The sequence below is a fragment of the Hyla sarda genome, chromosome 4, assembly GCF_029499605.1.
Source record: "Hyla sarda isolate aHylSar1 chromosome 4, aHylSar1.hap1, whole genome shotgun sequence".
In the NCBI taxonomy this organism is placed as follows: Eukaryota; Metazoa; Chordata; class Amphibia; order Anura; family Hylidae; genus Hyla; species Hyla sarda.
Window position 1 is genome coordinate 102559898 of NC_079192.1, and position 144179 is coordinate 102704076.

Sequence of the window (144179 nt, forward strand, 5' to 3'; positions counted from 1 at the left end):
ATGCATTTTGGAAACAAGTTCTGTGGACCGATGAGGTTAAAATTTTTGGCAGGAATGAGCAAAGGTACGTTTGGAGAAGAAGGGGAACAGAATTTAATGAAAAGAACCACTGTCCAACTGTTAAGCATGGGGGTGGATCAATCATGCTTTGGGGTTGTATTGTAGCCAGTGGCACAGGGAACATCTCACGAGTAGAAGGAAAAATTGATTCAATAAAATTTCTGCAAATTTTGGATGCTAACTTGATGCCATCTGTGAAAAAGCTGAAGTTAAAGAGAGGATGGCTTCTACAAATGGATAATGATCCTAAACACACCTCAAAATCCACTGGGATTACATCAAGAGGCGTAAACTGAAGGTTTTGCCATGGCCTAAACAATCTCCTGACCTCAACATAATTGAAAATCTATGGATAGACCTTAAAAGAGCAGTGCGTGACAGACAGCCCAGAAATCTCAAAGAAATGGAAGACTTTTGTAAGGAAGAATGGGCAAAGATACCTCAAACAAGAATTGAAAGACTCTTGGCTGGCTACAAAAAGCGTTTACAAGCTGTGATAGTTGCCAAAAGGGGCCGTACAAGATATTAGCTCTGCAGGGTGCCCAAACTTTTGCAGATGTCATTTTTTTGTTTTCTGTTATTTTGAAAGTGTAAATGATGGAAATAAAATCTAACTTTTGTTGACATATTATAAGAATGTCTAATCTGTAATTTGATGCTTTTGGAGATTTTTCCATCTTTCCTTGGTTTCTTTATGCACAATAATACAAATTTTTACCTGGGGTGCCCAAACTTTTAATCCCCACTGTAGTAAAGTGGCCAGTGAGTGTATGTCCCCAGTACACCAATCTAATCTAAAATAATTTAAATTAAACTCTGCATTGTAATTTTTCTGAAACTGCAGTGCATAGAACCAATACCCTAAAGCAAAGGGAGAACTATTGGATCTATAAGGTAAAGACTCTTACACTCAACAGTCTTACTTTAACCCCTTCATGACCCAGCCCATTTTCACCTTCATGACCTGGGCATTTTTTGAAAATCTGACCACTGTCACTTTAAACATTAATAACTTTGGAATGCTTTTACTTATCATTCTGATTCCGAGATTGTTTTTTCGTGACATATTCTACTTTATGTTATCGGTAAAATTTCACTGATATTTGTATCCTTTCTTGGTAAAAAATCTAAAAATTTCCTGAAAATTTTGAAAATTTAGCATTTTTCTAACTTTGAAAGTCTCTGCTTGAAAGGAAAATGGATATTCCAAATAAATTACATATTGATTCACATATACAATATGTCTACTTTGTGTTTGCATTAAAAAATTGACAAGTTTTTACTTTTGGAAGACACCAGAGGGCTTCAAAGTTCCGCAGCAATTTTCCAATTTTTCTCAAGATTTTCAAAATCGTAATTTTTCAGGGCCCAGTTCAGGTTGGAAGTGGATTTTAAGGATCTTCATATTAGAAATACCCCATAAATGACCCCATTATAAAAACTGCACCCCCCAAAGTATTCAAAATGACATTCAGTAAGTGTTTTAACCCTTTAGGTGTTTCACAGGAATAGCAGCAAAGTGAAGGAGAAAATTCTAAATCTTCATTTTTTACACTCGCATTTTCTTGTAGACCCAATTTTTGAATTTTTACAAGGGGTAAAAGGAGAGAAATCACCCTAAAATTGGTAACCCAATTTCTCTCGAGTAAGGAAATACCTCATATGCGTATGTAAAGTGTTCGGCGGGCGCAGTAGAGGGCTCAGAAGGGAAGGAGCGACAATGGGATTTTGGAGAGTGAGTTTTTCTGAAAGGGTTTTTGGGGGGCATGTCCCATTTAGGAAGCCCCTATGGTGCCAGAACAGTGGACCCCCCCCACATGTGACCCCATTTTGGAAACTATACCCCTCATGGAATTTAATAAGGGGTGCAGTGAGCATTTACACCCCACTGGCGTTTGACAGATATTTGAAACAGTGGACTGTGCAAATCAAAAATTTTATTTTTCATTTTCACAGACCACTGTTCCAAAAATCTGTCATACACCAGTGGGGTGTAAATGCTCACTGCACCCCTTATTACATTCCGTGAGGGGTGTAGTTTCCAAAATGGGGTCACATGTGGATATTTATTGTTTTGCATTTGTCAGAACTGCTTTAACAATCAGCCACCCCTGTGCAAATCGCCTCAAATGTACATGGTGCACTCTCCCTTCTGGGCCTTGTTGTGCGCCCCCAGAGCACTTTGCGCCCACATATGGGGTATCTCTGTACTCACGAGAAATTGCATTACAAATTTAGAGGGTCTTTTTTCCCTTTTACCTCTTGTGAAAATGAAAAGTATAGGGCAACACCAGCATGTCAGTGTAAAAAATTTATTTTTTTACACTAACATGTTGGTGTAGACCCCAACTTCACCTTTTCATAAGGGGTTAAAGAAGAAAAAGCCCCCCAAAATTTGTAAGGCAATTTCTCCTGAGTACGGCGATACCCCATATGTGTCCCAAAACTGTTGCCCTGAAATACGACAGGGCTCCAAAGTGAGAGCGCCATGTGCATTTGAGGCCTGAATTAGGGATTTGCATAGGGGTGGACATAGGGGTATTCTACGCCAGTGATTCCCAAACAGGGTGCCTCCAGCTGTTGCAAAACTCCCAGCATGCCTGGACAGTCAATGGCTGTCCGGCAATACTGGGAGTTATTATTTTGCAACAGCTGGAGGCTCCGTTTTGGAAACAGTAGCGTACCAGACGTTTTTCATTTTTTGGGGGGAGGGGGGCTGTGTAGGGGTATGTGTATATGTAGTGTTTTTAACTTTTTATTTTAGGTTAGTGTAGTGTAGTGTTTTTAGGGTACAGTCACATGGGCAGAGGTTCACAGCAAGTTTGCCGCTGGAAGTTTGAGCTGCAGCGCAAAATTTGCGCCATCTCAAACTTGCAGCACTCACTGTAAACCTCCGCCCATGTGAGTGTACCCTGTACATTCACATTGGGGGGAGGGGGCAAACATCCAGCTGTTGCAAACTCCGAGCATGCCCTTTGGCTGTCCGTGCATGCTGGGAGTTGTAGTTTTGCAACAGCTGGAGGAACACTGGTTTGGAAACACTAAGTTAAGTAATAAACTTTCAAGTGTTTTGCAACCAAACTTAGTGTTTCCAAACCAGTGTGCCTCCAGCTGTTGCAAAACTACAACTCCCAGCATGCATGGTCTGTCAGTGCATGCTGGGAGTTATAGTTTTGCAACAATTGCAACAGCTGGAGGCACTGAGGTAGGAAACGGACAATGTTTCCCAACTAGTGTGCCTCCAGTTGTTGCAAACCTACAACTCCCAGCATGCCCAGACTGCCAAGGCATGCTGGAAGTTGTAGTTCGGCAATATCTGAAGGATCAGATGTTGCCGAACTACAACTTCCAGCATGCTTGGGCAGTCTGGGCATGCTGGGAGTTGTAGTTTTGCAACATCTGGAGGTCCACAGTTTGGAGACCACTGTATAATGGTCTCCAACCTGTGCTCTTCCAGATGTTAGAGAACTACAACTCCCAGCATGCCTGGACAGACTGAGCATGCTGAGATTTGTAGTTTTGCAACATCTGGAAGAGCACAGATTGGAGACCATTATACAGTGGTCTCCAAACTGTGGACCTCCAGATGTTGCAAAACTACAACTCCCAGCATGCCCAGAAAGCCAAAGGCTGTCTGGGCATGCTGGGAGTTGCAGTTTTGAAACTCTCAGAGGCAGCAGTGAGATGGCTTTACGGCGATCTCACTGCTGCCAATGAAGATGCCGCCCTGCTGCCGGAAACTCACCTCCGGGACGCAGCGCAGCCGGGACCGCACGGAGGACGCCGGGACCGCACGGATGACACCGGGACCGCTCGGACGGGTAAGTGACGCCGGGGGACGGGTCAGGGACACTTAGCAGAGCGGTGTGTGTCCCGATCCCCGTGATCGGGACTCACACACCGCGCTGCTAAGTATTTTCATAGCGAAACGCTGCTATCAGCTAGTCAGATTTGACCAGCTGATAGCAGCGATCGCTGGGGGGGGGGGGTGGGGGACGAAACCCCCCGTGGTCGCATGGTAAGATGGCTGGCTATCAGTGATAGCCACCATCTTTCCGGGCGCTGCAGGATGCCGCGAGAAGCGGCAGTAATGTCCATGACGTACCTGTATGTCATGGGTCGGGAACACCTTGCCACCCATGACGTACAGGTATGTCATAGGTCGGGAAGGGGTTAAAGGGTACCTCTAATCAAAAAAACTTTTGATATATTATAGATTAATGTATGCAAAATAACTTTTCAATTGCATGTTATTAAAAAATATGCTTCTTTCTATTTAATTTTCCACTTTGAAGAAATGACCACTAGGATTTTCCTAACTACCTGATTAATAACAGCTGGAATTTTTCACTATCTGGGAAATGCTATGGAGACCAAATTCAATATCTAGATCTAGAACTGTTATCCTAGAACTCTGACTTCATAAAAAAAGAAAAAAAAAACACACTTCAATGTTAGGGGCATGCTGCGCAAAATCAGATGCGCAGTGGAAAATACATGCCTGAAGCAGCCCTGGGTGTAACAGTGAGGTTTGGAGGTGGGCCCGCTCGTCCCAGTTATGTCGGAGCACTGGCCCTGCTTAAAACCTCACTGCACACCACGGGTAGCCCTGTGTGTGCCTATAGGCGAATATGCAGTATATTAACCACTGCACAGCAGATTTTGCTGTCAATTGCAACAGCGTATTAAACTAAAAGAGCTGTCACTTGCCCAATTGGAAGCATAATATTTTGTATGGACATGCGGTAACTGTATAACAATTCTAGATTAAAATACAAAGTAAAGTAAACAAGAAACGCCTTGTAGAGAAAGGATACCTGAAAAAGTTCATCCAGGTTGCTGCATATAGAAAAGCACTAAATTATCCAACATCCTATGCAATCAAGAAAAAAGAACAATACAGAGATGAAGGTAAAAACGAAACCCAAAGCCTATAACTTCAACGTCATTATTAAGTTTTCAGCCTTACACAATGAAGTGAAAAGGGGATGACTAAACACTGGAATATTTTATTGCATGATCCAATTTAGAAAAATGTTCTACCCAGAAAAGCTGGCATCACATTTAGAAGAGTCAAGACTGCCCGAATAATACACGGTGCGCAGCCGGGCAGCATATTACCCATACATGGCTGCCCATGGAGGAGGAGGTGACAATACACATCACTGTGCCTCCTTCAGAGCAGTACACTGGGCTCAAGAAAGGATTGCTGGCACAGTGGAAGAGGATTGTTCCTTCATGGGCAGGCATGTATGGATGATACATGGGACAGAAGACCAACAGAAGAGGAACCGGGTGATGTTACAGAATGGGCAGCAAAGAAGCCCCAGAGTATGTGCAACTAATACATCATACTCACATCAGGGTTATATTAAAAGTCATAGTAAAGGTGGCCAACCCCTTTAAGAGGTGAAGTGCGACAATTTTTTGGCATAAATAATAGTAAATCCTTTGTCTTGTGGAGGGCCCTCCCACTAAGCCCTAGCGGCATTTTTACAATTGTTGTATGTGTAGCATAAAAATTTAAACATTGAAAAACGTGGATACAAAAATGGTGCACGTGCAAGAAATAGCTACTTTTTTCCCTAGAAAACTGGTGCAAAGACTTGACAAATTCCCACCCTCCAATTTATTTTAAAAAATCCAGAAAGGGGGAGTGTAAAGACTAACACTGTTATGGTTTTATGTGTCATGGGCATGAGCTATGTAAACATCTTCTTTATAACAAGGCCTTGGTGTATTTGACTTATTATATAGGCATATCTCTTGTAAATATGAAGCGTTCATGTACACACATCTGTATTTCATTACGAAGCTCATACAGCTCTGATCACTAAGAAAGCTGGGCACTGTGAAAGAGTTTCCTACTGTAGTGAGACTAAAATGTTGCTGGAAGTGCCGCCATGGGGCAGGTGTTGATACTTCTAAGGAAGTTGGCCAATTCCTCTTTCATGTGTTCCACACCCATTTTTCTACCACAGAGAACACTCCAACTCTGTATATTCTGGAGTGTAGCCGTCAATAACAGCTGAAGTAGCACATTTTGCACTGGAATTGCAAAAAAATAAAATAAAAAAATTAAGATAATTAAAACATATGACCCAGGACTTAAAAGTGAGTTTACGGAGGAGCAACAAGACACCTTCTTTCTCAAGCTCGTGTTCCATTTCCACTAATGAAAAAGTCATTTCCTGGTGATATGCCATTACTTTCTGTGATGAGAATAAACTCATCACAGAAAGTAATGGAGATGGAATAATGCACGGGACGGAGTCACAGAAAAACCCCACCTGTTCCGTCACTTTGTGTGACTTCCTCAGGGGTGTTGTTACAACCCCTGAGGAAGTCACACAAAGTGACAGAATGTGTGGGGTTTTTCTGTGGCTTTGTCCCGTGCATTATTCCATCTTGTTGCTCCTCCGTTTGTGGTATGATATTAAAAGTTATTAGGAATCAATGGCAACTGGTTAAATAGTGTAAAATTAGCTTGCTCACCATGTCACATTATCTTCAGGACTAGAAGTGATCCCTGAGAAAATAAGTAAAAAATTTGTACCGAGGCATATGTAATCAGGTGTAAGTATTCTTCATTCTGGGGAAGTCACGCTGTTCTGGGCTGTAATCATACCCACTACAGTGTGATTGAAAGCCTTGGCACCTCCGACGCCAGCGCTCTGCTCCTTCAAGTCTCGCAAGTCCAGAAGCAACGTAATTCACAGGGCCTGGGAGTGATTACAGTCTGTATCACCGTGACTACCCCAGGATGAAGATTGCCCTGCGGACTACTTACACCTGATTTACATACAGTGCAGCAAAATTGTTATATAAGGTGAAATCTGATGACTGTTTCGCTTTGAGGGTCCATTTAGATAGAAAATAATCACCTGTGTAAAAAGCCTTTAAAACATAATTTTGAATGTTTTATGGTATCCTAAGTGTTCAACCTTACATTTATCTACATTAAACTTAATTTGCAACTTTTGCAGCCAGCTTCCCTTAATCCCTCTGTAATATTATCTTATCCTCTTCTGTATTATTACTAAACAGAGCTTAGTATCAGCACATTTTGAAACAGTTCTGTAAGCTATCTACAAGGTCATTAATATCTTGAAAATACTTACCCTATGTGGTACCCCATTAGTTATGCTCCATTAATAACCACCTTCTGTTTTCTTTTCTTTAGCCAGATATTAACCTAGTTACACTCTTTTTCCCTTAGTCGCAGCATTCTCATTTTATGCACCAATCTCTAATGTGGAACAGTCAAATGAGTCTGAAATTAAATCCATATATACTCGTATTCCATAAAGCGTGGTAGGACTTCCATTTCTTGCATAAAACAGATTATGAAGTACCGTATTTTTTGCCATATAAGACGCTCCGGCATATAAGACGCACCCAATTTTAAAGGAGGAAAATCTAGAAGAAAAAAAAAAAAGATTCTGAACCAAATACTGTAGTAAAATATTTTATATTAGTATAGTTCCCCCACAATAGTTTGCAGTATAGTTCCCCCACAATAGTTGGCAGTATAGTTCCCCCACAATGGTTGGACCCCCCCCCCCCCCACAATGGTTGGCAGTATAGTTCCCCCACAATAGTTGGCAGTATAGTTCCCCCACAATGGTAGGCAGCTCCCCCCCACCACAATGGTTGGCAGTATAGTTCCCCCACAATAGTTGGCAGTATAGTTCCCCCACAATGGTAGGCAGCTCCCCCCGCCCACAATGGTTGGCAGTATAATTCCCCCCACAATAGTTGGCAGTATAGTTCCCCCACAATGGTAGGCAGCTCCCCCCCCCCCCCCCGACAATGGTTGGCAGTATAGTTCCCCCACAATAGTTGGCAGTATAGTTCCCCCACAATGGTAGGCAGCTCCCCCCCACAATAGTTGGCAGTATAGTTCCCCCACAATGGTAGGCAGCTCCCCCCACAGACATACAGCTTCCAGCCATATACATTGTACGGCTGGAGGCTGTATTTCTGTGTGCTGCCCCCACAGTGTTCCGGTCACTGCTCCTCTGGCCCGGGGTCACAATCTACTGCTATGGCCTATGGACCATAGCAGTAGGTGCCGGGACCTGAGGAGCGGTGACCGGAACACTGAAGATAACGCGCCGAAGGTCACTCACCAGGCCCCGGCCAGCGCGCGTCTTCCTCCGGTCCTCCTGCGGCTCTATGGTTGTACGCACAGGACGTCACTGAGGTCATGTGCGTACAACCATAGAGAGGCGGAGGATCACAGGAAGACCGCATGAAGACCGGAGGAGGACGCGCATCGGTCGGGGAATGGTTAGTGACCCGCGGACATCCTTATGTCCCGAAAAGATTTTTCGGGACACAGGGATGTCCGGCATAGGAAAACCTATGATTATCTGCCCGGGCCGGCTCCTGTGTGCGGCTGCAGGCGGGGGCCGGCCAGAGCAGGTAAAAACTAATTCATGTATACTAAAAACCAGGGTGCCTCCAGCTGTTGTGAAACTACAACTACCAGCATGCCCGGACAGCCTTTCCGGGCATGCTGGGAGTTGTAGTTTCACAACAGCTGGAGGCACCCTTGTTTTTAGTATACAGTTATTAGTATTTCACTTGCCCGGTGCCCGGAACTGTAAGTTCCAGGCGTAGGGCAATAAACGTAGCCAGTGTGAGGTGAAAAATTCACCGGCGGTCATGAGGCTTCTGCGAGCGGGGAGCGGGTAGTCAGCGCTGTACCGTACCGCCGCAGTCTCTGTACTTACCGCTGACTTCCCGCTCTCGCCCGCAGCAGCCTCGGGTGTATATTCGCCGTATAATACGCACCAACTCCCCCCCCCCCCCCCCCCCCCCCCGTTTTGGGGAAGAAAAAGTGCGTGTTATACAGCGAAAAATACGGTACATCTGTACCACTGTTTTTTTAAACAAATAGTTGGTAATACTGTGGTGGACAACCGGTGTATGGTGGGACCACGGGGGTAGCGGTGTGGTGGTGGGATCAGATGGTATTAACCGCTGGGGCAAGTTGTTATTAACCCCTAGTGTTCGTGACACCAGAGTGGTTTTTGGTACCGAAGCCACACGAACGGTATCTCCACTATTCCAATGGCTAGTTAAGAAAAGGAGAGTCCACAACCAGTTATGGTTTAACGGAGGCTTTACTGAGTTAAGACAGATAGAATTATCTTCACAGCTAGGCCAGATGCCCAGGGAGGTGGTCAGGAACTCAGAAGACCTCACAGCTTGCTGGGACCAATTATACTTGTAATAGACTTGAGACAATTATCTGGAGGCTTGACTATATGCAGGACTTGACTACTTGTAGTGACAGCAGACATAGACTTTTAACTTACTGGAATGACTGTAGCCTTGTGGCCTTCCAATTAGCTGGTCACTTGCACTGAGATCTCTGGTGTTTGCTGTGCTCAGTAGCAGGTGATAAGAGAGAAGAGAGTGAATTTTAATGGCGGCCCCTTTATATAGTGGGGGGGCTGGACTAAGGCCCATTGGTCAAGCTGCGGGTCATAGGTTAAGCTGGTGCTCTCTGGGAGAACATGTGACAACAAATCATTTGACTGCATAACATAACATGTGACAGACTTAAAGGTCCTTGAGACAACCTCTCACAGGTCCTCTGCTCTATCTATACATTAGGATCCTGTCTACACATTAACCCCTTAAGGACCATGGGCGTATGGGTACGCCCTTGCTCGCTGGTACTTAAGGACCAAGGGCGTACCTGTATGTCTGTGGGAATTTCCGTCCCCGCCGTGTGCCGGGTGAGGACCGGACTGGGATGCCAATGCACGGGGGGTGGGTCCTGAGTTCCCCCCATGTCAGCGATCGCCGCAAATCGCCGGTGAATTCACACTGGTGATTTGCGGCAATTCCGGGTCATACGGATCTCCGGTGACCCGGAAGATAACGGGGATCGGGGGATGTCCAAGACACCCCCGATCCCCCTGAAGGGATAGGAGTTAGGTGGCAGGTGTGCCATCCCTCTTATCCCTGCTTTTGGTTGGTCAGAAGCGACCGACCAATAGCAGATTGAGTGTGTGGGGGGTTTAAAGCCCACCCACTGTAGTCCAGGCAGAGCAGGGGAACCGTCGGTGACCGGCGCCGGAGGTCACTTACCATCGGGGGTGATGGCAGCGGGCGGACTAAGGAAGTCAGTGAGTTGCCTAGCAACATCTGGAGGGCTATAGTTTGAGACCACTATACAGTGGTCTGTAAACTGTAGCCCTCCTGATGTTGCAAAACTACAACTCCCAGCATGCCCAGACAGTTGTTAGCTGTTTGGGCATGCTGGGATTTGTAGTTTTGCAACAGTTGGAGGGCTACAGTTTGGAGATCATTATGCAGTGGTCTCTAAACTGTGGCCCTCTAGATCTTGCAAAACTACAACTCTCAGCATGCCCACACAGCAGTTTGCTGTCTGCGCATGCTGGGATTTGTAGTTTTGCAACAGCTGGAGGGCTACAGTTTGGAGATCACTGTGCAGTGGTCTCTAAACTGTGGCCCTTCAGATCTTGCAAAACTACAACTCCCATCATGCCCAAACAGCGGTCTCGGCATACTGGAAGTTGTAGTTGCGTACCTCCAGCTGTTGCATAACTGCATCTCTCAGCATGCCCTTCGGCAAATGACAGACCGTGCATGCTGGGAGTTGTACTTTTGCAACAGCTGGAGGCAAACTGGTTGGAAAATACTGTGTTAGGTAACAGAACCTAACTGAAGGTTTTCCAACCAGTGTGCCTCCAGCTGTTGCAAAAGTACAACTCCCAGCATGCACGGTCTGTCAGTGCATGCTGGGAGTTGTAGTTTTGCAACAGCTGTAGGTTTGCCCCCCACCCCCATGTGAATGTACAGGGTACATTCACACGGGCGGGTTTACAGTGAGTTTCCTGCTTCAAGTTTGAGCTGCGGCAAATTTTTCGCCGCAGCGCAAACTCCTAGCGGGAAACTCACCGTAAACCCCCGTCAGTGTTAATGTACCCTAAAAACACTACACTTACACATAATAAAGGGAAAAACACTACATATCCACCCCCTTACACTGTCCCCCCCCCCCCCCAATAAAAATGAAAACGTATTGTACGGCACTGTTTTCAAAATGGAGCCTCCAGCTGTTGCAAAATAATGACTCCCAGCATTTACGGACAGCCACTGACTGTCCAGGCATGCTGGGAGTTTAGCAACAGCTGGAGGCACCCTGTTTGGGAATCACTGGCGAAGAATACCCCTATGTCCACTCCTATGCAATCCCTAATATAGTCCTCAAATGCGCATGGCGCTCTCTCACTTCGGAGCCCTATCGTATTTCAAGGAAACAGTGTAGGGCCATATATGGGGTATTTCTGTACTCGGGAGCAATTGCACTTCAAATTTTGGTGTTTTTTTTCTCCTTTTACCCAAGAGATAAAAGGAAAAAAAGACCCCCAAAATTTGTAATGCAATTTCTCCTGAGTACGGAAATACCCCATATGTGGGCGTAAAATGCTCTGCGTACCCACAACAAGGCTCAGGAGTGAGAGCGCACTATGTACAGTTGAGGCCTAAATTGGTGATTTGCACAGGGGTGGCTGATTTTACAGCAGTTCTGACATAAACGCAAAAAAAGTAAATACCCACGTGTGACCCCCATTTTGGAAACTACACCCTTCGCGGAATGTAACATGGGGTATAGTGAGCCTTAACACCTCACAGGTGTTTGATGAATTTTCGTTAAAGTTGGATAGGAAAATTAAGAAAATATATATTTTTCACAAAAATGCTGGTCTTACCCTAAATTTTTCATTTTTACAAGGGAAAATAGGGAAAAAGCACCCCAAAATGCGTAGCCCCATATCTTCCGAGTAAGAAGATACCCTATATGTGGATGTAAAGTGCTCTGCGGGCGAACTACAATGCTCAATAGAAAAGGAGCGCCATTGGGCTTTTGGGGAGAAAATTTGTCCAGAATTGAAGGCCACGTGTGTTTACAAAGCCCCCATAGTGCCAGAACAATGGACCCCCCCTTTGACCCCATTTTGAAACAACACCCCTCATGGAATGTAATAGTGGGTGCAGTGAGCATTTACGCCCCACAGATGTCTGACTTTTGGAACAGTGGTCAGTGAAAATGAAAAATATAATTTTTCATTTGCACAGCCCACTGTTCCAAAGATCTGTCAAACACCAGTGGGGTGTAAATGCTCACTGCACCCCTTATTAACCCCTTCCCGCTATTGGACATATGCATACGTCCAGGCGAATTACACGTTCGCGCAAATGGACGTATGCATATGTCCAAGCGATCTCCTGCTCTGCCGCCGGCAACGCAGGAGATCGCGGGTGGGACTCAGCTGTCAATCACAGCCGGAGTCCCACCGCAGCTGCCGGGGCCGTGATCGCGCCGGTCCCGGCAGCATTAACCCCATAGATGCCGTGATCAGTTCTGATCACGGCATCTATGGTGTTTGCAGGGGGAGCACTCTCCCCCTGCCCATCAATGGTGGCTCTGTGATAAAATAAGGGGGATCGGGGGTGTCCAAGACACCCTTGATCCCCCTTGAAGAGATAGGAGTGAGGTGGCAGGGTTGCCACCCCTCCTATCCCTGCTATTGATCGGCGGAGCGGCCAACCAATAGCAGACTGGGGGCGGGGGGGTTAAAGTTCGGTTCCCCCCCGCTATGCCCACCCATCGGTGTCCGGGCACAGCGGGGGGAACCGTGTAGCAGCGGCGTCGGCGGCAGCGGCGGTCACTTACCCGGCGGCGGCGGCGGCTGTGATCACGGCGGCGGTGGAGGTGAGTATGACGCCGCGTGTCCAGGAGTCTGTTGCCTAGCAACATCTGCAGGGCGACAGTTTAGAGAGTGGTCTCTAAACTGTCGCTCTCCAGATGTAGCAAAACTACAACTCCCACCATGCCTTGACAGCTGTTTGCTGTGTTGGCATGCTGGGAGTTGTAGTTTTGCAAGATTTAGAGGGGTTCAGGCTGGAGAGCACTGACAGTGGTCTCTAAACTGTAGCCCTCCAGATATTACAAAACTACAACTCCCAGCATGCCCAGACAGCAGTTTGCTGTCTTAGCATGCTGAGATTTGTAGTTTTGCAACATCTGGAGGGCCACAGTTTAGAGACCACTGTCAGTGATCTCCAGCCTAAACCCCTCTAAATCTTGCAAAACTACAACTCCTAGCATTCAGGAACAGCAAATGGCTGTCTCGGCATGCTGGGAGTTGTACTTGCATGCCTCCAGCTGTTACATGACTACATCTCCCAGCATTCCCTTTGGCAATCAGTACATGCTGAGAGTTGTAGTTCTGCAACAGCTGGAGGCACACTGGTTGGGAAATACCGAGTTAGGTAATAGGTTCTATTACCCAACTCAGTATTTTCCAACCAGTGTGCCTCCAGCTTTTGCAAAACTACAACTCCCAGCATGCACGTTCTGTCAGTGCATGCTGGGAGTTGTAGTTTTGCCCCCCCCCCCCCCCTCCCATGTGAATGTACAGGTTACATTCACACTGGCGGCGGATTACAGTGAGTTCCCTGCTTCAAGTTTGAGCTGCAGCAGCCGCAGCTCAAACTCCTAGCGGGAGACTCAGTGTAATCCGCCGTCAGTGTGAATGTAACCTAAAAACACTACACTACGCTAACACAAAATAAAGAGTAAAACACTACACATACACACGTACACATACACACATACACTGCCCCCCCTTCCCCCCCAATAAAAATGAAAAACGTATCCTACAGCAGTGTTTCCAAAATGGAGCCTCCAGCTGTTGCAAAACAAAAACTCCCAGCATTTCCGGACAGCCATTGACTGTCCAAGCATGCTGGGAGTTTAGCAACAGCTGGAGGCACCCTGTTTGAGAATCACTGGTGTAGAATACCCCTATGTCCACCCCTATGCAAATCCCTAATTTAGGCCTCAAATGCGCATGGCGCTCTCACTTTGGAGCCCTGTCGTATTTCAAGGCAACAGTTTAGGGCCACATATGGGGTATCGCCGTAGTCGGGAGAAATTGCCTAACAAATTTTGGGGGGCTTTTTCTCCTTTTACCCCTTATGAAAAGGTAAAGTTGGGGTCTACACCAGCATGTTAGTGTAAAAAAAAAACATTTTTGTACACTAACATACTGGTGTTGCCCCATACTTTAAAATTTCACAAGCGGTAAAAGAAAAAAAGCCTCCAAAATTTGTAACGCAATTTCTCCTGAGGACGGAGATACCCCATATGTGGGTGCAAAGTGTTCTGGGGACGCATAACAAGGCTCAGAAGGGAGAGTGCACCATGTAAATTTGAGGTCTAAATTGGTGATTTGCACAGGGGTGGCTGATTTTACAGCGGTTCTGACATAAGTGCAAAACAATAAATACCCACATGTGACCCCATTTTGGAAACTACACCCCTCACGGAATGTAACAAGGGGTACAGTGAGCATTTACACCCCACAGGTGTCTGACAGATCTTTGAAACAGGGGTCTGGGAAAATGAAAAAAAAAATTTTTAATTTGCACAGCCCACTGTTCCAAAGATCCGTCAAATGCCAGTGGGGTGTAAATTCTCCCTGCACCCCTTATTACCTTCCGTGAGGGGTGTAGTTTTAAAAATGGGGTCACATGTGGGGGGGTCCACTGTTCTGGCACCACAGGGGGGCTTTGGAAATGCACATGGCCAAATTCTCTCTCCAAAAGCTCAATGATGCTCCTTCTCTTCTGAGCATTGTAGTTCGCCCCCAGGGCACTTCACGACCACTTGTTGGGTATTTCCATACTCAGAAGAGATGGGGTTACAAATTTTGGGGGGTATTTTCTGCTATTATCCCTTGTAAAAATGTAAAATTTGGGGGGAAAACAAGCATTTTAGTGTAAAAAAAATATATATTTTTTTACATATGCAAAAGTCGTGAAACACCTGTGGGGTATTAAGGTTCACTTTACCCCTTGTTACGTTCGCCAAGGGGTCTAGTTTCCAAAATGGTATGCCATGTGGGTTTTTTTTTCTGTCCTGGCACCATAGGTGCTTCCTAAATGGGGCATGCCCCCAGAGCAAAATTTGCTTCCAAAAAGCCAAATGTGACTCCTTCTCATCTGAGACCTGTAGTGCGCCAGCAGAGCACTTTTCATCCCCATATTGGGTGTTTTCTGAATCGGGAGAAATTGGGCTTCAAATTTTGGGGGGTATTTTCTGCTATTACCTTTTTAAAAAATGTAAAATTTTTGCTAAACCAAGCATTTTTGGTAAAAAAAAATTTTTTTTTTTTTTACATATGCAAAAGTCGTGAAACACCTGTGGGGTATTAAGGTTCACTTTATCTCTTGTTACGTTCCTCAAGGAGTCTAGTTTCCAAAATGGTATGCCATGTCGTTTTTTTTTGCTGTCCTGGCACCATAGGGGCTTCCTAAATGCGACATGCCCCCCGAGCAAAATTTGCTCTCAAAAAGCCAAATATGACTCCTTCTCTTCTGAGCATTGTAGTTCGCCAGCAATGCACTTCAGGTCAACTTATGGGTACCTCCATACTCAGAAGAGTTGGGGGGAAACACACATTTTTGTTAAATTTTTTTTTTTTTTTTTTACATATGCAAAAGTCATGAAACACCTGTGGGGTATTAAGGCTCACTTAATTCCTTGTTACGTTCCTCAAGGGGTCTAGTTTCCAAAATGGTATGCCATGTTTTTTTTTTTTTTGCTGTTTTGGCACCATAGGGGCTTCCTAAATGCAACATGCCCCCAAAAAACCATTTCAGAAAAACGTACTCTCCAAAATCCCCTTGTCGCTCCTTCGCTTCTGAGCCCTCTACTGCACCCGCCGAACAATTTACATAGACATATGAGGTATGTGCTTACTCGAGAGAAATTGGGCTACAAATTCAAGTATAAATTTTATCCTTTTAACCCTTGTAAAAATTCAAAAATTGGGTCTACAAGAACATGCAAGTGTAAAAAATGAAGATTTTGAATTTTCTCCTTCACTTTGCTGCTTTTCCTGTGAAACACCTAAAGGGTTAAAACACTTACTGAATGTCATTTTGAATACTTTGGGGGGTGCAGTTTTTGTAATGGGGTCATTTATGGGGTATTTCTAATATGAAGACCCTTCAAATCCACTTCAAACCTGAACTGGTCCATGAAAAATAGCGAGTTGGAAAATTTTGTGAAAAATTGTAAAATTGCTGCTGAAATTTGAAGCCCTCTGGTGTCTTCCAAAAGTAAACACTTGTCAATTTTATGATGAAAATATAAAGTAGACATATTGTATATGTGAATCCCAAAAAAAAAAAATATTTGGAATATCCATTTTCCTTACAAACAGAGAACTTCAAAGTTAGAAAAATGCAAAATTTTCAATTTTTTCATCAAATTTTGGGATTTTTCACCAAGAAAGGATGCAAGTTACCACAAAAATTTACCACTATGTTAAAGTAGAATATGTCACGAAAAAACTATCTCGGAATCAAATTGATAAGTAAAAGCATTCCAGAGTTATTAATGTTTAAAGTGACAGTGGTCAGATGTGCAAAAAAGGGCTGCGTCCTAGAGGTGAAAATGGGCTGTGTCCTTAAGGGGTTAAATTCTGTGAAGGGTGTAGTTTCCAAAATGGGGGTAACATGTGGGGGGGGTCCACTGTTCTGGCACCACGGGGGGCTTTGTTAACACACGTGGCCTTCAATTCCGGACACATTTTCTCTCCAAAAGCTCAATGGCGCTCCTTCTCTGAGCATTGTAGTTCGCCCGCAGAGCACTTTACATCCACATATGGGGTATGTTCTTACTCAGAAGAAATGGGACTACAAATTTTGGGGTGCTTTTTCCCTATTTTCCCTTGTAAAAATGAAAAATTTAGGGTAACACCAGCATTTTTGTTGCTGAACTTTGAAGCCCTCTGATGTCTTCCAAAAGTAAAAACATGTCAACTTTATGCTGCAAATATAAAGTAGACATATTGTATATGTGAATCAATATATAATTTATTTGAATATCCATTTTCCTTACAAGCAGAGAGCTTCAAAGTCAGAAAAACGCTACATTTTAAATTTTTCATCAAATTTTTTAATTTTTCACCAAGAAATGATGCAAGTATCGACAACAATTTACCACTAACATAAAGTATAATATGTCACAAAAAAAAAACAATCCCGGAATCAGACTGAAAAGTAAAAGCATCCCAGAGTTATTAATGCTTAACCCCTTAAGGACTCATTTCCACCTTAAGGACGCAGCCAATTTTATTTTAGCGTTTTAGTTTTTGCCTCCTCTCCTTCTAAAATTCATAACTCTTTTATATTTCCATTCCCAGACCCATATGATGGCTTGTTTTTTGTGTGACCAGTTGTACTTTGCAATGACATCACTTATTTTACCCTAAAATGTACGGTAAACCCAAAAAATATTTTTTTGTGTAAGCAAATTTAAGCGAAAATCATAATTTTGCTAATTTGGTGGGTTTCGTTTTCACGCTGTACACTTTATGGTAATTTTTTTTTACAAAATCAGTATGTTTAAAATTGCCATATTTTGACCACCTCTAACTTTCTTTATTTTTCCGTATTCAGGGATGTGTTAGGGATCATTTTTTGCGCCATGATCTGTAGTTCGATTTGGTACCAGATTTGCATATATGTGATAGCTATTTATTACATTTCTTTGCAGTTTCATGTGACAAAAAAGAAGAATTTTTTTTTTTATGTTCACGCCGTTTGCCGTAGGGGATCATTAACATTATATTTTTATAGTTTGGACATTTAAGTACGCAACGTAACCAAATATGTTTATTATTTATCGTGTTTTTTTTAACGCTTTTATGTATTAATATGGGGAAAAGGGTGATTTAAATCTTTATTGGAGAAGTCCAACAAATGAGAAGATTTGAAGCTATTTACTATCAGGGAAAAAAGATAGGTCAAAAAGTTGAAAACGAGTGGAAGAAATGGGATGAGGCATCCTAGCTGGTAGTGGGTGGGGGGATAGGGGTGTGGGTGGGATTATTTATATTGTGTAAAGCGAATTTTGAAATGCATTATTGTAATTTTGTAATTTGAAATAAAATTTAAAAACTTTAAAAAAAATAAAATCTTTATTGGGGAGAGGATTTTTCAAATTTTTTTAAAATCTTTTTTTAAACTTTTTTTTACATTTATTTTATACTTTTTTAGTCTCCATAGGGGACTATTTATAACAATCATTAGATTGCTAATACTGTTCAGTGCTATCCATAGGGTATAGCACTGATCAGTATTATCAGTGATCTTCTGCTCTGGTCTGCTGGAAGGCAGATCAGTGCAGAAGACCCCGGGAGAGGACGGAGGCAGGTGAGTGGACCTCTGTCCGCCATCTTGTCTGATCAGATCAGCCATTATAAGTGCCGCACTACCGCAGAACCTGAGTGGCTAATGGCAGACATCAGCACGATCACTGATGTCCACCATTACCGGTGGGTCCGCGGCTGCTGACAGCCGCCAGGACCCACCAGGAGTGAAGCTCGTATCACAGCCACACCATAAATGGTTGGCGCTGTGCGCTAAGAGGTGCTGTGCAGCACTGTACATTTACAGCGCATGTCCTTAAGAGGTTAAAGTGACAGTGGTCAGATGTGCAAAAAACACCCTGGTCCTTAAGGTGAAAATGGCCATGGTCCTGTTGGAAACAACAGGGGGAGACCCTGGAGGGAAGCCCTCAGGTCACTGAGAGTCTCAACCTGACAGGGCCTAAGGGTAGTACAGGACCATGTCCTGTACTGGGACATTACAATACTATTAGGGGTTTGTAATTTTCTAATGCTATGGCATATTGCTAGGATATTTAATAACAATATGATCATTGGTGTTTGTCTCCTAGTGATATACCATCACTTTCTATGGTTGGAAAACCCCTTTAAGGTTCTGAGTAACAAACCTGAATTTTTATTATCATGCAACATAAACCGGTGGTTAGTTTCAGTCTCACAAGGGAAATATAAGGGCCTCCTGACATACACTCATATACAGTCAAAGCCTTAAATGTTGGCACCCCTGAAAGTATTTCTCACAGAAAAGGATTGCAGGAACACATGTTTTGCTATACACATGTTTATTCCCTTTGTGTGTATTGGAACTAAACCAAAAAATGGAGGAAATAAAAAGCAAATTGGACATAATGTCACACCAAACTTCAAAAATGGACTTGACAAAATTATTGGCATTATTTGGAAAAATATCAACAGTCTCATGGTTACAAGTCTATCTCCAGAGATCTAGATTTGCCTTTGTCCACAGTGCGCAACATTATCAAGAAGTTTGCAACCCATGGCACTTTAGCTAAACTTCCTGGGGGTGGACGGAAGAGAAAAATTGATGAAAGGTGTCAATGCAGGATAGTCCGGATGGTGGATAAGCAGCCCCAAACAAGTTCCAAAGATATTCAAGCTCTCCTGCAGGCTCAGGGAGCATCAGTGTCAGCGCAAACTATCTGTCAACATTTAAATGAAATGAAACGCTATGGCAGGAGACCCAGGAGGACCCCACTGCTGACACAGAGACATAAAAAAGCAAGACTACATTTTGCCAAAATGAACTTGAGTAAGCCAAAATACTTCTGGAAAAATGTCTTGTGGACAGAAGAGACCAAGATAGAGCGGAATGAGGCCTAGAAAGAAAAGAACACAGTACCTACAGTGAAATATGGTAGAGGTTTAAGGATGTTTTGGGGTTGTTTTGCTGCCTCTGGCACTGGGTGCCTTAAATGTGTGCAAGGCATCATGAAATCTGAGGATTACCAATGGATTTTGGGTCGCAAACCCAGCTTTCAGTGTCAGAAAGCTGGGTTTGCATCCGAGATCTTGGGTCTTCCAGCAGGACAATGACCCCAAACATACATCAAAAAGCACCCAGAAATAGAGAGTTTGGTGTGACACAATGTCCAATTTGCTTTTTTTCCTCCTTTTTTTTTGGTTTAGTTCCAATACACACAAGGGGAATAAACATGTGTATAGCAAAATGCGGTGTCCCGGTACAGGACCTAGTCCTGTACCATCCTTAAGTCCCCTCAGCAAAAGTCCCTTGAGTCCATAGGGCTCTCCTACAGGGTTTCACCCCTTGCTCACCTTCTTATTGTTCTATTTAAATGCATTGTATATATTGTGTATGTCTTGTCAATATGTATAAAGTCTGTACAAATGTATAAAAGTGTTAGTCATGTGAACCACTGTCATGTGACCTATTCAGAGTTCCTTGGGTACAGGACCCACAGGCTTAGCAACCAATGGGTTTTAGTCCAGCCCACTAGTATATAAGGGGCTGTAGTCTCTCAGTTAGCTCTCTTGTTCCTGCACTCTCTTGGGACCTGGACCTAAAAAAACGCAGCCACTTCTAATACGTGAGTTACCAAGCTCCCTACAAATCTAGTGACTACTATTCAGCTAAAGAATATATTAGAAGCACAGTGGCCTGCATAAATATCTACATAACTTCAAGTCCCAGCAAGCCTGCACGGTATCCTGTGTCCCGGTTGCCTCTGAAGGAACTGCATAATTGTAAAGACTGTTTCCTAAGCATTTCAAGTAAAAGTTCCAGTTTATTCAGAATCCCTGCTGTGGACATTCCTTTATTATAAAACCGTTTTGGGTTGGTTGACGGCAGTTACCATACCTGAATAACCACATTCTGGCATCACGAACACCTTTCAGCAGGGACAACATCTTGCCCCCAGGGTTAATACCACCAGACCCTGCTTCATACTGCAACACCCCAGTCACCACAAAAACATGTGTTACTGCAATCCTTTTCTGTGAGAAATACATCATTTTCTTGAAAAATTTCAGGGGTGCCAACATTTACGGCCATGACTGTAAGTTTTGCTTATTAAATGTTTTTCATTGGCAAGTAGCATAAAAAAAATTAAAAATGATTTTTTTTTTATAAAAAACAGCTTTGGGTGTAGTTGATCGAGTGTAATAAAAGAATCAAGTATTAGTCATTTCCTAAATACCTATTCTCTCTGATAATAAGGTTTTGTTAGGTCACTTTGTAACTGTGCGAGAGAGATAGTTAGGCCATGTTCTTGCTCCGTCTTCTGGATGATTTACATCGCAAAAATGCCCCCAAAACAGAAGTTTATTTACATTGAATTTGATAGAGTTTAATTTTAAAACTTTCCTTCATTTCACCAACGTTTCATTTCATACCCATAATTGTTACATTTGTAAAATGAAAGAGGTGCTCAAGGTTTTACTAAATTCATTGGGGGGGGGGGGGGGGGGGCACAGGGGATGAGGGGAGGGGGGGGGGTTAATTAAATGGCACAGGGGATGAGGGGGGGGGGGTTAAAGAAATGGCACATGGGATGAGGGGGTTAATGAAATGCCACAGGGGAGGGGTGGGAGTAAATGAAATTGCACAGGGGATGGGAGGGTTAATGAAAAGGCACAGGCGATGAGGGGGTTAATGAAATGGCACAGAGGATGAGGGGTGGGGGTATATTGAAATGGCAGAGGGGATGAGGGGATGGGGGAGTTAATTAAATGGCACAGGGGATGAGGGGAGGGGGGGGTTAATTAAATGGCACAGGGGATGAGGGGAGGGGGGGTTAATTAAATGGCACAGGGGATGAGGGGAGGGGGGATAATTAAATGGCACAGGGGATGAGGGAAGGGGGAGTTAATTAAATGGCACAGGGGATGAGGGGAGGGGGGGTTAATTAAATGACACAGGGGATGAGGGGAGGGGGTTAATGAAATGGCACAGGGGATGAGGGGAGGGGGGGTGTTAATGAAATGGCACAGGGAATGAGGGCTTAATGAAATGGCACAGGGTATGGGGGGAGGGGGGCAGTTAATGAAATGGCACAGGGTATGGGGGAGGTTTTTTATAATGAAATGGCACAGGGGATGAGGGGAGGGGGGGTTAATTAAATGGCACAGGGGATGAGGGGAGGGGGGGTTAGTTTAATGGCACAGTGGATGAGGGGAGGGGGGTTAATGAAATGGCACAGGGGATGAGAAAGGAGGGTTAATGAAATGGCACAGGATGAGGGAGGGGGTGGGGTAATAAAATGGCACAGGGGATGGGGGGGGGGGGCGGTTAATTAAATGGTACCGGGGACGAGGGGAGGGGGGGGGGTTAATGAAATGGCACAGTGGATGAGGGGAGGGGGGTTAATTAAATGGCACAGGGGATGAGGGGAGGGGGGTTAATTAAATGGCACAGTGGTTGAGGGGAGGAGGGTTAATGAAATGGCACAGTGGATGAGGGGGGGTAATTAAATGGCACAGGGGATGAGGGGAGGGGGGTTAATTAAATGGCACAGTGGATGAGGGGAGAGGGGTTAATTATATGGCACAGTGGATGAGGGGAGGGTGGTTAATTAAATGGCACAGTGGATGAGGGGAGAGGGGTTAATTATATGGCACAGGGGATGAGGGGAGGGGGGGTTAATGAAATGGCACAGGGGATGAGGAGGGGGGGTTAATGAAATGGCACAGGGGATGAGGAGGGGGGTTAATGAAATGGCACAGGGGATGAGGGGAGGGGGGGGGGGTAATTAAATGGCACAGGGGATGAGGGGAGGGGGGTTAATGAAATGGCACAGGGGATGAAGGGATGAGGGCCGTTAATGAAATGGCACAGGGGATGGGGGGTAATTAAATCGCACAGTGGATGAGGGAGGGGGCGTTAATGAAATGGCACAGGGGATGGGGGGTTAATGAAATGGCACAGGGGATGAGGGGATTGGGGGGCGGTTAATGAAATGGCACAGTGGATGAGGGGAGGGGGGGTAATTAAATACGACAGTGGATGAGGGGAGGGGGGTTAATTAAATGGGACAGTGGATGAGGGGAGAGAGAGTTAATTAAATGGCACAGGGGATGAGGGGAGGGGGGGTTAATTAAATGGCATAGTGGATTAGGGGAGGGGGGGTTAATTAAATGGCACAGGGGATGAGGAGAGGGGGGTTAATGAAATGGCACAGTGGATGAGGGGAGGGGGGGATTAATTAAATGGCACAGTGGATGAGGGGAGGGGGAGTTAATTATATGACACAGGGGATGAGGGGAGGGGGGTTAATTAAATGGCACAGGGGATGAGGGGAGGGGGGTAATTAAATGGCACAGTGGATGAGGGGAGGGGGAGTTAATTATATGACACAGGGGATGAGGGGAGGGGGGTTAATTAAATGGCACAGGGGATGAGGGGAGGGGGGTAATTAAATGGCACAGGGGATGAGGGGAGGGGGGTAATTAAATGGCACAGGGGATGAGGGGAGGGGGAGTTAATTATATGGCACAGGGGATGAGGGGATAAGGGGGGGGGGGGTTAATGAAATGGCACAGTGGATGAGGAGAGGGGGGTTAATGAAATGGCACAGGGAATGAGGGCTTAATGAAATGGCACAGGGTATGGGGGGAGGGGGGCAGTTAATGAAATGGCACAGGGTATGGGGGAGGGGGGTTTAATGAAAGGGCACAGGGGATGAGGAGAGGGGGGGGTAATTAAATGGCACAGGGGATGAGGGGAGGAGGGGTTAATTAAATGGCACAGGGGATGAGGGGAGGGGGGTTAATTAAATGGCACAGGGGATGAGGGGAGGGGGGGTTAATTAAATGACACAGGGGATGAGGGGAGGGGAGGGGTTAATTAAATGGCACAGTGGATGTGGGGAGGGGGGTTAATTAAATGACACAGGGGATGAGGGGCATTAATGAAATGGCACAGGGGATGAGGGGGGAGGGTTAATGAAATGGCACGGGATGAGGGAGGAGGGGGGTTAATAAAATGGCACAGGGGATGGGGGGGGGGGGGGGGCTGTTAATTAAATGGCACCGGGGACGAGGGGAGGGGGGGTAATGAAATGGTCGGGGGTTCTCAACCAGGGGTACGCCAAGGGTTATGCGGGGGTACGGCAATTCGCTGACAAATATTGGCCATGCATTGGCCAGTATTTGTCAGCGCAGGGTGGGGATTGGATGCTGCAGTTGCCTTTGAGTGAGCTGCAGTGGTGCCGGCACAGCGCAGAAGGATGTCACCCGTCAGTGCGGCCCTCCGACTCCCGCCGAATGGGACTGACACAGGCCTGGTAAGCATGTTAAACAAAGTGTAACACTGCTGCATGGGCGGGTGTTATTGTATGTATCTCATATATTGTCCCGGGGGGGTTGGAGGGGGGAATAATGGCACAAGGGGATTAAATTGGGGGGGGGGGGGGGGGGGATAATGGCAAAAGGGGATCAGAGGGAGGGGGGAATAATTGCACAAGGGGATTTATATGGAGAAAGGGGGGGGGGGGGTAATCATTATCCTAACCCCCCCCCCCCCATCCATCTTAATCTCCTTGAGCCATTATTCACCCCTCCCTCTCCCCATTATCCAATTATGGAATTAAGATGGAGGGGGGAATAATGGCACAAGGAATTAAGTATCGCATTAGAAAGGTAAGCACACGCCATTATGAAATTAAGTATTTTTATGACTTATTTTGTCCACAGGCACCCCTCACACATAAGTTCCGCACGAACTTATGCGCAAGGGGTACCCGTGAACATACTTTCACCCATTGGGGTACAGTCGCAAAAAAGGTTGAGAACCACTGCTCTATATGGTCACTGTATTGGGGGGGGGGGGGGGGGGGTGAGGTAGATGGGGAATCTTGGTTTGCATATAGTTGATTTTATTTAATAACAGTTTAGTGGAATTATCCAGTCACTACACCTTTGGGGTGTAATGGTCCTTGTGTGGCAGTATTATGTGTCCCTTTCATAGGTGTTTTATTGGTAATATTTTCCGGTATTATTCGAATTGTTAGACTCAGTATGCCAAATGTGGTCAGGTTACAATAATGTAAGGTAATATTTGCTCCGTGTTTAGTGGTATCAATTGGTAATTGCATGACTGTATATGTAGGTTTACAATATTATCATGTGTAAATAAAAAACGGTCATAAATATGTTAACAAAACATGTGTGTGTGTGTACATGCGTTGATGCTTTTTCTGTGTGTGTGTGTGTGTGGGGGGGGGGGGGGGGGGGCAGTATTTCATTCTTTGACCAAGGCAGCACATGTCTTGGGCTGGCACTGTGCCCCATACATCCACATACTGTGCTGGGTGCACACATAGAATAGAGAGAAGATGTCGGCTATTACATTCAGTTGTGTCTGTGCAATGCTCCATTTCTGCATAACGTCAGAGGCACAGACTGAAGGAGGATGAGGTACAAGCTGTTATGGGTAATGTAGTTTCCAGACAGCCTGCACCTTGCCCTCTTTTACTTCAGCTTTGTCTGTGCATCCAACTGTATGCAGGAATGCAATGCTACACAGACACGTGTTGTGGACATCAAAAGTTGTCAAAAGTGCCAAGACCATACTTACACTGGCAGTGTACAAAAACAGCCTTTGACCCCACAATGCAGTCAGCAATATGATGGTGTGGGACAGGGCATTACACTTTCAGATGAATGTTAGAGTTCTGACTCATGTTAACCCCATAAGCTTCTTAGGATTCTCTCAATCACAAAATAGTATTACATTACAAAGAGCTTATGTGGTACTTGCCCATAACTACAGGTTACATCGATAGATCGCTGGATAATAATGACAGGTATAGGCATATCATACATCCTTAGTACTCACTGGAGACTCTAAGGCTAAGTTTCCACTTGGTTTTTTTTCTGGCAGTTTTTTGGAATACTGCCACTGCAGTTTTTGAGCCAAAGTCAGAAGTGGATCCATAAGGGAGAAGTGGTGATGCAGTTCTTGGGACTGAGGACTAGAGATTAGCGAATTTTTTGAAATATTCGATTCGGCCGATTTGCCGAATTTTCCGAAAAAATTTCGTTTGGTCCGAATTTATTTGCGGCGAATCTGTATTAAAAATGGCTATTTCTGGCCTACAGAGAGCCTCAATAGCAGTGTAGAACACTTTGCCTTGCTGTAACACGCATAGAGTGTGTGCTGGGTTAGTGAAATAATACTGTTATTTAATATGACATGCAGATTAGAGGCATCGCTATAAGAATCACTGTCCCAGAGTGGCACAATGACAAAGCCTGGAGGGGGCATCAGTATAAGGAGACCATATAGTGGTTGAATGACACAACGTAGAGGTGCCGGCAGTATGAGGAGACCATATCGTGGCTGAATGACACAGCGTGGAGGTGGCGGCAGCATGAGGAGACCATATAGTGGCTGAACAACCCAGCCTGGAGGTGGCACCAGCCTGACGAGACCATAGGGCCTCACAATTGAACAGATTAAAGATATTTTTTAACATTAAATTGAAGATTTCAAATAGATGAACCTAAAAAGTTTTATTTAATGAGCCAGCAGCATGAGGAGACCACATGGCGGTACAGTGACAAAGCCTGGAGGTGGCGGAAGCATGAGGAGACCATATAGTGGCTGAATGACACAGCCTGTAGTTGGTGGCAGCATGAAGAGACCATTTAGTGGCTGAATGACAGCCTGGAGTTGGCGGCAACTTGAAGAGACCATATAAAGGCTGAATGACACAGCCTGGAGGTGGCAGAAGCATGACACCATATAATTGCATAATGAGACAGCCTGAAGGTTGCAGCAGCATAAGAAGAACATATGGTGGCAGATTGAGACAGCCTGGAGCTGGCATCAGCATGAGGAGAACAAATGGTGGCAGTATGAGATAACCGGGATGTGGCATTAGCAGCATCAGGAGTCCTGAAAGTGACATGGTGACATAGTGGGGCGGTGGGTGGCAATACCAGAAACCGGTGAAGAAGGTGGGTGAAAAAAAGAGAAATTGGCATCAGATATGCGGCACCAGGCGGGTGGCAGTATCAAAATAGTAGCTGAGGCAGGTAGGCAGAAGAAAACATTCTCTTTTCTAAAAGTGTTAGTGTGCACAAGTAGGTATATTACGTAAAACTTAACTTTTAATAATATTCTTAGAATAAAATATATGTACCCAAAATTTTTTTTTAAATCAAACAAAAGGAAAGGTGTGCAAAAAATACCATGTGCCACCTACACCACCAAGTATTGATGTGATGCAAAGACCTCTAAAAGGTGGTAGGGAACAACCTTTTCTATGGTCCATTGTAACCGGTGAGGGTAAAATCTTCCCCTGTAAGGCCCTACTCTGGCATTATTAATTCCCTTCTTGACAAGTGTTACTCGCCCTAAAAGGGTGGCCCCACACAGGAACCTCTCCCTATTTCCACCTGCAAACACTGCCATTTCCGAGGGTTTTTTGGTGGAAAAAGGGAGAGGTTCCTGTGTGGGGCCGCCCTTTTTAAGACGAGAAAAACTGTCCTCGAAAAGGTGGAATGAACAACGTATTGTCCATTGTAGCAGGTGGGGGTAAAAAAATTCCCCTGTAAGGCCCTACTCTCGCCCTATTAATTCCCTTGTTGGCAAGTGCTACTTGCCCTAAAAAGGGCAGCCCCACACAGGAAATTCTCCCTATTTCCACCTAAAATGGCAGTGTTTGTAGGTGGAAATAGGGAGAAGTTCCTGTGTGGGGCTGCCCTTTATAGGGCTAGCAACACTTGCCAAGAAGGGAATTAATAATGTGAAAGTAGGGCCTTACAGGGGAAGTTTCTATCCCCACCTGTTACAATGGACCATTCGTTGTTCCCTTCCACCTTTTAGAGGTCTTTGCATCACATCAATACTTGGTGGTGTAGGTGCACATGGCGTTTTTTGCACACCTTTCCTTTTGTTTGATTTTCCAAAAAATTTGGGTACATGTAATTTATCCCAAGAAAAGTTACGTTTTACGTAATGCATATTCTCAATACTTACTTGTGGTCTGATGCTGAGGAATGTCTGTAACTGGGGAGCAGCACCTTAAATATGTTTTGCACAATCCATAATTGTGAAGTGTTGGTGTGGCACCATGGTCAATCTACTCTGATGCATCAGGCATTGGTGGGTGGAAATCCTGGCTGATTCATACCTGATTCAACTTCACAAAGGTCAGTCTCTCCATATTTTTCATGGACAGACGAGTTCTCCTTGGGGTTACTATGGCCCCCACCGCACTAAAAATCTGCTCTGATGGCACACTACTGGCCGGGCAGGACCGGTTTTTCATGGCAAACTCTGCTAGTTGCGACCACAAATCAAGTTTGGCTGCCCAGAAGTACAGTGGATCTTCAAAGTGAGTTGGCATGGTCTTGTCAAGGTATGCCACCTGCTGCTGATGAGTTGCTTCACTATGTGGGTGAAGAAAGCTACTCATCAGCGACTGTAAACTCAGGCTGCTGCTGATGGAGCTGGTACTTCTCCTGCCACCCCACCCCTCCCCAGCAGCCATGTCAGTGGAAGGTGAGCGTCCGACCTGCAAGAGGATGGACGATGGCGCAGATATGCATCAGCCAACTGACTACATAGGATGTCTCTGTAGTAGGTCAGTTTGTCCTCCCTCTCAGTGCATGTAAAAAAGGCCCCCATTTTGTGCCAGTAGCTCAAGGAGGGTGTTCTTTGCGGTGTATGAGTGGCTGAAGTGCATGCAAAGTTTCCTTCCCATTGTTAGGATGTCTTGTTGATGGGGGAAAACTTCAGGAACCGCTTGAGAACCAGATTGAACATGTGTGCCATGCAGGGCGCATGTCTCAGGCTTCTTTGTCGCAGTGCAGACAAGATGTTCTTCCCGTTGTCGGTCACCATGGTTCCCATTTCGAGTTTTCGTGGAGTATGCCATGATTCGATTTCTTGATGAATGACTTTTAGCAGTTTCTCCCCTGTGTGACTCTGTTCGCCAAGGCAATCCATGTGAAGAACAGCGTGACACTGCCGTGCCCTGCACACATTGTATGCTGGAGGGGCACTGAGACTTGTCCATGCAGTGGAGGCTGAGGACATGGTGAAGGATGAGGAGGCGGAGTTGCACACTGTCACAGGACCAACGGCCTAAGAGTGTGGAGGTGGAAACGGCATGACCTGTCCAAGTTGCTGTTGTGGCTGTCCAGGAACCACATTCACCCAGTGGGCAGTAAAGGACATGTATTGTCCCTGACCATAGTTACAGCTCCACACGTCAGCGCTGCCGTGCACACTGACAGGCTCAAGGACTGGCCCACCTTCTGTTCCACATAATTGTGCAGGGCTGGTACTGCCTTCTTCACAAAGAAATTACGGATTTGGACTCTCCACCTCGGCTCGGCTCAAGCGATCATTTCTCTGAAAGGTGCAGAGTCCACCACTTGAAAAAAGGGAGGGACTGCAGCACCGGCAACTTGGACAGGAGCCCATTCAGCTTCTGCACCGTTGGATGAGTGGGTTCATACTGTTGTCTCTTGCACATGGCTTCGCCGATGGATTGCTGGCGAAATGACTGACTCGAAGTAGGAGGAGCAGGAGCATCTGGAGTGACAGAAGATGGGTATGACACACAACTCCCTTCGGCTGAGGTGGTGGAGCCTTGGCTCGCTGAAACAGGGAGAGGCGTACCACTGGGTGATGCAGCAGGCTGGACTACCACATCGGAGCCATGGTTCTCTCAGGCCGCTTTATGGTGACGCTGCATATGTTGATGCAGGGCCGTGGTGCCAACATTGGGACCCTGGCCATGCTTCACCTTCTGCCGACACATCTTGCATGTGGCCAGGTTAACATCCTCCGCATGCTTGATGAAAAACTGCCACACCGTCAAATAGCTGATTTTCCCACCAACAGTCTGCACTGATTTACTGCTACTGCTGCCAACTCCAGGAAACCCTGTTCCACTACCTCCCGGAAAGGTAGGCTGCCGTGAAGCAGGTGGTCTACCCCAGGCACGTTTGGCTCCAGACTTTCCACTTTTGCCACCATGCTGTCTGCCAACCATGCTACCACTTTGCTGGCTCAGCTGCTGCCTCACGGGCAACCTGCAAACCTCTTCTCCTGATGATGATGAAGCCCCTTCTGCATCCGGCTCCCAAATGCGATCAGCTTCTTCATCATCGAGTTGTGTCTGCACATCACTGATGTCCTCCCCAGGTTCCTCAACAGTGTCTGCTTCAGGAGCCTGAACACTTGCAACACCACCTCCCACGCCACTCTCCTTGTCACTACTTGCCCACCTAGCGGAGGAAGTGGTGGATGTCTCCTCCACTTCTTGGCTGGGCAGTAGCTGCTGACTATCCTCTAGATCGTCCTCACTAAATAGTGAAGCTGAATCCACAGCATAAGATATTTCTGTGGGGGAGGGAACAGCATAGGATAGAGGCAATGGGAGAACAGGGACTGCTCCCGGGCCATGCCAACTGAGGGTTGTGTCTGAGGAACCCACCGACGGTTGACAGGGGGTGTCAGATGTCACTTTTGATGAAGTGGATGTCCGTGGTAACCAATCGATGACAGCAGATGGGTTGCTGATACCGGGATCTCAGGCCTCTCGCTGCAACTCCTGCTGCCATTAGCCCCTAGTTTGCTGTGACCTCTGCCTGATAAATTTAAGCCTCTGCCACTCCTCTGTGCACGTCATGGCACTTCTCTGCCTGACATACTTTGTGCGTATATGAGGGGAGAACAATACGCTCCACTACGCTTAACACAGTATTTGTCTACAACACCAGCAGGTGTGTACTTTTGCCTGGCCTTTACAGTATCTAGGCCCCTAAGACTTTAACAAGAACAAAATGGTACACCACTTAGATGTACCCACAGGTTACACTTAATAGAGGACAATATGTTTTTAGTGCTCTGCTCACCCTAACTGGCTAGCTACGATTAGCTTTTCAGTTGTTGTACACACCAGAGCTACAGCACACAGTCGCTGTGTACTACATCCAAAATTGCACTTTCTCTCTCAATCTCACTCCCTTTCCTATCAGTACTTCTAGGCTGGATTTGGGCTTGAGGTGAATCACTGTTGTAAAAAAGCTTTTCTGTGCAACACACTGTTCTCTGTCCCTCTCTCTCTGTAATAGAACACTGATATGACTGGCCATAAGATGGCTGCCGATGATATAGGGCTGTGCCATCACAGGGGTGGCTGGCGGCTGATAGGCTGCATGCTGCATGTGATTCAAGGTCATCCCACCGACCCTTGTTCTCGCCTTCCCAGGATTCCTCACATGTGGATCCGCCATTTTAGATGCCCGGCCCCTGGAGCCTGGACCGCACTAAACGGAGGTTAATTAAATGATGTGCACGATCGAATTGCGGCGATATTCGCATTCGTTACGAACCAAATTTTTCCTGAAATTCGTAACAAATTCAGATTCATCAGATTCGATTTGCTCATCCCTACTGAGGACCATGTTGCAGAAGTTTTCCAGTTTTAGGTTTATAAAGATTAATCACTGTATAAAACAACAGTATTATACTTTGTAATATACTTGTATTTCAATTCCTCACTTCTTTCATGATATTAATCAACCCATAGAGGTCTGTATATGGAGTCACACTCAAAATCAAAGTGGAAAACCACACTACAGGCTGATCCATCTTTGATGTATTGTCCTTAAAACAAGTCAAAATGAGGCTCCGTAGTGTGTGTGACCTCCACGTGCCCGTATGACCTCCCTACAATGCCTGGGCATGCTGCTGATGAGGTGGTGAATGGTCTCCTGAGGAATGTCCTCCCAGACCTGGACTAAAATATCCACCATCTCCTGGACAGTCTGTGGTGAAATGTGGCATTGGTGGATGGAGCGAGACATGATGTCCCGGATGTGCTCAATCGGATTCAGTTCTGGGGAAGGGGCGGGCCAGTCCATAGCATCAATGCTTTCCTCTTGCTGCAACTGCTGACACACTCCAGCAACATGAGGTCTAGCATTGTCTTGCATTAGGAGGAACCCAGGGCCAACCGCACCAGCATATGGTTTCACAAGGGGTCTGAAAATCTTGGTACCTAATGGCAGTCAGGCTACCACTGGAAAGCACAAGGAGGGCAGTGTGGCCCCCCAAAGAAATGCCACCCCACACCAATACTGACCCACCGCCAAACCGGTCATGCTGGAGGATGTTGCAGGCATCAGAACGTTCTCCGCGGCATCTCCAGACTCTGACATGTCTGTCGCATGTGCTCAGTGTGAACTTGCTTTCATCTGTGAAGAGCACACGGCACCAGTGGCGAATTTGGTGTTCTCTGGCAAGTGCCAAACTTCCTGCACGGTGCTGGGCTGTAAGAACAACCCCCACCTTTGGACGTCGGGTCCTCATACCACCCTCATGAGTCTGTTTCTGACTGTTTGAGTGGACACATGCACATTTTTGGCCTGCTGGAGGTCATTTTGCAGGGCTCTATTGTAGAAAAAGTTTTCTGGGTGCTGGTTCTCCAGGATAAGCAGTAAAACACGATATAAAGTCCAAAAGGTATGTTTATTGCACTAAAACAACATGTTTCTGGTTCGAAAAGGAACCTTCCTCAGGTAAGGTGAGCACCTGAGGAAGGGTCCTTTTCGGACCAGAAACATGTTGTTTTAGTGCAATAAACATACCTTTTGAACTTTATATTGTGCTCTACTGCTTATCCTGGAGAACCAGTGCCCAGAAAAGCTCAAGTTTTTCTACGATATTGCTTTCCTACCAGACCAGCGGAGCTAAGACCAGATGAGCTGAGGCTGCAGGCTCCATATTCCTATCTACATGTCTTCTTAGGTGTTGTGCTCTTAGCGCAACACTATCTGGTAAGTGGCTTCTCACCTACCTAGTGTACTCTACTGTGACGTACTTCACCAGGGACGCGTATCGCTTTCTTTTTTCTTTCCTTGTCTGCACATTTTGCAGGGCTCTGGCAGTGCTCCTCCTGCATCTCCTTGCACAAAGGCGGAGATAGCGGTCCTACTGCTGAGTTGCTGCCCTTCTACAGTCTCCTCCACGTCTCCTGATGTACTGGCCTTTCTCCTGGTAGCGACTCCATGCTCTGGACACTACGTTGACAGACACTGCAAACCTTCTTGCCACAGCTCGCATTGATGTGCCATCCTGGATGAGCTGCACTACCTGAGCCACTTGTGTGGGTTGGAGACTCTGTCTCATGCTGCCACTAGAGTGAAAGCCCCGCCAGCATTCAAAAGTGACCAAAACATCAGCCAAGAAGCATAGCAACTGAGAAGTGGTCTGTGGTCACCAACTGCAGAACCACTCCTTTATTGGGGGTGTCTTGCTAATTGCCTATAATTTCCACCTGTTGTCTGTTCCATTTGCACAACAGCATGTGAAATTGATTGTCAATGAGTGTGATTGACTTGAAGTTACATTGTGTTGTTTAAGTGTTCCCTTTATTATTATTTTTTTTTGGGCAGTGTACAAAAGGGGTTATCTATTTCTTCCAAAATCAGCACTACTCTTGTAATATCACACACAACCTGAGGACAGGGGTGGTGCTGTTTTGAGAAGAAATTAGCTCTGGTTTTCTATTCCTCTGTAACTTCTTTAAGGATTGGCAAAAATTTTGGCATATGGCATGACACCCGTTTCACCTGTTCCACTGCCATAATAAATATGCCACATTGGCTGTGCACGTGGAGCAAAAATTCTAGCACATCAGGAATAGTCAGTGGACCACTATTTTGGCCTCTATTTTACTAATACTCCTGCATCTGTCCAGATATGCTCCTATATCACGTGATGGACTCATCGTTTTAATAACACATGCATATTTTGCCATGGATTAAATTTATGTGGCACTGCCTAGTACTTTGGTGATAGTTATAATAGTAACAACTACTATTAAAAATATTTTACACTAAAGTACTACTTTGGACTGTTTTACCATATACATATTGGCTTCCATTTACAACAGAAACCATGGCACAGTGTCAAATACTTTTTATAACAAAAAATAAATAAAAGCTATAGGCAAAGCTGTGACAGTTTTCCTTTAAAGACCACATTTTGTGCAATTTTGGGTGGTCATTTCAAAAAGGGCTACACAGTAAATATAGTATGGAGTGCTAGGTTGTGGAGGGCTTTTTTTTTAAAGTTTTTTTTATACAACAGCACATGGCACCCAATGTACACCTTGGACAAGGTGGCCGACATTATGAGCTTGAACGTGAAAAAAATAATCAGGATAACAGGGGTCCAGCATCCCCTGGGTTAAATGGAATAGTGACTGGACATGTGTGCTGCAGCTCCATTCCATTCTTTGGGCCTGAAGAAGATAGCCAAGTGTTATTCTCACCGAAGTGGCAATGTGCATGGCTGACTGCTGCTTCATTTAAATCATGAGACTCACGTGATCATGATAGGTTGGGGTATCAGCAGTTAGACCCCCTGATCAGCACATAAAGCTTAGGCATTACAGCTTTAAAGGGGTAGTTCGGCGAAAAACAACTTATCCCCATCCACAGGATAGGGGATAAGTGTCCCAGCTGTCAGACCTCCCCGTGATCTCCTTCCCGACTGTGAAAAAAAGTGTGCTATAGACAGAACGCACTCATTCATTTATATGGGAGCCCCAGAGATGCCCGAGTACAGCAGTTGGGTCTCTTTGGCACTTCCACAGAGAATGAATAGAGCATGTGCCGTCTATAGCATGCGCTCCTCTTAGAAAGGCGGGGTTCTGTTCAGGAAACCGGCGGCAAGCCGGGGTTCTGCTCAGGAAACCGGCGGCGGAAAGGGGATACGTTGTTTTTTTGTCAGGCTACCCCTTTAGGCTTTGAGCCACTTTAATAAATCTGGGATGACTGTCTAAATTCAAAAAAAAAATCAGGTAAGGTGACAAAGTGACTTAAACACTTAATAAATGTGAAATGTGGTGCAAGTAAACAAATTTTTTTTGTGCCCTAGAATTCTGGGCCATTGCGTGTGACTTTCTGGCCAACTTTAGACACAAGGGATGTGCACACTTCTGTCATCAATTGCATCCAGTTCAGGGATAAAAAAATAAAAATGGCTGGAATATACATGAACTAAACCTAAACATATAAACGCGATAAAAACATCTTGACATATTTTTTTCTTTATTCACACAAATAACATTTGTAAATAATCGGCCCTCAGTAGGAGGGAATCAATCCCCCTTTCCCTTGATTAATGATGCCCTCGGATCTTTATACATTAATGACCTTCAGATTTTGTCATTTTTACGTAAAGCAGGAAGACAGCTTTAATTGTAGACGAAGGGGCTCCACAGGCCTCCAAATAATTTCATTTTCCTGCATACAAATGTGTTAGCTAGTAATTTTCAGCAACACTTAATGGAAATGTGCACGTGTAACTTCATCTCACTGACGTCAGCCGGATCTGTCTTATCAGGGAGGTAATAAAATAGCCCCTTGCCTTTCTAGCACATTTTTGGCTTAATGGAAGAAGGTGTCAAAAACGACACATTTTTATTTTACGATGTGTGGTAGATATCTGTGTGATTATGTGAGCACCAGTTATACAAAAATTGTTAATCATGTTAAAAATGTAAAATAAATAAATAAATAACAGGCCTAAAGCTGTGAAATTCTGATCAGACTAAGGTCTTTTTTGCTAATCTGTTTCTATTTTCTTATCTTTATATATAAAACTGTATGTATGTACAGTGCATAGTGAAAGTATTTAGCCCCCTTGAACTTTTCGACCTTTTGCCACATTTCAGGCTTCAAACATAAAGATATAAAACTGTAATTTTTTTGTGAAGAATCAACAACAAGTGGGACACAATCATGAAGTGGAACGAAATTTATTGGATGTTTCAAACTTTGTTAACAAATAAAAAACTGAAAAATTGGACGTGCAAAATTATTCAGCTCCTTTACTTTCAGTGCAGCAAACTCTCTCCAGAAGTTAAGTGAGGATCTCTGAATGATCCAAGGTTGACCTAAATGACTAATGATGATAAACAGAAACCACCTGTGTGTAATCAAGTCTCCGTATAAATACACCTGCACTGTGATAGTCTCAGAGGTCCGTTTAAAGCGCAGAGAGCGTCATGAAGAACAAGGAGCACACCAGGCAGGTCCGAGATACTGTTGTGGAGAAGTTTAAAGCCGGATTTGGATACAAAAAGATTTCCCAAGCGTTAAACATCCCAAGGAGCAGTGTGCAAGCGACAATATTGAAATGGAAAGAGTATCAGACCACTGCAAATCTACAAAAACCTGGCTGTCCCTCTAAACTTTAAGCTCATACAAGGAGAAGACTGATCAGAGATGCAGCCAAGAGGCTCATGATCACTCCGGATGAACTGCAAAGATCTACAGCTGAGGTGGGAGACTGTCCATAGGACAACAATCAGTCGTATACTGCACAAATCTGGCCTTTATGGAAGAGTAGCAAGATGAAAGACATTTCTTAAAGATATCCATAAAAAGTGTTGTTTAAAGTTTGCCACAAGTCACCTGGGAGACACACCAAACATGTGGAAGAAGGTACTCTGGTCAGATGAAACCAAAATCGAACTTTTTGGCAACAATGCAAAACATTATGTTTGGCGTAAAAGCAACACAGCTCATCACCTCCACTGTCAAACATGGTGGTGGCAGCATCATGGTTTGGGCTTTTCTTCAGCAGGGACAGGGAAAATGGTTAAAATTGATGGGAAGATGGATGGAGCCAAATACAGGACCATTCTGGAAGAAAAGCTGATAGAGTCTGCAAAAGACCTGAGACTGGGACTGAGATTTGTCATCCAACAAGACAATGAACCAAAACATAAAGCAAAATCTACAATGGAATGGTTCACAAATAAACATGTCCAGGTGTTAGAATGGCCAAGTCAAAGTCCAGACCTGAATCCAATCGAGAATCCCTGGAAAGAACTGAAAACTGCTGTTCACAAACGCTCTCCATCCAACCTCACTGAGCTCGAGCTGTTTTGCAAGGAGGAATGGGCAAAAATTTCATTCTCTCGATGTGCAAAGCTGATAGAGACATACCCCAAGCGACTTACAACTGTAATCGCAGCAAAAGGTGGTGCTACAAAGTATTAACTTAAGGGGGCTGAATAATTTTGCACGCCCAATTTTTCAGTTTTTATTTGTTAAAAAAGTTTGAAATATCCAAAAGATTTCGTTCCACTTCATGATTGTGTCCCATTTGTTGTTGATTCTTCACAAAAAATACAGTTTTATATCTTTATGTTTGAAGCCTGAAATGTGGCAAAAGGTCAAAAAGTTCAAGGGGGCGGAATACTTTCACTTTGCACTGTATGTATATATGTATGTGTATATGTGTGTATGTTCCAGCATCACTTCCAAACTGCTAAAGATATTAACATGAAACTTGGCAAACATGTTGCTAATATATCAACAACAAACATAGGATAGATAATTTAACCCTTACCTACCTCCATTTGCAAGGGTCAGGGTTTTTGTTTAAAGTCCCATACAAGTCTATGGAAAATATATGTTACTGCAAAACTTACAAACAGCTGGAGATATTTTGATAATGCTTGGTCACATTTTATTTATATGTCAACTACAAATATAGGATAATTAAATTAACCCAAAAATACCCCCTTATGTGAAAGATGGGGTTTTTGTTTCAAGTTCCATGCAAGTATATACCGTGTTTCCCCAAAAATAAACGCTACCCCGAAAGTAAGCCCTAGCAGGATTATCAGGGTGGGCTGCAATATAAGCCCTACCCCGAAAATAAGACCTAGGCCAGGGGTAATCAACTGGCGGACCGCGGTCCAGATCCGGACCGTGGCCGCCAGTAATGCCCGCAGACCCCACTCCCCACCCCCCTCCTTTGGCTGGTGCCGCGGCAAGTTACCGTAATTGAGCCGGGGCAGGGTTGCTGTTGCTTTAAAACGTCCGCGTGTATGCACGGCCGACGTCACGGACGTGTCCCTGCCCCCGGCTGCTAAGCAACAGAAGGAGATCCCGCCGCCGAGAGCTGCAGCTTCCAAGTTGTGGATGCTATTGTGTGAAGATGGGGAAGTGCTTGTCTCCGCTGGGGATGAAATGTGTACCCGGTCTTATTTTCGGAGAAATACGGTAGGACTTCTGATACCTTACTCCACAACTCTGCATCTCCTGGTGATGGCATCAATCTGGCTTTCAAGCCCCACCCTCCCTGCATGCTACGCCCATCTCACAAAGAAATGCCCACCCTTTAAGCCCCACCCCTTTTATTGTCTACCCTTTTTGTGCATCAGTCTGGCTGGCAAATCACGCCCACTCCCACAAAGCCATGCCCCCTTCCATTTTCAGCTTACAATATCTTCATTACAACTCCACCTGAGGACGGGATATGAGGAATAAATATGAGGACGGAATATGAGGTCAGGATATAAGAATGGGATATGAGGATGAGATATGTGGACGAGATGAGGTTGGGATATGAGGACGGGATATGAGGATGAAATATGAGTACGGGATATGAGGACAATATATGAGGATGGGATATGAGGTCAAAAGCTTCGTCATTTGTTGCTTTTCCTCCCCAACAAGGATTAGGAAGGAAAAACCTGACAACGCTGGGTCCTCAGCTAGCAGATTTAAATTTATTTGTTTGTACATTATTATGGGGGCAGCAATATTGCTTGAGCTTCTGCTATTTTAACAGCATTTATATAAATGCTTTGCAGCAGCCACATGAAACAATAGTCTGGAGATGACTCATTGACTTATATGGGAGGGTTTTCTAGGCATGCTCTGTGACCTGTGCAGAAGTTATTGTACAGTATGGGGAAGAAGGTGTGGAATAATCATCACCTATAGTAAATATTCTGATTCTACCTCATGTATATACCATTGTCACCCTATAACTGTAATCCTGCATGTGATGAGAATGCTAAAAAGTTTCAGCAGAACAGATTTCTGGATTATTTGAAAACTGAAGAATGTATTATGGCCACATTTTAGGATCTGTACTGCAGCCTCAAAAAGCAGACTATGGTGTCCTATGATTATTAAAGTGTGTGTGGGGAGGGATGGGGGTTTAATGTTCTTAAGGAAGCTACATCAGAGCCAACTGAACAAGGCCTTAGTTTCATTTCTTGAAAAGCTATTTTGATAGAAAAAGCAGTTAGACACTTTTGCTTCTCATTCTGTAAACAGTTTTCTCCCCCATATTTCAAGGAGATAAAGGTTAGGAAATGTAAATATTAAAGGAGGAAAATATTATAAAATGAACAGATGAAGGATGAAAAAGTCTGGAAGGAAAGGGAGGCACTCTTCTCCTCAGAAGCAACCCCCATATATTTGGTTTCCAAATTGTCAATTTTCCAAAGTCAAGAACAAACTGTTATATTCCTGATGTAAAAAGCAGGAGGTAATGTCCTTCAAATGTTTCAGGATCAATCGCCAAAAAAAAAATAGGATCCCGCAGTGTCCACTTGACAGGATAGTACAGGCCATGGCAGCATTAGGTAGGTATCTAATGGATTTTGTAGTTAAAGTATTTTTTTCTGATGGAGAATGAACTTAGTTGAATCCATAGGCGCTTAATGACGCTCAACATGTTAATACAAGAAGAGGTCAAGATTACAATATATAAAGTTGAGTACCTTCTGATTTACCCTGACCTCAGTGGGCGTAAGCTACTATCTGTAACTTACATCTGCAGTCAGCATTAAAGATCAGTCCAATGCTGGACGCTTAATTCCTTAGGCACCCCGAATGAGAGTGAGTGGGGAATCTAGGGCGTTATTTGACAGTTGCTGGTCGTGTTCAGGTTCTGATTGGACCCTTGATCACTTATCATGGCATCCAAGGATCTTCCAAAGGGTTCTGTGAGTGTCATCTTAGATCTGCTAGTACAGCTTGCTGTAAGAAGGCAATACTAGCGGAGCAGCAATAAAACAATACAAAGTACTAATGATGTATTGAGTAAAATTTATCACAAAAAAATATTTTATGTAGTATGTCATATAGTTTTAAAATAAGAATACACACATATAGCACCGTTTCTATTACTTTCCATCAATAGAGGCTTCAAGTCAGATACTAATGTGTGCCAGAGATGCAGCTCCTTACTCTTTTACTGGAAGGTACTGTATATGCAGTTTGAATGTACCTAAATATAGTGACCAATATATCATTATGTGGTTATGTGGAGCACAGAGTCAGCATTAACTTTACTGTCTGAAGACTTCTTACAGTATAAAAATAGAGCGGCCATTCATGGTTTCTAAGGTGTTTAAGTCACAGTGGTGCTACTATCCCAACGTTTCCTCAAAGACATCTTTTGATCTATGATTTGATGTTTTTCAGCTGTATTTGCTTTCTGGTTATTTTAGCATAAACAGTACATATACCGCACGCATCCCGCAGGACCATTCTTTGGAAAGTCTCATAGCCCCAATGTATAAATGTGTCATTGAAGCAATTAAACAAATACTGGGTAGTACCCTAGTCTTAGGCAGAAACTGTGGACCATAATAATTTTCTGCATGGTCAGGTCTATAGACTGGGATGGTTTGTGCAAAGTCTGAGCATCAGCCATAACTTTATGATTGGTGGTTGCCTGACCACTGGGACCCAGTTAAGCATGACAGTAAAGGGGCTTCAGAGCTGGTGTAGCTAAGTTTCTCACATTAAAATTGAAAGAGTTACTGCCATAAAAAAAGGCAAAAGTTTGGATTGGTCAGGGTCTCGGTGCTGGCACATCAGTGATAGCAAGATTGAGAAAGTAAGGCTTTAAACTATCTTAAAGGGAATGTATCACATACTTTACATTTTTATCACTTAAAATCAAATACTGACACATAATTTCTTTATATACCGCATATACTCGAGTATTAGCCATTCCGAATATAAGCCGAGGCCCCTAATTTCACCCCAAAAACCTAGGAAAAGTTATTGACTCGATTATAAGCCTAGGGTGGGAAATACATCATCCCCCCCCTGTCATCATCCAGACCCCGTCTTTAACACCCCTGTCATCATCACCACCGTCATCATCACCCTCATCATCCTGCCCTTCATCATCACCGCCTGTCAATCCTTTCTTCATCATCCAGACCCCCTTTTGTTTTCTACTCACCTCCCCAGTTGTTGCTTTCTCGGTGGGAAGGAAGGGTGAGCTGGTCTGGGCCATCCATCTTCGGCCATCTATGCTGCAGGGACCGTCCAGTCCGGGAGGCCCTCTTTTCCACTCCGAGCCGGCCACGGATTAGTGATGTTGCGTTGATGATGCGCAGGGACGTCCGTGCGCAGCAGACGTCCGTGATGTCCCTGCGCATGAATGTCCCTGCGCGGTGGCATCAATACAGCGTTACTAGTTCGGGGCCGGCCCGGAGCGGAAAAGAGGGCCTCCCGGTGTAGATGGACAGCCCGGAACGACTAACCCTCCCCACCGGACGGTCCCTGCAGCATAGATGGCCGAAGATGGATCGCCTGGCCCATCCCCTCACAGATAAGCCAGAAGCGTTTTTTTGTTCACGAGTATAAGCCGAGGGGGGCATTTCAGAACGAAAAATCGTGCTGAAAAACTCGTCTTATACTCGAGTATATACGGTACATAAGATTTGGATTCTCTTTTCTGTATAGGATCATGGAGGCATCCTTCTTGCCTGAGCTGCTTTTAACAGCATTAAGAGACATGTTTAAAGCAGCCACATGTATCTTAAGAACCTGTAGTTGATTCATTGTCGTCTATGGGACAGTACTCCATGCATGCTGTGTCACCTATACAGAGGTCAATGTGCAGGGAAGCAGAGGAGATAAGCTGTGAATATTACCTATTGTGAATGGTGCAAACCTGTGTTATCATTATGCATTATCCTTCATTTTAATCCTGCCTGTGATAATAATGGGATGGCTACTGAAAAGTGATCTCTATAGAAAAAAAATGTCAGGCTTACTGGCTTTAGTGAAAACTGCAATATTTTAGCCTTTGAAATATAGATAGTGACATTAAAAAGTGAAAAAACACTTGAAAAAAACTCTAAAAATATATGTATATCATAAATTTATGTGTATCATAAAAACTTGATGGATAAAATAGGCCATTTTCTCATGACATATATATCTTTAATTCCAGATACAGTGTTACCTGAAATTCCATAAATTTCAGCACATGATTTTTTCTGGGCCACTGAAGCTTGAAACAATGTGTGACTGACTGGAAGAACCAGGCCACTCAGAATGGGGTTTTTCACTGGTAAACACCTGTATTATTAAAGTATATGCACTAATTGGCTGTCTAATAGTGCCTCTCTACAGTTTAGTATGATACTAAATGTTCTGTACTACTCTTTACCTGTACCCTAGTGTACCTGTTCCTTTGGACACCAGGTGAGGGTGCTCCATTTTATTTTTCTGGTACTATGATTACATTACAGGACTCATAAGTATCTCCAGTCCTTAATAAAGAAACTGATTTATATCCTCTAGTAGCTCATTCTGACTTTTATTAGGATTTGTTTTATCTATATTAGTTAATTGCCTATTTTTCCTTAAAGTGTACCTGTCGTTAACAAAAACTTTTTATATAATGTAGATAATACCATTATATGAATATTTGTAATATACATTGGTTAAAAAAATTGTATATTTTGGGGTAAAGAAATGCTGTCTCTGCAGCTATTGCCTGTGTGTCTCTGTGAGGAGACCAAATACAGGAAGTGAGATGGGGCAAGTAGGGCTCTGTGCAGGCTCCTGGCTTGTCAATCATCCTGCTGTGTGAGCCGGAAGTGTGTCATAGAACCTCAGTGCACAGAGCCCTGCTTGTCCTCAGTGCACAGAGCCCTGCTTGTCCTCAGTGTACTGAACCCTGCTTGTCCTCAGTGTACGGAGCCCTGCTTGTCCTCAGTGTACCCCTTCTTGACCTGTGTACAGAGCCCTACTTGTCCTCAGTGTACAGAGCCCTGCTCGTCCTCAGTGTAGAGCCCTGCTTGTCTTACTGCACAGAGCCCTGCTTGTCTTAGTGCAGAGCCCTGCTTGTCCTCAGTGCCCAGAACCCTGCTGGTCCTCATTGTACAGAGCCCTGCTTGTCCTCAGTGAACAGAGCCCTGCTTGTCCTCATTGTACAGAGCCCTGCTTGTCATCAGTGAACAGAGCCCTGCTTGTCCTCATTGTACAGAGCCCTGCTTGTCCTCAGTGAACAGAGCCCTGCTTTTCCTCAGTGCACAGAGCCCTGCTTGTCCTCAGTGAACAGAGCCCTGCTTGTCCTCAGTGAACAGAGCCCTGCTTTTCCTCAGTGCACAGAGCCCTGCTTGTCTTCAGTGCCCAGAACCCTGTTTGTCCTCAGTGCATAGAGCTCTGCTTGTCCTCAGTGCACAGAGACTTGCTTGTCCTCACTGTACAGAGCCTTGCCTGTCCACCCACATTTCCTGTATTTGGTCTCCTCAGATAGCTGCATGAACAAAAATATAAATTATTTAACCAATGTATATTATAAATATACAGTGGGGCAAAAAAGTATTTAGTCAGCCACCAATTGTGCAAGTTCTCCCACTTAAAAAGATGAGAAAGGCCTGTAATTTTCATCATAGGTATACCTCAACTATGAGAGACATAATGAGAAAAAAAATCTACTTTGTAATGACATCAGTCATTTTAACAAAAAATCTACGGCGAAACGGAAAAAAAAATCATAAATTTCTCAAAATTTAAGAAAAAACACAAGTTTGTAAATTTAGGGGGTTTCCATTTCTACGCAGTACATTTTTCAGTAAAACACCTTATCTTTATTCTGTAGGTCCATACGATTAAAATGATACCTTTTTTTATATAGGTTTGATTTTGTCGTACTTCTGGAAAAAATCATAACTACATGCACGAAAATTTATACATTTAAAATTGTCATCTTCTGACCCTTATAACTTTTTTTATTTTTCCACGAACGGGGCGGTATGATTTTTTGCACCGTGATCTGAAGTTTTTATCAGCACCATTATTGTTTTGATCAGACTTTTTGATCGCTTTTTATTGATTTTTTTATGGTATAAAAGGTGACAAAAAATACTCTATTTTGGACTGCATTGACCGTGCAGTTTATTTAATGATATATTTTTATGGCTCAGACATTTGGGCACACGGCGATACCACATATGTTTATTTTTATTTACACACTTTTTTTTTTATGGGAAAAGGGGGGTGATTTTATGGATTTTTTTTTCTCATTCTGTCTCTCATAGTGGAGGCATACCTATGATGAAAATGACAGGCCTCTCTTATCTTTTTAAGTGGGAGAACTTGCACAATTGGTGGCTGACTAAATACTTTTTCCCTCACTTTACATATAATGTTATTTTCTACATTATTTAAAATGTTTTTGATAATGACAGGTACACTTTAATCTTTATATTTAGGTTGACAATTTGGGGGCTTTGGATACATAATGAGATTATGGTTTTAATTTACAATGATCGTCCCAGAATGAATGAATCTTACTATCAGGTCATTGTGCAAAGCTGTCTCAGTCACTTTACAGAGCTTCTGACATGTCAAACGCTTTTGATCAGTCCCATTGGCAGAACAAGGCAGGAGAAGAGTGCTCCTCCTCCTGTGTGGCTTGTCACTGCTCCTACTATAAAGTAGGTCTTACTATAGAGGTCAGTCTTGTGTAGCAACCAGTAAGAATGGGAGAGAAGTGCTTAGTTGTGCACTACTCCTGCCCTGTTTTAACGATCAGTGGGGGACTGAACACTCAGTCCAGACCGATCAAAACTTCTGACATGTGAAAAGTTCTTTTTAGTGACAGCGTCTATACAACATAAAGCAGTAGGATATAGTGTTCAGACTCTTCATCCCTTAGGTAGTTAACACAAAGTGCAATAAGTAAAGAGGCTGGAGTTTCACATAAAAAGCAGCTTTATTTCAGTCCATATTTTGTTGAGACGTTTCTGGGATGAGATCATTAGAAATGATGATCTATTCCAGTGCCTTTAATAAGATTTCTGGTCAGCAGCCATGGTGTTCTATTAACACGCAGCGTTGAGAGATTTGCTGTTGGCACATGTGATCCAGAAAGCATCTGCAACCCTTCCAATCCCAGGTAAACGCTATGGTGTCATGACATACATCCACTTAAAGAACTCCCTCCTTTCATGATAACATTGTTGATAATGGATTTGCTCTTGTTTATGGCAGTGAAATAGTTAAAAAGCAAGATTCTAAAATCTTTTAATCTTCATAAAGCACCATTTTTACCGTCAGGATACGGAGAATTCAAAGGCTGCCCCAGTACTGGAAATAGGGCTGATGCATTATCCGCTGGTTTCTGTGTTTGGTAATTCAGTAAAGACTTTCTTGCTCCTTGTGTTCTTGTTATAGATAAACCATGTTAACAGGTGTTTCTGATGCATAAAAGCAACATACCGCAATAAGTATACCACAGAAGAGATCTGTTACTAAGGAGGTTTCCAGCAAGGTCTACACTATCTTTAGACTTTAAACATGTTGACACATGGCAATCATTGGCATTTAAAAAAAAAATGTTATAATACATGAATTCTGGGCCAATCCTTCATCATTTAATATTTATGGCATCAGTTTTGAGTAATGGTTAAAGGGGTACTCCGGCCCTAAGACATCTTATCCCCTATCCGCTGCTGGGGACCCCCGCAATCTAGCATGCAGCACCCACCTGTGAGCACTGCAGGAAGCGCTGGAGGATCCAAGTCTTATGCCTCCGGACAACGGGGACGGAGTATCGTGACGTCCCGACTCCGCCCCCCATGTGACATCACACCCCCCCTCAATGCAAGTCTATGGCAGGGGGTTAAACGGCCGTGCTCACAGGTGGGTGCTGCATGCTAGATTGCGGGAGTCCCCAGCAGTGGGACTCCCGCAATCAGACATCTTATCCCCTATCCTTTGGATAGGGGATAAGAGGACTTAGGGCTGGAGTACCCCTTTAAGACCATTGTGGGCCTGTTTGTTAAATCACATTTTTCATAATGATTTTGGATGGATGGCAGATCCACCTCCCTGAGGTATGTATGATTCATCCAAAAACACACAAGGAAAAGAGAGTCTTTATTGAAGAATCTACAGGAAATGACAGTAAAGGGTGTCTGGGGGCGTTGTCAACATGAACCAGACCCCAGTTCACTCAAACTGGTTTGTACATTTAGGATCTATCACTGCTGGTTCTTGATTGTAACGTAAGACGACGGGGCAAGATAGAATAGTCCAATATTGCCAGTGGAAATAAACATCAACTTAGTAGATCGAATGTCTGGAGACACTGGGTGGAGCAGCAGTATGCCACAAAACTGACAGCTGTTCTCCTGCAGGAAAGAGCAAAGGATGCGTCAGGTGTCTAAGCATTTACAATTAAATGCTATTATTTATAAACATTATTTTAAACCGTATGAAACCTTAAGTACACTGTATATGACTAGATTATAAAAATTAGTTCTTTTAATCAATAACATTTATGGTTTTCAAAATAGTTTACATTAAAGGAAGTCTGTTAGATCCTTACCAGATATAAAGCTGCAGACACCAGGGGAGACATCATAGGGAGATACAACAAACTATATCCTTGTTTCTTCTGATGAAAGAAACCCAAGGACGTACATGCATACAAATACATAGAAACATAGAATGTGTCGGCAGATAAGAACCAAATGACCCATCTAGTCTTCCCAATATTTCTGAATCCTATGAATAGTCCCTGGCCCTATCTTATATGAAGGAAAGCCTTATATCTATCCCATGCATGCTTAAACTCCATTACTGCATTTGCAGCTACCAATTCTGCCGGAAGACTGTTCCATGCATCCACTAGTAATACTTCCTGATATTACTGTATAAACCTTTGTCCCTCTAATTTAAAACTATGTCCTCATGATTACACAACAATAAAACCAGAACATGAAGAAAGTCTATAAGCACTAGATGAGGTTGATGGGTAAAGTCAATAATGTACAGGGGTAATCAGGTGTGATCAAATCAGAATACTGATAAGATCCATTGGCACTTTACACAAAATACATAAATGTACACTATGCACGTAAGAAAACCCCTAACAATACATAGAAAATAACACAGATAATTAACAGTGCAGAAAAACTGCAAGGTACAGGCGACCATTACTCGTGCACAGAGCCTCACACCCCAATGTATATCTCACCTTGCTTCATCAGGGGGCTTGAAGCTCTCCTGACTCTTTTTTTATTCTGGTTCTAATGTTGTGCAATATTAAATGATTGTGTACTTGTATAAATGTATGCCCTGGGTTTCTATTTGGTGTGCTAATTCAGTAGTAGCTGAACCTCAGGACCTGTATTGTGTTCATTACATGCCCAGTTATAGGTTATTTCTGATGGAAGTTTGTCAAATTATAAAACCCTCTTTTCTCTTTTCAGCTCAAGTACTATAGAGATGGTGCAAGGTAGAAGCATGCTTGCCTCCTCCCTCCCTCCCCGCCATGTATGATTGACATATAGGGGTCTTGTTTACAGCTCTGAGCCTTGTACACCAATCTTACAGGGCAGGTAAAGTGTGGGAGGAAAGATGCATGTGTGATGATGTCTCTGGCACAGAAGCTGCAAAGGGAAAAGATGGTTTTATAATTTTACAAACGATCATCTGAAGAAACAAAGATATGGTTAGGTTTTATTTCCATATGACCTATCCACCGGAGATTGCAGTGATATACCTGGTAACAACCTAACAAATTTCCTTTATATACTTTGTCAGAAAGTCATGTAAAGGTTATGGACACCTTTAAATATATATTTTTTATTATTTTCATTTTTACTTTATACTACTTACAGTCAGCCACCAATTGTGCAAGTTCTCCCACTTTAAAAGATGAGAGAGGCCTGTAATTTTCATCATAGATATACCTCAACCATGAGAGACATAATGAGAAAAAAAATCCATAAAATCACATTGTCAGATTTTTTAAGAATTTATGTGCAAATTATGGTGGAAAGTAAGTATTTGGTCACCTACAAACAAGCAAGATTTATGGCTCTCACAGATCTGTAACTTACAAGACCACTGATAATCTCCCTCGATCTGGAGCTACATGCAAGATCTCCCCCGTGGTGTCAAAATGATCACAAGGGCGTGAGGAAAAATCCCAGAACCACAGGGGGGGAACTAGTGAATGACCTGCAGAGAGCTGAGACCAAAGTAACAAATGCTACCTTCAGTAACACACTACGCCACCAGGGACTCAAATCATGCAGTGCCAGACGTATCCCTCTGCTTAAGCCAGTACATGTCCAGGCCCGTCTGAAGTTTGCCAGAGAGCATTTGGATGATTCAGAAGAATATTGGGAGAATGTAATATGGTCAGATGAAACCAAAGTAGAACTTTTTGGTAAAAATTCAACTCGTCGTGTTTGGAGGAGAAAGAATGCTGAGTTGCATGCAAAGAACACCATACCTACTGTGAAGCATGGGGGTGGAAACATCATGCTTTGGGGCTGTTTTTCAGCAAAGGGACCAGGATGACTGATCCGTGTAAAGGAAAGAATGAATGGGGCCATGTATCAGCAAGGTAATTGAAAATGAAACGTAGCTGGGTCTTTCAGCATGACAATGATCTCAGACATACCGCTCGGGCAATGAAGGAGTGGCTTCGTAAGAAGCATTTCAAGGTCCTGGAGTGGCCAAGCCAGTCTCCAGATCTCAACCCCATAGAAAACCTTTGGAGGGAGTTGAAAGTCCGTGTTGCCCAGCGACAGCCCCAAAACATCACTGCTCTAGAGGAGATCTGCATGAAGGAATGGGCCAAATTACCAGCAACAGTGTGTGAAAACCTTGTGAAGACTTACAGAAAACGTTTGACCTCTGTCATTGCCAACAAAGGGTATAAAACGTATTGAGATGAACTTTTGTTATTGACCAAATACTTATTTTCCATCATAATTTGCAAATAAATTCTTTAAAAATCAGACAATGTGATTTTATGGATTTCTTTTCTCATTATGTCTCTCATAGTTGAGGTATATCTATGATGAAAATTACAGGGCTCTGTCATCTTTTTAAGTGGGAGAACTTGCACAATTGGTGGCTGACTAAATACTTTTTTGCCCCACTGTATGATGTAACAAACATTATTCCCATATGTTTTTTATTTAAAAATCTGCTCAGTTTCTCTTGTGAAGCCTGCATATTTTCATATATAGGGAAGGCCGCTCTCTCATATTCAGGCTATGTTCACAAGGCAGAATTTTCAAGCAGAATCTGTTGTAAAAATTCTGCTAGGCAATTCTGCAAAATTTACTGCATATACTTGCATTGAGGGGGCGGGGTGTGACATCACATGGGGGCGGAGTCGTGACGTCACGATACTCTGGCCCCGTGGTTATGGGGCTTGATACTCTGCCCCCGTGGTTGTGCAGCTCACACAGGTGGGTGCTGCATGAGAGATTGCAGGGGTCCCCAGCGGCGGGACCCCCACAATCAGACATCTTATCCCCTATCCTTTGGATAACAGATAAGATGTCTTAGGGCTGGAGTACCCCTTTAAAAGGCTGTTCAGGAGAGAACAGAGAGAGGATGGAGACTGAGCCATCAGGCAGTTTCTTTGATTTAATTTAGAATGAGACACAGCAGGTTGCTTATATGTGAAAAAATACCGGCTGCAGAAGAGAAACTGAGCTAAATTTTAATAGATCTGGGAAAATGTTTATTATTTTGTACCAAAGAATGCAATAATAAAACAAAATTGCATTCAAAAGCCCCCATAGTCCTTCACTTCCCAAAATGGTCAATTAAAAGTTAACCTACACCTCTATAAACCATATACTTTTATCCTACTTATTCTAACACTACACATTACTACTATTACATTAGAAGATTTATAGATAACTAAAGCTGTGCAAAACCTAGTTCTCATACACAAAAACTGCCCCATCATTATGACATAATTGACCACATTTAAAATATGGGAACAAATTCCTGTCATCAATGGATTACCCTTGATGTAGTCCAGCCATAGGAGTCTCTCTCAGAGGAAAAAGCTTTGGATACACAATAGTAAACATGGACTGGCTGCAGCGATGACAGTGCCCCAGAGGACACTGTAGTAGCTCTAATAGACTTCTGGGTAATGAGATGTGGGTAAGGCCGCTTACATCTAATAAAAGAGAAAATAGCGGTCACTTAAGCAGGCCCTGTGCTAGGTTCGGCACAGCGAATTAATATTTTAAAGTGTTCCTCAATAATAAAATAATAGTGCACAAAGTGAAAATGTACAGCCATGGAAAATATGTGTAACAATCCGATACACTCATAGGGGGAGATTTATCAAAAACTGTGCAGAGGAAGAGTGGTGCAGTTTCCTATGACAACCAATCAGATCGCTTCTTTCATTTTTAAAGAGATCTGTGAAAAATGAAATAAGCAACCTGATTGGTTGCCTTGGGCAACTACACCACTCTTCCTCTACACAGGTTTTGATAAATCTTCCCCATACAATCTATAAATCTCTAAAGTCAAGTCATAGAAGGTTCTCTTGTGCTACATTGTGCTTAAATAAAAGTACTTTGGCAATATGGGGCCAAATCATAGGTCATACAGCAAAGTAAGTGGATGGTAAGGAAGACAAATGAGAAGATGCTGTACTTGATGTTGTACTTGAGGTAGCAGGGAAATGGAGGCAAGTAGCTAATAAGGAATTTGCTCTAAATTGGCTTGCTTTTAGTTAGTAAGGTGCTTTAAAAGCAAAGTAGAGTGGTATCACCCATCTTGTAAATGACTGAAAGTGGATAATTGAAGTAGATAAGTGATCAAAAACATTCCATACATTATACTGTATGTGAGGCAGTCATCCATTTATCCCACACCAAGGATCTATATAGTGTCATTAGACTGAACATCTAAGTGATAAGACAGAGGGAAGGGGGTCTTTATGTCGCCTCCTCATGACAAAACTATGGGGTTTTGATGGGGTGTCATAGCAGCTGGGAGCCTTATGAGTGCTCCTAGGTCTGCTATCATAGTGCAGCTAAGTATAATGTTATGGCGTATCTTTCTTCCTGTGTGTAAAACAAAACAAGGAAGCACGGCTTAGCTAGCACCAGGCACCTTCAAGACAGGCACACCAGGGGATAAGGGAAGAAGCATCAGCTTTTTTGTCTTTATGCCAGCCTGAGCTGTAACTCAAATATTTTCTGGGGTCAGAAAACCCATTTGAATGGATCCCTAACTATGTCTCTTTAACCCCTTAGCGACGAAGGACGTAAATGTATGTCCTGGTGATGCGGTACTTAACGCACCAGGACGTACATTTACGCCCTAAGCATAACCGCGGGCATCGGAGCGATGTCCGGGTCACACGTGTCAGGTCCCGGCTGTTGATCGCAGCCAGGGACCTGCCGGTAATGGCAGACATCAGCGATCCCGCGGATGTCCGCCGTTAACCCCTCAGATGCCATGATCAATACCAATCACGGCATCTGCAGCATCTCGGTCACTTAATTGGATGATCGGATCGCCCGCAGCGATCCGATCATCCTGCACGGCAGCCGGAGGTCCCCTCACCTGTCTCCGCTGTCTTCCGGGAGTCTTCTGCTCCGATCTGCCTTCCCGCAGACCAGAGCAGAAGATCACCGATAACCCTGATCAGTGCTATGTCCTATACATAGCACTGAACAGGATTAGCAATCGAATGATTGCTTTAAATAGTCCCCTATGAGGACTATTAAAGTGTAAAAATAAAAAAATAAAGTAAAAAAAAAATGTGAGAAACCCCCTCCCCTAATAAAAACGTAAATTGCCCCATTTTACCTATTTCACCCCCAAAAAGTGTTAAAAAAATATTTTATATACATATTTGGTATCGCTGCGTGCGTAAATATCTGAACTATTAAAATAAAATGTTAATGATACCGTACGGTGAACGGCGTGAACGTAAAAAAAATAAAAATTCCAAAATAGCTGCTTTTTTTATAACATTTTATTCGCAAAAAAATTTATAAAAAATGTATCAAAAGTTTTATATAAGCAAATATGGTATCAATAAAAAGTACAGATCACGGACCAAAAAAAATTGAGCCCTCATACCGCCGCTTATACGGAAAAATGAAAAAAAGTTATAGGTCTTCAAAATAGGGGGATCTTAAACGTACTAATTTGGTTAAAAAGTTTGCGATCTTTTTTAAGCGCAACAGTAATAGAAAAGTATGTTATCATGGGTATCATTTTAATCGTATTGACCCAAAGAATAAAGAACACGTCACTTTTACCATAAATTGTACGGCGTGAAAACGAAACCTTCCAAAATTTGCTAAATTGCAGTTTTCTTTTTAATTTCCCCACACAAATAGTATTTTTTTGGGTTGCACCATACATTTTATGGTAAAGTGAGTGACTCATATAAAAGAGTTATGATTTTTTGAAGGCGAGGAGGAAAAAATGAAAACGTAAAAATAAAATTTTCTGCGTCCTTATGGCCCAAATTGGCTGCGTCCTTAAGGGGTTAAAGGGGTACTCCACTGGAAAAAAAAAATTCTAAATCAACTGGTGCCAGAAACAGATTTGTAAATTACTTCTATTTAAAAATCTTAATCCTTACAGTACTTATCAGCTGCTGTATACTCCACAGGAAGTTGTATTTCTTTCTGGAGTTCTTTTCTGTCTGACCACAGTGCTCTCTGCTGACACCTCTGTCCATGTCAGGAACTGTCCGGAGTAGGAGCAAATCCCCATAGCAAACCTCTCTTGCTCTGGACAGTTCCTTACATGGACAGAGGTGTCAGCAGAGAGCACTGTGGTCAGACAGAAAGGAAATTTAAAAAATAAAGAACTTCCTGTGGAGCATACAGCAGCTGATATGTTCTGGAAGGATTAAGATTTGTAAATAGAAGTAATTTACAAATCTGTTTAACTTTCTGGCACCAGTTGATTTAGAATTTTTTTTTTTCCAGTGGAGCACCCCTTTAACCCCTTCCCGCAGAATGTCATATATAAACGCCGGGTTGTGCAGTGCGTTCGCGCATCCCGGCGTTTATAAATGACATTCAGTTAACCCGGCGATGCGCAGCATCGCACGGGTTAACTGGCAGAAGTCCCGCTGTTTCCAGCAGGGGACAACTTCTGCTTCACCCCCAGGACCATCAATTGATGGTCCTGGTCAGCGATCACTGTGATTGGTCCCTGTGGACCAATCACAGTGATCTGGGGTGAAAGTTCAGATCCCCCGCACTGCCCGCCCCTGGAAGTCGGGCAGAACGGGGGACGAAGCACTGCAGGGGCTCGCGGGGACCTGCAGGATAGGGGGGGGGGACACGAGGGGACCGGCGGACTTACCTGATCCAGCGGCGGGACCGAGGAGCAGCGCGGGACCGGCCACGTGGACGAGCAGCGACGGGTAAGTATGTGGTCCTCAGAGGCAGCAGTGAAGATCTTCACTGCTGCTTCTAGGAGTCTGAAAACTACAACTCCCAGCATGCCTAGACAGCCTTTGGCTGTCCGGGCATGCTGGGAGTTGTAGTTTTGCAACATCTGGAGGGCCCCAGTTTGGAGACCATTGTATAATGGTCTCCAATCTGTGCTCTTCCAGCTGTTGCAAAACTACAACTCCCAGCATGCACTGACTGTCCAGGCATGCTGGGAGTTTTAGTTAAGCAACATCTGGCCCTTCAGATGTTGCCGAACTACAACTCCCAGCATGCCCTTCAGCTGTCTGGGCATGCTGGGAGTTGTAGTTTTGCAACAGCTGGAGACACACTGGTTGGGAAACATTGTTTCTAACTCAGTGTTTCCTAACCTGTGTGCCTCCAGCTGTTGCAAAACTATAACTCCCAGCATGCACTAAAAGACCATGCATGCTGGGAGTTGTAGTTTTGCAACATCTGGAGGGCCCCAGTTTGGAGACCATTGTATAATGGTCTCCAATCTGTGCTCTTCCAGCTGTTGCAAAACTACAACTCCCAGTATGCACTGACTGTCCAGGCATGCTGGGATTTTTAGTTCAGCAACATCAGGCCCTTCAGATGTTGCCGAACTACAACTCCCAGCATGCCCTTCAGCTGTCTGGGCATGCTGGGAGTTGTAGTTTTGCAACAACTGGAGACACACTGGTTGGGAAACATTGTCTGTTTCTAACTCAGTGTTTCCTAACCTGTGTGCCTCCAGCTGTTGCAAAACTATGACTCCCAGCATGCACTAACAGACCATGCATGCTGGGAGTTGTGGTTTTGCAACAGCTGATGCAAGCCCCCCCGCCCCGCCACCCCCGTGAATGTACAGGGTACATTCACATGGGCGTGGCTTTTACAGTGGGTTTCTCGCATCTTGAGATGCAGCAAATTTTGCGCTGGGAAACTCGCTGTAACCCCCCGCCCATGTGACTGTACCCTAAAAACACTACACTACACTAACACAAAATAAAATAAAAAGTTAAAAACACTACATATACACATACCCCTAAACAGCCCCCCTCCCCCAATAAGAACATCCGGTACACCACTGTTTCCAAAGCAGAGCCTCCAGCTGTTGAAAAACAACAACTCCCAGTATTGTCGGACAGCCGTTGACTGTCCAGGCATGCTGGGAGTTTTGCAACAGCTGGAGGCACCCTGTTTGGGAATCACTGGCGTAGAATACCCCTATGTCCACCCCTATGCAAATCCCTAATTTAGGCCTCAAATGCACATGGCGCTCTCACTTTGGAGCCCTGTCGTATTTCAGGGCAACAGTTTAGGGTCACATATGGGGTATCGCCGTACTCGGGAGAAATTGTGTTACAAGGTTTGGGGGGTATTTTCTTCTTTAACCCTTCATGAAAAGGAAATGTTGGGGTCTACACCAGAATGTTAGTGTAAAATTTTTTTATTTTTTACACTAACATGCTGATGTTGCCCTATACTTTACATTTTCACAAGAGGTAAAAGGGAAAAAAGCCCCCCAAAATTTGTAACGCAATTTCTCCCGACTACAGAGATACCCCATATGTGAGCGCAAAGTGCTCTGGGGGCGCACAACAAGGCCCAGAAGGGAGAGCGCACCATGTACATTTGAGGTGATTTGCACAGGGGTGGCTGATTGTTACAGCGGTTTTGACAAACGCAAAAAAAAAAAAACCCCACATGTGACCCCATTTCGGAAACGACACCCCTCACGGAATGTAATGAGGGGTGCAGTGAGAATTTACCCCCCACAGGTGTCTGACGGATCTTTGGAACAGTGGTCCATGAAAATGAAAACTTGTACAGCCCACTGTTCCAAAGATCTGTCAGACACCAGTGGGGGGCAAATGCTCACTGTACCCCTTGTTACGTTCCTCAAGGGGTCTAGTTTCCAAAATGGTATGCCATGTGTGGTTTTTTTTGCTGTTCTGACACCTTAGGGGCTTCCTAAATGCGACATGCTCCCCGAGCAAAATTTGCTCTCAAAAAGCCAAATATGACTCCTTCTCTTCTGAGCATTGTAGTTCGCCCATAGTGCACTTCAGGTCAACTTATGGGGTACCTCCATACTCAGAAGAGATGGGGTTACAAATTTTGGGGGGTATTTTCTGCTATTAACCCTTGCAAAAAGGTGAAATTAGGGGGGAAACACACATTTTAGTGGAAATTTTTTATTTTTTTTTTACATATGCAAAAGTCGTGAAACACCTGTGGGGTAATAAGGCTCACTTTATTCCTTATTACATTCCTCAAGGGGTCTAGTTTCCAAAATGGTATGCCATGTGGGTATTTTTTGCTGTTCTGGCACCATAGGGGCTTCCTAAATGCGACATGCCCCCCGAGCAAAATTTGCTCTCAAAAAGCCAAATATGACTCCTTCTCTTCTGAGCATTGTAGTTCGCCCATAGTGCACTTCAGGTCAACTTATGGGGTACCTCCATACTCAGAAGAGAAGGGGTTACAAATATTGGGGGGTATTTCCTGCTATTAACCCTTGGAAAAATGTGAAATTTGGGGGGAAACACACATTTTAGTGAAAAAAAATATTTTTTTTTTACATATGCAAAAGTCGTGAAACACCTGTGGGGTATTAAGGCTCACTTTATTCCTTGTTATGTTCCTCAAGGGGTCTAGTTTCCAAAATGGTATGCCATGTGAGGGTTTTTTGCTGTTCTGGCACCATAGGGGCTTCCTAAATGCAACATGCCCCCCAAAAACCATTTCAGAAAAACGTACTCTCCAAAATCCCCTTATCGCTCTTTCCCTTCTGAGCCCTCTACTGCGCCCGCCGAACACTTAACATAGACATATGAGGTATGTGCTTACTCGAGAGAAATCAGGCTACAAATATAAGTATACATTTTCTCCTTTTACCCCTTGTAAAAATTTAAAAATTGGGTCTACAAGAACATGCGAGTGTAAAAAATGAAGATTGTGAATTTTCTCCTTCACTTTGCTTCTATTCCTGTGAAACACCTAAAGGGTTAAAATGATGACTGAATGTCATTTTGAATACTTTGGGGGGTGCAGTTTTTATAATGGGGTCTTTTGTGGGGTATTTCTAATAAGAAGACCCTTCAAATCCACTTCAAACCTGAACTGGTCCCTGAAAAATAGTGAGTTTGAAAATTTTGTGAAAAATTGGAAAATTGCTGCTGAACTTTGAAGCCCTCTGGTGTCTTCCAAAAGTAAAAACTCGTCACTTTTATGATGCAAACATAAAGTAGACATATTGTATATGTGAATAAATTTTTTTTATTTGTAATATACATTTTCCTTACAAGCAGAGAGCTTCAAAGTTAGAAAAATGCAAAATTTTCAAATTTTTCATCAAATTTTAGGATTTTTCACAAGGAAAGGATGCAAGTTACCAAAAAATGTTACCACTACGTTAAAGTAGAATATGTCACGAAAAAACAATCTCGGAATAAGAATGATAACTAAAAGCATTCCAGAGTTATTAATGTTTAAAGTGACAGTGGTCAGATGTGCAAAAAACGCTCTGGTCCTTAAGGCCAAAATGGGCTTGGTCCTGAAGGGGTTAAATAACAAGATTATCCTGATGCTCTAATAAAGTTATACTAGTGTGTACAACTGCACCCATGAAGGTGCCAAGCAGCTGTGTGGTTGGGCTGACAAAAAGCATTTTTTGTATCTTTTTGGTGTCACAGACCCTATCCATTGATCCCTACCAGTTCTGCTGGTGGAGAAGGATCATGTGGTCAGCCACTCAGCAGCCCTATATTATGCACCTCCAGAGAAACATTAAGTGTTACTCTAAACCCCCCACCAGGTGCCTTTGGGGTGTGATAACTGAAGGCAACTATAATCATTATTTTATCAATTTTAGAGAATTGTGCTAATGCCCTTATTTAAAGAGATCTGTCATAGTAATACGTTCTAATAGGGCTTTATTAAATCTGGAATAGCTGGGTGAATAAACACAGTTTAGACTTTTAAAGAACCTCAGGGCAGTTGCTAGTATTACTTTATGAGTCATTTTCTTAAAAGGGTACTCCACTGGAAAACATATTTTTTTTTTAAATCAACTGGTGCCGAATGTGTCGGCAGATAAGAACCATTTGGCCCATCTAGTCTGCCCAATAATCTGAATCCTATCAATGGTCCCTGGTAGAGATGAGCGAACTTACAGTAAATTCGATTCGTCACAAACTTCTCGGCTCGGCAGTTGATGACTTTTCCTGCACAAATTAGTTGAGCTTTCAGGTGCTCACGTGGGCTGGAAAAGGTGGATACAGTCCTAGGAGACTCTTTCCTAGTAATGTATCCACCTTTTCCAGCCCACCGGAGCACCTGAAGGCTGAACTAATTTACGCAGGATAAGTCATCAACTGCCGAGCCGAGAAGTTCGTGACAAATCAAATTTACTGTAAGTTCGCTCATCTCTAGTCCCTGGCCCCATCTTATAAGAAGGATAGATAAACAGATTTGTAAATGACTTCTATTTTAAACATCTTAATCCTTTCAGCACTTATCAGCAGCTGTATGCTCCAGAGAAAGTTATTTTCTTTTTGAATTTCTTTTCTGTCTGACCACAGTGCTGCGTGCTGACACCTCTGTCTATGTCAGGAACTGTCCAGAGTAGGATAGGTTTGCTATGGGGATTGGCTCCTACTCTAGACAGTTCCTAAAATGGACAGAGGTGTCAGCAGAGAGCACTGTGGTCAGGCAGAAAGGAAATTCAAAAAGAAAAGAACTTCGTGTGGATTATACATCAGCTGATAAGTACTGGAAGGATTAATATTTTTAAAATAGAAGTCATTTACAAATCTGTTTTACTATCCTTCATATAAGATAGGGCCAGGGACTATTGATAGGATTCTGATTATTGGGCAGACTAGATGGGCCAAATGGTTCTTATCTGCCGACACATTCTATGCTTCTAGGTTTCTGGCAGCAGTTGAATTAAAAAGAAAAATGTTTTCCTGTGGAGTACCCCTTTAAAGAACATCAGTCCTAAGCAGATGCCAAGATCCGCACACAACTAACATCCTGTGATAAACACATTCTGGATGTTTAGCACTTACAAACTGATGTTCTATGTTACTGTGTATGTGCTAGAACATAAAGGTGAGAGTTGCAAAGAACACCCCCCTCCATACACAAATGGGTTTGCAGTCTCGCATGAATCGATTGTCTAATCCAGTGTTTCCCAACCAGTGGGCCTTCAGCTGTTGCAAAACTACAACTCCCAGCATGCCCGGACAGCCGTTGGCTGTCCGGGCATGCTGGGAGTTGTAGTTTTGCAACAGCTGAAGGCACACTGGTTGGGAAACACTGGTCTAATGTGTTGTAGGCAGCCAATAATATATGTGACCACGTTTTCCTGTGTTGCTAGTAACAGTATGCAAAAAGATCACCTGGTAAGACTGAGCAGAAAGCAGCATGGAGAGAGCGCAGTGCCAGTTCTTGTAGAGGCAAAACTGAGTCAGTGGCTAAACCAATGGACTTCACCTCGGCGGGGAGGTGGACACTCAGTGGGCCAGAGGTAAAAGAAAGCAGCTTTGTTTCAGATATGGGAATAGGTGGGCCGCAGCTGTAAGGATGGAAGGAAGGAAACTGTTAACATTACAAGGTGTCTTTCTTTCTTGGAATTCTCTGACAAAGGCAGCTACACGTCTAGAACAGCTAAACCTAGAAGAAAAAAAAAAAACTAAACCAAGCTCCTAGCAGGCAGCCATTTCCAATCCAGTGGAAAATAGTGATCATATCCTGGCCTGCATCCAGGGGGCCTCAGTGCTGAGTTTTAAACAAGACAAGATATGTCACAGGAAGAAAGATTGCTGAAATGATTTTATGTTTTTTAGCTAAATAGGACGACTGTAGTGCAAGACTTTTATATATTTCTGTGCCCGGGCTGCAAAAATAAACAAAATAAACTTTAACATACCTTCCTACTTTCCCCTGTCGGTCTGGTACCGGCCTCACAGTCCAGCGGTGCGAACCTCATTCAACTTCGTCACAGAGCCGTCGGCGTATCGCCTGCCGCAGCGATGTCCCGCCCCGGCCGGTGATAGGCTGAGCCCACTGTCATGTAAGAAGCCGGCCAGAGCTCCTTACATGACAGTGGGCTCAGCCTATCACCGACCGGGGCGGGACATCGCTGCGGCAGGCGATACGCCGACGGCTCTGTGACATCTCAGTCCCCAGAAAGTTGAATGAGGTTCGCACTGCTGGACCGTGAGGCCGGTACCGGACCGACGGGGGAACGTAGAAAGGTATGTTAAAGTTTATTTTGTTTATTTTTGCAGCCCGGGCACAGAAATATATAAAAGTCTTGCACTACAGTTGTCCTTTAATCATTTCTTGTTTGTTGTATTCACTTCTGTCCTTTAACTCTTTGTTCTTCTCATGTACTTTTTATTCCACTAAACATATTTGAGTTATATCGCACTTGGAGATGTCAGAGATCTGGTTAACATTTGATACTGCTTTATCCAGGAAGAGCCTTTGAGCCTTTCAAAAAATAAATAAATAAATAAAAAAAAATTATATATATATATTTTAAATCAACTGGTGCCAGAAAGTTAAACAGATTTGTAAATTACTTCTATTAAAAAATCTTAAACCTTCTAGTACTTGTCAGCTGCTGTATGATCCACAGGAAGTTCTTTTCTTTTTTAATTTCCTTTCTGTCTTACCAGTGTTTTCTGCTGACACCTCTGTCCATATTAGGAACTGTCCAGAGTAGGATAGGTTTGCTATGGGGATTTGCTCCTACTCTGGACAGTTCCTAAAATAGACAGAGGTGTCAGCACAGAGCACTGACGTCAAGCAGAAAGGAAATTCAAAAAGAAAAGAACTTCCTGTGGAGCATATAACAGCTGATAAATACTGGAAGGATTAATATTTGTAAATAGAAGTAATTTACAAATCTGTTTAACTTTCTGGCACCAGTTGATTTAAAAAATATTTCCAGTGGAGTACCCCTTTAAACTATTCTGTATGATCAGACAACAGCATAGAGATGCCAGCATAAGGCTGACTGTTCAGCTGATCACCTGCCAGTACCAATGATTTGTATATCAATTCATCTTAAAATAGACAAAAAAGCATTTATGATTACAAATCCTGGATCCTTATTTACATATGTTTCTAGGGAACCTGAGTGAAAATTGATACAGACATCCAGAGATGTAAAGGACCATGTGTGGCCTACTATGTGGTGTTTATTATACCAATAGCCTAAGTGGCAGAAAGGCCTTTGAGCCCGCTCAGGTATCAGGGCATGGTTGTGACTGATACTCCCTATAACTATGCTGTTTTAAGTTTGTTGCCCAGCTTTCAAATACTCCAATTTTGCTTGTTATAGTTTCCCCATCTGTACTGCTAAAAAGAAAAAAAAATGCAGCCTTACTGTTCAGGACTATAAGAGAACTAGTATTAATCCCTTCAGAAACTGTAATGGCAGCTATAGGGTGTATCAACCAGCTAATCCTGGATCATATATATAATGATTGAATAATATTTTTTACTATTTAGGGCCAGGACCACACTGCGAATCTTTGTAGGGCTACTTATAAATTTTACCAATCGAGCTAGAGCTGCAATCCAAGAATACGTTCAGTTGTGTGATATCTTCTAGACTACAGCTGGCACTCAATAGTTAAAATCAATAAGTATCTCTACAAAAGTCCCAGTGTTGTCCTAGCCTACAAAACCTAAAAGGGTATTCCCAGCTCCCCCTTTACCTTGTCTATCCTGCAGCAGGTTCAGCTTACTTTCTTGGTTCGGCCTGCGATGTGTGGAGGGTCCTACAACGTTCAAGTCAATGGTGCTCTGTTTACCTCACACATACACACACTCAAATGTACACATACAATCCTATACAACACATACACACACTCACATGTGCACATACAATCCTATACAACACATACACACACTCACATGTGCACATACAATCCTATACAACACATACACACACTCACATGTGCACATACAACCCTATACAACACATACACACACTCACATGTACACATACAATCCTATACAACACATACACACACTCACATGTGCACATACAATCCTATACAACACATACACACACTCACATGTGCACATACAATCCTATACAACACATACACACACTCACATGTGCACATACAATCCTATACAACACATACACACACTCACATGTGCACATACAACCCTATACAACACATACACACACTCACATGTGCACATACAATCCTATACAACACATACACACACTCACATGTACACATACAATCTTATACAACACATACACACACTCACATGTACACATACAATCTTATACACACACTCACATGTACACATACAATATTATACATACATACACACACTCACATGTACACATACAATCTTATACAACATATGTACACATACAATCTTATACACACACTCACATGTACACATACATTATACACACACTCACATGTACACATACAATCTTATACAACACATGTACACATACAATCTTATACACACACTCACATGTACACATACAATCTTATACAACACATGTACACATACAATCTTATACACACACTCACATGTACACATACATTATACACACACTCACATGTACACATACAATCTTATACAACACATACACACACTCACATGTGCACATACAATCTTATACAACACATACACACACTCACATGTACACATACAATCTTATACACACACTCACATGTACACATACAATATTATACACAAACTCACATGTACACATACAATCTTATACAACACATACACACACACTCACATGTGCACATACAATCTTATACACACACTTACATGTACACATACAATCTTATACAACACATACACACACTCACATGTACACATACAATCTAATACAACACATACACACACTCACATGTACACATACAATCTTATACACACATACACACACACACTCACATGTACACATACAATCTTATACATACACACACATGTGCACATACAATCTTATACACACATACACACACTCACATGTACACATACAATCTTATACATACACACACACACACTCACATGTACACATACAATCTTATACATACACACACACTCACATGTGCACATACAATCTTATACACACATACACACTCTCACATGTACACATACAATCTTATACATACACATACACACACTCACTCACATGTGCACATACAATCTTATACACACATACACACACTCACATGTACACATACAATCTTATACATACACACACACACACACTCACATGTACACATACAATCTTATACCCACACTCACATGTACACATACAATCTTATACATACAATCTTATACCCACACTCACATGTACACATACAATCTTATACATACATACACACACACACTCACATACACACACACATAGGTAGATAAGAGAAGAATCAAGAGTGCTGTGCAAAAATTAGCCTTTTTTTTTTAAACCAGTTTTCTGTTGAAATAGATACATACCCCCAATGTGTCTATGGAAATAGAACAAGACTTACCCACTGCAGCCAATAACTTTGTTGTAGAGATATGAGGGAAGACCCTGCAGCTGAACATTGTTGTCCACATACACATACTGTAGCTCCCGCGATCTTCCCAAGTCTGAATAGAAATACATAAAAACATCTATTAATAACAAATACATTTGCAATATCCAACGCAACATTCTGTCTGCTGTCTCTAACATCATGACCCACATTTATCAAACTGTGTGAGAGAAAAAGTGGAGTGATTTCCCCACAGCAACCAATCACAGCTCAGCTTTCCCTTTACATCAGCTCGTTACCTGAACAGTGATCGGTTGCTGTGAAAAAATTACTCCACTTTTTCTCTCACAGAGTTTGTTTAATTTGGGCCCATGTATTCTTTATATTTGAAAAAAAAGAAACTTTGTATATTTTCTCCATCATAACTTCTGGGGAGCATAGCCCTATCTTGGGGCAATGCTAGACTCAGATCCATCTGTCACTCCCTAGATTCAGTCATTTTTATGTTCTTGTCACATAAACCTCTAAAAACATCTCCAGAATCCGCCATTTTCATACTGCAGAAACAACTTAAAGGGGTACTCCCCTGAAAAACATTTTTTTTAATCAACTGGTGCCAGAAAGTTAAGCAGATTTGTAAATTACAACTATTTAAAAATCTTAATCCTTCCAGTACTTATCAGCTGCTATATGTTTCAGAGGAAGTTATTTTCTTTTTGAATTTCCTTTCAGTCTGACCACAGTGCTCTCTGCTGACCCCTCTGTCCATTTTAGGAACTGTCAGGAGCAGGAGAGGTTTGCTATGGGGATTTGCTCCTACTCTGGACAGCTCCTAAAATGGACAGAGGTGTCAGCAGAGAGCACTGTGGTCATACAGAAAGAAAAAAACTTCCTCTGGAGCATACAGCAGCTGATAAGTACTGGAAGGGTTAAGATTTTTTTAAATGGAAGTAATTTACAAATCTGTTTAACTTTCTGGCACCAGTTGATTAAAAAAAAATGTTTTCTAGTGGAGTACCCCTTTAAACTCTCATTGTTCTCCGTTTCATTCTTACCTTGACTATTGTAACTCTTACTTATAGGCCTTCCCTTTTAAATACCCCCCTCTCCAGTCCATCCTCAATGCTGCAGCCAGACTCCTCTTCCTCTCCAGCCATTACACCGATGCCTCCTCCCTGTGTCAGTCATTACACTGGTTACCTGTTCAGTCCAGAATACAGCACAAAATCCTCAGTCTCACACACAAAGTTCTCCACAGTGCTGCACCTCCCTACATCTCCTCTCTCATCTCCGTCTACCATCCTACACGTTATCTCCGCTCTGCTAATGATCTCACACTAACATCTTCTATAATCCGAACTTCTCACTCCCATCTCCAAGACTTCACTCGTGCTGCACCAGTTCTTTGGAATGATATACCTTGATCCCTCAGACTTATACCCAGCATCCACAGTTTTAAAGGGGTACTCCACCCCTAGATATCTTATCTAGGGATAAGATGTCTGATCGGGGGGGGCCCGCCGCCGGGGACCCCCGCATTCTACCATGCAGCACCCACCTGTAACGGCTTCCGGAACCGCTGGAGGCCCTCAGGCTAATACCATCCCGACCAAGAGGACGGAAGATCGTGACGTCACGACTCCGCCCCCGTGTGACGTCACACCCGCCCCCTCAATGCAAGTCTATGAAAGGGCGCGATCAGACATCTTATCCACTATCCTTTGGATAGTGGATAAGATGTCTAGGGGTGGAGTACCCCTTTAAAAGTGCCCTAAAGGCACAAGACACAGGCCTATATACACTCCCTAATAGGGGTATTCCAGGAAAAACCTTTTTTATTTTTTATTTTATTTTATTATATCAAGTGGCTGCAGAAAGTTAAACAGATTTGTAAATTACTTCCATTAAAAAATCTTAATCCTTTGAATAATTATCAGCTGCTGAAGTTGAGTTGTTCTTTTCTGTCCGGCAACAGTGCTCTCTGCTGACATCTCTGCTTGTCTCGGGAACTGCACAGAGCAGAATAGATTTGCTATGGGGATTTGCTTCTAAACTGGTCGGTTCCCGAGACAGGTGTCATCAGAGAGCACTTAGACAGAAAAGAACAACTCAACTTCAGCAGCTCATAAGTACTGAAATGATTATGATTTTTTAAATCTGTTTAACTTTCTGGAGCTAGTTGATATATAAAAATTTTTGGATAACCCCTTTAATATGCCCCCCCCCCCCCCACTAATGTACAGCAGTGCCCCCCCTATACTCTATGCACTTTAGACATCAGTGATTGGCTGCTGACTTGTTCGCCTACCTATATGTCATCTGTCCTATTTATAAAACATGGCAGGACCTTTGTATAACGAAAGAATTTTCTGCCTTTTGGTCGCAACCTCGTTCCTCATAGACTCTAAGCTCAAAATTGTAAAGTGCTGCGGAATCTGTTGGCGCTGCATAAATAAATATTATTAATATTATTATGCAAGGAAAATGTAGGTCCAAATTTCACTTAGTATTTCCATACAAAGCACCAGAAACTGTTTTCCTTTAATGAAGTGGCGCATTAATGGAGGTTGTGACCTGCCCTAATTATTAAAGGTTGACAGGTGAATTTTTAACATTCCTGGTTTATATGTCTGCCTATTGCTGGTCCACGAGTTCACTGAATCTCAACCAAGCAGAAACATTAATGTCCTTCTATTAAACAACATTCCCCCGGATGGATTTGCTCTAAGCATCCACCACCTTCAGCCTGGAGGGCAAAGAGCTCACTCTGTAAACTGCTCTAAGGCACCGCACAGACCCTGTCACCTTAGTGTCCTGTCAGCAATGATAGAACGTGGAGTTAACCCCATGAATGCATTTTACCAGCTCATCCTGTAAGGCAGTGTTTTCCAACCAGGGTGCCTCCAGCTGTTGCAAAACGACAACTCCCAGCATGCCTGGACAGCCGAAGGCTGTCCAGGCATGCTGGGAGTTGTCGTTTTGCAACAGCTGGAGGCACCCTGGCTGGGAAACACTGCTGTAAGGAGAAGGTTCCCTTGCTCTCGCTGCATGTTGTCACTCCGCTGGCCTCTTGGCCGTAACCCAACACATTATTTTTTATCACCGCGGCTCAGATGTTGGCAGCTGTAGAACTATTGTCTGGAGAGTAATGCTTGTGATTTACATTGAGCCACGGACTGGACGGGTGGTGATAGCCAAACTCACACAAAGTCCAAATATGGGAACTTCTGCTAACTGTGCAGAAGGGACAAAACTAAGCGATGTTTGTACTGAGGCAGCACCTTGCCAAGAGTATTGATGTGGTACAATAGACTTTTTGGGGAGGAGGAGAAGGTAGCGATAAAAAAAAAAAAGACTCATGCATTAACTCCTGCATTTCGGGGGCTGGGGATTACACGGTCACAGAAGTAAAGCACCAACTTTAACCCTATCAGGACACTTTTACATTCATGGGTCAAATGATATGGCAATCTTCTATTTTTGCCATATCAGATATTTTTCTTTAATTCTAGTCTAACCTTTTTGCAGCTTTTAGAAACGTATACATCGAGCATAAGGGTATGTTCACACTACGGATAATGAACGGAATCTCCGCTCGCAGAATTCCATGAGCGGAGATTCCATTCTGCGCTGTCACCATTGAAGGCTATGCAGTGTTTGTGGACTTCCTCGCAAAGAATTAACATGTTCTCTCTTTTGCGCGGAACAATTTCAGCGGCGGAGTTGTCCGCCGCTGAAATTCCGCAGTGTGAACGGGTCTCGCGGAAACCCCTTCACACTGATGTTTATGTTCACAGCACGTAATTCCGTTCGTGGAATTCCGCTCACGAAATTCCATGGGAATTACGTAGTGTGAACATACCCTAAGGCATAATGCAACTTACAGCTCCATAGTTCCGCATTGTATTACCAAAATATTCCCTTTCAGAAGCAATGGTTTTAGGGAAGGCAAATACTAGAATTTATTTTCGTTGAATAATTCTTACAGAAAAAAAACACTCAGTTTGCTCCAATTTTATCTAAAGAGGCCCCATAGACATCTAGAGCCATAAAACACATGTATGAGCTTTGAGATGCCCATCTATTCAAGCATGCAAAACATGTATTATGGTGAAAGGTGTACTTTCCTGGAAAAAAAAAAATGTTTAAATTCAACTGGTACCAGAAAGTTAAACAGATTTGTAAATTACATCTATTTAAACATCTTAATCCTTCCAGTACTTATCAGCCGCTGAAAGATTCCTTTTGAATTTCCTTTCTGTCTGACCACAGTGCTCTCTGCTGACACCTCTGTTCATGTCAGGAACTGTTCAGAGTACAAGCAAATCCCCATAGCAAACCTTTCCTGTTCCGGACAGTTCCTAAAATGGACAGAGGTGTCAGCAGAGAGCACTGTGGTCAGACAGAAAGGAAATTCAAAAAGAAAAGAGGATTAAGATGTTTTTAATAGAAGTAATTTACAAATCTGTTTAGCTTTCTGGCACCAGTTGATGAACATTTTTTTCTCCAGGGGAGTACCCCCTTTAACAAATCTGGGGGTACAGTATAAAGTGATTTCCCTCATCAATACATCCCAGTTTTTATGCTAATACAGAAAATCAATACTTTTACATTAAGTCAGTCAGGTCTGAATGCTGCATAGGTGAATGTCCTTGACACTTACAGTGTATAGATGGTATATTTCATGAGTATATAAACACTATTTAGAATGACTGTTTATAGACATCTAGAGTAAGAGGTGTCACATAATGTTGACATTTACAAGCATGTAATTGGCAGATGAGTTTATAATGAAAGTAGACAAGATCTCTTAGTATTCCTACACGTACACATTTGTACCTTTCATACACAGATACAACTTCCTGACTTGGAGACATACACATTTAAGAACAATTGTGTTTCTCTTACTGACAGAGTTTAGGTTTTTTTGCTATAAACTTGTGGCAGACATGTGTTTCCAGAACTGACAACAGCTTGCTTGCTTTTGCCATAGGCACAATATGTGCTTGCTGTGTGGACAGAGGTCAGTATGCTGATGAAAACTTCACAAAACTATGATGAGAAGTTAAAGGGGTACTCCACTGGAAACCGTTTACTTTTAAATCAACTGGTGCCAGAAAGTTAAACAGATTTGTAAATTACTTCTATTAAAAAAATACCAATCCTTCCAGTACTTATCAGCTGCTGTATAATACACAGGAGGTTATGTTCTTTTTGAATTTCCTTTCTGCCTGACCATAAGTGCTCTCAGCTGACACCTCTGGACAGTTCCTGACATGGACAGAGGTGTCATCAGAAAGTTCAACAGATTTGTAAATTACTTCTATTTAAAAATCTTAATCCTTCCAGTATTTATCAGTTGCTGTATGCTCCACAGGAAGTTGTAAAGTTCTTTTCTGTCTGACCCCAGTGCTCTCTCCTGACACCTCTTTCCATGTCAGGTAATATCCAGAGCAGGAGCAAATCCCAATAGCAAACCTATCCTACTCTGGACAGTTCCTGACATAGACAGAAATGTCAGTAGAGAGAACAGAAAAGAAATTAAAAAAAAAGTTATTTACAAATCTGTTATAGAAGTAATTTACAAATCTGTTTATCTTTCTGGCACCAGTCACTACAGAGGGATATTTATTGCCAGTGACTGAGTGTCACCACTGCCTTTCCCTTACAGGAATTGAATCTGGCCATAGGCCCTGTACTGTGGATGTCATCTTTTTTTTTACAGGAATCTACACAATACAATTATTGTATATGGATACTGTCCGATTCTCTTTCCCTACAGGAATGATGGGGAAATATATGCACATTTAATGATATACAACAATAGTAGAGCTGTTGATCAGGAGTTTCTTATTACATAGCTACCATCTTTACGTTGTTATATACACCTCCCTGATGACGCCATCCGCTATTTGATGGCAGAAACGCGTCGGCGGTCTATAATATATATGCGGTGGTATATCATTACTGTGGCACAGGTTGAGCACCATTGCTTCTAAGCTCTGTCTAGCTCCCTGGTGTATGTTATATAATTTAATTTGAGTTTTGGTGCTGGTCACGTACACACTAATTACTTTTGGTGGTTTTTACTATAAAACTAAAAAAAAGTTATATTTTAAAGCACACCCTGAACACAACCCCGAAACGGTTTCTCAACTACTTTTTTTTTTTTTTGCATAAAATATCAATAAAATAAACACCATTGTTGTCACTAATGTGTGATTACTTATATCAGATATGCATATGATGTAAGTTCACAGAGTGTTACATTTAAGTAAGAATGTTGTGTATATGCTTAAAATGCTTGTGTGGCTATGCCTACGTGGGACAGACAGCGAGAAGTATAAGAACTAGGCTTACAGAACACAAATCTGTTCTTAAAAAACACTTGCAATGTGAACAGTGCACAGAGTCTAGATAAGAGGAGACTACAATCGCTGGACAATTTCGTGAAAGGAGACATTTTGTAACAGAACTTAAATGGTTAATCCTAGAAGAGGTACCTGTGACAGCAAACGAAAATCTTAACAGAAGGTATCTCTTTCAGAGAGAATGCTATTGGATTACCCAAATAGATACGGTTGTCTCAATGGGACTTAAGATATGTATGTTTAAATCTTTTTAAGATCCAGTATGCCTTTTTATATGTAAATGTGTATTACACCACTGAATTTGCAACTATATGATTAAGAATGGTATATAACCCTCCTGTTACTCCCAACTGGTACGTATGAGTCAGAGGGCACACCTTTATTTAATAATAAAATATTAAATAAACAATAAATGACTTGGTACTGCAAATCTGAGCTATTTGGGGAGGGGGAGGGTTGTTTCCTCCAACTTTTTGTTCAAGATACCAGGTGGTACATTTAATGTTATTGGCCTATATACCAAATAAACATTCCATTCTTTCCTCTTCTTGAAACAGCCAGGAACCCGCCGGTAATGGTGGACATCAGTTATCGCGCTGATGTCTGCCATTAACCCCTCAGATGCTGTAATCCGATCATCCAAAATGGCAGATGGAGGTCCCCTCACTTGCCTCTGGCGCACTCCTGGAGTCTTGTTCTCTGGTCTGACATCAAACAGACCAGAGCAGAAGATCGCCGATAATACTTATCAGTGCAATGCTTATGCATAGCACTGAACAATATAAGCAATCTGATGATTGCTATAAATAGTCCACGATGGAGACATAAAAATTGTAAAAAATAAAAAAAGGAAAAAAATTTGAATTTTTAAAAAAAAAACGACTTAAAAAACCCTCCCAATAAAAATGTAAATCGCCCCTTTTTCCTGAATGTCCAAACTATCAAAATATAATGTTAATGATCCCGTACAGTGAACGTCATAAACGTAAAAAAAAAAGAACGTCCAAAATTGTTGTGTTTTGGTCACATCACAATCCAAAAAAAAAAAAAAGAAAATGCAATCAAATAGTCACATATGCCCAAAAGTGTGAATAATAAAATACAGATCAGAGCGCTAAAAAATAAGCCCTCATAAAGCCCCGAATACTGAAACATGAGAAATTTATAGGGGGTTAAAATAGGGCAATTGTAAACATACTTATTTTGTGAAAAAAGTTTGAGATTTTTTAAAAGCAGTACAATAATAGAAAAGTATGTAAACATGGGTATAATTTTAATCATATTGACCCAGAGAATAAAGAAAACATGTAAAAAAAATTAAGACTACTGTATTTATCGGCATATAACACGCACCCCCATTTTAACAGGGAAATTTAAGTTAAAAAAATAAAATGTAAAATAAATGACCTGGACTAAATGCCACATCATCCCCCCAACTTCGTTTTCTTCTGCATCTCAGTTTGGTCCTGTCCCATCCAGCGCCACATCATTCCTTCCCTTTTATCAGTCCCTGGGCCACATTTACCCCTCTCATTGCCCCCCCCCCCCATGTCTCATCATCCCCCCATGTCTCATCATTTCCCCCTGTCATAGACCACCACTAGCCATGCAGACATTAAGCATTTAGTGCCTCCCCCCACAATAATTTCCCCCGTCTCATCATCCCCCACCCTGTCTCATCATTTCCCCCCTCATCATTTCCCCCACCCTGTCTCATCATGCCACCCATCATTCCCCCCTCATCATCCCCCCACCCTGTCTCATCATCCCCCCATCATTCCCCCTCACCATCCCCCACCCTGTCTCATCATGCCCCCATCATTCCCCCTCATCATCCCCCCACCCTGTCTCATCATGCCACCCATCATTCCCCCCTCATCATCCCCCCCTACCCTGTCTCATCATCCCCATCATTCCCCCTCATCATCCCCCCACCCTGTCTCATCATCCCCCATCATTCCCCCACCCCGTCTCATCATCCCCCCATCATTCCCCCTCATCATCCCCCCACCCTGTCTCATCATCCCCCCAGCATTCCCCCTCATCATCCCCCCACAAGGTCTCATCATGCCCCCCATCATTTCCCTGTTTCATCATCCCCCACTGTCTCATCATGCCCCCCATCATTTCCCCCTGTCTCATCATCCCCCCAACCTGTCTCATCATGTCCCCATCATTCCCCCCTCATCATTTCCCCCTGTCTCATCATCCCCCCATCATGTTCCTCCTATGCTATTCTTCCCCTCCCTCATCATTTCCCATTTTCCCTGCTTTTCATAGTTTTTTTTATTTTCCTTACCTGGCTGCGCTTCTTGCGGGCTGCGGTCAGTGAAGTAGATGAGTGATGTCCTCTCCCGAGCATCAGGGACATCACTTTTCATTTCCTGTAACCGCCGCTAGTCAGACTTCGGAGTGCGGCGACTACAGGAAATGAAAAGTGACGTCACTGATGCTGCGCAGAGAAGCCAGGAGAGGACGTCACTCATCTGCTCACTGACCGCAGCCTGCAAGGCCTACTGAAGCGCAGCCAGGTAAAGAAAATAAAAAAAACGATGAAAAACAGGGAAAAGGAGAACTCAACTTAAAAGGTAAGGAAGCATGGAAAATCTCCTGGTAGACGGATGCGTTGACCCTGGACTTAATGACGCTCAATAGATGACGTGGCTCCCAAAATCATAGTAATTGGGGGGCTTTGGGGTTTTCATGAGCTGTAAGCCATAATCATCACAATTATGACAAATCATGGCTTGAACTATCTTACTTAGCATGTAATGAGTCTCTTTTATATATTAGTTTCACATTTTAAGCTGCATTAGTGAAATAAATGAACTTTGCACGATATTCCAATTTTTCAAGATTCACCTGTAGTTGTTCTGAGTATCCTTTCAAATCTGTCTGTGCTTATTAAAATCTAGAGAGTTTTCAGAAACTTTCGTGATCACAGGCTGTCTTACTGTCTGTCTTTCCTCATCACACTCACCCAAAGGCAGAGATGCCAGCCGATTCCCAGCCATAGAGAGCTCGTTCAGACTAGCTAACTGGCAGAGGTGACGAGGAATGCTCCACAGAAAGTTCCGATCCACTGTCAGGTAACGTAGTGACTGGCATAGGTGCAGCTTTTCTGGTAAAGTAACCAAGTGATTGGTGGAAAGATCTAATGTCTGCAGTTCTTTCAGCTTTCCAATTTCTATAAACATGAGCACAAGGAGTAACTATTACAATGACACAGCAAAGAAACTTGCAGAATTTCATTCACAAAAAGAAGCAAATTAATTACTAACATAGTGGGAATTACCAACATTGAATTTAACATCATTTCTAATCCAACTACAGACCAATGGCAGTTCTAGGTAAGACACAGTGCCTGTTTTTACATCCCTTGTAATCATATTTGGGCTCTCTGCATCTTTATCATACTTGTAAACTAAGGAGAATGTCCCACAAACAAATATTCATTTACTCTACAGTACATTTTTTAATTGAATAATTTGTAAAAAGCGCTCCTGTTCCTATATACTGCTAATACATGCTTGGCATGGCGCCCTCTGGTGTTCTTTTGATTCTCTCTCAGAATGTCCACCTAATATGCCTAGAGCTGATGGTCACACATGCTCAGTAGCTCATTCACACCACTAGGATCATTTTTTACATGGGCATCGGAGTGATCACTGCTATTAGGCAGGCTAGCTGTAAGACTCAGCACATTGAAGCAGCTTCTTATCATCAGTACTAAAGATGTTACATGGACGTCCTGATAAGAATGAAGAAAAAACACCAAAACAGCAGCAATAACTAGACATGATAGTATTTTTGTTAGTATCCCTGTCATTTAAAATAAACTTTTGACATGTCTCTGTGACATGCGTCTAAATGTAATCAGTTGGGGTGTGTGATACCCACCGATCATTAGAGAGAGTTAGGAAAAATCCAGGGCCGTGTGCATCTCTCCCAAACGTGCTGTGTTTTACAACCAATTGCACTGGATGGGCTCCGTTATATGTCCATGGAGCCAAATTAGTGAAACTAGAAGGAGATCACAGCGAAAAAGAAGCCAGAAAGAGAAGCCCACAGTCTCACGCTTTTCCCAGCTTGCTCTAATGATAGGTGGGGGTCTGAACGCCTGGACCCCAACTGATCAAAACCTATGACATGTCACAGACCTGGCAAAAGTTTATTTTAAATAACCAGGAAAAATTGTTTTGTGATCTAATATTTAGTTGTGACCCAAGCCTTTTCATAGTGAGGTAGAAGAAAGTAATATAATCAGATTTATCAGACAGCAGACATCTGGGTAAACAAGGATCTGACATATTTTCAAGGTGCTCAAAGATTTTGTTGTACATGTCTGCAGAGGGAGATATGCTGATGCCAGAAGACTCTCTTAGCGGCTTGTCTTTCTATCCCCATCCAAATAACACAAGCGCTGACCAACAGCTATTTCATATGCATGGTCCACTTTACTGCATGCTAGAAGATGGCAAGAACTAAAAGAACTAAAGATTTAGGGTGTTCTGGGATGTGTCTAATAAGCAGCTACTTGCGCTACCGTACAACTATTTTGCAGGGAAGAAAGGATGTAAGTAAAATTCTTTTGTATGGCCACTGCTCCAAGAATTTTTACTTACTTCGCAAATAACTTTTATAAATGTATGCAATGTCACCTCCATGTTGGAACATCTTAATGGGGTACTCCGCCCCTAGACATCTTATCCCCTATCCAAAGGATTACAAAGAAGTCCTGCCGCTGGGGACCCCCGCGATCTCCCTGCTGCACCTGGCATTCATTTAGAGTGTTGGGTGCAGCCCCGGAGGTTTGTGACATCACGGACACGCGCGCTCGTGACGTCACGCCTGTGCCTCCTCAATGCAAGTCTATGACGCCCCCTCCCATAGACTTGCATTGAGGGGGCATGGCCGTGACGTCACGAGTCTCCGCCCCACATCGTCAGTCATCCGGCACGGAGTGAAGTTCGCTCCGTGCACTGGATGTCTGGGGTGCGGCAGCTGAGATTGCAATAGGGGATAAGATTAAACCCATGTAACAGGGTATTCTCTAATTCTATGACCTGAATTATGAGTGAATCATATTGGGGTATTGCAAAGTGAAATTTCTGTGCCCCTGTTACTAGTTCTTTAACCTGTGAATAAACACAGGAGAGGAGGTCTTGTTGTATCCCACCAAATGGTCCCTTTATTATGCTAATAGGAAGGCAAATATGAATTCAATACGTCAGTGTTTCCAACCAGTGTGGCTCCAGCTGTTGCAGAACTACAACTCTCAGCATGCCCAGGCAGGCATGCTAGGAGTTGTAGTTTCACAACAACTGGAGGTGCACTGATGGAGAAACACTGCTCCATGCTACTGAAAACAAATGGCTCCAATTTGTAAAAGGTAAAGATTCCGAGCAACAGAAATATATTACTGATATTATTTAAATTAGTTTAAAGCGGTTCCAAGGCAAAGGTTGCTTAGGTTCCTGATAACAAAAAAGAAGTTTCGTTTTACTAAATGCTGCTATAGTTCAGTCATTTTACGCAAATTGTCTCTGTTATGTGGTTAAAACACGAAATTTTAAGAAAAAAAAAATAGTATGTAGATTTTAGTACAAAGGTTATTATGTTATCGCTCTTTTACTCCTCTCCTGCCACAATGAATAACATATCAGGGTTAAAAGAACTTTCAGGAAACCAGCCTGTACCTGGACAGTTGCAGTATTAATCACACAGCATTTCCTTTCACTACCACTTCAGCATTACAAGAAAGACTGGTGGTTCTGACTGGCACCATGTGACTGGTCGCAGACACCTGCCAGATGTTCATGTAGGTCACAAGTTACCTGGAGGGAGGAATTTCAGGCGGTTGTTTGTCAGCCGTAAATGACGCAGCGACCTGAGTCTTCCAATGTCAGGGCATAGGATTTCAAGTGCATTATCACTCAGGTCCAGGGACTGCAGCTTCACCAGGGAACCGATGGCTGCAGAAAGCACAGATCAGTCACATGTGTGCTATAAGAGACATCTGTTACATTTCTTTAAAGGAGAACTCCAGCGAAAGACAAAGGGGTACTCCGCCCCTGGACATCTTATCCCCTATCCAAAGGATAGGGAATAAGATGTATAGTCACAGGGGTCCCGCCGCTGGGGACCCCAGTGATCTCGGCTGTGGCATCCCAGACATCCGTGCACGGAGCGAACTTTGCTCTGTGCCGGATGACTGGTGATGTGGGGTGGAGACTCATGATGTCACGGCCACGCTCAGGACGTCACGGCCATGCCCCCTCAATGCAAGTCTATGGGAGGAGGCGTGCAAAGATTTGCATTGAGGGGGCGTGGCTGTGACATCACGAACGGGGCGTGGCTGTGAGGTCACGCATCTCTAGCGCTACACCCGACGCTCTAAATGAACGCCGGGTGCAGCACTGAGAACACTGGGGTCCCCATAGGCGGGATCCCCGTGTTCAGACATCTTATCCCCTATCCTTTGGATATGGGATAAGATGTCTAGGGGTGGAGTACCACAGGAAAGGGGATAAGTAGCTAATCTTCACCCTGGCTCTCTTACTGAGGAGTGTGTGTCGTCTACCGGTAGACAGCATGCCCTCCATGTACTTCAGAGCGCCAATGATGCCCGAGTGCTGTACTCTGGTCTTTCCGATAGAAACTAATGGAGTGCATGCCGGGTCCTGTCCCTGTGGATAGGGGATAAGTTAACTTTTGCCATAGTTCTCCTTTAAGCCTTACACTTTAATAACTACATTGTGTAATGTGAGCCTATGTCAGTCCGCCATATTCATGAGTTACAGGTTGCCACCAGCCGCTGATTGACAACTTTCTCCTTATGCACAATAGTATCGGGAAAGCTGTCAGTCTGCAGCCAGTGAAGAAATGCATAGAATTTTACATTTTTTCGATCGTAGTTGTAAGTATGTCATCCAAGTTTGTCACATGAGAGGCACTTACCTTCTGGGACAAAGACAATGTTATTTGAGTGGAGATACCTTCAGAAACAAGAAAAAACATAACAGCTGTTACCCTGAAGGACTTGTGCTAGGACACACATTTCCAGACATGTTAATGCACCAGAAACATCAAGGGCAAAGGAGAGAGACTGTCCCTGTATACTACTGAGATACAGACAAGGAAGAAGAAGAAGATGTCGCTTGTTTGACTTATTCTTGTTCGTTGTTACTTTTTGGAATGAAAAGTTGCTGATACGGTAATATTAACTGCATCAATATTCTGTCCAGAAAAGGTATACAACATAGTTTGGGCCATAGCTCTGTCCTGTCTTAGTATAGTCAATAGGGGAGATTTATCAAATCATGTCTAGAGGAAAAGTTGTTAAGTTGCCCATAGCAACCAATCAGATTGCTTCTTTGATTTCTCACAGGTCTTCCTAAAAATAAAAGAAGCGATCTGATTGGTTGCTATGGGCAACTTTTCCTCTGGACAGGTTTTGATAAATCTCCCCCAATGTGCTTTGAGGGAGTCAGAAAAGATTAGTGATTACTATAATATACATTGGATTCAGTCAATTACAACAAAAAATATTTAGGAATAAAAAGCAAAAAATTCTGTATTTATCCCATATGGAATGTTGTGAGCAATAGTCATTAAAGGGATTATCCATGAAAAACTTTTTTTTATCTATATCAACTGGCTCCCGAAAGTTAAACAGATTTGTAAATTACTTCTATTAAAGCAGTATTTATGAGCTGCTGAAGTTGAGTTGTTCTTTTCTGTCTAAGTGCTCTCTGATGACACCTGTCTCGGGGACTGTCCAGAGTAGAAGCAAATCCCCATAACAAACCTCTTCTACTCTGTGCAGTACCCGAGACAAGCAGAGATGTCAGTAGGGAGCACTGTTTCCAGACAGGAAAGAACAACTCAACTTCAGCAGCTGATAATTATTGGAAGGATTAAGATTTCTTAATATAAGTAATTTACAAATCTGTTTAACTTTCTGGAGCCAGTTGATATATATAAAAAAAATAAAAAATTAGTTTTAGAATATAGATTTAATGTATTACACAATGACCATCACAATCAATAGGGTCTCTGCATAATACAGGACAGGTGAATCCTGAGCGAGATGCATTTTGTAATCACTCTCCATCATGGCCAAGAGAGGCAAATCCTGAATATGGACCCGCTTAGGATGAATGGAAATAAACCAGCCAATGCCTTCACAAAGTCTTCTCCAGAATCCAATCAGCAGTAAACTAAGTGCTGGAACCTGGAGGACATGAATAACTATGGCATCATTTATTTAGCAACTGCCCCCCCAAATGTCTCTTTTTTACTGTTGATTTTACTGTTAATAATGTAATTTATTTTAAAAATATGCAACTTTTTATTGTTAATCTGAAGTCCTTAAAGGGGTACTCCACCCCTAGACGTCTTATCCCCTATCCAAAGGATAGGAGATAAGATGTCAGATCGCCACGGTCCCGCTGCTGGGGACTCCCGGGATTGCCGCGGCGGCACCCCGCTGTCATTACTGCACATAAGACAAACTATTATGAGACAAATCTGCTGGCATTAAAGGGTTTATATGTACTTAATGGGGTACTCCGCCCCTAGACACCTTATCCCCTATCCGAAGGATAGGGGATAAGATGTCAGATCGCCGCGGTCCTGCTGCTGGGGACTCCCGGGATTGCCGCGGCGGCACTTCGCTGCCATTACTGCACAGAGCGAGTTCGCTCTGCACGTAGTGACGGGCAGTACAGGGGCCGGAGCATCGTTACGTCACGGCTCCGCCCCTCGTGATGTCATGGCCCGCCCCCTCAATACAAGTCTATGGGAGGGGGCGTGGCGGCAGTCATCACGCCCCTGCCATAGACTTGTATTAAGGGGGCAGGCCGTGATGTTACGAGGGGCGGAGCCATGACGTAACGATGCTCCGGCCCCTGTACTGCCCGTCATTACGTGCAGAGCAAACTCGCTCTGTGCAGTAATGGCAGCGAAGTGCCGCCGCGGCAATCCCGGGAGTCCCCAGCAGCAGGACCGCGGCGATCTGACATCTTATCCCCTATCCTTCGGATAGGGGATAAGGTGTCTAGGGGCGGAGTACCCCATTAAGTACATATAAACCCTTTAATGCCAGCAGATTTGTCTCATAATATTTTGTCTTATGATGGTCTGTTGACATTTTATGGATGGTCACTTTTTATTTTTCTTTGTTTTTCCACAAAACGTATTAATAAAAATTTCAGTTTAAAAAAAATTTAAAAATTTAAAAAAAGCATAATGATCAGAATCATTAACGTTATTTACAGATACCAGCAGGTTAGAACGGATGGCCCTGCTGACAGATTCCCCTCAGGCAGGATGTCCGTGCGGAATTCCGCATGAGTCTTCTCCATGTACATTCCGCAGCAGCAGAGTCCCATTGATTTTAATGGGATTCTGCTGCCCTGTTCACACGGCAGAACTTCCAAGGCAGCAACATCTGCCATGAAAATCATGATTCTGATGTCTGCAAAAACATTGAACACGCAAAAAAATGCATTGCCGTCTATGAGACAGGGCATTTTCAAGCGGTCCTAGCGCTGGCATGTTCTGCCGGTGCTCCGATGCTCATAGCAACCAATCAGATCGCTTCTTTCGTTTTTGAAAAGGTCTCTGGAAAATAAAAGAAGCAATCTGATTGGTTGCTATGGGCCACTCAGCAACTTTTCGTCTGGACAGGTTTTGATAAATCTCCCCATCGAGTTTGCTGCAGATTTGGTGCTGTGTTCTATCATTTACATACAATAATTTACGCCAGCATCAAATCTTCTGAATTCATGGTGTGAACGTACCCTTAAGATTCATTTTCAGGAACACTTGAGATGAGAGGTGGCAAGGTTTGTGTACACTGGAGATGTTACATATGTAAGGCCAAGATGGGCTTCAGTAACTACATCTAATGTGTTCCCATTATAAATGCCATCAGAGTGCCATCCCATAAACTGATAACCCCTTCAAAATATTTAATAAACATTTCTAATATATAATACAGTGGAACATTGTGTTATGTTGGGGACCTGTTTATACTACAGTGTAGATATAGAAGTCATTATGCACAAAACCTATAGACTGGAGGTCTTCAAACTGTGGACCTCCAGATGTTGCAAAACTACAACTTCCAGCATGCCCCGGAGTTGTAGTTTTGCAACATCTGGAGGTCCACAAGTTGGGGACTACGGCTATAGACTACAGATGGTGATGGTGTTTTGTTACTTTGCTTTGTGGTCATTTGTTCTAGTCAAGTAACCAGATGTGTCTATCAAAAGAACTTTACAGATACTTAAAGGGGTACTCTGGTGTAAAAAAAATAAATCAAAAAATGTAAATCAACTGGTGCCAGAAAGTTAAACAGATGTGTAAATTACTTCTATTTAAAAATCTTAATTCTTCCAGTACTTATCAGCTGCTGTATACTAGAGAAAGTTCTTTTCTTTTTTAATTTCCTTTCTGTCTGACCACAGTGCTCTCTGGTGACACCTCTGTCCATGTCAGGAACTGTCCAGAGCAGGAGAAAATCCTCATAGCAAACCTCTTATGCTCTGGACAGTTCCTGACATGGACAGAGGTGTCAGCAGAGAGCACAGTGGTCAGACAGAAAAGAAATTCAAAAAGAAAAGAACTTCCTCTGTAGTATACAGCAGCTGATAAGTACTGGAAGGATTAAGATTTTTTAATAGAAGTAATTTACAAATCTGTTTAACTTTCTGGCACCAGTTGATTAAAAAAAAAAAAAAAAAAAAAAAAAAAAAAAACAGTTTTCCACCGGAGTACCCCTTTAACCCCTTAAGGACTCAGCCCATTTTGGCCTTAAGGACTCAGACAATTTAATTTTTACGTTTTCATTTTTTCCTCCTCGCCTTCTAAAAATCATAACTCTTTTATATTTTCATCCACAGACTAGTATGAGGGCTTGTTTTTTGCGTGACCAGTTGTCCTTTGTAATGACATAACTCATTATATCATAAAATGTATGGCGCAACCAAAAAACACTATTTTTGTGGGGAAATTAAAACGAAAAACGCAATTTTGCTAATTTTGGAAGGTTTTGTTTTCACGCCGTACAATTTATGGTAAAAGTGACGTGTGTTCTTTATTCTGAGGGTCAATACGATTAAAATGATACCCATTATTACATACTTTTATATTATTGTTGCGCTTAAAAAAAATCACAAACTTTTTAACCAAATTAGTACGTTTATAATCCCTTTATTTTGATGACCTCTAACTTTTTTATTTTTCCGTATAAGTGGCGGTATGGGGGCTCATTTTTTGCGCCATGATCTGTACTTTTTTTTGATACCACATTTGCATATAAAAAACTTTTAATATATTTTTTATAATTTTTTTTTAATAAAATGTATTAAAAAAGTAGGAATTTTGGACTCTGGAATTTTTTTTTTTTTTTTTCGTTCACGCCGTTCACCGTACGGGATCATTAACATTTTATTTTAATAGTTCTGACATTTACGCACGCGGCGATACCAAATATGTCTATAAAAAATGTTTTTTACGCTTTTTGGGGGTAAAATAGGAAAAAACGGACGTTTTACTTTTTTATTGGGGGAGGGGATTTTTCACTTTTTTTTTACTTTTACATTTTTTTTAATTTTTTTTTACACTTGAATAGTCCCCATAGGGGACTATTCATAGCAATACCATGATTGCTAATACTGATCTGTTCTATGTATAGGACATAGAACAGATCAGTATTATCGGTCATCTCCTGCTCTGCTCGATCACAGACCAGAGCAGGAGACGCCGGGAGCCGCACGGAGGAAGGTGAGGGGACCTCCGTGCGGCGTTATGAATGATCGGATCCCCGCAGCAGCGCTGCGGGCGATCCGATCGTTCATTTAAATCGCGAACTGCCGCAGATGCCGGGATCTGTATTGATCCCGGCACCTGAGGGGTTAATGGCGGACGCCCGCGAGATCGCGGGCGTCGGCCATTGCCGGCGGGTCCCTGGCTGCGATCAGCAGCCGGGATCAGCCGCGCATGACACGGGCATCGCTCCGATGCCCGCGGTTATGCTTAGGACGTAAATGTACGTCCTGGTGCGTTAAGTACCACCTCACCAGGACGTACATTTACGTCCTGCGTCCTTAAGGGGTTAAGAAACTTCAGATTGTCTATTCCAGTATCGTAGCTAAAAGATTACACAGCAAAGCCAGGTAAGAGAGAAATGACATTCACAGCCGTCTATACTTCGTACCAGAGGCACGTCACGGTGACTTTTCTGCTCTGCTTATTGTTGGAGAGGGTGCCCAGACACTGTCCTCCTATGCCGGCCTGTCTGCAGAGACTGTGCCCAACAGGACACCCAGGGAGCCTCTCCCCCTTATGAAGGGCACATTAAAAGCCTAGTGTCTGGGATCTGGCGTGCTTCCTGCTGGCGACACTGCCATGCTCAGATACTCGATCTCGCCTGCCCTTCACTTGTCTTGGGATGGGACAAAGCTGACTGCTGTTTGTCCCACCAGTCTGAAGGACAATCTACAATCCTCACTCCCCCTTGTCTAGTGAAGACTCTCAGTTTAACTCCTTGCTAGCCAAGACACTAGTGTTGCAGCTCTACAGTACCTTGTCTGAACATAGTCAAATTCATTTCCAGCAAGTTTTTTTTTCTTGTTTTAAACGTTTCTGTTTTATAAACTGCAGTCTGATAATCTACAAGTTCTCTATATTCATGTATGGAAAGAAAAACGTAAATTCTAAGCCTGAACTTTACATCTCTTATTAGATCCAGAACTCATTATTAATATGGCGTAGATGTCAATGTGAAGTGAATATCTAACTGACAGTCACGACAAGGTTACAGCCATGACCGACAATCATAATACGCAGTAAAGGGATTTTTTATGGAAGACTCAAGGTCACAAAACTTGCACCTGACAGATACAATTTTGGGTTGTGTAAAATATTGTGCAAATACTGAAAGTGATGTTTAACTTTGTTCCCAAGAAAAAAAAAGAGATACTGGCATAGGCCTGTCTGGGTTATGTACACCACTCGTTTGGCCTATGCATTATACTGATTTAGTACATATGGTCCCCTGAGGAGTTCAGAAGATATGGGATGAAGACATTTTTAGGGGGGTGTTGAATAAGGCCTTTTACAGTAAGAGTTAAATGGGGCGGATAGTGACCGTCCTGAAGCCTATTGTGGAACACTGCTCTGATCCAATTCTGCAACGTGGGACCGATGAATTTTGGTAAGCCCATTCTAAATAATTTTATCAGTAAGTGCACGCACATGAGAAGAGGTATATTTTTCTATCCTATTTTGTACATGTATTTTATGTATTTTTGCTTTAATTGCATGAGGTTATAGATATACTAGAACAAAAGAGAAATAGCCCTTTAGAGGTAGTTTTTTGTTATCTGTATTCTATGGGTCAGTATGTTTACAGTAGGACCCATTTCGCTCTTGTTTTATTTTACTACTGTTAAAAAGTATAAACTTAAAAAAAGAAAGAAATATAATTATACATATTAATATATGTAAATATATATATATATATATATATATATATATATATACACACAAACATTATATATATATATATATATATATATATATATATATATATATATATAGTGCAAGAAAGAAACCTGAAAAATGGTGTCTCAAGGAGCACAACAGTAAACCAATAGTTTTCCGAAAGGCAATTAAGATTTATTGAGTCTAATATAAAACACACTTTTCGAAGGGTTTATCCTCCTTCCTCAGATAACAGGACAACTCGTTCTCAGTCCTGTTATCTAAGGAAGGAGGGTAAACCTCAGAAAAGAGTGTTTTATATTGGACTCAATAAATCTTAATTGCTTTTTGGAAAACTATTGGGCTCGAGACACCATTTTTTTGTTTTTTCTGCTATACCGTCCCCACTGTCAAACAGTTAGGGGTATTTGGAAGTGACTCGCTGCTGCATGGTATTCAGTATAACATTTTATTTCTCCCTGAAGAGGGATTGATGGGCTATTATAGAGTTGTGGCTACACCACAACCCACCCAGGTGAGCGGCTCTATAGCTAACTGGTATTTTTATCATGTTCTATGACGTTATTACCCTATCTGGCGCTCCGCCTGTGTGTCTCTTTTTTATTTTGTCTATGCAAATAAAAATATATAATTGCTAAAAAAGATAGGAAAGTAGCACAGCCTGGTAAGGTAAAGGTGGTGCTCGCAGGTAGGGTGGACCTTGGTCAGAAGTTTTCCATGTATAAATAAGTAGAGGCCACAGCACATGGCAATTTAAGAGAAAAAGTGGCTTTTTTAATTCATGTTGCCATTTTCATGGAAATGGCAATGGCAGGTTGCCGAAACGTAGCTGTATTTTGCACTCTCTGATGGAATAAAACAGCAACTTTTTTCAACTAATTTTGCTGTGTGCTGTGTGCCTCTACTTATTTATATATATATATATATATATATATATATATATATGTACATACACACACTCACAATTGCCCTATTCTGACCCTATAACTTTTTTACTTTCATGTCTACAGGGCTGTTTAAGGGCTGATTTTTGTACCACGATCTGTAGTTTTTATTGGTACCATTTAATAGGTGATGTTTTTTTTTCCTGATACATTATGTGACCAAAAATCAGCAATTTTAGCAAATCAGTATTACTTTTGTTCAACAAGTGGGATAAATTACATTATATTCTAATAGTTTGTATATTTCAACATGCGGCCAAACCAAATAAGTTTTTTTTCCCTTACATTTTGTTATTTAAAAAAATAAAAATGGGAGGTTAGAGGAATTTTTTTTATTAAGGGATGGTCTTTTTTTTACCCTATAGGGAATGCTTATAAACAATTATTAGATTGCTTATACTGATAAACAATTGCATTGCATTGATAAGTTAGATCTGTGCTCTGCTACTACAGCGTTCCTGAAGCAGACTATATTAGCAGAATTAGTTGCAGGTATGGAGGCTAGTAAAGGTCTCCAGCTACCATAGCAACTTGTTGGCACCCTGCAGTCGTTTTGCGGGGGTGCCAACTGGGCACTGGTAAGAAGCCCCCCCCCCCCCCCCCTCCTTGTAATTTAGCCTTTTAAATGCCATGATTGCTCTGAATCACAGCATTTAAAGGGCTAACCTGCCGTCAATGATGCAATTTGAGGAGCTGAACTCGCTTCATAGATGGTGGGGGAAAAAAGACTACTGCTGATTTCTGAAGTGGCGTTACCCAGAAAGCTATTAATAGTATAGTAGTTTGCTGTATTTTTTTTTTTTTTGTTTGTTTGCTTTTTAATGAGCAGAAAACCAAATTTTAAACATTATTATACAAATCCACTTAGCTATCACCATTGATCTTCATATAGAGTTATCTAGAGTCTATTCGGTGGCTACTTGCAGAATGTGATATACTTTTATAGGCATGTCATCTAAATAGCGTCATGACATCTAAATAGCAGGGCCACTGACATAAATATATCACAGTTTAATGGGATTATCCAGGATGAAAACATTTTACATAAACAATCCAGAAACAGCGCCACTCTTGTCTTCCGATTGTGTGTGAAATCGCAGCTCTGTTCCATTGAAGTGAATAGAGCCAAGTTGTAATACCACACACAACCTGAGGACAAGTGTGGTGCTATTTCTGGAAGAAATCAGCTACGTTTTTTCTAATCCTGGATGAGCTCTCAAATTTATCATTTTTCTACTAATGTAGGGTTAGTCATTGTTTTGGGGCTCCTAACCAGAATTAGTAACCAGACTGTCCTACTTCATTAGTAGAATGAAGTAGGACAGTCTGACAAAGCAGTTCTTGGACCTTAAAAAAAAAAAGCTGAGCACCCACGATGTTAAGTGTAATACCTTGGAAGTTCATTTACAGTAACAAAATACAGTGTGGTTAACTGTAATGTTCTTCTTTTTACTTCTATGGAATCACTTCTTCTTCCAAGACCTGACGCCTGACGCCTTCATGAACACCGCGTGGCACACTAGTCTCAGTGACAGCTCTAAGAACTGGGGACCAGCACAGACAGCAGCCACAACAGATCTTACTGCTCCTTTTCTATTAGGACAATGTTTCCCAACCAGGGTGCCTCCAGATGTTGCAAAACTACAACTCCCAGCATGCCCGGACAGCCAAAGGCTGTCCGGGCATGCTGGGAGTTGTAGTTTTGCAACACCTGGAGGCACCCTGGTTGGGAAACACTGTATTAGGATAATACTAGATCAGTCCAAAGGTATATCCAGCTCACCCCTAGTGATTGCCACTCACGCGCTGCGGACCCAGTCCGGACTAGGCTGTGAGCATACGGTAAGAAGAAGATTGTCCAGCGCAGCAACAGCTCAAATGCAGGTTATCTTTATTCTGACACGGCAGTACAGGTAAAAATGAATAGCAGTGACGCGTTTCGACTGCCTAGGCGATCTTAGTCATACTGGCAGTATGACTAAGATCGCCTAGGTGGTCGAAACGCGTCACTGCTGTTCATTTTTACCTGTACTGCCGTGTCAGAATAAAGATAACCTTCATTTGAGCTGTTGCTGCGCTGGACAATTTTCTTCTTACCGATAACACTAGATGTCTGTAAAATGCAAATTTTTATAAGGATCAGTCGTTTCTGCACAGCAGCACCTGCCTGTCCACTGTGACCATGACATGCATCTGGCTAGTCTAGTAACACTGACCATTAGTAAGCAAAGCAAGTCTAGGTTTACCCAGTAATTCAGGACATTCACAATAACTAGGCCAAGGGTAAAAATGCTATAGTATCCACAATATCACCAATAGAGAAACACAAGCCTTCATTTCTCATCTGCTCATCATCAAAACTTATAAAATGACTGATGTTAATACCAAAAAAAAGGGCAGAATGGGTCATTAAAAATGATGACAAAATATAGCTGTGGTTTGGTGCTGTGGTTTTTGGACCTGGTTTCAACCTACCCATGCTGGGCGGCACTATATTGCTGCCTGTACAGGAACCCTAAAATGCTAATATCATTATGTTTGAGAAAGATGTTGTCTGAACATAATTACAGTGGTCCCTCAAGTTACAATATTAATCGGTTCCAGGACGACCATTGTATGTTGAAACCATTATATGTTGAGACCATAACTCTATGGAAACCAGGTAGCTGGTTCTGAAGCCCCCAAAATGTCATCCAAAAATAGGAAAATGTGAAGATTGAAGAAAAATAAGTAAATAACTAATACAGATAAAGCAAGTCCTTCCATATAAAAGTAAGAAAGATCTGCTGGAAGCTGTAAATCACTGTCTATGTAGAGGACAGGAGCTTCTTCAGGGTCCTGTACAGTACACACAATGTCCTAAAAAAGTAACATGGAGCCACCCCCACCTGAAACAGCTATTCCTGTCACAAGTAAAGAGTATGTAGTACCTCCCTGTACAGTAGGGGGCGCTACCAGATAGCCAGTCAATGCATGTACTTTAGGAATACAGGGGTTTTACCAGTGAAAGCCCATTCTGATTCGTCAGATCTTCCGGGTAATTACATGTTTTGCAGATCCGGACTGTCCGTAGCATTGTACGTTGAGTCTGGTTTCAAGTTACAATGGTCCAGAAAAGACCATTGTATGTTGAAAATATTGTAACCTGAGGCCATTGTAAGTTGAGGGATCACTGTATAGAAATAATGAACTGTACGAAATCGTTGTAAGCTGCTTTATGTTGAAATGGTGTATCCAGCCATACATAATAAAAAAATGTATTTACATAGCACCAGCATATTCTGCAGTACTTAACAATTGTGGATGTACAAAAATAATCAGACATTACAGAACTAGCAAAAGCTTACAATCTATGAGGAATGGGGTTGAAACAAAAGGCACAACGTGCTTTATTTGACTAATGGTCTTATAAGTCTGGGAGAGCCAGTCACCATCCAGACAAAAAGGATAAAAGCAATAGTTGAGACTTTTATACAATGACTTGTTTGTCCTTCATAGAGGGTAATGACTGCAATGACAGTGAGCTGCTGCTAGCTTCTGGCATTTAACCTGCTTGGGAATCTAGCCATAAGCTTTTTATCACTAAATCAATGAGCTTCACATAAGAAGGACTTTACCTCCCTCTAGTGGATACAATCTAATACAACAACCATAATAAAAGAGAAATTTACTTACAATTCAACAAGATTAGGTAGCTTCTGGGCAAGATTTTCTGGCTGCAAAATACATATGAAATACATCATATATATATATATATATATATATATATATATATATATACACACAGAGACTGCGCATTTTGTCATCCTGGAAATGTTCAATTCAAATATACTCTATAAAGTCATCAGCAAGAGAGCAACAATATATCAAGGTGTATAGGAGTACATGTAATAAATAGTGGGATGCTACTCATGTCTGAGAAAAAAACTCTAACAGAAGAAAGCAGTATATATAGCATGGACAACCACAGTTCCTAATTATTAAAAATATCTACCTTATTGAACATAAATAGATAATAAAAAATGAAATGCAAAATCCTAGAGAGCAGCTAAATTAGTGATGAGGTTCAAAATGACAAAGTAGTAATTCACCATAATAAAGATAAGCAATAATGTCAGAAATGTCCCCCAAAAAGGGTTAATAAGAAAATCGGTTCAAAGTGAATCACAAAAGTATGCTACATAAATAAAGCGCTGGTGTGTGACAAAAGAACAGGTACAATATTAAAATATTTAAACTCATAATAAATAATGTGATTCAATCCAATGTTAATTCATATATTAAATTAAACATAGGTGAATGGGATGGCCTGCTTAGGTTACAGCTGCCGATGGGCCCCATGCTTATTGAAGTCATTGTATCTTCCTCTGTTCCACTCCTGTCCTAAGGATAAGTGTCAGATCGCCTGTATGCCGCCCCGGCTCTCCTCCTAAATGGGGCGTGTTGACCACCACACAAAGTGGCGGCTGTTAAACCTATCAATGCAGCTCTATGGTAGAGCCGATGATTGCCGAGTGTCCCATAGACCTGCATTGAGTGGACATGTCATTTGCCGCTTCGTGCATTGGCCTACACACCCAGGAGGAGAGCTGGGACCCCGTACAGGAGGTTGCGGGGGTCCCAGCAGTTGGACTCTAAGCCTGCCCCCCCCAGCACTACTGGCCAATACAACGGAAATAATGACAGAAATGTGAACATGGCCTTACCCTACAGAATAGTGGTTCAATATCAGGCAAAATACAAAGAATGTATCGTGTCTCCTTTTAGATCCATCTTTACTCACCAGTGTGGTCAGAGAGTTACGCTTCATGTAAAGTCGCTCAAGATACTGAAGTCCTTCATCCTTTAGCAGTTCTAAAGGAAAGTGGTTTAGGTTGCGATAATTTAAGAAGAGATTCTTGTGCCTTTCCAGCTTGGCCACAGAGATGGTCTGGCAGAGTTCAGAAGCCATGTTCGGCTGGGGTCCATCCAACTGGACAAAGTGCACGTCAACATCTCAAATCATCTAGACAACAGGACATACAATAAAACAATAGATATAAACATGCTAACAATACTGATGGTACCAGACAATGAGGCAAAGAGGTCATAAGCTGATGAGACAAAATAGTTGTATAGTTGGGTATTACATCCACACTTGCCAACTGTAAAGTTCACAGACTTTTAGACTATTAGAAAAAGAACAACATTTTGCAACAGGGAATATGTCATCAGCGTCAACCGCACTAAACTGTTGTTACAGGCTGGTAGTGCGGGTGACACTGATAGTTATGATACTTACCTATCCCTGATCTATGGCCCTGTTCGCCCGTTATCCTCATTATTCGGTTGTCAGGCTTGGTGCATGGGTGGCACACCAGGAGCCCGCTGACTTCACTGCTGCGGCTTCCTAGCTCGGCTCGGCTGTGAGCAGGCTTGAACAAGCAGCAGCAGTGTTATTAGCATGCTCCTGAAGCGCCACCCATGCACCAAACCTGCCGCCAGTATAAGGATGATAGCTGGTGAACGGGGCCACTGATTGGAAATGGGTAAGTATCATTATCATCAGTGTCACCTGCACTACCAGCTTGTACCAACAGGTTAGTGCAGGTGACAATGACGACAGATTCCCTTGAAGGTACGTTAGCTTGTTTTCTTTGGGGTGCGTTTACACATACAGGATCCTGCGCAGATTTCATGCGCAGGATTTGTAACTGCCGATTAGAAGTTGTGCTCAGTCATTTAGTTTACACTGAAATCTGCAGCAGAAAATCCTGTGCATCAAATCTGCATGTGTGAACATACCCTTAAGGTATATTGAAGTTGTGCAGTGCTATGAGAAATAGGTGGAAAAAGTGGAGGCAATATAGGATGTGGGCAAACTCAGTTAAAGGTGTTCTGGCGGGGCTTGCGATTTCTTGTGTGACATTTGCATTTGATAAATCACTAACCACTGCAAAGTGAAAACTAAAATTGACTTTTGGAAGATTGTTTTTAGCTTTTTGCTTACAGCCAAAGCTTTTTCGGCATATGTGCAACATGCCAAATAAAAATAAAAAAAATATAAAAAGCTCAAAGGACAATGCTAAATGTCCTTCATGGATTTCACTTGGGATCTTGACGGTCATTGGCCTTATACATATGAAAAAGACTTTCCCTCACCCTGTCAAGGCAAACATGATAAGATCTACAAAACGTGGTACTATTGGACAAGCTTCCAGTAATAGAATAATTACAAATTTATTTCAGCTTCATCAATAAAGGCGAAAATATAGTTTCATATTAGTAACCTGAAGGTGTCTATTTTTATCTATTTTCCGAAAATACAAGTATACAGGTTTGGTGTGACACTTTTCCTGGCTACCAAAGGTGTGACAAACAATACTGGGATTACACATACTGGGGTTTCACATCCACCTTTATGTGCTAGAATAAAGAGCGGCTCCTTGAGACATACCGCTACCTCACTGCACTAGGACACCGGCTTTGTAAAGGGGTTACTTTGCTCAATCTCTTAGAATGATTCCAAGACAATAAGATGATGACAGTTTTTCTCACTGCTAGTAACCCCAGAGATCAGCTGTGATCTGTGGAGGAATGGGCAGCAAGCGTTCAGCTACCCTGCAGCGCCACCTCAGGGAAAATGAAGTATAATATAGTGCCAAGTGAAATCAATGAACTGTCATTGTAATGTATGGCCACAGAAGCTCCCCTCAGTGTGAGAGACAGTCTTTACTCTCACTAATAGATGCAGGTGCTGAATGGAAACCCTCTAAATGCATTTGAAAACAGGTATTTAAAAGGAACCTGTCATCACATTCATGCTGCTTGAACCATGAGTCAATGTTGTGGTCCCTGGTGGCTTCTGCCTGCCTCAACACTTTCGATCAATATCTCCCTATGCCCAAACAGGAAAAGATGCCAGGGACCACCACAATGACTCATGGTTCAGGCAGCATGAAGTTCCCTTTAAGCCCTATCTGGGTTCTCCTTAACCCCTTAAGGACTCAGCGTTTTTCCATTTTTAAACTTTCATTTTTTCCTCCTTACCTTTAAAAAATCATAACCCTTGCACCTAAAAATCCTAAAAAATGTGTCACTAATTCTACTTTGTAATGACATCAGTCATGTTACCCAAAAATCTACGGCGAAACAGAAAAAAAAAAATCATTGTGCGACAAAATTGAAGAAAAAACACAATTTTTTAACTTTTGGGGGCTTCTGTTTCTACGCAGTACATTTTTCAGTAAAAACAACACCTTATCTTTATTCTGTAGATCCATACAGATGAAATGATACCCTACTAATATAGGTTTGTTTTTGTCGCACTTCTGGAAAAAATCATAACTACATGCAGGAAAATGTATACATTTAAAATTCTCATCTTCTGACCCCTATTAATTTTTCCGCGTATGGGGCGGTTTGACTTTTTGCGCTGTTATATGAAGTTTTTAGCGGTACTATTTTTGTATTGATAGGACTTTTTGATCTCTTTTTATTAATTTTTTCATGATATAAAAAGTGACCAAAAATACGCTATTTTGGACTTTGGAATTTTTTTTGCGCGTACGCCATTGACCGTGTGGTTTAATTAACGATATATTTTTATAATTGGGACATTTCCGCACGCGGCGATACCACAGATGTTTATTTCCACAGTTTTTTTTTTTTTAATGGGAAAAGGGGGGTGATTCAAACTTTTATTAGGGAAGGGGTTAAATGATCTTTACTCACTTTTTTTTTCCACATTTTTTTTGCAGTGTTATAGCTCCCATAGGGACCTATAACACTGCACACACTGATCTTTTACATTGATCACTGGTTTCTCATAGGAAACAACTGATCAATGATTCTGCTGCTTGACTGCTCATGCCTGGATCTCAGGCACTGAGCAGTCATTCGGCGATCGGACACCAGGAGGCAAGGTAGGAGACCCTCCTCGTGTCTTACAGCTGTTCGGGATGCCGCTAATTTGCCGCGGCGATTCCGAACAGCCTCCTGAGCTAACCAGCAACATTTTACTTTCACTTAAACTTTGAACGCCGCGTCTAAAGGGTTAATAGCGCTATTAGCCACGGGTCCCGGCCATTGCTAGGTGCTGGGCCCGACCCGCTATGACGCGGGGCCACAGCGTTATAGAACAGGAGCGGACTCAGGACGTACAGGTACGCCCTGAGTCCTTAAGGGGTTAAAGGGGTACTCCACTGGAAAACATTTTCTTTTAAATCAACTGGTGCCAGAAAGTTGGGGAGCGGCGGTGGGGGGGTGCGGTCGCAGTGGTGGTGATAGGACTCAGGAGGTCCCCCGGAAAGGCAGGGGGAGAGAGGCGGGTGGCGGCGGTGGCCTATGGCACCGCAAAAGCCGTTGCAGTTCATTGATTTAAAGCGCCCGCTTTAAATCAATGCTGCAGCGGTGTTGCGGGGGGGGGGGGTGTATTGGGATAAATAGCCGATAACTTATACCAGAATATCGGTATAAGTTATCGGCTATCAGCCCTAGCCTCCACAGATTATCGGTATCGGCCCTAAAAAAAACGATATCGGTCGATCCCTAAATGAAAGTATACTACACTGTACAAGATGGCACTGTGCAGTGGGCTGAGTTACGCACTACACAACTATAGATGGCATGTGGGGAAGTAGAGGTTATTTATGCACTGGGTTTGTAAGGTGCTAAATGAGAAGATATGAAAGAAACAGCAGCATCACAGCAAGGAAAGGGTTAAACTAAGCAGTAAACTGCTGCCTATGATGATGGCGACGACAACGACAAGTCTGCAGACTAAAGGGAGGGAGATTACATTCTGGGTGCTTTTGCAATGTACAGTTTTTGCTGCAGCTTTGAAGCCAAAACCTGGTGTGGATAATAACGAATTCGATGAAATAAAGAACAGAGGGTACTTCAACTCTTTTAATCTACTCCTGGTATGAAATAGATTCAAAAAGAAATAAAGAGAAGTAGCACCTGTTCTTTATATTATCTAATTCATTTTGAACCACACCTGGTTTTTGTTTAAAAGCTACAGCAAACCTGCACCCTTAAGAGGCAACACAGTGTGCATACAGTAGTACTAACACTTATATTTACACATAGGACAGCTGCCCAGAGCTTTATGGGTATTCAGAGATGAGAGAGAAGCCTTTGTTTACTTTCCTGTGATCTGTCTCAGTTACTAGAGACAGACTAAGCCTAACAACAAGTAATGAATAGCAAATTGAAGGGAAGGTAGACACCCCGGTGACCAAGACATATCAATCAGAAGAGCACCATGAAGGGATTATTAGGAGCCCCAGATCACAGACTTCCCCAATAACATAGTCTAAATGACAGGCCTCAATGACTGTCAGAAAATGTCTAAAGTTGATCCATCACTGTTACTACAGCGTGCCAAGAAGGGAGGTTATATTTCTGGATTAGTACTGGTGCCAGCAGATGACCATCTAGACAAAAGCAAAATCCAAACACAAATCACCACATACCTATAAAAAGATGGAAAATAACCTCGTAAAAAATTCTCTCTTTTATATTACCCCATGATCAACCCAGTAAAGGGGCTTACTTAAGGGGTAAACGACAGAGTACACATAGGCACATCATTCCTGATGATTGTCTGAAAAGCTTCGCTCATAGCCATTTACAGAGCATCAGCCAACAAGGCCGGGAGAGGAGTATCAGATGTCCGCATCGGATCACAGCTGAGGAAACAGGTGCAGCGTATAATATTGTGACTGTGAGTCAGTCCACATCAATGCAATAACGCAACGGGCTCTGTCTGAGCAGCCAAGAAACATGGAAGATACCGAAAAATCCTCTCACTTCTATAGAACAAGGGCTTTGTATAAACCAGATTACAAAATGACCTAAAATGATTCTGTTCCATTTTTTGGACAATCCCCACTGCTGATATACATATACTTTTTTTTTTTAACCAAAGCCAGAAGTGAGCTCAAAGGGAATAAGTAATATATAGTAAGGACTTCTACTTCTACTTCACGCTGGATCGACTCCTGGCTAAGGCTCAAAAACAGCAGTGATGTTTTACCAAAAAATGCTGTGTGTGAATTCACTATTCTAATAAGCGTGCACCCACATGTATTGTATTCAGGATTCACACCAGTGGGAGATCTGTATAAATCTTTTGTAACTTCATAGCCCGAGACAACAGCGATCAGAATATGAATAAGAACACAGAATTCACCCGTTCGGCACTGCGGCTATTCCCTTGCTGGGGATGTCGGGACCAGGGCTCTGTACTTTGTTTCTTGCTAGTGGTATACTGGTGGTGCTCAGGCTATAGGTATGTATAGCAGGTTCACATCAATAAATCAGAAGAAAATTGAAAAGCTGATCACTCACCAATTTTTTCTTACTTCAGGCTTTATTTCATGCCGGTAGTTATACTCACATACATGGGGGACACAAAAGGGAAGAGCACGGGGGTACAGTGGTAACAAGCTCTGTTTCGCACACTTAAGTGCTTCGTCTGGCCATATGGCCTTTTGCGGTGCCATAGGCCACTGCAGCCACCCGCTTCTCTCCCCCTGCCTGTCCGGGGGACCTCCTGAGTCCTATCACCACCACCGCCCCCCCACTGCCGCACCGCAACTTTCTGGCACCAGTTGATTTAAAAAAAAATTTTCCAGTGGGGTACCCCTTTAACCCCTTAAGGACTCAGGGTGTACCTGTACGTCCTGAGTCCGCTCCTGTTCTATAACGCTGTGGCCCCGCGTCATAGTGGGTCGGGCCCAGCACCTAGCAATGGCCGGGACCCGTGGATAATAGCGTGCGGCACTAATCGCAGTGCCGCGCTATTAACCCTTTAGACGTGGCGTTCAAAGTTGAACGCCGCGTCTGAAGTGAAAGTAAAGCGTTGCCGGTTAGCTCAGGGGGCTGTTCGGAATCGCCGCGTCAAAATAGCGGCATCCCGAACAGCTGTAAGACACGAGGAGGGTCTCCTACCTTGCCTCCTGGTGTCCGATCGCCGAATGACTGCTCAGTGCCTGAGATCCAGGTATTTTCTTCTGATTTATTGATGAGAATATGAATAAGCCTGAAGTCCTTTGAAAGTCCATATTTTGATCACTGTAGTCTAGGGCTACAAAGTTGCAGTATATTTAGGGTCTCTTTACACATACAGTAACCTGCTGAGGATATTTAGGGTCTATTCACATGTACAGTATCCTGCTGAGGATATTTAGGGTCTATTCACATGTACAGTATCCTGCTGAGGATATTTAGGGTCTCTTTACACATACAGTATCCTGCTGAGGATATTTAGGGTCTATTCACATGTACAGTATCCTGCTGAGGATATTTAGGATCTCTTTACACATACAGTATCCTGCTGAGGATATTTAGGGTCTATTCACATGTACAGTATCCTACTGAGGATATTTAGGGTCTCTTTATACATACAGTATCCTGCTGGGGATATTTAGGGTCTCTTTACACATACAGTATCCTGCTGAGGATATTTAGGATCTCTTTACACATACAGTATCCTGCTGAGGATATTTAGGGTCTATTCACATGTACAGTATCCTGCTGAGGATATTTAGGGTCTCTTTATACATACAGTATCCTGCTGGGGATATTTAGGGTCTCTTTACACATACAGTATCCTGCTGAGGATATTTAGGGTCTCTTTACACATACAGTATCCTGCTGAGGATATTTAGGGTCTATTCACATGTACAGTATCCTGCTGAGGATATTTAGGGTCTCTTTATACATACAGTATCCTGCTGGGGATATTTAGGGTCTCTTTACACATACAGTATCCTGCTGAGGATATTTAGGGTCTCTTTACACATACAGTATCCTGCTGAGGATATTTAGGGTCTATTCACATGTACAGTATCCTGCTGAGGATATTTAGGGTCTCTTTATACATACAGTATCCTGCTGGGGATATTTAGGGTCTCTTTACACATACAGTATCCTGCTGAGGATATTTAGGGTCTCTTTACACATACAGTATCCTGCTGAGGATATTTAGGGTCTATTCACATGTACAGTATCCTGCTGAGGATATTTAGGATATCTTTACACATACAGTATCCTGCTGAGGATATTTAGGGTCTATTCACATGTACAGTATCCTGCGCAGATTTGATGCGACCAGAATGTGACTGCAGTTATGCATTCACATCTTCTTACTCATAAAGAGTGTCCTCCAAAGCGTGGATATATGTGCTGCTCCGTATTGTACAGATGAAGAGTTACCTCACACTGATCAGTTACCCTACTGAACATTAGAACGAGCAGGGAAAAGTGCATGCAAGTTTATAGGGTCGTGTAATAAAGCTGGATAGAGGTCCCTGCAAGCCGGGGAGTGAAGCGTCGCGCTTCCCCACAATCGGTGTAATGTTTAGTGGGGATCTCAGCAACGGGTGAAATGTTCAATTGGGGTCTTTTTTTGTATGTGTTTATTTTATTTAAATGACAGGTATTCACGACATGGATAGTAAAAAGATAGAGGATTGTGCTGCAGGGGGTGCTGAAAAGGGATTTTGTGAAATTGAATAGTCCTGTTTCACGGTAGGGGCCACAGTCATCTCTGTAAATGCACAACAAATCCTTATCAGGAGCGTTGGGACCTGTTACCTCTGACCCCTGTGTGTCTGCTCAAGCAGTACAGACCCTAACTCACTATACTGCTGTTCTACCAGTCTGCGTCCTCCCTGCTGACATCTAGTACTAAAGACATACAAAGGTGATTCCAGCACATGTCCCGTTGCTTTAGGCCCTTCGGAAGTAGATGCTCCAAACCCTGTTTTTGCACTGTGGGGGTCGGCCATGCCCCTCGTGACATCATGGTCATACCCCCTCAATGCAAGTCAATGGGAGGAGGTGTGACAGCCATCACGCCCCCTCCCATTGGCTGGCCTTGAGGGGGCGAGACCAGGACATCACGAGGGGCATGGCCAACCCCCACAGCGCAAAAACAGGGTTCGGAGCATTTACTTCCGAACGCTGGCCAGTGGAGTACCCCTTTAAGTGGATCTACAGCAATGTCTCTTCTGAACGGGGAACCAATATGTGAGAGGACATCCCGGGCCAGGCGCTGATCTGGACAGATGAAAGTTACCATGCAACACCGAGCCAGGATGTCTCAGTAACAAGGGGGACATGCGGAGGCTGTCATGGGACAGCAGGACATTATCCCAAAAAAGGGAATGTCCCACTGGATCTGGGATGGTTGGGAGGTATCCTGCGATACCTGGATGCCAGGTGCTCCTATGTCCAATGGAATAAGAGTAGCAAGTCATGGATACTCTCAGTCCAGGATATAACTATTTAACGCGCTTCAAGGGTACTGCAATCTGATGAAGAAGGAGGCTACCCTTGAAACGTTGTATTGCTTTTTTATTAATAAATAGTCCTATTCTGGACTTAAGGACTATCCACAACATTTTTTTCATATCCGCTACTTTTCTTGAACTGGACAGAGCAATACTTGGCATCCAGGGGTCTTTTTTCCTACAACACTAAGGGCTGTCCACTTTATACAATCTCATTTTGTTGCTAAGGTTCGCTTAATGAAAAGCTGATCATATTGTGTCCTGCGGCTGGGACCATCAGTGATCAGCAGTGCCTCTCAATGAAAATGTAATGTCTGAATAATGCACACACATCACTGGTCCTCCAAACTCTGTTTTGCTTTAGTTTATTTTTTATTTTAAAGAACAAAAATGTGACCTTTGCAAAAACAGCAAACACAGCAGTAGTGTGTTCTCAGATAAAGTAAAGTCATGTGTACAGCACTGGATTCTGCACAGGGTGAAATTTGAGGCATATCCACAACATATTGGGCATGTGGCAGACAACAACATCCGCAGTGTGCCCTAAAATCAGCACAGAGAGGGAGATTTATCAAAAACTGTGCAGAGGTTATTTAACACCTTAAATACTCATTTTGGCCTTAAGGACCCGGCCAATTTTTGTTTTTGCACTTTCGGAAGATGAGTGACAGTTTATTTTTGTTACTTTTTGCAGCCTGGGCACAATGGAATCATAAAAAAAACACCACTACTCCTTTAATTATTATTTTTTTTTTGTTTTTTTAAAAGGCGTTTAAAAAATAAAAGAGCAATCTAATTGGTTTATAAAAGAAGAATGATGGTCAGCTCCTACCTGTACAGACTTACATTTATTTCGGAGCTAACAAACATACAGCAGTCCTCCATAGCATTAGATGAAGTTCATGGCACTCACTAGAGATGAGCGAACTTACAGTAAATTCGATTCGTCACGAACTTCTCGGCTCGGCGGTTGTTGACTTTTCCTGCATAAATTAGTTCAGCTTTCCGGTGCTCCGGTGGGCTGGAAAAGGTGGATACAGTCCTAGGAAAGAGTCTCCTAGGACTGTATCCACCTTTTCCAGCCCACGGGAGCACCTGAAAGCTGAACTAATTTATGCAGGATAAGTCATCAACTGCCGAGCCGAGAAGTTCGTGACGAATCGAATTTACTGTAAGTTCGCTCATCTCTAGCACTCACCCTCACTGTGTTTGTCAGACAGTGTTCTTTATTCCAAAGATCGGACAGAAGAACATAGTGCAGAGCTCCCGTTTTACATTTGGTTGTCTGCCTGCCTTCAATGTCATGCATTATGTTCTTTTGTTGAATTTTGAAATAAAGAACTTTGTCTGATGGGTGAGTGCCATGGACATTTTCTAATGCTATGAAGTTTTGTCTATACTGTTGCAGTTATTGAGCAACACCCACAAAGTGAATCAGTGTAGCATGTTCCTGGGTCATTAATATTGGAGTTTTGCATTGTGGCGTAGTGCCAGTAACTCCCAATACTTTCTCTCATACATCGAAAGATACAGCAGTATTGTGGTGGTCAAGGACAAACAACACGTCAGTGCAGGTTATTGCTCTTGTGCATGATCCCCACACTACATCAGACCATCACCAGGTATAAACACAGCTTCCCCATGACGTCTGCAAAAGTGGGCGGACATGTTCAAAATGCAGATATAAGGAAAAACAGGATTAAAAACAAACTGAAGACGTTAGTACACCAATAACAAGAAGACACTAGTCTAGTCTTTAGTTTTACCCTATACTGCCTTAACCCCCAAGATCTACCTTCCTTCGGCTTGTAGGAGAGCTTTTCGCTTGTCTGCTACTTACCTGAATTTAACCCTCTTAATGCTGTGAAAAACACAAGGTTTATTTCTTGCTTTATAAATGGACATATGGGGGAGATTCATCAGTGCAGAGGAAAAGTTGACCAGTCACCCATAGCAACCAATTAGATCACTTAAAAGCATAAAAGCAGCATTCTTATTGGTTGCTATGGGCAATTGTTCCACTCTTCCTCTACACAGGTAGTAGAAAATGATCCTTGTCAGGCCCTTCCATTGACATCAATGGGGCTTCGATTTCATGAGGATTCCAGACAGAACCCCCCCTCCCTATTTTGATATAATTGTTGATGCCCGATGCACTGACTATAATGATCACGTGAAAAACTAAGGAAATCCTGAAAATATGACCTGTTGGGGGTACTTAAGGACCATGCTTGGGAAACACTGACTGATCTAGACAATCCCATAGCGATTCAGAGGAGAGGCAGTGAGTATGCCTGACCACCGCTCCATTTACATGGGGAGGACAAGGGTGCCCTTTAAATAATAAAACTATACAGAGAACAGGCTGCTGTAGCCGTCACACCCCATCCATTCATATCTATGGGAGAGGGCGTAACAGCTGTGGAGCAGATGTACTCAGCCATCACGCCTCCTCACATAGGCACAGCCCTCGATTCATGTCTATGGGGGAGGCATGACGGCTGGGTACATCTGCTCCACAGCCATCACGCCCCTCCCCCGTCATCCCCTATCTCCTCTGGATAGGGGATAAGATGTCTAGGGGTAGAGTACCCCTTTAAGGCTAGGTTTCCACACTGGTTTTTTACTGTAATTTTTTGGAAAAGTTTTAGCGTCAGAAGTAAATCGGACAGGAAAGAGAAGTATAAGTCCTTCCTTTATATTTCCCATTCATTTTGAATACACTTCTGGTTTTGGCTCAAAAACTGCAGTGACAGAGTATTCCAAAAAAAATAAAAATAAAAAAAAAGCCAGAGGAAATCTAGCCTAAGGGTACGTTCACACGCGCAGATTTTTTTAGCAGGTTTTCCGCTGCATATTTGAAAGGGGGCGGGCTCTTCTCGGCAGATTTTCCGGGCGGAATGTACACTGCGAAAAATTTGCCGCAAGCCCCATTGAAGTCACAACTGACAGAAAAACAGCTCCTCACACAGCACTACAAGGACAGAGCCCCACAAACCCTACTATTAGTCACATGACCCATTGAGTGCTGTAGGTGTCTGTTGTGTCAGAGGTCACAGATTTAATTCAATTTTTTTGCTCCCACTATGATGGAGCAAAAAATAAAAATAGAGACTCCATGAAGCAAATGTGAACGCAGCCTTAGCCGATAAAAAGTTCACTTCTTGACTGGAGTGGTACATGTTCACATTACCGTACCCATATTCTCATGGGGAGGGGGGAGAGAATGTGACATGGGGGGGAGAGAATGTGACATGGGGGGGGGGGGAGAGAATGTGACATGGGGGGGGGGAGAGAGAATGTGACATGGGGGGGGGGGGAGAGAATGTGACATGGGGGGGGGGGGAGAGAATGTGACATGGGGGGGGGGAGAGAATGTGACATGGGGGGGGGGAGAGAATGTGACATGGGGGGGGAGAGAATGTGACATGGGGGGGAGAGAATGTGACATGGGGGGGGGAGAGAATGTGACATGGGGGGGAGAGAATGTGACATGGGGGGGGGAGAGAATGTGACATGGGGGGGGAGAGAATGTGACATGGGGGGGAGAGAATGTGACATGGGGGGGAGAGAATGTGACATGGGGGGGAGAGAATGTGACATGGGGGGGAGAGAATGTGACATGGGGGGGAGAGAATGTGACATGGGGGGGGAGAGAATGTGACATGGGGGGGGAGAGAATGTGACATGGGGGGGGAGAGAATGTGACATGGGGGGGGGAGAGAATGTGACATGGGGGGGAGAGAATGTGACATGGGGGGGGAGAGAATGTGACATGGGGGGGGGAGAGAATGTGACATGGGGGGGAGAATGTGACATGGGGGGGAGAGAATGTGACATGGGGGGGAGAGAATGTGACATGGGGGGGAGCACAGTATACTACTTCTGAGTCTTGTTATTCTCTCCCTACTGCTCTTGGTGTGCAGTATTTCCCATTTAGCCTGCTTGTATTTACAGCAGTTTTCCATGGTTTACATAATGCTACCCATCAGAGTTGTCTGTGTCTCCTGACCACAGGTGGTCATTATTTTTGGAGTATACCCCTCATTTCTACTGTTGTAGCCATGTGGTCAAAAAATAATAATGCTATATGCGGGGCAGAATACCGTCCTCCAAAAAAAAGTTATTGGGAGATTAATCAAAACCTGTTCAGAGGAAAATTTGGCCAGTTGCCCATAGCAACCAATCGGATCGCTACTTTCATTTTGAAAAAGGCCTCCGCAAATTTAAAGAAGTGATCTGTTTGGTTGCTATGGGCAACATTTCCTCATGTGTACTGGCTCCCTGAGGTGAAGGTCATGTGAACCGGCCTCTAATTGAAGCGTGACAATGATGAGGCCAAAAAATACAGTCAAGCCGTCTTACCACATGCTGGTATGGTTTTCGACCAATAAATGACATCTATGGGGGAGATTTATCAAAACCTGTGCAGAGGAAAACTTGCCCAGTTGCCCATAGCAACCAATCAGATTACTTCTTTCATTTTTCACAGGCCTTCATTAAAAATGAAAGAAGCGATCTGATTGGTTGCTATGGGCAACTTGCCAAGTTTTCCTCTGCACAGGTTTTGATAAATCTCCCCCTATGTGTTTTTGCTGATGATGCAGATTTCAGCATTGACATAAAAAAAAAAAAAAAACACATTTGGAACCTGTACCCCTCCCATGTAAGACCATGTGCTTGGGTGGTGTTCAGCCATATCTTTGCTGCTATGTGTGTTAGGCTGGGTCCACACTACGTTTTGTCCCATACGGGAGCGCATACGGCAGGAGGGAGCTAAAACCTCGCGCTCCCGTATGCCATTCACTTCAATGAGCCGACCGGAGTGAAACGTTCGGTCCGGTCGGCTCATTTTAGCGCCGTATGCGCTTATACAACCGGACCTAAAACCGTGGTCGACCACGGTATTAGGTGCGGGGAAAAAGTGCATACAGCTCAAAAATGAGCCTCATCGGCTCATTGAAATGAATTACATACGGGAGCGCACAGAAAGGCATACAGGAGCGCGAGGTTTTAGCTCTCCCCTGCCGTATGAGGGGAAAACGTAATGGGAACCCAGTCTAATTCAGTTATATTGTTATAACTTAAAAACCCCTGATGATTGCAGATCAGTATTCCCTAACCTGTGGCTCTACAGCTGTTTTAAAACTACAACTCCCAGCATGCTCAAAAAGCCTTCATGCTGCAGATCGGTGTTGCCCAACCTGTGGCTCTACAGCTGTTTTAAAACTAAGGGTGCGTCCACACTGAGTAAATGAAGAGTAATTCACGCCGAAAAATTTACGGGCATAAAAAAAAATTTGATTTTCGCACGAAATTTGCGCAGAATTGCCCGCGGACATGGGGGAGAAAGAATTGAAGGGTTTTTCAGCCATTTCCGTGCAAATTGCCCGAATTTTTTTTTTTACCATTGACTTCAATTAATTTCTGCTCGCGGATTCCGCTTGAAGAATGAACATGTTCTTTCTTCAAGCGGAACGGAATTCAGCGTCGGAATTCCGCTGGCAGAATTTCGGCAGTGTGAACAGGACAGCAGAAAAAACATTAAAGTCAATGGGCAGAGGAGATGAGCATTAATTTAGTGCGGAGAATTCAAGAGGAAATACTCAAGTAAATTCCGCGTGAATTACTCAGTGTGAACGCACCCTAAGGGTGTGTTCACACCGAGTAAAATGAACGGAATCTCCGCTCACAGAACGCCGCAAGCAGAGATTGCATCTGGCGGCCGCCACCTAAATAGTAAGGCGGTAGGACCACGTGGCACTACTCCGCCACCGTTGATGGCTATGCAGTGCTTGCAGACTTCTGCGCAAAGAATGAATATGTTCTTTGCGCAGATAAATTTCAGCGGCGGAATAAAGTCCGCCGCTGAAATTCCACATCGTGAACGGGTCCGCGGAAGACCCATTCACGCTGGTGTTAGGAGTTCACACCGCGGCATTCCAACGGCAATTCAGCGCTAATTACTCAGTGTGAATGCACCCTAAAACTCCCAGCACGCTAAAATAGCCATCGTGCTACAGATGTGTTTTCCAACTTGTGGCTCTTCAGTAGAGATGAGCGAACTTACAGTAAATTGGATTCGTCACAAACTTCTTGGCTCGGCAGTTGATGACTTATCCTGCGTAAATTAGTTCAGCCTTCAGGTGCTCCGGTGGGCTGGAAAAGGTGGATACAGTCCTAGGAAAGAGTCTCCTAGGACTGTATCCACCTTTTCCAGCCCACGGGAGCACCGGAAAGCTGAACTAATTTATGCAGGAAAAGGCATCAACTGCCGAGCCGAGAAGTTCATGACGAATCAAATTTACTGTAAGTTCGCTCATCTCTACTCTTCAGCTGTAACATAACTACTACAACTCCCAGCATGCTTTGGACAGCCTTTATGCTGCAGATCAGTGTTCCCCAAACTCAGGCACTCCACCTGTTGCAAAACTACAACTCCCAGCGTGCCCAGGATGCTGAAGGGAAATGTAGGTTTGCAACAGCTGGAGAGCCGCGGGTTAGATAACACTGCTGGAGATGAATCCAGGCACCAAGGCAGTGTTTGCCAACCAGGGTGACTCCAGCTGTTGCAAAACTACAACTCCCAGCATGCCTGGACAGCCAAAGGCTGTCCAGGCATGCTGGGAGTTGTAGTTTTGCAACACCTGGAGGCACCCTGGTTGGGAAACATTGCTCCAAGGAGCTATTTGCCATTTCTTCCTGGGCAGCCCAATCTGCTCAAATGGACTGTAACAACATACGGGCATAAGAGCGCTACTGTAACCCTATGAATGCACAGCTGATGTACCAAAGACGCATAATGTGAATACCATGAAAACCGCCAGTTAACCTCACACTCACATCCCTGACAAACCTACTCACCTTTTTATTGCTCTTGAAGTCCTGACAGATAAATTAGCACCGGCCATGAAACCCTCGTCCTGATTGGTCTTGGGGGCAGTACCGTAATCCCATTGGTTGGAGCATGGAGTGGGCGGGTTTAACCAGAGACCAATGGTGTTTAGGATAGCATATAGAACGTTGATAACTGAGCGCTGATTGGTTGTACGACGCAGCGGCTCCGAAGGTTACCAGTCTCCTATTGGTCGCAGCTACTAGCTCGGTGTTTCGTTTAGCTGAATGTAATTGGTTGTTTTTGTTTGATTGGCAGCGTATCAAGCCTATTAAAACTTACAATACTAATTAGGAAAACAAAGCAGTTTGTTGCGGATCTGACGAGTCACGTGTACAGCGGGTGATCGGCGTCCTGTGCGCTGAGTCTGACGCTCACCTATGTTCCATGCTGAGAGTAGTAGTTCGCGGAATGAATAAGCGGCCTCTTATTTACAGTTGCGTGCTATAGAGTCTGTACACGTGTTTATACTCCGCTCTGCAGTTTACTGCAGTCATTAACCCCTTAGGGACTCAGCCTATTTTCACCTTAAAGGGGTAGTCCAGTGGTGAAAAACGTATCCCCTATCCTAAGGATAGCGGATAAGTTTGAGATCGGGGGGGGGGGTCCGACCGCTGGGGCCCCCTGTGATCTCTCTGTACGGGGGCCAGGCTCTCCGGCCAGATAGCGGGTGTCGACCTCCGCATGAAGAGGCGGCCGACACGCACCCTCAATACATCTCAATGGCAGAGCCGGAGATTGCAGAAGGCAGCGCTTCGGCTCTGCCAAAGAGTTGTATTGAGGGGACGTGTCGGCCGCCGCTTCGTGCGGAGATTGACACGCCCCCTTCCAGCGGGCTGTGGGGGCTCCGTACAGGAGATCGCGGGGGGCCCCAGCGGTCGGACCCCCACGATCTGCAACTAAGGATAGGGGATAAGTTGTTCACCACTGGGTTCATCACTGGACTACTCCTTTAAGGACTCAGCAAATTTTCGTTTTTGCATTTTCGCTTTTTCCTCCTTCCTTTCTAAATATCATAACAATTTTGCACCTACAGACCCATATAAGGGCTTGTTTTTTGCATCACCAATTGTACTTTGTAATTACATCACTTATTTTAGAATATAACCTGTGGCGAAACCAAAAAAAAAAGAAGCCATTTTGTAATTTTGGGGGCTCCCGTTTCTACGCAGTGCAATATTTGGTGAAAATGACACTTTATCTTTATTCTGTAGGTCCATACGGTTACAAGGATACCCAATTTATGTAGGTTTTATTTTATTTTAATACTTAAAAAAAATTATAAACTACATGCACCAAAATTAGTATGTTTAAAATTGGCATCTTATGACCCCTATAACTTTTTTTCTTTTTCAGTGTACGGGGTGGTAACCCTCTATATGATTACTAAATCTTATCCCAGATCATTGGTTGCTAGGGACAACAACTGATTTCTGCGAAGTCCCATACACTATACCGTTAACTATTCTCTCCCTGGCTACTCATGACTTGTACATAAGTTGGCAGCTACCTGTTTTTGGATAGCTTTATCTCTAACCTGGTCGCTATGGGTGAGGATTCGCCCCTGGTCGTCATTGGTTGCCTATTCTAAGACTACTAGGCAAATTAACTGCCCCCTTTATGATTTGATATATTTGCACTAGTTGCTAGGGATGATAGCAATGCCCCTCCACTCTGGAGTGCAATCCATCCAAGACTACTAGGCAATCTACCTGTTTGCTATGTGTTTTGATATCTGTGTACTGGTTGCTAGGGACGACAGCAATGCCCCTCGATTCTGGAGTGCAACCTAGTAAATTCTGACTCCTTTACTACACTATAGCATATGTCAGTAACTCTTCCTGGCCACCTAGGGGGGGTTATTCTACCATATTCCCCCTTTGGTTGCTAGGGACGATGACCATAGTCTCTGGCCCTTTAAGACTATTCCTATGCATTAACACTTAGGGTCTAGTTTGATAAATTAAACTTTTTCTAACAATGATCACATTTAATAGATCTAATACAAAATAATGCGGCGGAGTAGACTATTGTTTTTTTTTTTTTTTATAATGAATGTGGGTTTATTTGACCCAAAAGTAGTGACAAGCGGTGATACAATACTGTAATGGTAGCAGAGGTATTGATGCTGTACTGTATGAGTCTTTCCTGATTCAGTGCACAAGTTCTGGCCAGCAGCTTTTGGACTTTTACCTCACTTTTAGATCCCTATTTAGCCAGAATCTGTTTGTTCTTTTTGTATCTATAAGCACTAGCGACGCCGCTGCTGTCAGTTACGCTAATGACCCGATCTGTGGATTGAATGAGAGGTCTCGCCCCTTGTCTGCGTCAGAGGGACGGGACCTGTATGACAGCAGAGGGCTGTGCCGCAATGTGCAGCGAGACGCCGGTGTGCCTACTCAGCACGTCTATCCGGACACCGTGCCGTTTCACTCTGCCACAGCAGAGGTTTACCTGATAACTCTGGATGTCTGTAAGTACATATGGCTGCGAGTTTTACATATGATGGGCAGCGGGCGTACTTAATGTAGACACATGTTCTTTGGTTACTGAGTGGATTACTTTTTACTCCATCTATACAGATCCCCTTTATTGGTCTTAAGCTGTAGTCAGGACCGTGAGTATTTGCCAGTCTTTTCTATCTAATTGTGTGAGACCCTGCAGGAGGGGTAAGTGTTTGATGTACCTGACCTTAATGTCGATATATTCTCTGTCTGTCTTCTCTTGCAGGTATCAGCATTTGACTACACAGCGCTATTATATGTTTACCTGGGGATGACGTCTTTCTTGTCATGATCATATGGACATGAGTTTGCTGAAAATTTCCATTATGAATTGTTTATTCTAAGTCATATGTAATAGGCTTTATTATAAGCCCCTTTTCTATATAACTAGCCATTCTTTGTAACGGTGTGAGGATTGGCACACCTGGAAATATTGTATTCCCCTGATGAAGTGTGGGGAATCCTATGCTTGATCCATCCCCCATACAGAAACGCGTTGGGACAGGGACAACCTTTTGGCTCAAATTTGGCATTACTAGCTAATTAAGAAATCTCTATACTTTTTTCATATGACATTTGTCGCTTGTGATACTATAAACATCCTTTTGCTACTGGATGTAGTGTAATATATCTTTCACTGATTATTGACAATTTTGAATTGTGTGGTCCATTCCAGTGACCAATGTGTATCACCTCTGCTTGGTGACTCCGTATTATGTTATGTTTTGTCTTTTGTAGTAGAACACTTGATACTTATATTTTATTTAGCATATAATTAAAAGCTAAGTTTTATACAGCACCCCTGTTCCTTTTGGAACAACACTTTTTCTAAATTGCTCCAAGCCTGAGCTACAGGCTTGAGCAATCGAGCCCCTAGAACACTGATCCATGCAAAGCTATGGCTTTGCAGGGATCAGCGTAAAAGATCAGTGTGTGCAGTATTATAGATCCCTATAGGAGCTATAACACTGCAAAAGAAAAGTGAAAAAAAAAAGTTAACAAAGGTCATTTAACCCTTTCCCTAATAAAAGTTTGAATCACCCCCCCTTTTTCCATAAAAAAAAAAAACTGCGTAAATAAAAATAAACATATGTGGTATCACCGCGTGCGGAAATGTCCGAACTATAAAAATATATCGTTAATTAAACCGCACGGTCAATGGCGTATGCGCAAAAAAATTCCAAAGTCCAACATAGCGTATTTTGGTCACTTTCTATATCATGAAAAAATGAATAAAAAGCAATCAAAAAGTCCGATCAATACATAAATGGTACTGATAAAAACTTCAGAACACGGCGCAAAAAATGAGCCCTCACATCGACCCGAATGTGGAAAAATAAAAAAGTTATAGGGGTTAGAAGATGAGAATTTTTAACATTTAAATTTTCCTGCATGTAGTTATGATTTTTTTCCGAAGTGCGACAAAACCAAACCTATATAAATAGGGTATCATTTTAAATATATGGACCTACAAAATAAAGATAAGGGGCTATTTTTACCGAAAAATGCACTGTGTAGAAACGGAAGCCCTGAAATTTACAAAATGACATTTTTTCTTCAATTTTGTCACACAATGATTTTTTTCTCCGTTTCGCCGTGGATTTTTTGGTAAAATGACTGATGTCACTGCAAATTAGAATTGGTGGTCCAAAAAATAAGCCATCATATGGAATTTTATTTGCAAAATTGAAAGCATTATGATTTTTAGAAGGTGATGAGGAACAAATGAAAATGCAAAAACGGAAAACCCTGCGTCCTTAAGGGGTTAATCGTATCCATCCCTAGACTCCGTTTGCAATGATGACACTACTTTAGTCAGATTCATAGCGGTGGGGGGGGGGGGGGGGGTTGCTTTTGAAATAGCGCATACATGCGGAAAGGAGTCAATTTGTTTGACTATACAAATGAATGGGGTCCGCTGCTTCCGTTAACAGTGTACAGCGGCATCCTGTTATAGGCAAGATGCTAACGGATGTGATTAACGGGCAGGAATGCAGTGTTACCGTGCATTTAGCTAAATGTAAGTTCTGTGTTATCTGCAACAAGGCTACAACTGTCATCATGTTTTTATTTTCACAGTAATTTTGCATTTTAGGGTAGGTTCATACTGTTCATGCACCCGTTTGTGGTACCCGCCAGCATCCCTGTAAAACCGGGATGCCAACGTGTACTGTTAACTGGAGCTCAAAAGTACGGGCTTCTGCGCTCTTTAAATAGCACATAGGTCCAAAACAGAGTCATTAGGTGACTCTGTTTGGCCCTAAAATCAATGGGGCATCTCTTTTTCATCAAGATGCAGATGGCTATGAATAACGGGTGCACAAATGTAGTGTCAATCTAGCCTTGTACTGCAATTTCCAGGAGGATAAAAAGGCAATGGCTCAGATATATTGATCTGCCTGAAACCAAAACTATCTAATTTACTCATAACAGCCAATTACAGGCAACAAACACATTTTTGGCCAGATAAATCTAGGCACGTGTGTGAATACAACCTATGCCGCATACAGACAAAACAGTGCTCACATGCAGTGACCAATGGGTGAGAACCATGCCCTGTCCATGAATCTATTGTTTTCCTAAAGAAATGCCTGGATCCGGTGGCACATTACCGTTTTTGGGGGGATGTCCCACCGTCCTGGAATGGCCCCCACATGTCCCGCATTTAATTGTATGTGCCTAATGCGGCACATACAGTTAAATGTGGCGCTCAGTGGGAAGTTTGACAGGGTAGAGAGCCATTGTGGCTCTTGTGCTTGTGGCTTCCTTTAGCCAGCAGAGGCAAGAGGCTGGATCCTTCCTCTGCGCTCTGGCGCACGAGTAACATAATCAGACGCTGGAGTGCAGAGGAAGAGAACTGGAAGAAGAGGTCGTGCTGAACTGCAGGAGCCGAAAGATGAAGAGGACCGAAGACAGCAGGAGCCGACTGGGACGAAAACCTGCAAAAGGTAAGTATGCCACAGCGGGCTGGGGTGACCTACTATGGCAGACCCAGCTGCTGCTGCTTACTGTGGGGTGGACCTAATATGGGGGACCCTGCTTCTGCCTACTGTGGGGGACCTAATATGGGGGACTCTGCTGCTGCCTACTGTGGGGGGGACCTAAAATGGGGGACCGTGCTGCTGCCTACTGTGGGGGGACCTAATATGGGGGACCCTGCTGCTGCTACCTACTGTGGGGGGACCTAATATGGGGGACACTGCTGTTGCCTACTGTGGGGGGACCAAATATGGGAGACTCTGCTGCTGCTGCCTACTGTGGGGGGCCTACTATGGGGAACCCTGCTGCCTACTCTGGGGGGGGGGGGACCTGCTGATGCTGCCTACTGTGGGGAGAGGAGGGGCATACTATGGGGGACCCTGCTGCTGCCTATTGTGGGGGGACCTACTGTGGGAGACCCTGCTACAGCTGCCTACTGTGGTGGGGGTACCTAGTATGGGGGACCCTGCTGCTCCTGCCTACTGTGGGGGGGACCTACTATAGGGGAACCTGCTGCTGCTTACTGTGGGGGGGGGGCTACTATGGGGGACCCTGCTGCTGCCTACTATGGGGGTGGGGTGGGGGGGCAGGGCCGGGCAGGGACCAAAAATAGGCCCGGGCATTTTAGAATAAGCAGCCCATTGTGGTCATGGGTGTGGCTATGTGGAGGCGGAGCCACAAATGGGAGCAGCCAAATGTTACGCATAGTTGGGTATATTAGGTTACATAATAGAAAAAATATCGATATTATTCACCATATATATTACCTTTATACTGTTACTGACCAATTCCTGTATACTGAGACTAATATTACAAATAATACCAGTATACAAGGAGGAATATTGTCAACATATATTTTACCATCATACTGTTTAGTCAGTGCAGTCAGTGTATAGCAGCAATGTCCTGAGATTCACACCATTCTACAACAAAGTTACATTTCTATCTAATAGTGGTACCTCTCTCTCACCTTCCCTGTTATGTCAGTGACAGCTCTTGCAGGCCAACGTTCAGCGGAGCACATTGTAACAGCACAGTGGACCACAGTGTAGCACATGTACACAGTGGCCTCTCCACAGAATAGCGAGTGCAGCTCTGGAGTATAATACAGGATATACAGTCATGGCCATAAATGTTGGCACCCCTGAAATGAAGTATTGCAGTAACACATGTTTTGCTATACACATGTTTATTCCCTTTGTGTGTATTGGAACTAAACAAAAAAAAAAAAAAAAGGGGGGGGGGGGGGGAGCTATTTGGACATAATGTCACACAAAACTTAAAAAATGGGCTGGACAAAATTATTGGCACCCTTTCAAAATTGTGGAAAAATACGATTGTTTCAAGCATGTGATGCTCCTTTAAACTCACCTGGGGCAAGTAATAGGTGTGGGCAATATAAAAATCTCACCTGAAAGCAGATGAAAAAGGAGAAAAGTTCACTTAGTATTTGCATTGTATGTCTGTGTGTGCCAAACTAAGAATGGACAACAGAAAGAGGAAAAGAGAACTGTCTGAGGATTTGAGAACCAAAATTGTGGAAAAATATCAACAATCTCAAGGTTACAAGTCCATCTCCAGAGATCTAGATTTGCCTTTTTCCACAGTGTGCAACATTATCAAGAAGTTTGAAACCCATGGCACTGTAGCTAATCACCCTGGGCATGGATGGAAGAGAAAAATTGATGAAAGGTATCAACGCAGGATAGTCCGGATGGTGGATAAGCAGCCCCAAACAAGTTCCAAAGATATTCAAGCTGTACTGCAGGCTCAGGGAGCATCAGTATCAGTGCGAACTATCTGTCGACATTTAAATGAAAGAAAACGCTATGGCAGGAGACCCAGGAGAACCCCACTGCTGACACACCGGTGTTATAGCGGGACCACGGGGTATAGCGGTGTAGGCAGTGGGGTCGAATGGTATTAACTCCTGGGGCAAAATGTTGCTAACCCCTAGTGTTCGTGATGCCAGTATGTGGTTGTATGTGTCACGATTCGGCTAGCTGGATGTGGATCCTCTGTGTCAGCGAGGGATTGGCGTGGACCGGTTCTAAGATGCTACTGGTTTTCACCAGAGCCCGCCGCAAAGCGGGATGGTCTTGCTGCGGCGGTAGCAACCAGGTCGTATCCACCGGCAACGGCTCAACCTCGCTGACTGCTGAGAAGGCGTGGGACAGAAGGACTAGGCAGAGGCAAGGTCAGACGTAGCAGAAGGTCGGGGCAGGCGGCAAGGTTCGTAGTCAAGGAGGATAGAAGGAGATCTGGAACACAGGCTTTGGACAACACTAAACGCTTTCACTGGCACAAGGCAACAAGATCCGGCAAGGAAGTGCAGGGGAAGTGAGGTAATATAGCCAGGGAGCAGGTGGAAGCTAATTAGGCTGATTGGGCCAGGCACCAATCATTGGTGCACTGGCCCTTTAAATCTTAGAGAGCTGGCGCGCGCGCGCCCTAAGGAGCGGAGCCGCGCGCGCCAGGACATGACAGCCGGGGGCCGGGACAGGTGAGTGACTTGGGAAGCGATTCGCCAGCGGGTCTGACCGGGGCGCTGCAGAGAGAGAAACGCCGCGAGCGCTCCGGGGAGGAGCAGGGACCCGGAGCGCTCGCCGTAACAGTACTCCCCCCCCCTTAGGTCTCCCCCTTTTTTTGTCCGGCAATTGCTTCACGTGGGACGAGGACACTGGGAGCGATTGTAGGGATTCCTCATCAAATGCAGGCAGTTCAGCAGGAGTGGGAATGGGGAGGGAGGGCAGAGGGTGAAGCTTGGCACGGGGCAGAGTGTTACCAGGACAGGGGCTATGAGGAGGCAAAGCATAGTCCTGATAGGCTTTGGGGAGACCAGGTGTAGGAGGAGGCACCGAGGCTTGCCTGACGGGACTGGGAGGAGACGTGAGGCATTTCTTGCGGCAAGCAGGGCCCCAATTCTTGATCTCCCCGGTTGTCCAGTCAAGGGTGGGAGAATGATGCTGGAGCCATAGCAGACCGAGGAGGACTTCAGAGGTACAGTTGGGAAGGGTACAGTTGGGAAGGACGAACAATTCGATCTTTTCGTGATGGGGTCCAATGCACATTAAGAGGGGTTCTGTGCGGTAACGCACGGTGCAGTCCAATTTAACTCCGTTGATCGAGGAAATGTAGAGCGGCTTGACGAGATGGGTCACCGGGATGCAGAACTTATTCACCAAAGAGGCCAGAATAAAATTTCCAGAAGAACCAGAGTCAAAGAAGGCCGCGGCAGAGAAGGAAGAGTTGGCAGAAGGAGAAATCCGCACGGGCACAGTGAGACGTGGAGAAGCAGACTTCATACCAAGAGACGCCACACCTACGTGAGCTCGGTGCGTGCATGCGTTCCCCAGACGTGGAGGGCGAATAGGGCAATCCACCAAGAAGTGTTCGGTACTGGCGCAGTACAGACATAAATTGTTATCCCTACGGCGAGTCCTCTCTTCAAGGGTCAGGCGAGACCGATCCACTTGCATAGCCTCCTCGGCGGGAGGCACAGGGGTAGATTGCAAAGGATACTGTGAGAGAGGTGCCCAGAGATCAAGGTCTTTTTCCTGGTGGAGCTCCTGGTGTCTCTCAGAAAAACGCATGTCAATGTGGGTGGCCAAATGGATAAGTTCTTGCAGGTTGGCAGGAATCTCTCGTGCGGCCAGCACATCCTTGATGTTACTGGATAGGCCTTTTTTAAAGGTCGCGCAAAGAGCCTCGTTATTCCAAGATAATTCGGAAGCGAGAGTACGAAATTGGATGGCGTACTCGCCTACTGAAGAATTACCCTGGACCAGGTTCAGCAGGGCAGTCTCGGCAGAAGAAGCTCGGGCTGGTTCCTCGAAGACACTACGGACTTCAGCGAAGAAGGACTGGACAGTGGCTGTGGCAGGATCATTGCGGCCCCAGAGCGGTGTGGCCCAAGACAAAGCCTTTCCAGATAGAAGACTCACTACGAACGCCACCTTAGACCGTTCTGAACGAAATTGGTCCGACAACATCTCCATATGCAGGGAACATTGAGACAAGAAGCCACGGCAGAGTCGGGAGTCCCCATCAAACTTGTCCGGCAGGGACAAGCGGAGGCTAGGAGCGGCCACTCGCTGCGGAGGAGGTGCAGGAGCTGGCCGAGGAGATGGTTGCTGCTGTAGCAGTGGCAGAAGTTGCTGTAACGTGGCGGTCAACTGCGACAGCTGCTGTCCTTGTTGGGCAATTTGCTGCGATTGCTGGGCGACCACCGTGGGTAGGTCAGCGAGACTTGGCAGCGGCACCTCAGCGGGATCCATGGCCGGATCTACTGTCAAGATTCGGCTAGCTGGATGTGGATCCTCTGTGTCAGCGAGGGATTGACGTGGACCGCGTCGGTGGACCGGTTCTAAGATGCTACTGGTTTTCACCAGAGCCCGCCGCAAAGTGGGATGGTCTTGCTGCGGCAGTAGCAACCAGGTCGTATCCACCGGCAACGGCTCAACCTCGCTGACTGCTGAGAAGGCGTGGGACAGAAGGACTAGGCAGAGGCAAGGTCAGACGTAGCAGAAGGTCGGGGCAGGCGGCAAAGTTCGTAGTCAAGGAGGATAGCAGGAGATCTGGAACACAGGCTTTGGACAACACTAAATGCTTTCACTGGCACAAGGCAACAAGATCCAGCAAGGAAGTGCAGGGGAAGTGAGGTAATATAGCCAGGGAGCAGGTGGAAGCTAATTAGGCTGATTGGGCCAGGCACCAATCATTGGTGCACTGGCCCTTTAAATCTTAGAGAGCTGGCGCGCGCGCGCCCTAAGGAGCGGAGCCGCGCGTGCCAGGACATGACAGCCGGGGGCCGGGACAGATGAGTGACTTGGGATGCGATTTGCGAGCGGGCGCATCCCGCTATGCGAATCGCATCCCCGTCGGCAGTGTCAGTGCAGCGCTCCCGGTCACGGGTCTGACCGGGGCGCTGCAGAGAGAGAAACGCCGCGAGCGTAACAGTATGGTGTAGAGTACCGCCAACAACCAACCCAAAACAGCATATAGTAAATTAAAGTCCAAAGCAGGGTTTTGATGCAAATAGAACTTCACTGAAGAAGGCAGAAAACAGTCTTTACAAATAGCCAACTTCTACAGGGGTGACGGGACACAGGGAACCTCTCATGCTTACTTGGACTTGTAGTTGCAGTAATAATGATGCAGGCCACTGTACTATTGTTATGATTTGGTAGGGACAGTAGAGACTTGACTCACAGATTTGATGTGGCTGCAGGTTTATAGGCTTTGGCCTAGATATGCTGGACTTGACTTGTACAGGACTTGTGCTTGCTTTTGGGTCCTGGAATTAAGAGAGCGCAGGAACTAAGAGAGAGAATGTGGACACTACAGCCCTTTATATATCAGGGGGCTGGACTAAAGCCCATTGGTAGCTGGTTTCCTGGGGTTACCTTTGCCTCTGGAACTCTGGGTATATCATGTGATCACATGACAGATCACATGACCTTAGGAAGGTCCTATGCAGTGTAGATATCATAACAACCTTCAAATATTACTTACATTCACTGTACAATACATATAATAGATGTACATACTCAATATACAATACAATAATGTTAGGCCGAGCGCTCTGGGTCCCTGCTCCTCCCCGGAGCGCTCGCGGCGTTGGAGACCCGCTGACCGGGAGCGCTGCACTGACATTGCCGGCGGGGATGCGATTCGCATAGCGGGATACGCCCGCTCGCGAATCGCATCCCAAGTCACTCACCTGTCCCGGCCCCCGGCTGTCATGTCCTGGCTCGCGCGGCTCAGCTCCTTAGGGCGCGCGCGCCAGCTCTCTAGGATTTAAAGGGCCAGTGCACCAATGATTGGTGCCTGGCCCAATTAGCCTAATTAGCTTCCACCTGCTCCCTGGCTATATTACCTCACTTCCTCTGCACTTCCTTGCCGGATCTTGTTGCCTTGTGCCAGTGAAAGCGTTTAGTGTTGTCCAAAGCCTGTGTTCCAGATCTTCTGCTATCCACATTGACAACGAACCTTGCCGCCTGCCCCGACCTTCTGCTACGTCCGACCTTGCTCTTGTCTACTCCCTTGTACCGCGCTTATCTCAGCAGTCAGAGAGGTTGAGCCATTGCCGGTGGATACGACCTGGTTGCTACCGCCGCTGCAAGACCATCCCGCTTTGCGGCGGGCTCTGGTGAATACCAGTAGCAACTTAGAACCGGTCCAGCGACACGGTCCACGCCAATCCCTCTCTGGCACAGAGGATCCACCTCCAGCCAGCCGAATCATGACAGTAGATCCGGCCATGGATCCCGCTGAGGTGCCGCTGCCAAGTCTCGCTGACCTATCCACGGTGGTTGCTCAGCAATTGCAGCAAATCGCCCAACAAGGACAGCAGCTGTCGCAGTTGACCGCCACGTTAAAGCAACTTCTGCCACTGCTACAGCAGCAACCATCTCCTCCACCAGCTCCTGCACCTCCTCCGCAGCGAGTGGCCGCTCCTAGCCTCCGCTTGTCCCTGCCGGACAAATTTGATAGGGACTCTAGACTCTGCCGTGGCTTTTTGTCTCAATGTTCCCTACATATGGAGATGTTGTCGGACCAATTTCCCACAGAACAGTCTAAGGTGGCGTTCGTAGTGAGTCTTCTTTCTGGAAAGGCCTTGTCTTGGGCCACACCGCTCTGGGACCGCAATGATCCTGCCACAGCCACAGTCCAGTCCTTCTTCGCTGAAGTCCGTAGTGTCTTCGAGGAACCAGCTTCTTCTGCAGGGACTGCCCTGCTGAACCTGGTCCAAGGTAATTCTTCAGTAGGCGAGTACGCCATCCAATTTCGTACTCTCGCTTCCGAATTATCTTGGAATAACGAGGCTCTTTGCGCGACCTTTAAAAAAGGCCTATCCAGTAACATCAAGGATGTGCTGGCCGCACGAGAGATTCCTGCCAACCAGTAAGAACTTATCCATTTGGCCACACGCATTGACATGCGTTTTTCTGAGAGACACCAGGAGCTCCGCCAGGAAAAAGACCTTGATCTCTGGGCTCCTCTCCCACAGCATCCTTTGCAATCTACCCCTGTGCCTCCCGCCGAGGAGGCTATGCAAGTGGATCGGTCTCGCCTGACCCACGAAGAGAGGACTCGCCGTAGGGATAACAATTTATGTCTGTACTGCGCTAGTACCGAACATTTCTTGGTGGATTGCCCTATTCGTCCTCCACGTCTAGGAAACGCACGCACGCACCCAGCTCACGGAGGTGTGGCGTCTCTTGGTACGAAGTCTGCTTTTTCACGTCTCACTTGTGCCCATGCGGATTTCTCCTTCTGCCAACTCCTCCCTCTCAGCCGTGGCCTGCTTGGACTCTGGTGCTTCTGGAAATTTTATTCTGGACTCTTTGGTGAATAAGTTCTGCATCCCGGTGACTCGTCTCGTCAAGCCGCTCTACATTTCTTCGGTCAACAGAGTGAAGTTGGACTGTACTGTGCGTTACCGCACAGAACCCCTCTTAATGTGCATTGGACCCCATCACGAAAAGATTGAATTGTTCGTTCTTCCCAACTGTACCTCTGAAGTCCTCCTCGGTCTGCTATGGCTCCAGCATCATTCTCCCACCCTTGACTGGACCACCAGGGAGATCAAGAATTGGGGTTCTGCTTGCCATAAGAAATGTCTCACCTCTGCTCCCAGTCCCGTCTGTCGGGCCTCAGTGTCTCCTCCTGTCCCTGGTCTCCCCAAGGCCTATCAGGACTGTGCCGTGCCTCCTCATAGCCCCCGTCCTGGTGACACTCTGCCCCGTGCCAAGCTTCACCCTCTGCCCTCCCTCCCCATTCCCACTCCTGCTGAATTGCCTTCCTTTGAGGAAACCCTACAATCGCTCCCAGTGTCCTCGTCCCACGTGAAGCAATTGCCGGACAAAAAAAGGGGGAGACCTAAGGGGGGGGGGGGGTACTGTTACACCGAGCGCTCCGGGTCCCTGCTCCTCCCCGGAGCGCTCGTGGCGTTCCTCTCTCTGCAGCGCCCCAGTCAGACCCGCTGACCGGGAGCGCTGCACTGACATTGCCGGCAGGGATGCGATTCGCATAGCGGGACGCGCCCACTCGCGAATCGCTTCCCAAGTCACTCACCTGTCCCGGCCCCCGGCTGTCATGTCCTGGCGCGCGCGGCTCCACTCCTTAGGGCGCGCGCGCGCCAGCTCTCTCAGATTTAAAGGGCCAGTGCACCAATGATTGGTGCCTGGCCCAATTAGGCTAATTAGCTTCCACCTGCTCCCTGGCTATATTACCTCACTTCCCCTGCACTGCCTTGCCGGATCTTGTTGCCTTGTGCCAGTGAAAGCGTTTAGTGTTGTCCAAAGCCTGTGTTCCAGATCTTCTGCTATCCACATTGACTAAGAACCTTGCCGCCTGCCCCGACCTTCTGCTACGTCCGACCTTGCTCTTGTCTACTCCCTTGTACCGCGCTTATCTCAGCAGTCAGAGAGGTTGAGCCGTTGCCGGTGGATACGACCTGGTTGCTACCGCCACTGCAAGACCATCCCGCTTTGCGGCGGGCTCTGGTGAATACCAGTAGCAACTTAGAACCGGTCCACCGACACGGTCCACGCCAATCCCTCTCGGGCACAGAGGATCCACCTCCAGCCAGCCGAATCGTGACAAATACCATATAATGACTTAGGGGGGAACCCTGCAGGACAGCCCTGTGGACTTTAGAGACTCTACCTGAGGGGACTTTAGGACTGTACAGATCCAGGTTCTGTACCGGGACACCACACATCATTCTACTGTTTACCGAAAATGGATTGAAGCCTACAAGGAAAAGAACACAGTACCTACAGTGAAATATGGTGGAGGTTCAATTATGTTTTGGGGTTGTTTTGCTGCCTCTGGCACTGGGTGCCTTGAATGTGTGCAAGGCATCATGAAATCTGAGGATTATCAACGGATTTTGCGTTGCACTGTACAGCCCAGTGTCAGAAAGCTGGGTATGTGTCCGAGATCTTGGGTCTTCCAGCAGGACAATGCCCCCAAATGTACGTCAAAAAGCACCAAGAAATGGATGGCAACAAAGCGCTGGAGAGTTCTGAAGTGGCCAGTAGTGTTGCTCGCGAATATTCGCAATGCGAATTTTATTCGGGAATATTGCGAATTCGCGAATATAGCACTATATATTCGTAATTACGAATATTGTTTTTTTTTTTTTTTCCACAGTACACATCACAGTGATCACCCCTCTCTGCTTCCAGCTTGTGTGGTGTAAAGAAGACTCTACTACTACTGTGTGAGACTGGTGTGCGCATTTTCGCATATGCTAATTTTCGCATATGCAAATTTTCGCTTGTTAATTTTGTATATGCTGATTTTCGCATATGTTAATTTTCGCATTCGCGAATTTTCGCTTATGCGAAAATAAAACGAGAATATTACGAATATGCGAATATTCGCGATTATATGACGGATATTCGTCCATATATTCACGAATATTCGCGAATTCGAATATGGCCTATGCCGCTCAACACTAGTGGCCAGCAATGAGTCCAGATCTAAATCCCATTGAACACCTGTGGAGAGATCGTAAAATTGCTGTTGGGAAAAGGCGCACTTCCAATAAGAGAGACCTGGAGCAGTTTGCAAAGGAAGAGTGATCCAACATTCTGGCTGAGAGGTGTATGAAACTTATTGATGGTTATAGGAAGCGACTGTTTGATTTCAGTTATTTTTTCCAAAGGGTGTACAACCAAATATTAAGTTAAGGGTGCCAATAATTTTGTCTAGCCCATTTTTGGAGTTTGGTGTGACATTATGTCCAATTTCTTTTGCGGTGGGGATTGAAGTGGTGTATATCCTCCTGATCAGGAGGATATACACCACTTCAATCCCCATTGCAAAAGAAGCGGAGCGTGTGCTCCACAAAGCATCTTCTACTCTGCTGGCCAGCCAACATAGAAGCTTACCCCAAGGAGACTTACTTGATACTGGCAATACTGGGCCCAGAGCTGGGATGCTGGGATACTGACCAAACCGACACCGTGGATGATCGGGACAGATGCTCGGCAGCCACGAGGAGCAAATAGAGTCAATTCTCCACTTGCAATGCGTACATCAGTGTTGTGCCAGAATATCCTTTACTGCAGCAGAGAGCACCTGCTCTCTCTCCAAATTGCTGTTGGGAAAAGGCGCCCTTCCAATAAGAGAGACCTGGAGCAGTTTGCAAAGGAAGAGTGATCCAACATTCTGGCTGAGAGGTGTATGAAACTTATTGATGGTTATAGGAAGCGACTGTTCGATTTCAGTTATTTTTTCCAAAGGGTGTACAACCAAATATTAAGTTAAGGGTGCCAATAATTTTGTCGAGCCCATTTTTGGAGTTTGGTGTGACATTATGTCCAATTTCTTTTGCGGTGGGGATTGAAGTGGTGTATATCCTCCTGATCAGGAGGATATACACCACTTCAATCCCCATTGCAAAAGAAGCGGAGCGTGTGCTCCACAAAGCATCTTCTACTCTGCTGGCCAGCCAACATAGAAGCTTACCCCAAGGAGACTTACTTGATACTTGCAATACTGGGCCCAGAGCTGGGATGCTGGGATACTGACCAGACCGACACCGCGGATGATCGGGACAGATGCTCGGCAGCCACGAGGAGCAAAAAGAGTCAATTCTCCACTTGCAATGCGTACATCAGTGTTGTGCCAGAATATCCTTTACTGCAGCAGAGAGCACCTGCGGTTTTTAATACACTCAGCTCAGCTTCTGGCTCTGACAGTTGCTCTCCTGTCCCAGAGACAGACTCTGGTCTCTGTCAGTCTATAGATCCCCATAACCATGTTACCTACATACAGTGTTCATTCACAGATCTCGATAACAGTGTTCATTCACAGATCCCCGTAAGTGTGTCATCTAAGGAACCCCCATAACAGTGTGTCGTGTTATTCACAGATCCCCCTGTGGTGAGCTTGTGGGGATGTAGGGTGTAGCTGTGCAATGATGAAAGGGTGTTTGATTAACCCTTAACTGTCGTGATGCCAGTGTGATAGCCTGGGGGATGTAGGGTATGGGGAGTGTAGCTGTGCGGTGATTAAAGGGTGTTTGTTAACCCTTGCTATTCGTGATGCCATCGTGAGGGCTTCTCAGTAATACTTGTCCTACCGCCACCCTTCCCAAGAGCGATAGGGAGGTAGATAATAATAGATTGTCCACAACCGGAGAGTTTTCTGAAACAGGATTAACTTTTACTGAAGATTTTCTGCAAGCTTCAATAACAGAACAGTCTCTATGCATACAACTACTTTCCTTGGAGATTGACAAAGGTTGGGACTTAAGCAATTTAGAGTCTTTAAGTATTGTGCGCTGTTCCACTGGATTTAGGGCATTTAGTTGTGGTCCAGTAGTCACGCTAGCTTTAGCGGGGTTTAGATTAGAACTCACGGTTTTAGTTCAGCTGAGGCCGGTAGGTTTTCAGGCCTAGCGTGTCTTTGAAAGTTGCGCAGATCCGTCCTGCTAGTCCGGCATCCACGAGAGCAGCAAACCAGAGAGCGATAATTGGACGCAGCTCCCTTATATGGACAGGGGCTGGACTAGTGCTAATTGGTCCATACTGATGTCAATCACTATTACAAAGGCTTGTGGGTAACACGTGACCCAAGGACCTCCAAAGGTCCTCCAACATACCATAGAGGATTTTAACATGGTCACATGACCAAAGGTCCTGCGACGCTAAACAACGTAAGTACTATACATTATTGTAAAATATATATTATCAAATATATACATGTATTAACATTAGAGAATTAGACTTGAGGAGAGGCGACTAGGAGCTGTCCCACCTGAGGAACCCTACCTGAACGTAGTTACTCTGACTTTGGAGACCTCTACACTAGGTACAGTATGCAATACGGTACCGGGACACCACACCAGGGTGCGGGTTCTTCCTCTATATGTATATATCCTACCGCCACCCGTCCCAGGAACGATAGGGAGGAATAAAGGATTGTCCACAACCGGAGGTTTAGTAAACTGGAAATAACTTTACTGAAACTTCTTATGCAGGTTAACAGTAGTAACAGTCTTTACAGAGGACCGACTTTAAGTTCCTCACAGTTAGGACCTTGTAGGGAAATAAGCTCTGAGGCTTACTTTACGCTGTTCCACTGAATTTAGGGTTTGGTTTTAGGTTCAGTAGTCATGTAGATTTAGGATTGAGTTTACTTGAACTCACGGTTTTGTATTTGTCTGAAGTTAGTGGGCTTCAGGCCTAGATTTGTCTTGAAGGTATGCACAGAGCTTCTCTCTCTCTGCTAGTCCGGAACCCAAGAGAGCATGGGCAGAAGAGTGATCATTGGATACAGCGCCCTTATATGGCAAGGGGGCAGACTCATAGCTGATTGGTTCCACCAACTGTCAGTCCTTTCACAAAGCATTGTGGTACATCATGTGACCCACTCACGTGACCTGGAATGTCTTTAAAGCGTACCTGTCATAGTGCAAAAAAAAAGAAAAAAAGTGATATGTTACTCAGGACCCAATCCTGATCATGTGCATATAATTTTTATGTGTCTCGGACCTATATATCCAGAGATATAAGCATTTATCTGCTGGTGAGTTACTTTTTCATTGTGCAGGCTGGAGGGGGCATGTCAGTCTGTCTCCCTCACAGGAGCAAGCCTGGGCAGTCAACCAATCAGTACTCTCTATTCTGTAACCCTTTCCTCTCTGGTTTTATGCTGTGTCATGTGTCAGAGGAAGATACTTGGAGCTTGCCTGCAGTAATCAGAAGACATTATGGTGAATTCATAACAGGATAAAATGAATAAATATAAAAATAGATCTTTATAAAATTAGTGCAAGGATTTTTTAGATAAAAGTACAGCATTTTTATGAATACATGTTCTGTTTTATCTTCTCCTAGTAAAGCTGAATGCTAATCAGCATAGCTGTCACTATGTGTGTCATTCATCTTTCACAGACTCCTGAATGTCTGATCAACTTCTTTGTCATTCAGGAGTCCGAGAAAGCTTTGACTATTTCATCATGCTGGGAGTTGTAGTTTAGTAACAACTGAAGCTGCAATGTTTGTAAATAACTGTGTTAGAGCAGTGTTGTCTCCAGCTGTTGTAAAACTACAGCTCCCAGCATGTCCACACATCCTTTATCTGTAGTTTTGCATACACTCAATAGAAATCTCCTATATTGGATACCGGTATGCTTTACGGCCGGTATCCAGTATGCTGTAAAATCTAGACTAGTCTGTCTGGCTAAAAGACAGGCGACCCCTAGTGGCGGCTATTTTGAGCTTGAATTTCAGGTGAAAATTTAATTTTTTTTTAACAGGTGTATATTGTGAAATGTCATATTATAATGAGTCCTGCAATATATGAAAAGTCTTTACTTTCAATGGTTTTTTATTGAAGAGATTTCAAGTTAACAAACATGTAAAATAAACATGTAAATGAAGGGAACACTTACACGAAACATTCATCAAGAGCAGTCACAGCTGCTCTATGCTTGTACAGATCTTATCGTATCTATAAACAAGATGGCAAATATTTCCTTGTCTAGTGATGCTTGTAGTCTAAAACATAGCTCCAATAATCATAATAGAAGAGACAGTCTCAAGCATTTATGTAATGTACAAGATCTATAATCTGTCTCTCACTCCCCAAAGTGCGCCAAGATCATCCATACAATATATGGCATGATGGTGTAAGCGAAACAGAGATATTAAAAAGAAATCAACCAGCCAAAAGAAAAATAACAGTAACCACTAAATTTGGTAAGCATTAAGTGAATTGTGTATAAAAGTGACCGTATAATGTCCTAAAATAATCAGCGGACATCTGTCCTACCTGTCAACCTGTGTTGAAAAGGAGTACCGTATATACTCGAGTATAAGCCGAGTTTTTCAGCACGATTTTTCGTGCTGAAAACACCCCCCTCGGCTTATACTCGAGTGAACTCCCCCACCCGCAGTGGTCTTCAACCTGCGGACTTCCAGAGGTTTCAAAACTACAACTCCCAGCAAGCCAGGGCAGCCATCGGCTGTCCGGGCTTGCTGGGAGTTGTAGTTTTGAAACCTCCGGAGGTCCGCAGGTTGAAGACCACTGCGGCCTTCAACATCATCCAGCCCCCTCTCACCCCCTTTAGTTCTGAGTACTCACCTCCGCTCGGCGCTGGTCCGGTCCTGCAGGGCTGTCCGGTGAGGAGGTGGTCCGGTGAGGAGGTGGTCCGGGCTGCTATCTTCACCGGGGAGGCCTCTTCTAAGCGCTTCGGGCCCGGCCTCAGAATAGTCACGTTGCCTTAACAACGACGCAGATGCGTCGTTGTCTAGGCAACGGCTCTATTCCGGGCCGGAAGCGCGGAGAAGAGGCGCCCCCGGTGAAGATAGCAGCCCGGACCACCTCCTCACCGGACCACCTCCTCACCGGACCACCTCCTTACCGGACAGCCCTGCAGGACCGGACCAGCGCCGAGCGGAGGTGAGTACTCAGAACTAAAGGGGGTGAGAGGGGGCTGGATGATGTTGAAGGCCGCAGTGGTCTTCAACCTGCGGACCTCCGGAGGTTTCAAAACTACAACTCCCAGCAAGCCCGGACAGCCGATGGCTGCCCGGGCTTGCTGGGAGTTGTAGTTTTGAAACCTCTGGAGGTCCGCATGTTGAAGGCCGCAGTGGTCTTCAACCTGCGGACCTCCGGAGGTTTCAAAACTACAACTCCCAGCAAGCCCGGACAGCCGATGGCTGCCCGGGCTTGCTGGGAGTTGTAGTTTTGAAACCTCTGGAGGTCCGCATGTTGAAGGCCGCAGTGGTCTTCAACCTGCGGACCTCCGGAGGTTTCAAAACTACAACTCCCAGCAAGCCCGGACAGCCGATGGCTGCCCGGGCTTGCTGGGAGTTGTAGTTTTGAAACCTCTGGAGGTCCGCAGGTTGAAGACCACTGAGGGCGAATGATGAGAAGAGGATGATGAAGGGGGGTGTGTGGGATGATGAAGGGGGGTGTGGGGATGATGAAGGGGGTTGGGGATGATGAAGGGGGGGGGGTGTGGGATGATTACAAGGGGATGATGAAGGGGGGATGTGTGGGATAAGGGGATGTGTGGGATGATGACAAGGGGATGATGAAGGGGGGATGTGTGGGATGATGACAAGGGGATGATGAAGGGGGGATGTGTGGGATGATAAGGGGATGTGTGGGATGATGACAAGGGGATGATGAAGGGGGGATGTGTGGGATGATAAGGGGATGTGTGGGATGATGACAAGGGGATGATGAAGGGGGGATGTGTGGGATGATGAGGATGTTAATGACGGGTCTGGATGATGACAGGGGGGGATGAGGTATTTCCCACCCTAGGCTTATACTCGAGTCAATAACTTTTCCTGGGATTTTGGGTTGAAATTAGGGGTCTCGGCTTATACTCGGGTCGGCTTATACTCGAGTATATACGGTATATTCGGTAGTACTTTAGAAGGTGTCTATGAGAATGGGTCTGAGCCACGCAGGTGTAGTTAACTTGATAGAACCTTATGTTGTGTACATCCCTAAAGATGTCAGTGTGGATTCTTAAAGAAAAGGAAAAAAAAAAAAACAGGCTCAACTTTCCAGTACCTGTGCTTTGTTTCCTGTATTGCTGATCTATAAGGAGGTATGGTGAATCGTTGAATCAAAAAGCGTATTCTTCCAGTAGCTATACGATAGTACAGACTTCAAGGGACTATAAGGGAGTATGGTAAATTGACAATTCCCATCTATGGCACCTGGTGGTAATTTTTTTTTAGAGAATCACATCCTCTAGCTATTATATATTCGAAGGCATATGTAGCTCTAATTTTATTAATCACTATATCTATAGTCGGTACAGTCTGGGACTTCCAGTTCCTGGTCAGGACTATCTTAGCAATAATGCATATTATAGAAAATAAATCTCTATCTGCAGGAGGAACATTGGATATATCTATAAAAAGCAAGAGTGATTGGGGTGCCTAAATTACATGAGTGTGCAATAGCGTATTAAGGAGTGACTGAACTTCATCCCAAAAAAGCTTTATCTTTGGGCAGTGCCATAATATGTGAGCTAGAGACCCCCTACCTCCACAGTTTCGCCAGCATCTATCGGAAGACCCAGGGTACATCAGAGCAAGTCTAGCTGGTGTAAAGTATCATCTAAGAATTGATTTATAGGCGGATTCTAAGAAGGTGGCACACTGAAAAGCTTTCCTAATAGTTTGAAAAGCTGTTTGCCAGTCTTCAGCTTCTAGGTTTAGTCCAAAGTCCCGTTCCCAGGCTCTCAACGCGTATGTTCTGGTACATGTGTTTAAGTTAGTCAGTGCTTTATAGATCGGCTTCAAGCCTTTGTCCGAGGAAGATAAATAGGGGCAAGTATTTCTATCTAACATTAACTTAGAAGGCTGGAGCACCCTCACGAAGTGTCCGACCTGAAGATATATGTAAAAGTATTTATTCGAGAGGAAAAATTTATCTCGGATATCAGAGAAGGGTTTAATGCCATGTTTGTCCGATATTTGTGCAATGGTCACAATGCCCCTAGCGATCCACTCCTGAAGGGATAAGTTAGGAATTTGGGATTGGATAATGGTCAAAGGCATATTCTGTATCATGGGGGGGTCTTATAGGGGACGATTTCTAAAGGTACGTCTTCCAGGCATGAAACGAGGATCTCACTATGGGGTTGCCCAAGTGTGGTTCTGGAAGATTCCACAAAGGTAAAAGCATGAGATCCTTGAGTGGAATCGGTCAGATTGAAAACCCCCCCAGACCCGCCCAAACTTTATCATATGAGGCAGACCACCAGGCTTTTAAACCCGATAGCAGAGTAGCTATATAGTAGCTATATATGTCTGGGCTCCCCAGGCCTCCCGCATCCATGGATTTGATTAAAATGGATTTATTTACTCTTGGATGTTTGTTAGACCAAATAAATTCAGACAGGATCCTCTGTGCAGCTTTAAAAAAGGAGGTAGGAAGGGAGATAGGGAGGGAACGGAAAAGAAAAAGGAGTTTGGGGAGAAGAAACATTTTGAATGTTGCAATACGACCCACCCATGATATTTCGTTTTTAGAAAGTGTGGTAATGAATGTTGCAATACGACCCACCCATGATATTTCGGATTTAGAAAGTGTGGTAATATCCTTCTTTAAGGTTAGTAATAAAGGCTCATAATTAGTGTGATACAAAGATGAAGGGGGGTACGATAGCCTTACACCTAATTATGCAATATCTTGCAATCTCCAATCAAAAGGATATTTTATTTTCAACGTTTCTACCATGTGAACGGGTATATTCAAAGGTAAGGCTTGTGTTTTGGAAGTGTTAAGGGAGTAATAGGATAGCTTTCCAAATTCTGCAATGTTTTCCATAACTGCCTCTAAGGATGGGACAGCATCAGAAAGCATCAGGATTACATCATCCGCATATAGCGAAATAACATGTTTTCTTCCTCCTGCCTCCACTCCCACGACTCTCTGATCCAATCTCATTGCCTGGGCTAGTGGTTCCATAGAAAGGATGTAGATTACGGGGGATAGGGGACAGCCCTGTCTCGTTCCATTCGTGATGACAAATTCGTCAGACAGTACGCCATTAACCATCACTTTAGCAGAAGGACAGGTGTATAGAGACTCAATTGCTAATAATATTGCGCCAGAAAAACCCATAGCGCGGAGGGCCGAGAAGGCGAACGACCAGCAGAGCCGGTCGAAAGCCTTCTCGGCATCCAGGGCCAACATCAAAGCTGATATGATATTTATCTCTATATAATGTAAGACATTTATAAGGCGTCGGGTATTATCTGCCGTTTGTCTTCCGGCCACGAATCCAGATTGGTCTGAACAGACAAGATCGGGAAGAACTACAGCTAACCTAGTGGCAAGGAGTTTTGAAAATATTTTGAGATCTTGATTCAGAAGGGAAATAGGGCGGAAATTTTGTGGCCGTTCCATCACCTTCCCTGGTTTTGGGATGGTAGTGATCAATGCTTGGAGATTCTCTTTAGGGAGAGAGCCCGTTGACATGGCCTCATTACAAAAATTCAATAGATGGGGCGAAAGCATCGGGGAGAAAGTTTTGTAATATATGCTGGTAAATCCATCAGGACCCCGGGCTTTATTAGATGGTAGGGAGTTAATAATGCTTTGCACTTCTTGTAGTGAGATGGGGGCGTTTAGAGAAAGAAGTTGATTCTCAGTCAGTGTGGGAAGTTTAAGTTTGTCTAAGTAAAGCTGCACAGAGTCTAAATGGTTAGGGGGGGGGGGGAGTGCAAAGTATCTGCTAAATTATACAGGGAAGAGTAAAAGGCATTGAAACCATTTGCTATTTCAGTAGAGGTTATTAATTTCTTTCCTGTAATTGGATGGAGAAGAGATGGAATACGAGACTTCAGCTGCCTAGATCTTAATCTATGTGCCAATAATTTACCGCCTTATTATTTTGAGCATAAAATCAAGCCTGGGTCTTCCGATATGCTTTCTCATAAGTGACCAGCATGTGGTTTCTCAGTTGAGTACGAAGAGAGAAGAGGATGTCTGCATTCTGGGAGGAGGGGGTCTCTCTGTTGTGTTGTTCAGCCACCTGCAATTGTGCAAGGAGTTCATTTATCCGTTGATCTCTAAGTTTTTTAAGTATAGAGCTATATTTTATTTTAAAAAAACCTGTGTAACTGCCTTGTGGCAGTTCCATAATGAGACTGCACTTGTAACTGAGCCTATATTATTGGAAAAATAATCAGAGATGTCAGCTTGCAATTTAAGTGAAAATTCTCTATGTGACAATAAAAATGGGTTGATGCACCATAGATAAGTAGGGGGGGGGGGGAGGAAACCTTGTCATGTAAAGTAAATGTGTTTGGGGAGTGGTCTGACCACTAATAGTGTCTATACTAGTATCTATGCTATTGGGAAGTAAATTTCTGTTAGCTAGGAACATATCTAGTCTTGAATATGTACAATGTGCAGCAGAGAAGAAGGTAAAATCTCTCTCCTTATCATGCCCTATACGCCATAAATCATACAATTCATTTTTCCACGCCCATTCCGTCAAAGAGCCAGACTGTGTGCGCGTAAAAGCTGAAGAGTCTACCCCCGGTTCCATTACTAAATTAAAATCCCCTCCCACCAAAAGAGAGCCCCAGTTACGTTTCCTTGCTTTGTTTAATACTTTGTTGAGGAAGCGTAGCTGTCCTTGATTGGGAGCGTACAGTGACACCAGTGTTAGAGGTACTGCATTAATAGTACAGCATAATATGAGAAAGCGCCCGATAGGGTCAACAACAGTGTCCTTCATCGTAAAAGAGACAGAGTTCTTGACCGTTATAAAAATGCCTTTTGATTTAGATGCATGATGGGCGTGGAAGGTGTGTGTAAAAGAGGGGTGCTTTAAGCGAGTAGCATCTTTAGCTAGTAAGTGAGTTTCCTGTGCAATAATAACATCACAGTTGAGAGATCGGACCTCTTTCCAAAAATATGACCGTTTGTGGGGTGAGTTCAGACCATTAACATTAATGCTGGCAAATTTAACTACCATATTCAAGATCTATGAATAAAGCTAAATAAAATGTTAGATTTAGAAGCAAGTAAGGAAGCGCGCCTCCCAGCCAGCATGCGCTCCCTTTGGGGTATACAGGTAGGACATTCAGAGAAAAATGGTCAATCATTTCCTTGTGTAGATAAAAAAAATAATAATAGTGGAATAAACAATAAAAACCAGAACAAAAAAAAAAAAAAGTCATTAAACAAAGTTCCAGCAAGTGGAACTCAAGTAGAAGAGTGGGGTTAGAGTCCACACTGTAACCGAGGAACACCAACCAGCACCTAAAGGCCATAATGCATACTTAGCATGAAAGGTATGTCAGACACCACATCAGTTCTCATGCTGGTTCCCATTCTCTTGGGAGTCTGTGAAAGATGAATGACACACATAGTGACCGCTATGCTGATTAGCATCCAGCTTTACTAGGAGAAGACAAAACAGATAGAACATGTATTCATAAAAATGCTGTACTTTTATCTAAAAAATTCTTGCACTAATCTAATAAAGATCTATTCTTATATTTATACATTTTATCCTGTTATGAATTCACCGTAATGTCTTCTGATTACTGCAGGCAAGCTCCAAGTATCTTCCTCTGTGTAACATGACACAGCATAAAACCAGAGAGGAAAGGGTTACAGAGTAGAGTGTACTGATTGGCTGACTGCCCAGGCTTGCTCCTGTGAGGGAGACAGATTGACACGCCCCCTCCAGCTTGCACAATGAAAAAGTAACTCACCAGCAGATAAATGCTTATATCTCTGGATATATAGGCCCGAGACACATAAAAATTATATGCACATGATCAGGATTGGGTCCTGAGTAACATATCACTTTTTTTTCTTTTTTTTGCACTATGACAGGTACGCTTTAAAGAAGGAAGAGGTGACAAAGGGTTATCCCACTAGGAGGACCCTACCGGTACGTAGGAACTCTGACTTTGGGGACCGTACCGGGACACCACACCCCTATAACAGTGCGTCATCCAGAAATCCCCCATAACAGTATGTCATCTACAGATCCCGATAACAGTGTGTCATTTACAGATTATGCAGGGTGGTGATTCTGGAGTCTGTATTATGCATAGTGGTGATTCTGGGGTCTGTAGTATGGTGGGTGGTGATTCTGGCATCTGTATTATGGTGGGTGGTGATTCTGGGGTCTGTATTATGGTGGGTGGTGATTCTGGGGTCTGTATTGTGGTGGGTGGTGATTCTGGGGTCTGTATTATGGTGGGTGGTGATTCTGTGGTGTGTATTATGATGGGTGGTGATCCAGGGGTCTGTATTATACTGGGGACTTATTCTGGGGTCTGTATTATGGTGAGGTCTGATTCTGGGGTCTGTATTATGGTGAATGGCAATTCTGGGTTCTGTATTATGGGGGGGGGGTGATTCTGGGGTCTGTATTATGGTGGGTGGTGATTCTGGGGTCTGTATTATGGTGGGGACTGATTCTGAGGTCTGTATTATGGTGGGTGGTGATTCAGGGGTCTGTATTATGGTGGGGTCTGATTCTGGGGTCTGTTTTATGGTGAGGTCTGATTCTGGGGTCTGTATTATGGTGGGTGGTGATTCTGGGGTCTGTATTATGGGGGTGGTGATTCTGGGGTCTGTGTTATGGTGGGTGGTGATTCTGGGGTCTGTATTATGGTGGGGACTGATTCTGGGGTCTGTTTTATGGTGTGTGGTGATTCTTTTGGTCTGTATTATGCAGGACGGTGATTCTGGGGTCTGTATTATGGTGGGTGGTGATTCTGGGGTCTGTATTATGGGGGTGGTGATTCTGGGGTCTGTGTTATGGTGGGTGGTGATTCTGGGGTCTGTATTATGGTGGGGACTGATTCTGGGGTCTGTTTTATGGTGTGTGGTGATTCTTTTGGTCTGTATTATGCAGGATGGTGATTCTGGGGTCTGTATTATGGTGGGTGGTGATTCTGGGGTCTGTATATAGTGGGTGGTGATTCTGGGGTCTGTATTATGGTGGGTGGTGATTCTGGGGTCTGTGTTATGGTGGGTGGTGATTCTGGGGTCTGTATTATGGTGGGTGGTGATTTTGGGGTCCGTATTATGCAGGGTGGTGATTCTGGGGTCTTTGTTATGGTGGGTGGTGATTCTGGGGTCTGTATTATGGTGGGTGGTGATTTTGGGGTCTGTATTATGCAGGGTGGTGATTTTGGGGTCTTTATTATGGTGTGTGGTGATTCTGGAGTCTGTATTATGCAGGGTGGTGATTCTGGGGTCTGTATATGGTGGGTGGTGATTCTGGGGTCTGTATTATGGTGGGTGGTGATTCTGAGCTCTGTATTATGGTGGGTGGTGATTCAGAGGTCTGTATTATGGTGGGTGGTGATTCTGAGGTCTGTATTATGGTGGGTGGGGATTCTGGGGTCTATATGGAGCACATATGGAAGGGACAGGTAGGCTTCAGGCTGTATATAGTATATACCAGTGTTTCCCACACAGGGTGCCTTCAGCCGTTGCAAAACTACAACTCTCAGCATGCAGACAGTCAAAGACTGGCTGTGATTTGCAGTTTCCCAACAACTGAAGGCACCCTGTATCGGAAACACTGGTATATACTATATACAGCCTGAAGCCTACCTGTCCCCTCATATGTATTTTGCAGGCAAGACAAATTTTTAGAATCCCCTCCTAATAAAAGTTTATATCACCCCCCCCCTTTTCCCATTTTATAAATAAAATACTGTAAACAAAAATAAACAAACATATTGTTGCGGTGCGTAAATGTCCAAACTATTAATACTGTATAATGTTAATTAAATGGCACGGTTAAAGGGGTACTCCGTCCCTAGACATCTTATCCCCTATGGGAACCCCGCAATCTATGTAGTTAAGGGGTCTGTGTTATACAGGGTGGTTATTCTGGGATCTGTATTATGGTGGGTGGTGATTCTGGGGTCTGTATTATTGTGGGTTGTGATTTTGAGGTCTGTATTATGGTGGGGTCTGATATGGTGGGCAGTGATACTGTACTGGTGTCTGTATTATGGTGTGTGGTGATTCTGGGGTCTGTATTATGGTGGGTGGTGATTCCGGGGTCTGTATTATGGTGGGTGGTGATTTTGGGGTCTGTATTATGCAGGGTGGTGATTCTGGGGTCTTTATTATGGTGTGTGGTGATTCTGGAGTCTGTATTATGCAGGGTGGTGATTCTGGGGTCTGTATATGGTGGGTGGTGATTCTGGGGTCTGTATTATGGTGGGTGGTGATTCTGAGCTCTGTATTATGGTGGGTGGTGATTCAGAGGTCTGTATTATGGTGGGTGGTGATTCTGAGGTCTGTATTATGGTGGGTGGGGATTCTGGGGTCTATATTATGGTGGGTGGGGATTCTGGGGTCTGTATTATGGTGGGGACTGATTGTGGGGTCTGTATTATGGTGGGTGGGGATTTTGGGGTCTGTATTATCCCCTTACGGACCAAGGACGTATGAGTACGTCCTTGGTCCCACTCCCGTGATATAACGGGGGGTCCCACGGTGACCCCGCATCATATCACGGCCGGCGTCATAGTGACGCCGGGACCCGCCGCTAATAGCACGTGGCACTGATCGTGGTGCCGAACGCTATTAACCCTTTAGCCGCGCGCTCAAAGCTGAGCCACACGGCTAAAAGTGAAAGTAAAAAGTGCCGGTTAGCTCAGGGAGCTGTTCGGGATCGCTGCGGTGAAATCGCGGCATCCCGAACAGCTGTACTACAGGAGGAAGGTCTCTTACCTTCCTTCCTGCAGTCTGATCGCTGATTGAATCCTTCAAGCCTGAGATCCAGGCTTGAGCAATCAATCGCCGAAAACACTGATCATTGCATCCCTATGGAGATGCATTGAACACTGTTAAAGATCAGTAAATGCAATGTTATAGCCCCCTATGGGGGCTATAATATTGCAAAAGAAAAGTTTTTAAAAAATCATTAACCCTTTGAATTATCCCTTCCCCTAATAAAAGTTTGAATCACCCGGCATTTCCAATAATAAAAAAAAACTGTGTAAAAAAAACCAAAAATAAACATATGTGGTATCGCCGCATGCGTAAATGTCCGAATGAAAAAAATATACCGCTAATTAAACCGCACGGTCAATGGCGTACGCGAAAAAATTCCAAAGTCCAAAATAGCGTATTTTTGGTCACTTTTTATATCATGAAAAGATGAATAAAAAGCGATCAAAAAGTCAGATCAATGCAAAAATGGTACCGAAAAAAAACTTCAGATCACGACGCAAAAAATTAACCCACATTGCGCCCTGAACACAGAAAAATAAAAAAGTTATAGGGGTCAGAAGATGACAATTTTAAACATATAAATTTTCCTGCATGTAGTTATGATTTTTTTCTGAAGTAATACAATTTCAAACCTATACAAGTAGGGTATCATTTTAACCATATGGACTTAGAGAATAAAGATAAGGTGTCATTTTTACTGAAAAATGTACTACGTAGAAACGGAAGCCCCCAAAATTTACAAAATGGCTGTATTTTTTCAATTTTGTCGCACAATGATTTTTTTTCCCGTTTCACCGTAGATTTTTGGGTAAAATGACTGATAACATTACAAAGTAGAATTGGTGGCGCAAAAAATAAGCCATAATGCAGATTTTTAGGTGCAAAATTGAAAGAGTTATGATTTTTTAAAGGTAAGGAGGAAAAAACGAAAGAGCAAAAACCGAAAAACGCCCGGTCCTTAAAGGAGTATTCCAGGAAAAAACTTTTTTATATATATCAACTGGCTCCGGAAAGTTAAACAGATTTGTAAATTACTATTAAAAAATCTTAATCCTTCCAATAGTTATTAGCTTCTGAAGTTTTCTGTCTAACTGCTCAATGATGATGTCACGTCCCGGGAGCTGTGCATGATGGGAGAATATCCCCATAGGAACTGCACAGCTCCCGGACGTGAGTCATCAGAAAGCAGTTAGACAGAAAACAGAAACTCAACTTCATAATAACTAATAACTATTGGAAGGATTAAGATTTTTTAATAGAAGTAATTTACAAATCTGTTTAACTTTCCAGAGCCAATTGATATATAAAAAAAAGTTTTGGCCTGGAATACCCCTTTAAGGGGTTATGGTAGGTGGTGATCCTGACTTCTGTATTATGGTGGGTGGGGATTCTGGGGTCTGTATTATGGTGGGAGGTGATTCTGGGGTTTGTATTATACAGTGCAGTGATTTTGGGGTCTCTATTATGCAGGGAGGTGATTCTGGGGTCTGTATAATGGTGGGAGTGATTCTGGGGTCTGTATTATGGTGGGAGGTGATTCTGGGGTCTGTATTATACAGTGCAGTGATTTTGGGGTCTCTATTATGCAGGGAGGTGATTCTGGGGTCTGTATAATGGTGGGAGTGATTCTGGGGTCTTTATTATACAGGGTGGTAATTCTGGGGTCTGTATTATGGTGGGTGGTGATTCTGGGGTCTGAATTATGGAGGGGTCTGATTCTGGGGTCTGTATTATGAAGGGGTCTGATTCTAGAGTCTGTATAATGGCGGAGACTGATTCTGTGGTCTTTATGATAGCGGAGGGATGTCACAATCACACCCTATCGGTCCAAGCAAGACATTAGAGAGAGTGTGATGGTGCAAGGGTTAACGCCACCGGACCTCTGGGTATCCACTACTAGTCCCAGCAAGTCACCAAATTAACCCTTAGATAAACGTGTTTCCACCAGAGCTGCCTTCAGAAAGGTGAGCTCATATATTTAGAGATCAAAGACCAGAGCTGATTAATTAAACATTTAATCTGATAAAAGGTATCACAGTGCTCTCTCTCTCTCTCTCTCTCTCTCTCTCTCTCTCTCTCTCTCTCTCTCTCTCTCTCTCTCTCTCTCTCTCTATATATATATATATATATACAGAAACAAATGACATACAGGTATAAAAATATATAAAATAGTTTAGCAAGACAAGTTCAGAAAACAAAACATGAGGTTCTTACAGCATGATGATATAGCAGTCCATGAGAGTGAGTTATAGCTGTTCTTAGGATGGTCTTGTCAGCTTGTTGCACAGCATTGAACACCCTGAGTCTAGCATTGTTAAATATTATATATCTGCCTTTTTGGAAGGGAGACTCCATTCCCCCCTCCCCTCTGATCCCACCTCCATCCCACCTCCATTCCAGACTCCATTCCCCCCTCCCCTCTGATCCCACCTCTTCTCTTCCTGGCCCCTTATCTGTTTGATTATATGATGGGACCAGAGTGCATGACTTCAAAAAAGCCTTTGACTTCAAAGGAGATGTAAACAAACAGCCAGACCCCCAATAAAATGCAATACACAAACCCACAGTCTGAATGACCTCTCACCCCTGTCTTGGATGATCCATCACACACAGTTATAATTTATAATACACATATAAGATTTTAATAATCAGGCCTTGGGGCTGACAAGGGTAATACAGGGGTTGGTATTATGCAGGTCTGAATTAAAATGGTTATCCATGCTGAACAAATACTTTATTGGCTGTGGTGAGCATGCCCCTCTCTGTGTATTGTCCCCACTGTAAGGCCCTTACAGTGGGGATAATATATTGGAAACATTCTAAAAAAAAAGCCTACCTTGTGACAAGCCACACCCCCACAAACCCCACCCACAGTAAACCACACCCATAATAAAGCCACACCAAGCTACTTAGAATTTTTTTTAGGCACTGCACTGCCAAAATGTTGCCTACCCCTGGTCTACAGTATCAGCCCACCTGCCAGAGCCACTAGGCTGAGCGCCACTCATTGGGGAAATAGCTGCCTGGGGATCAGGTACAAATATTTTTTTGGCCACATGCAGGGAGCTTTAAATTTAGAGGTAGAGGCAGAACACATATGGAAGGGACAGGTAGGCTTCAGGCTGTATATAGTATATACCAGTGTTTCCCACACAGGGTGCCTTCAGCCGTTGCAAAACTACAACTCTCAGCATGCAGACAGTCAAAGACTGGCTGTGATTTGCAGTTTCCCAACAACTGAAGGCACCCTGTATCGGAAACACTGGTATATACTATATACAGCCTGAAGCCTACCTGTCCCCTCATATGTATTTTGCAGGCAAGACAAATTTTTAGAATCCCCTCCTAATAAAAGTTTATATCACCCCCCCCCCCTTTTTCTCATTTTATAAATAAAATACTGTAAACAAAAATAAACAAACATATTGTTGCGGTGCGTAAATGCCCAAACTATTAATACTGTATAATGTTAATTAAATGGCACGGTTAAAGGGGTACTCCGTCCCTAGACATCTTATCCCCTATGGGAACCCCGCAATCTATGTAGTTAAGGGGTCTGTATTATACAGGGTGGTGATTCTGGGATCTGTATTATGGTGGGTGGTGATTCTGGGGTCTGTATTATACAGGGTGGTGATTCTGGGGTCTGTATTATGGTGGTTCTTTTTCTGGGGTTCGTTTGGGCTCTGTATTATTGTGGGGTCCCGACATTCGTTTAGAACGCTTGGAGTGGGCAGCTGGGGTCGTGAAATCACTGTCACGCCCTTCGTGATGTCATGCCATGCCCCCTCAATGCAAGTGTGGTGAGCTGGGTGAGGCAATGGTGTTGTAGTGTCTGGTGGTATTAACCCTTGGTTTGTTGTGACGCCAGGGTGCTGTTTACTTAGTATAGAAGGCCCTGCCGCCAACCAGCCCAAAAACGTCAGGAAATAAACGGAATGTCCACAGCTTGATTTATGAGGAACTTTTACTGAACTTCGTATGCAAACAGTCTTTATAACCATACAGTCTCTCCTGAGGTAACCGGGATGCAGATTCCTCCCAGGCTTTGCTGGGACTAATAGTCTGTAGCTTTAGGCAGGCCACTATGCTACTAATTGTATGAGTTGAGTTGAATAGTAGTCACAAGGATTTAGGAAACAGAGCTTTATAACTCATGGTTTTAGAGGCTGCTGGTTCTTTAGGCTTTGGCCTAGTTGAGATGAATTGAGATATGCTGATTGTGCTTGCTTGATAGTCCGGAACTAAGAGCAGGAACCAAGAGAACAGGATCAAGATAGAGAATTTAATGACTACAGCCCCTAATATACAAGGAGGGCTGGACTGATCCCATTGGCTGCAAAGCCTGTAAATCCTGAACCCAGAGAACTCTGGGTACATCACATGACATTATCACATGACCCCGGAAGGTCCTAAATATCTGTACAACCATTATAATATATCACGTGACCTTGTTAGGTCCTATACATTTGTACACTATACAGAAATATATTTATATGAGGCGACCAAGGGGCAAGCCCTGCAGGAGAGCCCTGTGGAATGGAGGGACTCTAACTGAGGGGACTTTAGACAGGGACAGGACATGGTTCTGTACCGGGACACCACACAAGTCTATGGGTGGGGGCGTGGTGGCTGCCACACCTCTCCCATACATTTGCATTTTGGGGGCGTGACGTGATGTCACGAGGGGCGTGGCAGTGACCTCACGACCCCCGCCGCCTGCTCCAAGCATTTCAAACAAAATGTTCTGAACGCTGGGGCAGCGGAGTACTCCTTTAATGGCATAAACATAAAAAAATGCTTAAGTCCAGAAATGCAGATTTTTCATCACCTTATATACTACAAAGTGTTAAAAAGAGGTCTCTGGAGGAGGTCAGAGGGGTCAGGGATGGACAGAGGGGTCTGGAGGAATTCAGGGGGGTCTAGAGGGGGACAAGGAGGGCTTAGGGAGGTTAACAAAAGGGTTTGAAAAGGACCTACTGTCTGTCATATAAATTCCCCTCCCCCTTCTGGCTGTTCCTGTGAAGCTATGGAAGGGTTAAACTTGCTGTAATAAATAAACCTTCCTGGCAAGAACACAGGAGCCGCCAGAGATGGGATCCTGTCCTGGGCCATGATGATTTTACAGCTCTGTGGATTACAAGGGCCTCCTCCTCCTCCTCCTTCTCTATGAAGAGAAAAAGATAAGATAAGCCCTGCTCTGCAGCCTCCTGGCGGGTGGTTTCTCGGCCTCTCTCCCTCACTCTGACCTGCGGAGCTCTTAAACTGGCAGCCGCAGCTTGTAAGGCAGCAGCCTCAGGCTGCGGCTGCATAGTATTTTAGGGAGGCAGGGAGACAGTCTGACCCACGGACGACCAAGCACACTGGGCAAATGCCTGGTATGCCTGATGGCCAGTCCGGCCCTGGTGGGGGGACCTAATATGGGGGACCCTGCTGCTGCTGCCTACTTTGGGTGGGGCCTAATTTGGGGGACCCTGCTGCCTACTGTCGGGGGGTCTACTATGGGGGACCCTGCTGCTGCTGACTACTGTGCGGGACTTACTGTGGGGGACCTTGCTGCTGCTGCCTACTGTGGGGTGGGGACCTACTATGGGGACCCTGCTGCTGCTTCCTACTGTGGGGGGACCTACTATGGGGGACCCTGCTGCTGCCTACTGTGGGGAGAGACTGCGTCCTCCACCTATGGGGGAAACTCTGCTGCTACATATTATGGGGGAAACTCTGCTGCTACATATTATAAGGGAAACGTCTGCTACCTACTCTGGGGGAAACTCTGCTGCTGCCTTCTATGGGGGAGGGGGGATACTGCTGCCTACTATGAGGGAACTCTGCTGCTGCCTAATATGGGGAAACTCTGCTGCTGCCTATTATGGGGGAAACTCTGTTGCTGCCTACTATGGGGGAAACTCTGCTGCTGCCTACTATGGGGGAAACTCTGCTGCTGCTTACTAGGGGGAAACTCTGCTGCTGCCTACTAGGGGTAGGACTGTTGCTACTATGGGGGGGGGGGGGCTGCTACTACTATAAGGAGACAGCTGCCACTTTGTAGCAAACTGCTGCTTACTATGGGGGACCTCTGCCTATTATGGGGAAACTGTTGCCTAGTATGGGGGAATTTGCTGCATACCTAATGTGGGGTGCTATCTACTACGTTCCTGCCTAGCAAATATGGGAGGTTCTCTACTACCTACAAGCTATTATGGAGACTAACTCCCAAGCTAATAGGGGGGCTACCTACTACCTTCATATGAGAGTTTTCATACAGGGGACAGCTATCTGGGGTATATACCTACTGAGACAACTCTATGTGATGGGGAAACTACCTGAAGCGAACTAACTATTCATTGAGAGCAACTTTCCGACTACTAAGGGGGGCATTATTACAGTTTGGGGCATTATAGTTCTTGAAAAAGATGCAGAGCCTAAAATGTTTTTCCCCGACATGTTCTCCAGAGAGGAGTCGTAGCCAGAAAAAATCATCATGGTACCTGAGCTTGAGAATTAAAAGGAAAGTGAACGACTTCAATCAGAGAAGACGTCACCTAATATAACTGTATGTAATCACTTATATGGTCTGTAGTGGTAATGATGGGGTTAATGTCAGTCACCTGATATAACTGTATGTAATCACTTATATGGTCTGTAGTGGTAATGATGGGGATTGTTGTTAGTCACCTGATATAACTGTATATAATCACTTATATGGTCTCTAGTGGTAATGATGGGGGTTGTTGTTAGTCACCTGATATAACTGTATGTAATCACTTATATGGTCTGTAGTGGTAACGATGGGGGTTGTTGTTAGTCATTTGATATAACTGTATGTAATCTCTTATATGGTCTGTAGTGGTAATGATGGGGTTAATGTCAGTCACCTGATATAACTGTATGTAATCACTTATATGGTCTGTAGTGGTAATGATGGGGGTTGTTGTTAGTCACCTGATATAACTGTATGTAATCTCTTATATGGTCTGTAGTGGTAATGATGGGGGTTGTTGTTAGTCACCTGATATAACTGTATGTAATCTTTTATATGGTCTGTAGTGATAATGATGGGGGTTGTTGTCAGTCACCCCATCTATAGTAACATTTTGTTGTCAGTCACCCCATCTATAGTAACATTTTGGCCACACAGAACAAAGATATATTTCATTTTCAAAATAGTGCCCAATTTGGGATGGATTCAAATATAGTGACTATGGTGCAGTTACATCCAGCGACTCACCGGTGATATCTTCTCTGAGTGGAATTTTCTCTTTTCTTCTCTCTTTCTGGCCCAGACTGCCATGAACACTTCCTCCAGCTGTGACTCATCTTGGCACACAATCTAACCATACTATGCCTCCTTCACCAACACACACACACACACAAAGTATAAGTGCTGGCTTTGTGCTTCACAAAGTAATAGTCAACCCACACTAATAATTCCCTCACTATGCTCACCAAAAAAGTGATGCTTTCCCCTCTCTGCCTCTGCAACACACAAGAGAGCAGCCAAACTGCCCATATTATAACCTACCACTGATGGCACAGATTCCAGTTAGCATTTTTCTCAGCATAATTCTTATCCACATACAGCAATGGTTTTCCAGAAATGTCTTTGCCAGTTTCAGCAGCCTAATAGTGTACAGGATCTAACGGTTCAGCTGCAACGTCTGTGAACAAATGGTGCAGGAAACCATACAGAACCTGTATGCCTCTGTGCCTAACTGTATCTCATCTTGTATTCAGGCTGGAGGCCGCCCCACAGGGTTCAGAGCCTCCCTTTAGTTGTATAATTTTCCCCTATTAGGGTAGGATCACTCGTGTCGTATTTTGCTGCGTATTTCAGTCAATGGGTAGCAAAATATGCAGCTGATTTTTCTACCCATTGACTTTAATAGGTTGGAATATAGGCAGCAGCAAATACGCAGCAAAATATTGTAAGTGTGACCCTACCGTAATGTTACATTCACACATACATATTTAGGCTGCAAATTTGCTGAAGATTTACTGCTGCATATTTCGCTTCCTATTGACTTTAATGGGCAGCAAAATCTGCTACAGCAAATCTGCAGCAAATCTGCAGAAGAAAATATTTACGTGTGAGTGTATCCTAAGGCTATGTTCACACGCTGGAATGTCCGCACAGAAAATTTCCATGTTCATTCTTTGTGCAGACATGGAAATTGGAATTTCCGCGCCGGAAACATCTGGCACGGAAATTCTGTGCACACCAAAGCAGAATCCTGTTGAATTCAACGGGACTCTGCTGCAGCAGAATCTCTGTGCCGGATTCCAATGCAGAATCTGGCATGGAAATTCCGACGTGTGAACATGGCCTTAAAGTATTATTTTGCTCTAATATTGTATTTACTTACATTTATTATCATTGCATTTACACATAATGTTTTATTCTATTCTAACAACTCCTCAGTTCTTTATATTTTTGTTAATGATTTAAGAAAGAAAAAGGCAAAACACTCTTGTTAGGTGGCCATAGGACAATGATGTCACTGTCACTGTTTGCCAGCCTCTAATAAGACAGTTGTATCTTTGACCAGTGTGATCTGCAAATGCATGGTTTGTACTATTGTTGAAGTGCCCATAGATTTCAGTGGGTAGTGAGGCCCACCCTGATTTTTTGCATGGGGCCCATGCTACACTTAAAGGGGTACTCTGGCACTTAGACATCTTATCCCCTATCCAAAGGATAGGGGATAAGATGCCTGATCGCGGGGTCCCGCCGCTGGGGACCCCCGTGATCTTGCAAACAGCACCCCAGTTAAAATCAGTCCCCGGAGCATGTTCGCTCTGGGTCTGATTACCGACAGCCACGGGGCCGGCGGTGTGTGACGTCACGCCTCCGCCCCCATGTGACGTCACGCTCCGCCCCTCAATGCAAGCCTATGGGAGGGGGTGTGACAGCTGTCATTAAGGGGCGGAGCGTGACGTCACACGGGGGCGGGGGCGTGACGTCACACGCCACCTGCCCCGTGGTTGCCGGTAATCAGACCCGGAGCGAACATGCTTCGGGGACTGATTTTAACTGGGGTGCTGCGTTCAAGATCACGGGGGTCCCCAGCGGCGGGACCCCCGCGATCAGGCATATTATCCCCTATCCTTTGGATAGGGGATAAGATGTCTAAGCGCCGGTGTACCCCTTTAAGATAGTATGAAGCACATGCCTACCTGGTAATATTAATGTAGGCGAACATAGTCACATATATCACATTAAAATTTCCTAAGGTAATGTGAGTTAAAAATCTTTGCCACAGATCCTGTCCCTGTATTATCTGATACAGCTCCACTGAGAAGTCATTATCTGTGGCGCTCTACACCAATGAAAGGGGACTAATCTAGATGAAGTTAAATTCTGCCTCCAGCTGGAGTTGTTACACTGAGCCCTGTTCCCACAACTCAATGTGATATGGAAGATTTTCTTGCAGTGTGTGTTTTATTAGACCCCTTTCACCCAAACATCTTTCAGGCACTTTTTATTTTTATTTTTTTGTGTGCCTTAATGGACGCTTTTTTTTGACAGGGCACAACCGTAAACAATGGGTCCCAACAAATCCCATTTACTATTATGGGGTCCGTCGGGCGCCGTTGTTTTCTGACGGGAGTAGCGTGAGGAAAAAACGTTGCATGATGTATTTTTCCTCCCGCTATTCTGCCCGGGTTCTCTGACGGACAGCAGTGTGTGTGTAGTAGTATACAGTGGTCCCTCAAGTTACAATATTAATTGGTACCAGGACGACCATTGTATGTTGAAACCATTGTATGTTGAGACCAGAACTCTATGGAAACCTGGTAAATGGTTCTGAAGCCCCCAAAATGTCATCCAAAAATAGGAAAAAGTGAGAATTAAAGAAAAATAAGTAGATAACTAATACAGATAAATATCTGCAAGTTCTTACATATAAAAGCAAGAAAGATCTGCTGGGAGCTGTAATCACTGTCTATGTCAGTGTTTCCCAAGCATGGAGCCTCCAGCTGTTGCAAAACTACAACTCCCAGCATGCCCGGACAGCCAACGGCTGTCCGGGCATGCTGGGAGTTGTAGTTTTGCAACAGCTGGGGGCACCCTACTTGGGAAACACTGGTCTTTGTAGAGGACAGGAGCTTCTTCAGGGTCTTGTACAGTACACGCAATGTCCTAAAAAAGTAACATGGAGTTGACCTTACCTGGTGTCAAAAGGAGCAGGTAACCCTGGTACAGGTAAAGTGTACAGAACATGCAATACCTCCCTGTACTGTAGGGGGCGTTACCAGACACCAGTCAGTGCATACGCTTCAGTAATACAGGTAAAGTGTACAGAACATGTAATACCTCCCTGTACTGTAGGAGGCGCTACCAGACACCAGTCAGTGCATACGCTTCAGTAATACAAGGGTTTTACAAGTAAATGCCCATTCTGATTGGTCAGTCCTTTCAGCCATTGACACGTTTCACAGATCTGGACTGTCTGTACATTGTATGCGAAGTCTGGTTTCAACTTACAATGGTCCAGAAAAGACCATTGTATGTTGAAACTATTGTATGTTGAGGCCATTGTAAGTTGAGGGATCACTGTATTTTATTCTGTACCTCAGTGTTTTCAGTGTGTTCCCAGCTGTTGCAAAACTACAGCTCACAGCATGCCTAGACAGCCTTTGTTTTGCAACAGCTGGAGACACACTGTTTGGAAAACACTGCTGTTTCTTAAGCATTCAGTAGAGGGCACCCTTGTCTTATGTACTAGACTTCTAGCACTATTTATTGGGATTACATACTTTCTTCCTGGGTTTGATGGACTTGGGCTGGTTGTTATAAACAGACTGTTAATGTGCTTATTTTTTTCTTTTATAAGAAAGCTGTTACTGTACTATATATAGTGTAAAGCTGTTAAGCCCCTTCTAGTCTATTCCCTGTAATACTAATAGATTTGTGTTCTGGTTCTCATCAAATATCACACAGTGTAAGCAATATATATATATATATATATATATATATATATATATAATGTGTGCAGTCTAAACTCATCAATGTCTGCATCCCTAGTAGTGTTAATGTAGTGATACTATTGGCTATGTTTGGAAGTTCTGTTTAATCTTTGCTTACACTTGTGTCATGGTTTCCATTTATTACAGAAACCACATAGCATAGCCCGATTGGTCACATGATGGAAACCACTTGCACTTGGCGGAATAATGCTCGACGGACTCACAATTGGGTCTATCTGGTTCTGCTAAGGTGTCCATTATTTTGAAGGGAAAAATAATGCCACACGCAGCACTATATTTCTCATTAAACGTGACATAATCTGCAACAATGTCACCAATGCAGATGAGCATAGACGCAGTTTATCTCTGAGATTTTTTTTTAGACCTGACAAAAAAAAGGCAGAAAAAGTGCAGAAATAAAACTTTTTCAGGCATTTTTCCGTGTATTTGTGTAAACGCCATTTTTTTTATCCTGTGACAGTTTTTCACTGCTTTAAGGTACCACTCCTTAGGTCGAATTCAGGGTGCCAAGCTCACAGACTGTAAAGTAGGTAAGTGTTGATGCATAGCATCAATATTTACCTCCACTGGCTGTATAGTATACAGCAGCGCACTGCTGTATACTATACTGGAGCCTAAAGTTCATGCTCTTAAGTGGGTAGTCCACTGGAAAACATTTTTCTTTTAAATCAACTGGTACCAGAAAGTTAACAGGAAGTTCTTTTCTTTTTAAATTTCCTTTCTGTCTGACCACAGTGCTCTCTGCTGGCACCTCTGTCCATGTCAGGAACTGTCTAGAGCAGGATATGTTTGCTATGGGATTTGCTCCTACTCTGGACAGTTCCTAAAATGGAAAGGAAATTCAAAATGGAAAG

At 43.9% G+C, this 144179-nt stretch overlaps 1 protein-coding gene and 1 long non-coding RNA gene across 2 annotated transcripts; one reads left to right on the forward strand and one right to left on the reverse strand.

Annotated features, from left to right (window-relative positions):
* Positions 1 to 44588: 44588 nt before the first annotated feature.
* LRRC28 (leucine rich repeat containing 28) lies at positions 44589 to 103744 on the reverse strand. The gene is made up of 10 exons (XM_056571840.1): positions 103591 to 103744; positions 88227 to 88448; positions 87119 to 87159; positions 75945 to 75982; positions 74822 to 74959; positions 71965 to 72171; positions 62626 to 62728; positions 58495 to 58670; positions 49680 to 49839; positions 44589 to 46027 (listed from the first exon to the last, which is right to left on the reverse strand). The coding sequence occupies exons 2-10, from the start codon at positions 88392 to 88394 to the stop codon at positions 45955 to 45957; spliced, it is 1104 nt and encodes a 367-aa protein (XP_056427815.1). The 5' UTR covers positions 88395 to 88448; positions 103591 to 103744; the 3' UTR covers positions 44589 to 45954.
* Positions 103745 to 104849: 1105 nt separating this feature from the next.
* LOC130368328 (uncharacterized) lies at positions 104850 to 106793 on the forward strand. Its single transcript, XR_008892409.1, has 4 exons — positions 104850 to 104866; positions 105871 to 106094; positions 106204 to 106238; positions 106352 to 106793. It is a non-coding gene; the product is annotated as an uncharacterized LOC130368328 (long non-coding RNA).
* Positions 106794 to 144179: the final 37386 nt, after the last annotated feature.

What these genes read in the sequence shown, in the direction of transcription:
- LRRC28 (XM_056571840.1), bottom strand. Translation starts at nt 88,394, where the DNA reads ATGGCTTCTGAACTCTGCCAGACCATCTCTGTGGCCAAGCTGGAAAGG. An exon ending in CTACCTAATCTTGTTGAATT is followed by an intron (nt 75,983 to 87,118) that starts GTAAGTAAATTT and finishes TTGTTTCTGAAG; the next exon opens with GTATCTCCACTCAAATAACA. An exon ending in AAAGTTATTGGCTGCAGTGG is followed by an intron (nt 58,671 to 62,625) that starts GTAAGTCTTGTT and finishes CCATCCTTACAG; the next exon opens with CTGCGGCCCACCTATTCCCA.